Source organism: Melospiza melodia, chromosome Z, assembly GCF_035770615.1.
Source record: "Melospiza melodia melodia isolate bMelMel2 chromosome Z, bMelMel2.pri, whole genome shotgun sequence".
NCBI lineage: Eukaryota > Metazoa > Chordata > Aves > Passeriformes > Passerellidae > Melospiza > Melospiza melodia.
Window position 1 is genome coordinate 56,793,979 of NC_086226.1, and position 144,179 is coordinate 56,938,157.

General features: G+C 37.5%; 1 protein-coding gene across 3 annotated transcripts; it reads left to right on the forward strand.

The window, feature by feature from the left end:
• Nucleotides 1–20,345: 20,345 nt before the first annotated feature.
• LRRC2 (leucine rich repeat containing 2) lies at nucleotides 20,346–97,915 on the forward strand. 3 transcript variants are annotated; one of them, XM_063180649.1, is made up of 10 exons: nucleotides 20,346–20,474; nucleotides 21,075–21,221; nucleotides 32,343–32,488; nucleotides 43,661–43,871; nucleotides 56,732–56,888; nucleotides 70,222–70,358; nucleotides 91,072–91,217; nucleotides 93,302–93,457; nucleotides 95,295–95,431; nucleotides 96,952–97,915. In XM_063180649.1, the coding sequence occupies exons 3-10, from the start codon at nucleotides 32,364–32,366 to the stop codon at nucleotides 96,999–97,001; spliced, it is 1,119 nt and encodes a 372-aa protein (XP_063036719.1). In that variant the 5' UTR covers nucleotides 20,346–20,474; nucleotides 21,075–21,221; nucleotides 32,343–32,363; the 3' UTR covers nucleotides 97,002–97,915. The 3 variants fall into 3 exon arrangements, with proteins under 3 accessions (XP_063036719.1, XP_063036720.1, XP_063036721.1); XM_063180651.1 differs by having other exon boundaries at nucleotides 20,362–20,474; nucleotides 21,112–21,221; XM_063180650.1 differs by lacking the exon at nucleotides 21,075–21,221 and having other exon boundaries at nucleotides 96,952–97,914.
• The last annotated feature ends 46,264 nt before the right edge of the window (nucleotides 97,916–144,179 follow it).

Genomic DNA, 144,179 nt, shown 5'->3' on the forward strand with positions numbered 1-144,179 from the left:
GAAACACTTAAAAAGAAAATTAGAAATTCCCATTGGTGGTGGCATGTGAGGCAAGATAATTGAACAGCTCAGCAAAGAGTCACAAACCATGACCCTATATCCAGTTTGTCCCAGTGGGTAAAGGTGATTAGACCTAACATTTTGATTCAGGCCTCATCTTTACTTTAAAGCTTCACTTGACTGCTTTAAACAGACCACTGATTGCCTAGATGGATTTTCAGTGCTCCACAGCAGCAGTCTATTAACCTATTTAGATGGTATCTAAGGTAGTAATGAGATTAGAAACGAGAAAGGAAACCGGGAGAGAGGGAAGTCGAGAAACTCAAAAGCAGGTTAAAATTTTGGTACTTTTTATGAAAGTAACAGAAATAAGGGTCAAATTGTCCTGCAAGTGAGGGTGTCTAGTTGATATGAGGTAATCCTTTAAAGACAGTCATGTACTAGCTGTAATTCTGAGACAGGTTAATGCCAGATAACACAGAATTGTTAGAAGATTTTATGCATTTCTCCCCAGTGGCATATCCTCACAGACTAGCTGCAGCCCTTGGGAGCACTCTGTTTGCAATAAAACTAGTTTTTCTGGATTACAACTCTGTACTTTCCAAACTTTCACTAAGGTCATTAAACGCAAACTTGCTTCAGCAATTAAATTTTCATCAAACTCCCAATTTGACGGCCATGGCCCTAGAGCAGAGCAACTATTCCTGACTTCAGACAATCAAGTGCTACTTTCTCCAAGAGGAGGTTTTCTCTCAGAGCTATGCTGTCTTTGGATCCAGGTTTTACACCTTTAAAACACTAGTGAATTTTAATTAATTCCTAATTTATCTGTATTGCCCATTAAAAGTTGCCATCTTCACAACAGTAGGATCTGTTTCTCCCTCTCTTTGTATTGGGCCCATCTTTGTGAGATCTTGATGTTGTTTGTTAGCAAATGAGATGTTATTGTAAATCAGGTTTGCAACACTTGTAGTTGCTAATTTTCAGGGAATCCCTTCAGGCCAGCACTTTGGGACCGCTGGGGATCAGAGGCTTTCCACAACAGGTTGTAGCTATATTTTGCCACTGCTTTGGTTAAAACAAAGGCTGAACATTCTACAGCCCTGCAGCAGGAGGCAATTTGTTTTTCATGGAAAACTGCAGCCTATTAGCAGTTGTGAGCACAAGCTATTGCCCATTATAGCCACTCTTAGAGAAGATTGCATGTGTACACACATGGAAAATTCTTCTGATTCACTTGGGCTATACAAATCAGGGAATGGCCATACTGAGATCGAAACCAACCTTATTTAAAAATCTGCCACTCAGCAAAAAGTCCAGCAAGTGTTATGCTGTAAAAATACTTCTCCAGAGAAGATGTTCTTAAAGCACGAAGATATCCTAAAACCACAAAGTAGGTATCAACTGCAGACAAATATGAGATCTGAAAAGTGGAAAAAAATTTCAAGGATTAACAGGGGAAACATAACACTCCAAAAAGCCTTTTTTTTTTTTTTTTTTTTTTCTTCTTCTAATAAGAGGTAAATGATTTAAGGGAGACCCTGGAACAGTATTATGAGCTTTGTTTGTTTATTTTGTCATGATTGAAGTACAGGCTTTGAGATAGCTAAAAGAGCTGGCTACACAATTAGATTTGTAAATCTTCACCGAACTGGCACATGAAGGGCAGGAACTATTTCTGACCATAGAATGAGATATATGTATACATGTAAATGTCTAGAGTAAGCATGACATTCAGATTAAATTTCTTGATGGGGAAGAAGAAACAAAATTTTCAAGGTGTTATCTGATGAAGAGTCCTAAGAAAAGTAATCTAGTTGCCTAGGAAAAGAAAGGTTTAAAAAGTAGTTGTTTAAACTATGTAAATGGATACAGCCATTTAATTTGCCATTTTAACTTTTGTATCAGTCATTGAAACAAATACATTATAAGCCTAGATTCTTTCCTAAAGAAAATATCTTTCAGTTCTTGTGAGGACAAAACGCTGCTTAGGAAATCCCATTCCTTTCAAGGAAGTCAATTTTGGGGAATTAGAGAGATGCTAACAGGCTTGTCAGATGTCCATGAAAAAAATGTAGATATTTAAGGGAGCAACAATGTTCTCTACATACTGTAGAAAATTACATCCTGTGTAGAAATCTCTATTTGTCAATCTCCCCACCCCCCTACCCTTTTTTCCCCCTTCACAAAAGAGTGTGAAGATCCCCGATAGTGAGTTGAGGTATACTGACAATCAGCTTGATTTTTCTGTTACACCTTCCACGGTAGTAAAGGTAGATCCCTGCAGGTACAGGAAAACATGGCTTTAGAAGAAATTTCTCATTTAATTTCTGAGGACTGTTAAAACGTACCGAAAAAGCCAATTTTGCTAGTTAGGTACTACTAAAATTTTCTATTAAATGAAGAAAAAACAACGGTGAAATCATACTTTCAAGCCCAAAGAAAAGTGGAAACTTTCTGTTCTGCTTCCATTCTGGAAAGCACAGTACAAGTAGTGTGAAAATAACCACAGATATTTTCTGTTGGTAAGACGCTGGGAAAGTATTTTGAGAATCTCCTCTTCATCCTTACTTTACTTGAGAAGCTGAAATCAAAAGGAGGAATTCTTTCTGCAGTGAACATGCACATTTTCCCCTTCTATTCAAAAACCTTTCTGAGCCATTGGAATGCATTTCTGGCGGGCAGTCAGGAGCACAGGAAATTTCAAAGGAGCTGTGAATAGCTGTTAACAGTTACATTCAGAAGAGAGAAGGTAGAGGAAGCTAGAAAAGCTAGAGCAGGAGTTTGTTCCTTACCTAGCAGGAAAAAGTAATGGTTTTGGGTTTCTACGTAGCTTTCTAAAATAATCTTTTTAAAACCTAGATTTCCCCTGTTTTATGATTTTAGCAACACAGATCTTCGACTTAGCATTTCCCCGTCAATAAATTAGACGGTTGTCCTGTAGTTTGAAGTTTCTCCAAGATTCTTTTTTGGCATGTTTGATGTCCTAGTTGTAATATTGATGTCAGCAGCCTTCTGCAACCTAGCAGCTTAGGATCCTGCTTAGAGAGAAAATACACACTATATATCTGCTGTCTCAGCCCCTAAAGCTAATTTACTTACCATGCCATCTTGAAGTACGTGCTATGTTATGCAGAGTCCTACAAACACACTTGTAAGGGAAGGAACCAATTCCTTTTTACCATGGATAACAGCATCACAGTCCCTGCTAAGCACAGTGAAAACAAAATGTTTATTTTAAAAAGAGCCTATAGGTAAACAAGTAGAATAAAAACTTCTTTGGAAATTTTCCATTATGTTTTTCGTAATGTTTATATGTTTTCACTGTGGCTATGTCCATCAGCCACAGAAATGTTAAGACATTAACCCCCCAAAACACAAACCAAACAAACTCTCCAAGGTACAAGTTCTCCATTTTTGCAGCAAAGTTTAGCAACTTTATCACTTGCTTATAAAGCTCTGTTAAAAACAGTGCTCTTTTCCTAAATCCTGCCTTCACACATATATGTTTTTGTGTTTGACCACCTGAAAGTTATAAATAGTGAATTTCTTTCAACTGTATTGAAAAAAAAAAAAAGGAAAAATATTTTAAAATGGAGAAATATTGGAAATGTCTGTTGTACAAGCATTAGATTTCTTTTGGATATTTTTTATCCTCTCCTGGACCACAGGGAAGAATGGTAAGATGACCTCTTGACGCCTTGCCTTCCCCTTTTTGTAGCTCTGTAATTGCTTGATATTCTTTCAGTAGAAACGGAGAAACAGGGCTGTCCTTCAGTATTGTATTTTCCTCATGTTATTGCTTAACGCAGACTGAAGTCATGGTGATAGGAGGAAATGATTCTGTAACACCATGTTTAGTAAAAATTCACCTCTATTCTGTGGTCAGGGAGCTGAATTAATGTATTGCCAGCAACACTTTGGAAAGGACACAGAGAAAACCTCAGAGTCTTTTTCAAGTAACATTGCACCTTAAAAAATGATTTTAAGTGAAGAAATTTTGGGTATCACCAAAGTTTGAAAATATGATCATTGAAGCCTGTTTCCCTCACCTGTTAGTGGCTTTTTCCTATCAAGACCAAGTCTCTTCTAGTATAAAAATTATCTTTTTCAGGCACAGCATGTATATTTCATTTCCCAAATGACTTTTGCGGTTTAAAAAATATTTTCTTCAAGTGGTTGGAAAATAGGCTCTTTGAAAGCAGCAAGATTTAGCTGGCTTCCAGCATGCAAGACTTTTAATAGCTTGAAGCAGAAGCTGGTGGACATGCAGCAAGGTTACACATTTATCATAACTGGTAGCTCTTATTTGTTTTAAGTTTTCCAAAGGGAGAAAGCTTACTATCTGCAAAAATACTTTCCTACGAGAATGATCCCAGCTGAGATATTTTGTTGTAATTATCTTAAAATAAGACAAATAATCTAAATTAAGGGCTAGAAACATGCAGAGTATTATGGAGGTCAAATAAAAGTTTAGAAATTAGATAGAAATGGAGAGTTCAGTTTTTTAATAACTAGTTGAGGAGTGAAGAAATCTGCTCCCAGTTAGCAAAAGACAAAGGAGAGGCAAAAGTCACTAAGGCAATTAGTGTGAATTATTCAGCCAAGTTGCCACCAGTTCTATGGCAGAAAGTTGCTCCATGCATAATCCTTAATTATAGAGTGGCACAGGTATTTACTGTCTGTGAGGCCAAGGTAGCTGGTTTATACCTCTGAAAACATCTTTGCTCCATTAGTACGCTAGGGAGAATCCAAAATTTGTGTCCTGGTCCGTTTCTGTGGATGCCTTCTGCTGTGCTCTCAATTTTAAAAACTAAAAAATATACCAAAAAAAAAAAAAAAAAAAAAAAAAAAAAAAAAAAAAAAAAGAGAGAGAGGAAAAAAAAAAAAAGATAAAATATTTTCAAATCTTCCCTAGTACACTGAGTGGAAAAGCCCTTATCAAACACCAGTCTCAGCTTCATTGTGTCAGAGAACAGAAGCAGAACACAAATAAATCCATGACACAAAAAGGGGTTCAGCAGAGGCAAGAAGGACGAGTCTAAGTTGCAGTGTAGGTGAGAAAGGTGGAGGAATTCCTTGAAAGTTGTATATATGATAAAAAATTTAGCAAAAGTTCATGTAAACAAAATTCTAATCCACTAGAAAAGCAGAGAAACCTTTCCCCTTCAGTTGCTAAAAAAATAAGTCAAGAGCTCTAAAAGAGCTGTAAAGAGGATCTTGACCTTTCTAGCCTGGTAGGGAGGCTCTTTACTCATCATCCTTCTGTATATTTTCAAAAACAAGGAAGGAATAACAGCGCATTCTGTTGCCAAGTGTCTCTAGCCGTTGCTTACCAACGTCTGTGTTCAAGAACAACTCGCTGTGAGAACTTGAAGCAGCTTTCCAAGCTGTGTCCTGTAAGGTTTAAATGCTGCTACCTCTGCTTTCCTGCCTAGCAAGCTAGTCAATAAGCAATTGAAAGGCAATTATCACCTGTCTACCTCCCACTCCCAGTATGGATATTTCCACCACAGCTCACCCGAGTGAACATATGTCACAGCAGATAGAGGCTGCCAGTGTTTCTGGCACATACTGCCCCAGTACTGCACGCATTTTGCAGCAGGTGTCAGAGGCAGATGCATTTTCACTGATATTCCTAGGATGAAGATTTATTTACAACTACACGGACATAATTGCCCCAGGAATATTTTGGAAAGCCAGCAGGTAGCGCAGAAAGATTTTTGTGAATGAAAAAACCTATATCTGTAATACATTCAAAGAAATATCTAATTAAAAGCTAAAAACTGCAGCAATGAGTTGAATGCTTTCTCATATTCGAAAGAATCCTAATTATATTAAGTCTAGGATGTTTAATAGTGTTGAGTCATGCAGTAGCAGACAACTTTAATCCATTTCCTTCCTTTCCAAACTGGAGCCATGGCCATTACTTGGGCACAGAACGGAAAGCTGTAAGGAATGAAGCCTTTAGAACTGTCAAAGCTTCATGAAATCACAGGATCTCTAGGCAGGCTTAAGGATCTGCCAAGACAATACAAAACAGAATGCCTTGGATGCTAAGCTTGCCTTGTATGCAGGTGGTGCCTGCCTCAAGGAAATTTGCACCTGTTAATTTTAAATGTGAACAAATCATCAGGTGAATGTCAGGCAGCTGGCAAAGGCTCTTTAAGCCTAACACAAGTAATCGAAGCTTTGTGGGCATTGTAAATTACACATAAATTGCCATGTCAAAGGACCCAGCCCTTTGAGAGAAATAGTTTGACAATATGGATTTATGTACTCGTTTTGGAATGTAAGGTCAAAACACAAGGTCAAGGCAATAGAGAATAAAGGACTAGAAGCCATATCTCCATTGTATTAAAGAAAATTTCAAATGGGGTCTAATAAGCAGAGAATTCCACTACTGTTGAAATTAGTGGTGGCCCCTTGGGTAACCACTGCTTGTGCTTTGAGTACACCATCATCTGCAGCTGCTTGGGATGGATCTCACAGGACTTGTGCGGTTTACTGAGTGCACAACAGAATGGCTGTACGGCAGTCCTTGGAACAAAAGCACTTTCTTTTCGTCATGTGCAAAGCTGTGAGAAAAATGTGTGATGATTTGCTAGGCAACTTGGGGAAATGGAACTTTAAAAGCCACATATAAATAGGTGATAACTAAAATTTAACTCTGGGATACCAGCATTCCTTACACTTACACATTTAAGCACACACACAGATACACACACACACACAAACACAGAGACACACAGATATGTATATAAAAATACATATATGCATATAAAGCAAAAAGAGAAATCTGCTGAAACGGAGGAGCAACATGTGTTCCAAGTTGTACTACCTTAAACTCATGGACTCCCTTGCAACACTTGCATGGTTTTTTCAATACTTTCTTTTTTACTAGCTTCAGCTTCTTGGCGTTAAATTGAGCTGGCACTGTTGCAGGCCATTTTAAATTGATACTTGCAGAACAGCAAGAAGTGTGAAGCTGCCAATGAAGAGTCAATGAGGAGCCAGTGATAGCTGTTATCAGCTTCTCCACACAAATGTCCTGAGTTTTCCAGCTGTGCGAGCCTTTCCAAGTTTGATTAAAACGGGATTAATTTTTTTATACACATACACACACACACACACACACACACACACACACAAAATACATATGTGACCTGTTTCATGTGGGGTTACAAGTTATAACCCTTCAGGAAGATTTACATGTGAATGCACTCCTTTTCCCAGGGTGAGCTGTGACTTCAAGCAGCAGTGAAAATTTTTTATCAGACATGCTCATACAATTTTACAAGCAGTTTGCATCATTTCACTGTTGAGTCAGAACTGGGAGAGGCTATGCTTCAACAGTGAAGCCAGTGAGTTGGTTATGACATTATTCATGTCATGCTGAAAATACAGAAGGTTCCTGGTGTCTGAGTGAGTCTGAGTTTTTTTAATTTTGTTGGTATTCATCAATATTGATGTGATGCAGCGCTTTCTGGATTAGGGAGTGGAGGTCATGCAATTTAATACGGAATACGTGAGCTACTCCCGTCCAGTGAGCTGTTCCCTGCCATTGGCTGATCACCTTCTCATTCCTTCAGAGAGAAAACATATTGAATAGCAAAACAAAGTGGTTGTTTCATCTTTGGTCTGTGACTTGAATTGGCTCACTTGATATCAGATGGGGTGTTTCTCGGTCAAAGGGATTTAGAAAAGAAGGAGTGGGAGCCATGACTTCTGCTCCTGTCAGTTTGCCCCGTTCACCAGTCCCACTGAAATCATCCTTGGGCACAGAATTAACGAAATATGTAAAGACAAAATGTTGAATCAAAAAAACTGGGTCAGAAACACCACAACCTCTCTCATCTGCAGTGTGATGAGAGCACACAGTTTTTAAGACCTCCATGGGAATGTGAATATGCTGGTACAAGGACTGGCCACCAGGCCAAAGCATGTTTTTATTATGGACAGTATCTGTGGGGATGTATTCCCATTTTGCATCAAACTGGTTAGACAACATAGGAGGGGTATGTGCTGTGGTTGCTTCAACTACATATGTTAAGTTCCCAGCTGTGTAAACTGGAATTTATTAAACTGTGTTTTTCTCTACATGTTTTCAGGAAGAAGGGTGCCATGAATGTATTAAACATGAGCAGCAACTTACAGATCCTGCAAATCTATTTCTTCTTTTCCCCACGTCAGTACTTCTAATTGCTAAGGTATAAATCAAAGAAAAAAAAGGCTGTGTTAGTAAATGAGTTTTCCCCTTGTGTACCTGTAAATCCTAGGGGATGATGTGGACATGGAGTGTTAAATGATCCTGAGTTAGATACTGAAGAAACATGACTCCAGAGGAGAAACTGAATGTCCTATCTTCCAAGAATGTCTCAAGCATTTATGATTTAAAACAAAAAGTATACGACATTCCTTCCCAATTCCCACCCCTGAGGGCCCACCTCCCTCTCTCATTCTCCCCCTCCCCCCTTTCCCCCCCTCCCAGTTATTTTAAAATGGTTTCATATCCTGGTGAACAGAACATAAAAAATTGTCTTCACTGATGGGGTAAATAACATGCTGTGATTCTTGGGGTTGTCCTCTACAGGGCCAGGAGTTCAACTTTGATAACCCTTGTGGTTTCCTTCCAACTCAGGATAGCCTGTGATTCTACCCTATGCTATGAAATCTCCCTCTGCCTCTCTGTTTTATTTCTTTTTCTACTCTCATCTGAGCAGCCCACTTGTGCTGGTATGTGTTAGATTCAGAAATCCTGTTACAAACTAATTGTGTTCTCAGAAAGCTGCTAATGTATTTTGCTGGAACTCTTTCTTCTGAGTTAATTATAAGCCACAAAGAGGAACTGTTTAGTGGCAGAGTTGGTACAAGGTAAAGGACAGAAGTATTCACCCAGGAGCAGAGAAGGAACTAGGGGCTTCAAGGAATTTTCATACACCCAGGTGTGCTTTTCTGCCAAGAGTCCCCAGGCTGAGGTTTGCCTCTCCTCACCCCTTGCTTTTGACCTGAAAATGTAAGGCAAGAAGGAACAAAAAACCTTCTACCTTTTGATGAAATTGAGCTCAGTTCACTGTGTCTCATGGAATCATGCCTCGAACACTACACTCAGGCTTGGACTGCACACCATCATAGAGAACTAAGGCCTGTATACACCCATATATGCTATTCAGATCTTTGTCTGAAGGCAGAAACTGCTATTGTTCACTTCCAGAACAGATTATTGAAGACATTGGGAAATTTTGGATTTGACTCTCAAAATCTTACACCAGCAGACTGCTATCGGTATGGACCAGACACAAACAGGGAAATAGTATTCCTAAGAGATGCCTTGCTTACACTGGTGAGAAATCATTTAGAACGATGCAAAAGTCTGATGTGTTCACTGATTTTTAGCTGATGATCATGGCAGAGGACAAACACAGCACAGTAGGTGCTTTTTACACTACTGGAGCTTATTCAAGATACTGTCATCCACACTTTAGCCAACCCTATCAATATTTATAGTCAACATTCACTATTATAAATATAGGATTTTAAATACCTGTGTACAATCCCTCCATAGAAGACAGAAAGACCTTTAAGGTCCCTGGAGCTTTTCTGAAGACCCTTAAGTCCCCTAGAATCTGCTCAGTAGCAGTACAGTCATTAGTTCTCTGGTCACCAGTCCAAAAATGTTGTGCTTGGTTGTCTGAGGGTGAAACTTCAGTTTCCCATGTGCTGAGTTAATTTGGCTTTGCCACGGTCCTGCTTACCTAGGGATGTGGAAATGTGGGACTCCTCTCTTCTGCTGCAGGTCTCCCCACCTGCTGAGGTCTGCCAGGCACGGATGTCAGCTGGCAGAAATTAATGCTGCCAAAAGAGATGGGATGTTTTTCCTCTTATGCTTTAGCTCCCCAAACCTGCTGTGTCTGGAACAATGCAGGTACCAGTGTTAAAAGAAGAGAAGGGCAGATGGATATGTCCAGGGCAGAGAGAAAGTTAAAATGACTGCAGGAGGTCTAGTAGCTTTTTTTTTTTTTTTTCTGGCAGATTTTATCCCAGCTTCTTCTGCCTCCTACCGGAGGCCTCATGTAGTTCTCCAAGAGATTATATACAGACTTGAATCAGTCACAAAGTCTTTTCATCTTTAAAAAAATCTAATTTTGGTGCTCCTCCGTTACTTGCTTATTATATAGATCTCAAATCTGTGAAATACAGTCTTCCAGTTAGCCTTATTAGATTGAAGGAAAACCATTTAAGGCACAAGCCACCTGGGAATCAATGGCAGTCAGAAAATTTTTTTTTTGGCACCTATTGTTTGTGGATACTCAAAGTGATGATTAAATACGTTTTTTTTTCTTCTCCAGTACTGAGAAACACAGATTTTAATTGTTCTGCTTTTCACAGTGTGTGCTTTACTTAGTTCATTTGGTCCTGGCATCCTGCATGTTTTGTAAATATTGCAGAGGCAAGAAATCTGACTGAGGTATCCTTTATTTAGTTCCTGTGCTTTTGCAGGACAAGGGTGTGCTAGCCTTTGCACAACAGTGCAAACTGGCTGTGAGTAATTATATCTCCTTGTGTTCTAGCCTATATTTTCAGGGTAGAACACAAGGAGAGGGCTACACATCTCCAAACAAATGAGATGCAGGAGCCTCTTTTCCAGTAGCACTGGAGGAATCTGATGAGCTGGTGAAAAACTCTGTCTGACTGGTGCCTGCAATAGTAGGAAACTTAGTTCCTGAAGTGGAAAAGGCCTTCCTAGGAGATATTTTCACCGCAGTGAAAATGCTGTTTAGAAAATGCTGTTTCAGTCACACCTCTTCTTTTTAGGATATTTTGTTATATCCATTGTAGTACCTAAGCACTTCATATGACTTTTTGAATCTGTGTTAGAAACCTGTGTCCTAGTATAAATGTACATTTATCTGTTTCTGGAAACAGTTGAAAACATAACCAAATATTTCCATTAAAATTATTCTCTGTGTCTCTGATTCTAAGCATTCTGAGAAATCATTATCAGTACTACTGATGAGTTCACTCTACTAGGATCTGTTCCACCTCAGACAATAATCTATAAACCTGTAATACAAATATTAAAGCTCTGCTAAAGGTTGTGTTTATTAAAACTTCCCTTCCAAATCAAAATGATGAATTTGGGTCTTAATGGGATAGTTCATTTAAACAAATTAAGCACCATTTAAACTGTTTTAAAAAATCATTACATTCTACTAGATTAATTACTTTAAAGCTATTGTTTAATCTGTATGAATTGCCCAGAGAGAACAAGGGTCCTTCATCCTTTCTAACAATTCATCTTCTGTTGTGATAAACTGCTTTGTCTCCACTTGTAATTACCTTCTGTAATTGCCACTGCCCCCTCTTGTAATATTTGCTTGACAGACTCAAAACTAATATATATTTAATGATTGTAGCACCTTTAATATTTGCTGTTGTCAACAATACAAAGCTCAACTGTGTAAGGCTACACTGGTAATGAATAATGCTGTTGTTATTGCGCTGCTACTAGTGAGTTGGTGTGATGCCTTTCATCTGCAAAGGCTGGCAAGGTCTTTGAGTGTGTCTTCTTCCACTTGAAGACTGTGGCGCACAGGACCTGATGGTGGGTCACTGTGATCACAGGAATGATTAACAAATGTGTCTGAGCTGGTAAAATAAATGTCAGTAATCATCCCTGAACCAAAGCACCTGCCAAACCCAGGTTCTTCTGTAGGTGACTGGTGGGACTTCTGGAGCAGGGTGCCACATGCACCCTATGTACTATTCACAGAGCTTCCCAGACCCTCAGGCTCTCCATGGCACGAGGATGTATGTCTTGTGGCTTTTGGCTATGTGGAGATTTATAAACTGTAGGGTCAGCAAACTTGATGTCTTGTCCCTGCAGTATAGAGGTTCTTCTGCAAAGAGCTTGTACTCTGTTCCAGCTAAATATTTGATTCTGATAACTAGCCCCATGAGCCATGTGTAGAGGAGATGTCTGACTGTTACTGGGTGAATTACCTTATCAATATTAATGTGTGCTAAGAATGTTCATAAAATTAAAACTTCTCCTTATCCACCTTCAATAGTCCATTTTTAGTCTTGTTCTTTGTATTTCTCTTCTATTAAGTAAAAAACTTGTATTCTATATAAATGAAAACCATTAACAACCCATCAAACTGGCACAATTAAGTTATTTCTCTTCCTTTCATGGCTCTTCCCACAGTCTTTACAACTGAAATATTATAATGGTGTGTTTTGAGGGTGAACTTTCATTCAGTGTAATTTCTCTCAGGTCTTTTCATAATATAGAGAATGAAATAAATTACAGAGAGAAGCACCACAAAATTAGCTTAACTCTGATGGCACAAGGTCTGCAGTGAACACAAACTTCTTGTTACTGCCCTAGATTGAGGTTTATTGCTCTAGTTTGAACTAGCTTCTTTTGTGTCACTTTGAAACTGGAAATTATTTTACTCATATGGGCTCCAAGCATAAGAAATTCACTTGAACTCTTTTAATACTTATTAGGTCATTCCAGTGCAATCTAAATTTAGTTGATAATCACTAGCATGGCACTGATTTGAGAACTCACTTAGCGATTTTTTTTGCTGTGTTTGTCTGAAAGTTGCTTCTCTTGAAGGAGATCTTGTTCATATTTATACTTTCTCAGCTTGAAGTAGGTGTAGGTATGGACCAAAACTCCGTTGCCTCATGGCTCTGTCTTTCACTGCAAAGTTATGATAAGAATTTTGAAGAAGCTCAAAAATACTGTGGAGAAAGGAGCAGAAAAGATATCTGGCAGCACATGAGCAAGAAACAAGTTTTAAAACTTCTCAAGGCAAATTTTTTCTTTGAGTCGCCTGGGTTGCACCTTATTTTGGTCAACTCTTCTGGCTCCTGTGCCCTCCAAGAAGTGCCTCCTGAGTCAGCAAAACATTAAAACTACCTGGCATTTCTGCTGCCAGCCCAAAATACTGTTGGCAAACATGCCTTTACAGTCTGCTTTTACTTCAACGCAGCTGGTAGGGAGCGGGCAGTGGGCAATGCAAGGGCATTTAATTATCATGGCCGGCAATCCTTGGTCATGAGTCAGAATCCCAAAGTCTCTCTGAGCCTTTACCCCAGTGTCATCTGATGTGTCACAATGGTGATATGAGGTCAGATTACTCCTTCTGCTCTGTAAAGACAGCAGTAGGCACCTGGCACTGCAGGCCAAATCTGTTGTCTGATGTCACAGATTTTCCTCACTCACTGGTCTGATTCATGGCACCTTCATGAGTTCTCACTGATTTTTTGTTTCTTGCTTTTTTTGTTTAATTCTTTGGGGCTTCTTTTCCTACATTTAATCCAATTTAACCTCATTCCCTTTATGTTAGGGGCTCTGAAAAGGTCAGTCCTATTTTATTTTCTATTATTTTCTTTCTGTGTTGGCTTGTGGCAATTATTTCCAAGCATGACATGGTTAAGGAATACCTACAAAGCATGTGGGCTGCAAAGAATAAAAAAAAAGGAGAAAAAGGAAAAAAGAGAAAAAAAGAAGAAGTAAATGTAGTGTAGTTTATTGGTGAACCATTTAGTTTATTAGCAGTAGGTCATGAATTAAAAACAAAAACCACTGGATTAGTAGACAGAGACAGCTTCTCCTCTCTGTCTTTTCTATCTGTAACTGATATGGCTACACCCAGGAAAATTTCTTTCTGTAGCCTAGTAGTAGGCATGGGGAACACTTTGAACTGCATATTGTATATGAATGGCTCAACAGTGGGACTGCTGGGATGAGGCAGTCATGCTAGAGGGTTACTCTGTGTTCTAGTAACATATTCTTGCACATACCTCCACTCCGTAAAATAGACTCCCATCTGTCTCTGAGGCTCCATGTGTCATGCAGGAATAAAGCAAAAAGCAGGTATTTATGTTCATCTCTTCATAGCAGAGTGTAGTTGAAGGCAGAAGAACTTCTGCCTTCTGCAGGGTTCAATGCTGCAAGTGCAAGGAAGTGGATGGCCCTTTATTTTGGACAATAGATGGCACCATTTGTTTCTTCTTAAAAACACCACCTTCTGCTGTGGTTTTGTAAAGCAGCAAGTCTGCAGGAGGAGTGTGACAACAGGGTCTGCACTACTTCCTAGCCAGCTCAGAATAGGAACCTTTCTTTGTTTTCTTTTTTGTGCCACAGGGGAAAGCAAGGGGGCAAGAGCCATAAATCTGTGTGGGTCCACGGTGTGCTTTGGCTCTCACAAGGTAGAGAGTTGCTTGAGAGAGACACAAATAGGCTACTGTATTGAATTTGTGTGGTTAGGTTTTGATAGTAGGGGGTGCTGCAAGGGTGGCTTCTGTGACAAGCTGCTAAAAGCTTCCTCTGTGTCTCACAGAGCTAATCCCTGGCAGCTCCAAAGATGGATGTGCCATTGGCCAAGGCTGGGCCAATTAGAAATGGTGGTAACACCTCTGGGAAAACAGATTATGAGAAAAAAAAGTTATTACACTGATGCAATTGTGGCCAGAGAAGAGCAGAGTGAGAACATGTGAGAGGAATGACTCTGCAGATATCCAAGGTCACTGGAGAAAGAGGGGAAGGAGGTGCTGCAAGCACTGGAACTGAGGTTCCCCTGCAGCTCATGGTGTAAACTACAGTGAAGCTGCTGCGCCCCTGCAGCCCACAGAGATCCACAGGGATTCAGAGATCCACCTGTAGCTGGTGGAGGAGCCCCATGCTGGAGCAGGCAGGTGCCTGGGAGAAGGTTGTGACGCTGTGGGGAGTCTGTGCTGGAGCAGGCTCCTGGCAGGGACCTGCAGACTTATCGAAAGAGCAGCCCAGACTGGAGCAGGCTTCCTGGTAGGGCTTGTAAATCCATGGGAAACACACACAAGAAAATCCTCTCCTTGAAGGACTTCACCCATGGAAGAGTGACCCATGATGGAGCAGTTTGTGGAGGACTGTTGCCCATGGGATGGACACGAATTGGAAAAGTTTGTGGAGAACTCCTGTGGTAGGGTCCCCACACCAGAAAAGGGGAAGGACTACTCTCCCTGAGCAGTGGGAGAAGCAACTGTGATGAACTGGTTGTAATCCCTGTTTCTCGTTTCCTTGTGCTGCCAGGGCGGAGGAGGTAGAGCTGGCAAGGAGGAGTGGTAGGAGAAAGGTGTTTTTAAGATTTATTTTACTTCTCATTTTCCTAATGAGACTAATAAATTCAGTTACTAATAAATTCACTTAATATCCCCAGTTAATGCCTGTTTTGCCCACGATGGTATTTGTGAGTGGTCTCTCCCTGTCCTTATCTCAACCCAGGAACCTTTATTTTATTTTCTCTCCCCTGTCCATTTGCAAAGGGGAGTGACAGAGAAGCTTTGGTGCGTGCCTGCTGTTTCCTCCTGACCTCATGGCCAGCAAAGGTCAAACTGAATTTTCCTATATTTCCTCTCATTCTTCCAGGTTTAATTGTCCCTAGAAAACTAGGAGCTTTGTCCCTTGACAGTGCCCTGTTGCACCTTGATGAAGATATGCACACCCAAATATATGCATGCGCTATTTCACTGACTTGGCCAGGGTGGAGGGATAGCTATGGTTGGCTCCCTTTAATGACACATCTAATGAGGCTGTCTCCTAAGCCTGGCTCCTACCAAAAAACCTCCTGTTCTCAGCAATTACTGGTCAATCAAACGTAACACACATCTAATTTCTGTTCATTCACACCAGTGGGCTCTTGGTGGGCTCTTGTATCTTTAATTTGTTGCACAATTAAATGTAATGAGAGAGATCAATAGATGACATGCCCATTATTTAGTTCAGAAAATGTTTCTTAAATGAGGTGATTCAGTTCAAATCAGGTACAAGTGTAAGTAGCTCTAAAAGGAATCTGTGGTTGGGTAAACTCTGCTTCCACTTACAAATGTGTACATCACTCACACAGAGGGCTGATCTTATGTCAATTCTAATGTAAGTTCTTATATGTTCTTATCTTAGGAATCTTTATAACCTTGTTAACAACCTCCTGGGAGGACCTCAATCAGTCACAGCCTTGTTGTCTACTCAAAGTCTGTAGTGACTTGTACAGTTCTCTATTTCAAGCGCTACATTTCCTTCTCACAGTGCCTGTGCAATCCTTCATGAATTCTTAGACATGCTTCCTGTAATGATTTGAATGTCCTTGCATATTTACTGGAAGTTGACTTACCTCTGGACAAACAGTCTTAATGAGTTGAAATGATTTTTAAGGCATTTATGAAATTCTGGGGACAGATTGTCTTGTTGTTCTTCGAGAGTTGCTGATTCCCAGATTGCTTGAGAGCTGAAATTTTGAGGACTTCTGTATTAAGTCAACAGAGTCTCCAATGAAGTCTCTAAAGAGCAGCAGAGGAAGGGTTTGTTTTCAGAAGAGCTGTACAATCTCAACAAAAAAATACAACATGAACCACAAGCCAAGACTGCTGAAGCATCTGTGTGACAAGAGTTAAATCGGTACAAAAGGTCTCACAGAACAGGTAGGACAGCAAAACAGAGAAAAGAACTCAGAGTCCAGAATTATGAACATTGCCTGAGACTCAACTTGTCATACTAATGTTCCAGGCACATTTCTGAACAGTCATCTCTAGGCTGTAGCTTTGTCAGGAGCTATAAATTGGGTCTTTCTTTGGTCCATACCGAGATTGCATCAGAAACGACTGACCCCTTAATACTGAAAGGTTACAGATATAAGAATCTGACCTGCTGAAGTGATTTCTAAATGTGACTTACAGATTCTGCAGTATTATTACATTTACTCAGCAGCTCTGACAGCTCAAGACTGAAAGACATATTTTCCTACGGATAATATGAAAACAAAGCAACAGGCACAATGTTTTATTTTTGCTGAACAGTTTTTTTCAGTACATGATAAATTACTGTAGCAAGTTCTATTCTTTCTTCAGCCTGACTTTGTCTAAGTCTTTGCATGGATTTTACTTTGTTGTATATCTATGGGCAATATGTCCCTAAAAAGCTGTTACTTGTCAAGTGTTTCCTTTTAGTAGATGTTTTGATTACAGCTATGCTAGAACCACTCTGTTGTCAGTCTTTTAGGTCTGAAGTGCTGGTATGAAGGTGCCTTGTCTACATGAGATGCTAAGTCTTGGCTGCAGCCTGCGTTACCCAGACACTGACCTTAATGTTTAGAGTTTTCTACTGACCTTAATTTGATTGCATATTGTTATCCTTAGAATGAACAGGGAAGACAGACCAGAAAAATGAGTGTAGATATGCTTACGCAGCAATTATTTGTACAGCAGATTATGTTGCTAGTATCTTTGTTGCCTTTACATTGTGGGTTTTCTACAAAGAAGAGATTGAGTTAAGTAGGGAAGTTTTGCTACAGCTAATGCACAAGTGGAAAAAGATAATATCTCTTGGTGTGTTTGTTTATGGTCAATTCTCATTTACATCAGTTGGATTATCTGAGTGGTGGATTTGTCAGTTTCGTGGATAGAGGATTTGCTATCCTAGGATATTACACTGATTCATATGCAGGGCTGTTTTGCTTTCAGAGTGAATTTATCACTGGAAGCAATACAGCAGCTTTTCTGGAGCAGCTGGCTTCAAACTACAATAGCTTAGGCAGATTTGCAAGCTGTTTCCAAGACTTGGTTGTCAGGGAGTCCAGTGCTGGCTACTTCTATATTTCACAATAGCTCCAGTTTATGAAACTGATGAAGTCCAGCAGTCAAAATGGACCAGGCCCCTTTATGAAATGACTGTTTTTGTACCACTTCCCGGGCAATGGTCCTCGTCCAGGAGGATGATTCATTAGACTGCAGTGTCATATGAGTGCATAGATGCTGGGCAGTCTAGTGGATCACCTAGATGAGGAGCAGTTCCTGTGGGAACACTATGGCAGGCACGCAAGGCTGTGTTTGAGCCAAGGTCAGTTTGTCTCTGACAGATGAATACTGCTGATGATGAAGTGGGAGGCAGGATGCAGTAGGCAAACACCTTTGAACAAACTAGCTTCTGTCACTCTAGCATGTCTTAAAATAGATTCAAACCTGCCAATGGGTTTTGTTGTTAGCAAGCAAGCCTTCTGTCTGTTCACTGGCAGAGCAGTGGGCTGTCTCTACTACTCCCTTGCTTGTGCTATTTTCATACTATGCCAGCATTTATGTACTAACTTAAAGTTTTCCTTTTCCTTCATATTTTTTGTCAAGTACACTGAGATCCACAACTAAACAGTATTATAGATTCTATCCCTCTCCCCCCTCTCTCTCTCTTCTCAGTCAGTCACTTTTTAATACTCCTCTAAATTTTTCATACCATTCCTCAGTTGTTTTACCATCCTTAGTGCATTTTCTTTAATAGGATAGCCTCTTTTTAATTTTTTTTTTTTTAATATAGGTGATGACTACTTCATGAGCTGATCTCTTTTCTCATTCCCTTTCCAGCAAATATCTCAAGCCTCTCCCTGTCACGGGTAAGCTATGATTGTAGTTGGAAGGTTAGCTGATCTATGAATACTTGGCTAAGGCCAGGGAATTAACTGCAAGCTCAGCTTTCTGTTACTGAAACACATTTCAGTATTTAAACACTTAAAGAACATTCTTACCTTCTTTTGCCAAAATCAACACCTGTACAGCAAGGGATGGATCCTGAAAGAGTGAGATGGAGGTCAGTATTTTCTTAATATAATTGCTAATTAATTATTATTTAATGTTTTCACATTCTAAACAAAATATAGCCCCATATTTTCTGAGGCAGTGTGCACAAAAGGAGAATTACACACCATGCTACTGAATATAGAAGGGATGCACTTTTCCTGCTCCAAAGTATTGTCTCCCTCACTGATTTCTTCATCAGCTCTTGCAGCTGAAGTCTGATAATGCTCACTACTGCAGGAAATCCATACAGACATATGGCAAAAACTATGCAAATTGGTGGGTAGTTTTATCAGAAAATAAAAATTTATTAGAAAAATTGGATGTGGTGATCATACTATTTTTTACTGATATTTGTGAAGACTAAGATGACTGAAGAGCGAGGATATGTGATGCAGGATCCTTCAGGCATGTCACCATACCTTGAAACACACTGCATCAAAAAAGATCAAAGTGAATCCTGATCCTATCTCGTTCAGACTTGAAGATAAAATTGAACATTTAAGCTCACAGATCATGACTTTCCCATCCCAATAGATGTGATTACAGCAGGGTCACTGAAAGCAGAGCAATGTAAAACTACTATCTGAAGCTTAAGCCAAACCCAGATGCTTTAGTTAATGGTTATTGTTACGGCAGGGATGAAAAATGAGCAGAAATTGTTGAAAAAGCTTAGTTAAAAAAAAACCCCTTAAAAATATGAAACTATTTAAATTGAAAAGCTGAATTTCAAAGAAAAAAAATTTAAAGCAGTTTTTGAAAATATTTCTGATGAAAACCTTTGTTTTCTTTTTAAATAGCCTTCCTTCCTTCCTTCCTTCCTTCCTTCCTTCCTTCCTTCCTTCCTTCCTTCCTTCCTTCCTTCCTTCCTTCCTTCCTTCCTTCCTTCCTTCCTTCCTTCCTTCCTTCCTTCCTTCCTTCCTTCCTTCCTTCCTTCCTTCCTTCCTTCCTTCCTTCCTTCCTCCCTCCCTCCCTCCCTCCCTCCCTCCCTCCCTCCCTCCCTCCCATAATTTTCTAATTAGAAATGAATGGGCTTATTTCATTAAAGGTACAATCAGAAAATGTCAAACATTCATGCTGAAATGTCAGGAAGGGCCATGAAGGTCCTGATGGGCTTCTGTGTCCACGTCCATCTTCCCTCTTGCATCCCCAGGACCTATTCCTTTTGCCCATGGCTCACATCAGCTCCTTGATCTCATCAGCCCCTGCCCCGGCAATGCTGATCCTGCTGCAAGATGATCTCTGGCTGCCCACAGCCCTGCCCTTCTGGCCCACTAACAATAAGCAGGAATACAAGTGACAAGCGTTGTCCTAAAAAAGGTGGGCAACCATCAGCAAGAAAAAGCAGATTTTGCTGTAAATCAATCAGTCATGCAAACTGCATGGTAATAGTCTGTGTACCCATGTGTATATTTATTTGAGAATCGAATGGACATGGAAAGGAAAAGGTAGCTAGAGGAATAAGGAAAAGGCATACTAGAGGAATTCAGACTGTATATGCATTTTTCTTTTATTCTCCTTGCCTTTTTCTGACAAATATACATGAATATGAGTAATATTAGCTCTTGTCACACTTCCCTTGAAGCAAATGAGATGCTGTCCTAGCACTGTTGTTTCCATCCTGTGTTGACTCATGCAGTGCAGACACTTTATCCTGCCCGTGTCTCTGCTGTAAGGCCACAGATCATGTTATCACATTACAAATATAGCATATTAGTACATCTGGAAGGCTAGTCACGCTGCAGGGTTCAGACAGATCTGGCTGGCCATGAGCTGTGCTATGCTATAAACAACCTCAGTGTCCCACGTTGAATAACTGCACAGCACACTCAGGAGCTCTGGACACTTGTGTTCTTTAGTAGTAGGTAAGTGACAGTTTTGCTGATTATTGTGTTTCCTCAGATGCGTGGGGTCAAGGTGGAAAATGGCAGGGAAAGTGAGAAGTAGCTATCAGGTTGCTCTGGTTTGGCTGCGGATCTTTGAAAACTAATGTATATGGGAAAAGCAGTTGAAACAGAGAGCAGTATGTTTGGTGGGTATCTTTAAAGAGAGTGAGATACACCCCCTGCATAGTTCCTGTAAATAGATTTACGCTTGTGACAAATCCAAACTTTATAATTTAGGAAACCTTTCAAGTTCTACTCTGTGACTCAGTTATAATAAACCATTGCTATTTCATCTCAAGGACATATGCTGGTGTGAGAATGATTTTCAAGAAAAAAAAATGGTTTGGGAGGTCAGTCATTTATCTTTGCTGTCTGTCAGAATTTACAGTGGAATTTAAAAAGAGTTATAGAACTTCGGTTTCTGAAGGCTACTTACAGTTAATCTAACTGGCATAGGAAATACAGCCCGCTACATCTTTTGAGAACACAGCCTATCATTTAAAGTCAAATATTGTCATTATTGCTGTTGTTGCTATCACAAGCATTCATGTGCTATCATTGACATATTATTTTCTGTAGGTTAAGAGGTACTGACCAGCTCTCTTCCTCTGAACAGCAGTTAATTGAGCACAGTTTCAAGGATCATGGATGGATGATAATGCTCATTAAGCAAAGAGGTAGATCATACCAAAGAGTTTCACCCACTTGGCTCTCCTCAGATAGAAGGTAAAAGTGGAGAATTATTCCAAAGATGTCCAGCTGTCAATGTCACCTGCGTCTCCTCTCCACAGACGAGGGAAAGACTAAAGAGACAGTTGGGGTGAGGGAACTGATAAAATACAGATGCTACCTATGACTGAGTGGTGGGGTTTAGGCCATTAGAGCTAAAATAAGTTGACTGCGGGAGTAGTTGAAAGCAGTATCATCTCTAGCTTATCTATATAAACTACCATCTTAAATCACAAAATTTAACATTTTTGCAATTGGTTATGACTGTTTTACTCTTTATACAGGTAATGATCTTGTCTCTGACACTGGAAATAGGACTGCTGTAGGTCAGACATAGTTTTTTGTTTTCCTTCTCTAGTAGAGGCAGGCGACAGGACTGAATTCTTAGATCAGTACATTTAAAAAGCCCCCACCCAGGGAGAAAAAGAAAATTATATATTTTGAGGGTTTTTAATTAGTGTCAGTTAGGACAGAGAGTCTAAAATAACATTTATGATGTTGTCATTCACAGAGATAGTGTCAGAGGCTGTACCCTCCAAGGGTACATGAAAGGTAAGAAAAAGTAGCCTCAATTCTCAGGAATTGTTCATGAACCTTAAGACAAATATGAAGCCTTATTTGTCTTATTTGTCTTATAAAAACACTGTGTTAAAAACCACAATGGATGTGAAACAAGCTTTAGAAACCTGAGAGTGTAATGGTATGGTCAAATTAAGATAATCTAATAGTATATGAAAGCCTCAGTGTTTTGTTCAGTGACAAAGAATGCAAATTTATTTGCCATGGGTCTATGTATGAGAAGTTAAGGGGGATCTCTCTAATCAGTTCTTAAAACATGTTTTCAGTTTCCCAGGATTCTGTTGTATACAGTCCAAGACAATTTTTTACACCTGCTGGCTACAGCTACATGCATAGATTCAACACCTTCACCAATACATAATACACTTTTGAGCTGTTTTTCCTTTGATAAGAAACAACCTCAAAATACATGCCCATTTCAAATACATCATCCCTCTCTCAGTCTTAAGCGAATTAGACCTCTCCTCAGCAATATCCAGAAAAAAAAAAAGAAAAAGAATGGATTTTTGTCAGAGACATCAGTCCAGTGTTTCATTAGCTTCATTGTCAATGGAAGAATAATTAGTCAGCTCACTGAAGTGCTAGGGGAATACATCTGTAATAAATCCCCTTGCATATGTAACATCTATCATGCTTGATGGCAAACATATTAGTGTTACAAGAGTTGAGAAAGTATAAGGAATATTGTAATTCAGCTGCTAATTAATCCATAATTAAAGACCTAATTAATGAATAACCCTGTGAAAAATTGTCTAAAAATCAAGATGCGAAGACTGCAGTGATAAAGAGGACTCTTGTTTGTGAGACTGTTTAATTTACATCTAAAATAGGAACTGATTAATGAAAACTGTCAGTAAAGCATTATGCTGCAGTACTGGACAAAAAGAAATATGCACATAAAAATATGTGGAAACCAAGTTCAGCTCTTGCATATCTGTTTTTAATTTTATAGTGTTCATAGTTATTTTTACCTGAGTTATAATGAGTAGGTTAATAAAAAGATATGTTTTGTCTTAGCTGGAGAGTGTAAACAATGCAAACATTATTTATTTGTGTATGAAAGAGGCTAATGTCAGATCCTATTCATAAATGTCTCTTCCACGAAGTAGCTAAAGAAGAAAACTAAAAAAAGACCTTAATTCATCAAAGCATTCATGATTAAGCTCCATGATACAGAAAGACACTAATTTCGGAAATTAACTACACTGAAAGTTGGACTAATTAATAGCTTGAAAGTGTCAGTGTCTGTGTTTGTTTATGTAGGAGCCAGCTGGCTGAGACTGTACTCTTGAGAGAGCAGGAAGGAACATTTCAAACTCCCAAAACACCTGGGCTCATGTCCAGGTGTCAGGACTGCCTTCTCCAGCCCTGCAGCAGATTGTCCCTTTCCTCTTGTATTTATTCTGCGCTGTAGCTACATTTATTGGATCTCTGGGGACCCAGGCCTTCAGGGGGACACCCACTGTGATCCATCACATTGCCCTGCCCACATATTCCCCAGGACCCAGCAATCACATGCACGCATGCATATGTGCTCTGAAACACAGTCTATATTGGATCCCAGACCTCAAACTCTCACTGTCAAATCTGCACTTTTGGCAAGACTGGTGACAGCTAAACAAACCAGATTAGCAGGAAGGATAATTCCCTGCTGGTGTAGAACAATAAGAGATTGTTACTAGAAGCAAAGCAAGGTAGGGAAGAGCAAGTTCCCACTTTGCAGTCCTCTCCCACTCCTCAAGCATCACAGAGAAGCACTACCCCACTTACAAGCTGTGCTCAGTTAGCAAAATATAGTTGTATAGGGTGAACATTGCCACAATTTCTGTTGCTCTTTCAATCACAGCATGTTCCTCTAATTTAATCTTTTCCTGATAACATAAAAAAATGTGTTCTGTTGCTATCCAAATGTCAGGTTTCCTCTGAATTATTTAAAAACTTGAGAGATAAATGACTTGATGATTCCAAAGCACAGTGTGAGTGAGCTTATTTCCTAAGAAATTATTTGCAGCATTGGTAGGAAATATTTCACTCATATTTTCCCCCATGTAATCCTGCCAGTAATACTCATTAGAGTGCAGCAGATCTCCCACAGTGATTATCTGAAATAAAAAAGGCCCAAGTGAGCCAGGTTGTTAAGCAAATTGAAGAAACCAAAACATTAATAATTTAATAACTCACGTAAAACAGCAGAGGAAAGTATACACAGAGCTGTGCTTTAGGACAGCCACGTGCCATGTGAAATAAGGAGAGCTGTTAACAGAGACTAATACTGGCTGTATCTGTAGTCTCAAAACTATGTTGGACTCTTTCAGACTCAAGACTCAGGTCTTGTTCTACAGAATACTGTGCACACACAAGTTGGCCAGCATTAACACTAATCCCAGCTATGTTCAGAGAACTTGAAACTCTACTGTAATAAAGCCAATGCAATTTTTACTTATCACTGGCTGTATTCTACCCACTGCAGAGAAGACAGATAATACTGGTAAACAGGGAGGAGCTGTAGAAGAGTTTGGTACAGTTAATCTCAGCAGACCACAGAGTCATCATATCTAAGAATACTTCTCTTGTGCTCCACTACTTTTCTTTTTAAAGAAGACCTTGCCTTGTCTTTATTTTTTTTTTTGTTTGTTTTGGTGTTTTTTTTTTTAGTATGCTTCTCAAGGTATTTATGAATTGATTGATCTATCTCAGATGCTGAGATAAGAGCAGAAAGGCTGAAAACTGTTCTTTCAATGAAGTTGCTGATTTGAAAAGCACTTTTTATCTGTGGAAGGCCTTCCATCCAGAATACAGTGTTGATTTTAGCTCATATATCCTTAAACATTTTTTTGAAGATTGGGTAGTCCGTGGCACCTGGTGGTGCAAGAAGTGCTGGTGATGGAGATGAAACTCCTTCAGCATTAAACACCAGGAGCTCCCAAAAGGTGTCCTAATTTTGAAACTTAGTTGCCTTCAGTGGTCCTCCATACTCAGGTTGGTGACACTTCTAGAGGTATTGAAAATCATAAATTTCCCCCATTATTTCCCCCTTAAGCCAAGAAGGAAAAAAAAGTAAAAAGAAAAAGGAAAAATCCCAGTCATCAAATGCCTGCTCAGGGTTCAGAGGTAAAGTGGAAACAAACACAAGTGGTCCCGAGATCACTGCACCTATCAAGGATGGCTGTGGTAGCATCTGTGGCAGACCTGCAAACAAGAGTTGGAGATACCAATAGCTGAAGGGAGCAAGGGCATTTAGGGCACAGCACTAAACCTCTCCAGTTTTACTGAAGAGTTGACATATGAAGTATGTGTATATTTGTAACAACAACATGAATAACAATAAATAAAAAATAATACAGACCATGGACATTACAAGGAAGTTATCTTCTTTTCCAACCTATATATTTTCAACTCCTTGCTGAAGAGAGTCTGTTTCATGGCTTCTGAGTACTCCTACTATTTAAAAAAGAATCCTACTATTTAAAAAAGAATCTCTGAAATAGATGCTAGAGACCAGTCTGCCTACTTTTAGGTGAATTTATACAATAAAATAAAATAAATGATAATATAAATGATAAAATAAAAAAAAATCCATGCAGATACTTAGGCAGATGCTTTTACTAGCAATAATATTTGGTATTATTATTATATCACTTAAATAAAAACATATGATGAGTATCATCCCTAATATTGTAGTATTTTGCCAGTTAATCCTCCAAACGCTTAAGAGCGTCCAAATGCTCCAAATGCTCAGTATCATTATACACATGAGGACTGTGTTTGATTTTAATAGCCCTATATCTAAATACATTTAAATGAATAAAGATTAAGGAAAGGTGTTCTCTTTTTTATAAGAACAGAAATTGCACATAAGTGTCTGGAAAGGCAGATTTCTGCTCTATGTGTGTAGGGATGGCTCACAGCAATAGGGCACCCAAACCCAAATGCTGGCAGAAAAAGAATGCTCTTACAGACAAGTGCTCCTTCTCACCTCAGCTCGCCCGGAGAAGTGGCAGATTATTAAATTCACTTGATAAGAAAATGGGACTTGGTGTTGAGATGGGGCCTGCAATAGGAAGAGTCAGAGAGAATTTCTTTGTAGGGGAGGGGCGAGGGGCTTGGTAATGTGTTCTAGTGAAGGCACAGAACCCTGGAATGATGACATTCAGAATATTTTGCAGGCTATTGTATCTTGAACTGATAGTACATCCCTGGGGACAGAAAGAATTGTGGTTTATAATGTAGAAGGAAAATTCTAGTTACAGAGATTCCTGTGTAATTTCCTTATTGATAAAAACAGGGACAAGGTTGACATAACCTGCTGGTTGAGGAAGAGATGCAAAGGCCATGGTGTTCAAAGGGACTTTTTTATTCCCCCTCCTCCTAAAAACAGCCTAAAGAGTAGGAAGGAGTGAAGCCAAAAAAATAAATTTTTCCTCTGCCATTAATACAAGTTTCTCTGGTTGCAAACTCTCATATCACCTTGCCAAGTACTGCAATGCTTATTAGAAAAAAAGTGCTATTTTTAAATTTTTGAGATGATTTTATTTATTTATTTATTTATTATATTACCTAAAAGTATTTCCTTAAATTAACGTGTAGCTGCTTCTGAAGGGAAAGTCTTAGAGTAGCTAAAAAAAAAAAAAAAAAAAAAAAAAAAAAAAAAAAAATTCCTGAATGGCCTGCTCTGTTTCTGAGCTAATCATTACAAAGAAGACAAGATCAGTTTGACTTCTCGGTATGTTGCCTTTTGAGGATATTGATTAAGGTCTTGCAGATAACCTCTTGGGAGGTGTAAATGGCTAGGGATAAGATTATTTGCTTCCACAGATATGCCCAGAGAACTAGTTTCTCCATATATAATTCTGTTGTAAATGACATTGCCTTCTTTTTGTGTTCCTGAATCCCTTTTCCCCTGCAAAGTGTTGTATGTTAATTATCATATGTTACTGAATAGCCTTGTTTTGTGGCCTATCTCACTAATAACTCAAAAGACTGATAAATATTAGAACCATGCTTCATCTAAGAAAGGTGTGCTGATGATCTGCAGCATGATTTAGACATAGATGTTATTTAAGTCAAGATGACTTTAAGTGGCAAACTCAGTGTAGTTATGAAGTAAGATCTTGCAAATGCAGGTCATGACTGCTTTTGTGGACAGGACTTGTCCTTAATGAAAGCAAGGGTGCCTGTTTCTTGGGTAAGAAATAGTTTTTTGCTTTTCACTTACTGCCATATGATTGGGTGAGGTAATCCTCACAAGTATGACAAAAGCTTGTCCTTAATGATCGTGTGTAAGTATGGGATGAGAAAGAAGCAGTGCTGAATTAAAAAATGATGGGTAAATTGGAAGAGGAGGGGTGCTGCTGGGTGTACAGAACCATATGACTGCTTTGAGGAGAGCAGTCAGACAAAGTGACCTCTAGAGGTCCTGTCTAACTTCACTGTGGTTTCTGAGAATGAACAAAATGATAACAGTGATTCCCTGCGAATAGCCTAAGTATGGGGGGAAAAATAGCTGTGTTCCTAGTTGAAGCTAAGAAGTTAAAAAGAAGGGTATGATTGAGATTTTTCTCTATCCAAATGCAGTTTACCACCTGTGAATAATAGATGATAGTTTTAAGTTTTCCTCTACAAGCCTAATCTGATGTTGGAAGAAAGAAACTACTGTGTATGAATTTGAATATGTATTTTTAGAAATCAAAATCATTATTAGTAGTTGCTTCTTCTGTGATAAATTCTTGCTATGCATAAGTAGGTATCCTGAATAATCTATAGTTAGTATCAGTTAATCATAGCTTTAGCCAGTTTTCCTTCCTGGGCAATATCTCATCATTAGGAAAATGGCGGTGTCTGAATTTTGGCAAATACATATTCTGCCATCATGCTTGATACTTTATGCCCATTTTCTAGACAAGGATATAGGATAAAGCAACAGCCCTGTGAAGATTGCTAGGTGACCTTTTCAGAGCTGTAGATGTCAAAAAGCATTTCACATTTGTCCTGATACATATTTCTAAAGCCTTAGTCACCCTGTAATCTGATCAGGATTTGTGGCTTTGCTCCTTCTGAAGAGATTAATTCTGAGGTGTTATGATAGACAGGTCTCATCTCCCACCCAAGTTTGTCCTCTGCTTGGTTTTACCATAGAAGAAAACCCCACAATGCCTTGCCGCTTAGTGCAACATGTGGGTAAAAGCTAAATGTGGATAAAAGCAATATGTGGATAAAATGAACTTTTCCAACCTAGTGTTTAATAAATCAGTGTCTCAATAAAGAATGGTTGACTTAACCTGAGAGACAGGAAGGTGAGAAACGAGTCAAGGAAAAGGAGTGCTTTCACAGTCTATTCAGACTCTCTGTTGATTAAGGCCATCTAGTTCCAACAGAGGTCAAGTGTCCAGTTGCAACTTCACTGTCTCACAACAATTCAGCTTCTGCAACAGCCTTTCTACCAAAACACACTTCTATGAATTGGTCTATTAAAATGAATTAGACCCTGCAGAGTGACTGCTGGTCTGCAGTTACTGTGAGGGGTGAAGTCCTTGTCACTGGCTTTCTTTCTCCTGTAAGAAGAGGTGAACATTTTATTTTATGAGGTAAACAGTTCCTGTAAATTAGTAGTGAATATGTTTTAGAAGGATGAACCTTCCCACAGAGAATAAGGTCGCTGTTTTAATTACACTGTTTTAATGGGGTTTTGACTCAGCTGCTATCAGCTGTTAGTTTCAGATAGGTTAGGAACTATTTTTGCCTCATTTCAAGTGCTAGCAAAGATAAACAAGCAATAGGTGCAGCTTTATGAACAACAAAGATAACATTTTATATAAACATCCTAACATACAGAAGACTATGTAAATAGAATGATACTGGTCTCTGACCAGTTTTGAGCCAATACTTGTTGGTATTTGAGAGGGCCCTTTTTACTGAGATGGCTTATAATGTGAGAAGGTAGGTACCTTTGCTCTGGATGTACCTATGCATAGTTCTTTTTAGTCCATGCCGTGCATTTTCCAGAGGACATGAAGGTGTTTTCCTGGCTCAGAATAAATTATTCTTTTGTATGCTATGTACTACAGAGGGATGTGAACGGGGTGAAAGAGAAAAGGTAGGTGAAAGGGGGTGAAAGAGAAAAGGGACAGTTGCAAAGTTGCAAGGGAAATATACAGAGAGGAGAATAATTTCCCCTTTGTCCTCAATATTATAACAGATAAGGACAGATAATAAATAGCTCCAGCTGAAGGACACAATGCTTCGAAAAAATGATCACAGTAGCATCTGAGGAAAAATTATAGACATGAGCTTGAAAACGCATAGGAAGGGGAGGATTGCTCTTTAACTGATAAGTAGATGGTCAAGAAGGGTTTTCTTCTACTGTTTATTTTTTTCCCCCTAAGCTTATAAACAGTATAATAAATGTGTCCTCTAATAAAACCTCACAGAAAGTTTAAATAACTGACTTTCCTCTGTTGGTAATCTAGCTACAGTTTATGAGAGCCAGTATATTGTGATGATTGTATCCCCACTAGTGACTCTCAGCAAGAAAGTATAGTTCCACCTCTTTTATCAAGATTTGTTTGTGTACTTGCATTAGAGATTTAGTGTGTAATTAGTTCCCTATGTTAGTACTGAACCACTGTAAGGAACACCATCTTGTAAGTCATGCTGTGTTTCACACAGAGAATGGATGGGTTGGACAGGACCTTAAAGATCATCCAGTTCCAGGACAGGGATGCCTTTCACTGGACTGGGTTGCTCAGACCCCCATCCAGCCTGCTCTTGAGCAGGGATAGGAAATCCACAGCTTCTCTGGGCAGCATGTTCCAGTGCCTCACCACACTCACAGTAAAGAGTATCTTTAGAATATCTAATCTAAACCATCTCTTTCAGTTTGAATCCATTCCCCCTTGTCTTATCATTACATGCTGTCTCCATCTTTCTTGCAGCCTTCCTTCAGGTACTGGACCGTTACAGTTACTCCAAAGTCTTCCCTCCTCCAGGCTAAATAATCCAAATTCTCCCAGTCTTTTCTCAAAAGAGAGGTTTTCCATCCCTTTAATCTTCCTGGTCGTCCTTCTCTAGACTAGCTCCAACAGGTCCATGTCTTTCCTGTGCTGAGGAACGTAGAGGAGGATGCAGCGCTCCAGGCTGGCTCCTCATGAGAGTGGAATAGAAGGGAAGAATCCTCTCCCTCAACTGCTGACCATTCCTTTTGATGCGCTCCAGGACATGTTTGGCTCTCTGGGCTGGGAGTGCCCATGGCTGGGTCATGTCCAGCCTCTCACCCACCAGTACCCCCAAATTCTTCTGGGCAGGGCTGCCCTGCATCTGCTCATCCCCAGCCTGTGTTTTAAGGGGTTGTCCTGACCCAGGTACAGCACCTCTCCCTTGGTCTCCTTGCACTTGCACTTAGTGCAGCAAGTTGCACTTGTGCCAAGTGGGAAAGTGGAAAAATAAATGGGATATTCCCATAGGCCCACTTCTCAAGCTTGTCCAGGTCCCTCGGGATGACATCCCATCTTTTAGGTGTAATAACAACACCGCTCAGCTTGGTGTCCTCTACAAATTCACTGAGAGTGCGCTTAATCCTTTTGTGTATGTCATAAGGGAAGATATTGACTAGTACTGGGGCCAATACAGACTCCTGCGGGACACCACTTGTCACTGATGTCCATCAGGACTCTGAGCTATTGACCACTACCCTCTAGACGTCGCTGTCAGGCCAATTCCTTTCCCATCAAACAATCCACCTGCTGAATCCATGTCAAATTAGAGAGAAAGACATTGTGGGAGTCTGTGTCAGAGGCTTTACAGAAGTCCAGATAAATGATATCTGTCGCCTTTCCCTTGTCCACTGCTGTGATCCCTCCATCACAGAAGGCCACTGGGTTGGTCAGGCAAGAGTTGCCCTTAGTGAAGCCCTGCTGGCTATCCCAAATCATTTTCCTCGTCTCTCTGTGCCTCAGCATAGCTAGTAGGATGATCTGTTCCAGGACCTTCCCAGGCACAGAGGTGAAGCTGACAGTTTGGTAATGCCCAAGGTTCTCCTTTCTAACTTTTTAAAAGATGGATGCAGTGTTTCCCTTTTCCCCTCACCAGGGACTTCCCTTGACTTCCATGACTCTGGATATCAGGGAGATTGGCTTGTCAACTACATCAGCCAGTTCCCTCAGAACTCTGATATGCATTCATCAGGCTCCAAAAACTTACGCATATTCAGGTTTCTCAGATGATCGTGAAACTGATCTTGTGGGAGGGAGTTTTCTCTTCCAGTCCACATTCTGCAGTACACCCAGTCAAGAAGGGTTGGAAAAGAGGTTGCCATTAAAGAATGAGTAACTAAGCTTTCTCTTTGTCCATTGTTACCAGTTTTACAGCATTTTATATCAGAAGAGGTTTATATTCTTTGAGCTTCTTTTTCTGGCTGACATCAGTTCCTAACTGCGTGCAACCTGATACACTGATACCAAGCCTCTGACTATTGGAATGTGTTCCCATATCTGTTGTGGTTTAGGAATTCCTAATTCCCCAATTTAGTGTTCCTCCTCAAAACACACCAGACAACGCGCTGCTTTCTCACTGTGCCTGCCTTCCCCTGTAGCAGGACCGAGAGAAGAATGGAGGCATAAAAAAGTAAAGATCATAGGTTGAGATAAGAATGATTTAGTGGAAAAAACAATGAAATAAAAAAAATAAACAGTAACAACAATACTAATAACAATGTACAGGACAGGTGAATGATTCACGTGTGATTGCTCATTATGACCTGGCGTTATCTGACTGTGCACTCCAGTAAAGTGAAAAAGGCAGGTGTGACTAGCTTACCATGTGCTGAGGTGAAGAACCTCAGGGTCCTGGCCACGACTCTTCTGGCTGCTGCATAGTCAACCTTGTTGACTGGCCAGAATAAAGACATGTTAGTAAGTGGGGACCATGATGTGTTCTCCAAACCTTCCCTCTGTCTCCTGCCTTCGGTGAATTTTTTTGTGTGTTGTGGGGCTGGTCTTTTGATGGCTTTCGCAGATAAGCAGATACTTATGGGAACGCAGGAATTTCACAAATTCCATTGAAACAGGATAGCTTGAGGTCATAAAGATCAATACACAACAACTCCAGATGAAGTGCTTTTGCATGATTTAAAATGAATAAATTCTTTATGAGCATTCATTTTAATATTAGTCACAGATATTATTAAAAATGCAAAGCCTTTAAAGCTAATTTTGTCAGTGTTACTTAATCAAACCAGTATTTTTTTTGCAACTCTGTCTTTATCTTGAAAAGGAAAAAATGTAAGGAAAATTCAATGTGTAGCTGTTGCCATGGATTTTATGTAGAAATGAATTTTATGCTACATTGTATGCTACATTGATGTATGCTACATTGATTACTGCCAGCACAAAACCCTTGATAAATTGGACAAGATGGAAATCATACTATGTTAATATTTCTTATGACTTCAGGTCTTTTCCCCAGACAATTTTCATGAAACCTGATAGTTTGGAGCTTTATTTTTCTCATTATTCCTTTTTCTGAAGAATTGGTTTGTTTTTGCAGGAGAAGCTTAATGTCAACAATATGGGGCATCAGGTGATAATATTTGACTTTTCTGTCATAAGAGGACTGTGGGAAACTCGAGTTAAGAAGAGCAAAGAACGTCAGAGGAAGGAGAAAGAAAGATTAGAACAAAGTGCATTGGAGAAGTAAGACAACTTTTGTGTTATTAATTTTAACCAAATCTGTTCTTAGTATCCTTTATACTATCCTTTAGTATATGGCACTAATATTGCCATATACGAAATAAAAGAAATAGAAATATATGTAACAAATATGATAAATATACTAAAAATAATTGTTGATTATTAAAATTTAGGGGTTTGGATTTGATTTCAATGGCATCTTTACTTCCTTTCCTCACGTGATAGTTAGAGAAATGCAGCACAAACAATACTTATGTTTCATTAGTTTCTGCTCTTTCCTATGTAGATCATGCTATATTAATGATATATTTTATTGTTTACCATAGACATAAATTGAAGAGAAAAATAACATATTTTTGTACCTTTTTTAATATACTGCATAAAAGTAGGAATTATAGAATTAGTGAACATATGCTCACAGGTTTCAGTACTAAGAAATACTTAAAGTATTTTATTGTGTTGAGAGAAGAAAGAAAAGGAGTTAAAGAAGTGGACATATTCAATTGCATCTGAATAGGAAGTATCAAAGAGAATAAGAATTATTATGTTATTTTTTTCTTGGGGTATTAAAGAAGGCTTTGATTATAATGCTTACACCCAATGATAATTTTATTGCTTTTATTATACTGAATTTATATTTTCTTTAAACAATGTTTTGTTTCCCATAAGACACTGTTAAATATTAAACTGCATTGGAAAGTTTGGAAACAGGATTTATCAATTTCCTCCCTCTGAGAAGAGAAAAAAAAGAAATCACGTTCTGTTTTAAAGATAAAACGCACAGGGTAAAACAGTGCCCTTGTTTAAGAACACAATTGCATTGAACCTTTGAGTGGTGTTTCAGCGCTCTCAGGACACCCTCACTTGTAGATTCTCACTGCCAGGGCAGCTGCACTGGCGACGGAGCAGAAGGAGACCAGGATAACACAGAGTCTGACCGTCCTTTCCATGGGACCTTTCACTTCAAAACAACCATAGAAGCAGTCTTGGTTTTCCCACCTGTACCAAAGCTTACAATAAAAACTGTAATCCTAACAAAAACAGAAGAAAAAAAAGGAAAAAAGCAGTTCATCCTTCAGATTGAATTCTCTAGCAAGGATAAGCATTCATTTTGGTGTGAGCTGTGTCCTGGTTTCAAGTAGGATAGAGTTAGTTTTCCTCTTGGTAACTGGTACAGTGCTGTGTGTTGGATTTAGTATGAGAATAATTTTGATAACACACTGTTGTTTGGATTGTTGCTAAGTAGTGCTTATGCTAAGCCAAGGACTTTCCAGCGTTTCATTCTCTGCTGGTGAGGGGCTGAACAAAGAGGTGGCAGGGAGCACAGCCAGGACAGCTGACCTGAACGTGATATTCCATACTATAGAACTTTCTTCTCACTATATAAATTGGTGGAATTGGCCAGAAGAGAGTGATTTTGCTTCTCAGAAATCAACTGGAATATGTCAGCAGGTCGTGAGCAGTAGTATGTGACATAATTTATTTATCTTGGGTTTTCTTTCTCTCTTTTCATTATTATTATTGCAATGAATATTGATATTATTATCATATTTTACTTTGTTTCTATTATTAAACTATTCTTAACTCAATGCTGAAGTGTTACTTTTTTATCCTGGTTCTTCTGCCCAGGCAGATGCTGGGGGTGCTGGGGAGTAAATGTCTGTGCGGTACTTGGTTACCATTTGGGGTTAAACCATGACAGCTGAGAGATGGATGTTTGCAGTTTCCCTTATGGTAGAAAGCACAAGTGAAAGCGCTTGGGATTCAACTTGATCAAACCTTATTTCTGTCCTAATGTGGACAACATGTCAAAATTTCCCTGCCACTTTTTTTTTTTTTTTTTTGGTTTTGCTTTTCTGTGTTGCAGAAGACAACTTTTGAGTTCACTAGTACAAAAGCAAATGATGCATGGTAAGCTCTCTCTGTAAGAGGGAATAAGGGCAGCCTTATGTGCTCTGAGGTAGCTAATTTGAGCTCCCTCCCATGGCTTTTGTCAGTTAAGAATATGTTAAGAATAAGCTCTGATAGTAACTTGTATTTTCCATGAAACCAACGCATTCTCCCTGTTTTTTTCTGCCTGTTGTTAATTATTTTAGACACACTTCTATCTGAAAGAGTGGAGCTTCACCGCTTTTTCTGCATTTTTTCCACTAATGAAGTCCAAATTAATTCTCTTATCTTCTCGTACCACTCAAAGATAGGAAATTTGAGATATAATGCACAGAAATTAGAGTTCCCAGGTGCACCCACTGCATGTGCAAAGGATCTTTTTCTTCCTTTAAATAATTGCAATTTGTGTATTGTACTTTGTTTAGTTGTGTGTCTTCGTGTACTCAGATTGCTTTCCAGTTAGTTCTACTTGTAGAGCTCCTGGAAAAAAAAGGAGGAAATACATTAGACTTTGTCTCCTGAGTATGAGTGATCAGTATTTCACCCACTGAAGCAAACAGCAAAGTTCATGTTCATTCTCATGGTGCAGGCCTTGTAGAATGGTCAAAGCTGACAGAATAATGGTCAAAGTAATAAGAATATTAGTAATAATAAGCCAAATTCAGTTAAAAGAAAATGCTCTTTGTTTTATGAAGTGCGCAGTGACCACTGGCATTTAGGTCCTAAATGTCAGCTCACAAGTTATTTCTTACATGCTTTTCAGTGCTCTCATATGTTGGATCAAAAATATGAGAACACTTTGCTGATTTTTAGCTTGAAATACAATTTTATCTATACTTTCAAGCTAAAGCTTGAAAGTATAGATAAAATTGTATTTCTAATTAAATAATAGAAGTAATGTTTCCATGTATAAATACATTTCATTATTTTATGGGGTTCTACATTGACTAAATTCAGGCATCATACTCAGGGATTAAAATTTTACTATTGTCGGGTAGGTCCACTGAAATCAATGCAAGTTCATACTGTGCCACAGTAAGAAGTACTTTTGATCCAAAAGGATTATTCCCAAAAGATATTTAGAGAGGGGACTTTACTGAAATGAAGACTGCATTCTAGCAGCAGCAGAGTTTGGAATCTGGCCTTTGCGGCTGCTGTGGGTGTTTGGGTGTTTTTTTTTTTTTTTGGTTTTTTTTTTGGGTTTTTTTTTTTTTTTTTTTTTTTTTTTTTTTTGGTGTGGTTTTTTTTTGTCGTTTTTTTTTTTTGGGTTTTTTTTGTATTTGTTTCTGTTTTTGTGGGGTTTTTAAAAACATTTTTCCTCAAAGAGGTTATAATTTGCTAATGTCTTTGAGATTGTGCAGTTCCTTTATATGCTGTGTTACTATGTAAAATGACCTGATAATATGCAGTGAAATGTAATATGTATTATTCAAGGACAAACTCCCAGCCAGCCTCTAGGGACCTCTGTTTGCCTTGGGGCAAGGTGATTTAGTTCATGTAGCCTCATTAAACTGTAAGTTGTACGATAATTTTTGACAGAAGATTTTCTTCAGAGGAAAATCCCACAAATTAATGAAAAGCTTCAGCTGAGCATTAATGGTGAGGTCTTGTAAAGATTTGTTTGCAAGGTAGATGTTTAAGCAACTGGCCAGTGAAAGCTAATTCTGGACAACCAACTGCTGAGAATACTGCCTTCTGAGGTACTGGGATCAGGTAAATTTTCTTTATGGATTTAATTAGGTCCTCTGTTTCCTCTTTGGTTTTGTGGGACTGTGAAAGTGTGGCAGTTTAAAGAACACATGTAAACCAACAACTAAATATAAAACAAAAAGAAATGGAACAGTTTTGTGTAGGCTTATTTTCATTTTATCTTCTTGGTCCTGTCAGACAAGTCCATTTAAAATCTCTCATAGGATATGAACCACAAACTGATAAAAAATGTGTGCGCTGTCGTGAGATTTCCTATATGTTTATGAAAGTGCATATTATGGAAAGAAGCGTGTATTTATAGCACTATTTTATATTTAATCTTCTAGATTTTTGTAGTGATGATCTTTTGTTAAAGCCATCTTTTATTTTTCCCCAAAATCCTGAGTGCTTGATGACCTTGATGTGGTATGATGATTTTCCTCAATGAGATTTCTTTTTTACTTCTTTTCTTTTATCTTTTTTTGTCTTTTTTTTTTTTTAGGGAAAAAGACTGAATGTTTATAGTTAGGATTTTTTTTGAGGGATGGCAACATGTTTGTTGTTTGTGTGAGAAGTAGGTAAGATAAATCTGAAGGCTAACAAATTAAACATCTCAGTGAGGAAATGCCAGAGCTGTTTGCCCAGATTAGCTATCTAAATCTTTGCTGTGAAATGGCACAGTCTTTTCTGTCCACCAACAAACATGCAGCAAAACTAAAAGTTTGTTCAGCTATTTCTTCCGCTGCCTCTTCTTCAAAAATTTCTTCTCTAAGTCTGGCTATGTGCATGTAAGTCAATGTGCATGTTTTATTTTTTGAGTTATATATCTCTTGCATATTAAAAATAAAAAGCAACAAGAAAACTACATATTGCTGGCAGACTGACTTTTTTTTCCCCCTGAGAGTTTACAAGTTTAATTAAAAATATTTATCTCTATCACTCTGCCAAACTTCAGTGTTATAACTCTATTTGTACCTTAACTAAGATTTCATTTGTTATGTTTATTTTTACTCTCCTACTCAATACCCAATGCAGAACTATTTCCAAGCTAGTCTAAAACTGGAGCTGGCAGTCTCTTGGCTGCAAACACAAATTGCAGTTAACAGTTTTGGTTTCGATTTTCAGCACTAATAAAAATACTGTGTTATTTGCCTTTGTTTGTAGGCACTTGTGCATACAGATCATGTGTCTAAAGTAATGCACGGCAGTGCATTGTAAGACAAAAGCTGATGTTCAGCCACAATCCTTTAAATTGCATGGAAGAGCCTGGCAGTGATACTGAAATTGAATCAATCCAATTGAATTTGAAGCAAATGTTACTCATCCATCAGGAATATTATTCTGGGCTGAGCTCCAGTTCTACTTTGATGGTCTTCTAAAAATTCCATAGGATTATTTAATGATCCTGTGCAGCTAGTGACTCTGATTTAAACATTGCTCAGGAGTTCTAAACTGGTGTCACCATGTAGTGTCCCAGTCAATTCTTGTGCCCGGGCTTAGAGGAAAGAGTGCCATCTAACGAAACTTCCTTTCCCTACCTAGGAATCACAGCTTTCCTCCAAGGGCTTCTAGTCAGAGTATACCTGCTGAAGGAAGAGCAATTGAAAGAAACTCAGTTACTCCTCATTTGCTTTGATGGCTCTGAAATCCCTACCCATGCACACTTCATTTCCAAATTGGTTGCTCCTTTGAAGGGTCCAATCACTGGGATTATTGTAGAGTAATTCTTTGCATCAGGTTGATTAGATCCATTATTTTGCTGGAGAAAATAAAATTTCAAGAAGGGAACTACCATGTCCTTGAAAAGAAATATGTACAATAATAATGAAAAATATATGCCGTGAATCTTTCTTCTGAAGGTACACTCCAATAGTGAAGTAGCATTTAGGAAATGATTACCTGAAGAGGAACACAGTACTAACCAAAATGAAAATACTTGAATCTTCTGTTTCCCTGCTGATCTTGTTTCATAACTGCAACGTATTGTCCTGAAAGCTTACTGTAAAAAGGCAGTATATTGGAAAATAACTTGCCAGAGTAAAATTCCTCTATACCACATACATCTGCGTTAGTGACAGGTGTGCTTTTGTGTTACAGATATATAGATATGAAACTTAATGTTCCTTTTATTTTTGACAAACATAAGCCGCATGCAACCAGCCTTTTTTAAAATTAGGGGAACTATTTGTATGATTGAAGAGGAAATACTATAATAGTTAGCTGAGTTGGAACCTTACACCTCATCTGGGCCCTTTGTCCAACAAAAATATTTCTCGTATTCATAATCTCACCTAAATGAGGCTTGACTTTAGTGCCTTCATTTTTCTTACTATTGAAAATAATTGTGGGTTTTTTTTAATCTGACTTTCGATTTAATCTGACTTCCTCTAGATCGAGGTCTAGAGGAAGATGAAAATATTTTATTGTTAAATAGTATTAAAAGGATATAAACTTCAGGAGAGCTGAGGTTTTTTAACTTATTTGTCATATGTGGAAATGTCTTTCTGGAATATTAGGAGTCTTTAAAGTGCCAAGACCAAATATTACTTCTTAAATGTATATTAGTAATTAAAAGATTATTTTATCTGTGTGAATATCTCTTTTCTTTTTGCCTCAATGGTTTAGATGCCTTTTCTTTTAGATATCTTTCCTAAAGATTCATGTAATAGCCTCCTGTTATGACAAAAATGGTGAAAATTCTGTATTATTTGAGGATTGTCACTAAATGAAGATTTTAAAATGTATTTATTTTCATAATGATCCTTTAAAAAGTACCATTATCTCAATTTTTGGACAATGACAGAGCAGAATGACAGCCATGTAGCCAAATAGATCCCTTTGGTTTGGTCTCAACAGAACCTGCAAATTTACAGCTTTGTCATCTTTTCTTCACAATACACACTGGCTTGATATAATTTGCAACTCCAGGCCAGTAAGGCTCATAGTGATTAATTTGGGTGGTATGTAACTTGAGGGTAAAGCCAGGTGTTGTAAATTATTAGACTCTTTGCCCATGGGAAATATAATGTTTTCATTCTGAGATGTACTGTACAAAATTATGCACTTTCGTTGCTCCATTATTAATTCACCTTCCATCTGTTCTAAATGTGCTTGTATATGATACCTGCATTCTTTAAAAGCCTAACAGAGGATGTTACCATAAGTTAATGTACAAGTAAAGAGAAAGTTTGACACAGGATTTCCATATCAGTGTGCAATATACATGCTGAGTTCCCTAGTAGATTTGATTTTTAACCCCTGTCTTTCTTCTGAGGTAAATCACTGACTGATTTGCTTAACAACCATTTTTGCTGTATATATTTTGGCTAGCAATGACCTCCTGACTTTTGTGTTTTATACATGTTATCAGCAGACTGTCAGAGGGCAGTTTGTTTTTTCTGCTTTAATGTAACTCCCTTCTTAGCACTTTTTAAATTCCTTGTTTTGAGAGAGTAAAATTTTAGACCCTCTGAGCCCTCTACTCTAGTGTTCCTGGGGTCTACCTGACACAGCCAGCACTTATGTGTAGTAATGCAGCTTACTTTTTACTTTATTAATGCAGCTTACTTTATTTTTTTATTTACTTACTTTTTTATTAAGACCTCTTATTTCTGTTAAGTTTCTAACATTCTTAGAATTTATACTGTCAGGAATGAGCCAGTCATTTTTTGGGCTTGAAAGAAGAGCAATGAACAAAAAATTCCCCATTTTGTATTGCACTTTGTGCATTTTTTTTCAGTGCACTAAAGTATGCACTGAGTGAAATATTTATTGCTTTGATAGAAAATGAACGAATTCCATGGAAATGAGAGGGTAGTAATGCAGAATTAAGCTTCAGAGAAGGACAGAAAACTCTGTCTGGAGGACTGGAGAATGTCAGAAAGAGCAGAACAGCAATGGTAAGTAAAATCTGGAATATTTTAGATAAAAGGAATTCCACTCGTTTGATCCTATGATCCTTATGGCTCCTGCCTCTTATTTGTCCAGATAATTTTTCTCTCTTAACACCTTCCCCATACCACTTCACCTCCTAGTCTTACAGAGCTTTTATATCTATATAGCTATACTCACTGGTACACAAGTTTTGGAACAAAATATGAGTAGGTGTTTTGTGTCTGTTTATTTTTCCATATAGTATATGGAACTATTGTTTCGTAGCTTTTCCTAGCAACCTCTTGCTATTACAATATCCGCACTCAGTTGTGTTGATATTTTCTGCAGTACAGATGACAGATTGTTAAAATCAACACTAAAAATTGAATTGCCTCATGTGTCAAAGCATCTGAAAGGTTTTTGAACTATCATGTCTTCTGGTATGGAAAACTCTGTCATCTCAGCACTTCTAGACTACAGCTGGTGGGGATACCCATAGCAGGGCTTCTTGGTGGTATCAGATATTTGGATATTTCTCCCTCAGAAAATTCAGAAATATTATCCACAACTTGGTTACATATCACAGTGTGGGCTAAGGAGCTGTATCTGCTTTAACCTATTTTCTTGTTTTTGTTGTATTAAGTAAACTCAGACAATATTTGTCAAGATATTGTGAACAGCTGGTGAACTGTGCTAACACCTTGACTGTGCTAACACCTTTAGTTCACTCTAGGGACTCCCTGGGCTGAATGGTTTTCTGTCGGTCCAGTCTATTTTTTCTTAACTCACTTATATATCACAGCTTGCTGTGGTATGAAACATTCCACAATGCAGTAGACACTGAGAGAAACTAGGAGATTTATTTCAAATATATTTTAGTATTCTCACACCTCCCCTACTGATACTTTTTAACACCTGGAATTCTTCCAGATGTTGACTTGTGAAGTAGATCTTGATCTCTCTAATGAAAACCGAAGCCAAGAATGAATAACATTTCTTCAGCTATCAATAACTTCTATAACTATTCCTTTATTGCTCCTTACATATTTTGAGAAGTTATTCCCATCATCTTTGTGAAGCTTCCTTAATCTGATATGCTACAAATCCTTTTCCTACTCATTTGTATACCTGCAGAAAATTCATTTGCTTTTTTGATGTTTATCAGAGCTCATGTTTCTTTCTAATTTTTTTCATTTGAAGGTAAATACAATTTTATCTTTTAAAAAATATTTCTGTAATTTTTGAAATAAGGGACAAAGAGATCCTTACTGTCTCTTCATTAGAATGCGCTTAGTCTGAGTTTGTCCTGTCTTCCTATAGTCTGTCAACACTTTATCCATAAGACTGCTCTACACTGTGGTTTCATATCCTGTTATGAGAGTCCAAAAATAATTTATTTCAATAAGATTTTGAGGCAAGCTTCTTTCACCAAAGTTTGCAATGGGTTTCTTGTATGTGGCTTAAAACCAGACATTCTGGTTTTAATCCTGACAAATCTGGGAGTCTTTTATGATGGAACCATGACATTGGTGGATAGGGGCAAAGCAATTGACATCATCTACCTGGACTTATGCAAAATGTTCAATGCTGTCTCGCATGCCATGTTAGACTCTAAATAGGGGGTCACGGATCTGAGGGATGGACCCTCTGGTGGATAAGGTCCTGGCTGGGTGGCTGCATGCAAAGCGTTGTGGCCAGTGGACCAATGACCAAGTAATGAGTGGTGTCCCTCAGGAGTCAGCGCTGGGGCCAAGGCTGCTCAGTATCCCTGCTTTGGCAACATGGACAGCGGGATCAAGGGTACCCTTAGCAAATTCACTGACAGCACCAAGCTATGTGCTGCAGTCATGCTGGAAGGAAGGGATGCCACCCAGAGGGACCTTGACAGGCTTGAGAGGTGGATTTGTGCAAAACTCATGAAATTCAACAAAGTGAAATGCAAGGTGCTGCACCTGCGTTGAGGTGATCCCAGACATATTACAGGCTAAGCATGGAATTGATTGAGAGCAGTTCTGAGAAGACTTGCAGGTGATATTTGAGAAAAAACTAAACATGAGCCAGCAATGTGTGTTTACAGTCCCGAAAGCAGCTGCCTCCTGAGCATCAAAAGCAGGTCAGGGGAGGTGATTCCATTCCTCTGCTCTGCTCTTGTGAGACTCCACATCCAGCTCTGGAGCCCCCAAAATAAAGACAATATGGACTTGTTTGAGAAAGTCCAGAGGAGGCCATGAAATTGATAAGAGGACTGGAGCACCTCCCTTGTGAAGACAGGCTGAGAAACTTTGGGTGGTTCAGCCTGGAGAAGAGAAAGTTACTTGGAGACCTCATAGCAACCTTCTATTATCTGAAGAGGGGCTACAAGGAAGCCAGAGAGTCTCTCTGTCAGGGACTGTAGTGACAAGACAAGAGAGAATGCCTTCAAACTGAGAGTAAGTTTAGACTAGATATTAGGAAGAATTCTTTACTGAGGGTGATGAGGCACTGAAATAAGTTGCTCAGAGAAGCTATGGATGCCCCATCCCTGGAAGTGTTCAAGGTTCGTTTCTGGCTGAGGGGAGAACTTGAGCAACCCGGTCTAGTGGAAGGTGTCCCTGCCCATGGCAGTGGGGTTGGAAATAGATGATCTTCAGCATCCCTTCCAGCCCAAATAATTCTATTTTTTCATGATTCCATTTCATGTGGCTTTTTTTTTTTTTTTTTTTACATCCTAGCATTGTAGAGAAGAACCCCATGATCAAGTGGTAATATGTGTAAAGATTTTGTTACTTCCTATTTGAACTTAATAAATTTGCATGTGTTTCTCTTTCCGGGACATAACGCATTTACTTTCTCTAGGGCTGCTTTATCCTGAACTTTGCGTCCTCCTTAAACTCTCAGTTTTCTTCAATCCTTTACATTAAAGTTTCTGTCAGAGGATGGAGATGGCATAAATGAGTCTCATGTACCACAGGATATAGAATTCAAAGTGTGAAGTCAGATTTATGATACAATGGACCCTGTAGAGTCTTGTTTTGGTGTAAGAAAGGCTTGTTTTAGTTAATCAACCAGTTCTTTAATTGACTAAACTGAAATAAATCTCTCCTAACTAAAAGCATGAACTCTTGACAATGCTTAATTATACCAAATTGAATTTGCTCCTGAAGCTATGAGAAAAAGGTTGCTGTGGAGGTGATGTAGAAGCTATACTGAAACTGAATCTGAATTCAGTTGGCATGTGATAACTTTGAGCTTTACCTTCTAAGAAGATATTGGTGTAAAATTAAAATATATCATTATACTTGATCCAGAAAGAGCAGGGGAAAAAGGCACTTCATACATTTTTTCCCCAAAGAAAATGTTTTCCTATATTACCAGAAACTTGATTTTGTTTATGCATGTAATTTGTTCTGTGAGAATATATTTCCTATCCTACCAAAATAAAGGGTATAATTTTTGCTCTTTTCTGTAAGAGTTTGCTCAGTCTCCACTTCTCTGTTATTCTCTGGGTCTCACTGTTTTATAGTCAGTGAATGAAATCCTGATCACTTGAAATCTATACGTAAGTCTAGAAAATCTCAATGTAACTACAGGAAATGCATATTTTCTTAGTATAAATATATAAAAAATAGTCAATACCTTAGATGAATAATTATATTTAATTAAGTACTTCTGCAAACACAGATTAAACTTTAGAACTTACTTGCCATATTTTTTTTACATGAGCATTTTTTGGTACTATTTCAGGATAAAACAAGAATGGAATTTTATACTAGAGTGCCGTAAGAAAGGTATTCCTCAATCAAAATACCTCAAGAATGGCTTTGTGGACACCAATGAGAAGAACCTGGACACCCAAGGAAAGAATCCTCAGCTCAAGAAGAGTCATGCCTTGTCAGATGGAGTAAATAAAGAACAAAACAAGTTTATTTTTCAGCTTTCTGGAGAACAGTGGACGGTAAATCTAATGGAATATATGTTTCTGTTGCTGAAGAGTTTGGATTTCTTAGACTGTATATTTTAATCTCACCCTTTTTATGGCAAATATGAAATTGATGCTTTTACTCAGTATTAGAAGTGACCAAAAGTATTTTCTACCTCAGCCTGAACTAGTGGTTTTGTTTTCAGGTATGAGTATTTTAAATTCTCTGCTGATACATGTAATTCATCCCCCTCAAAAATTTTGGTATGGGCAATAATATTGCAAGGTCTCTTTCTCTAAAATTCCCCAATGCGCAAAGAGACATGAAAATAATATTTGTTGGCTTATTGCTGTCTCCTACTAATCAGAGATCTGTGTTATTGCTCTAATTGTGTGATAACACTTTCTCAAGCTCTGCTCAGTTTAAAACTAATATTAGCATCAATCCACAAGGGTCCTACTGAAAAAATGCCGCATTTGAATTGCAGATATGTTTGATGTGAAATAGCAGCTTGAAGGTAAGACATGAATTAGTGCTGGCTTGAAATTGAGCAAGTTGGGTTACAGCTAGTCTGAAGATTTCTGGAGTTTTAAAACCTTTGATTGAACTCTATTTGTTATTAATGATGAGGTGAAATTAAAATTTTGAATTTTTCATGTGGTATTGTCATTCCAAAAAATAGAAGTCAAAATGTTGATAAAGAAGCTAGAATTATTTTTTGATTGGCCTGAAGTGTAACTTTATCCTAGATTTGATCTTGAATCTCATGGTGGTTTCTTTTTCAATTTCCATTTCTTTCTTTGCTTTAATTTCTTTCTGAATAAACATAAAATAATTGAAATTTCTGGGCTATAGAAAAACTTGATTCCCATTCAGCTCTACTAAGGAGACTCTTTCTTCAACTGATACCAATCACTGACCTGGTAGGACTGGTCGTTGGGGTGCTACCACATCACCACACCTCTTCATTCAAGAACTTGGGATTTTGAAAATGATGTTTAAGATGTGTAGTTAAATACTGCATTCTTTTGGGTATTGTAAACCTTAGTTAACAGGTACTTTAGTTTAGAGGTACTTTAAGAAAAAAAAAAACAAAACAAACAAGAGAAAGGGATTATAGCTACTTAGACACTGATATAGTAGAACCTGCAAATATCCTCAATGTATCAGGGTGTAGAGAGTTGCATAATTCTCTGTTGCTTATTCCCTTTTGTCAAACCATTAAAATTTTGCTTTGGCATCATAAACTAGGCTTTACATTAGGAGACAAAATCAAACATGTATGTGTTGTTATGTTTTCCAGAATATTTAATTTTAATTTGATGTTCTGAAAAACTCCATTTAAGAGAAATTGATGTACTGTTATGTATATTATGCCACTTTGAGCAGTACATTCCCAATCACCATGGGTTTTGATATCTTCTTATCAGATGCTCAGTGTGTCCATATAAAACAGCCCTCAAGTCTCATTGTCCAGCTCTTGCCTAGCTAAAGTGGGTTTCCTGTTTCAACAACAAACTTACATAGTTCAGATGTCTGTCACTTTCTAACAGATGACAATTATTTTAAAGGTGTGAAAACTCACTTGACAAAGTTCTGAAAGAAGTGTATATCCACTTACTGCAGAAATTTATGTCTCTTATACAAATCACACCACTAATTTTGCTTTTTAAAATCTGAACTGTTGTTTCTGAATCAAAGACAGAATCAGATAGTATCGTCTGTTCTCCTATTACTTTCTCACAAAAAGAAAATATTCACATTTAAGCAAAATGAATTTTTAGACTATAAAACCAATGCTGCACAAGTCTTGCAATCTGCACATGAATAAAATATGTGGACATATGACAGTTTTCTCAGAGAAGTCTGTATATTATATAGCTGGGAGTTATGGTGTCAATTGTGGTTTAGGTTCTTTTTGTGTTTTGCGCACAAATGCATCTATGACTTGAAAGTTTCAGTGATTAAGCACTCAGGGAATTGGAGAAGTCAGAGCTGGGATTACCTGTGCAGATTTATGGGCACATAACAAGCTGGATTTGCTGTTGACTGGCCACTTACCATTGGCAGCAGCAAACAGCACAGTCCTGTAAAGTATCCATTTGGGGACCAGCTGCTGAATCTTCTATCTTCCTTTTACCTGATAAGTATTTCTATTATGTTTCCCCTTTTCTCCCATCAATGAAGCAGTAATATATCCTCTAGACAGTTGATAGCTAAATCTGAGTAGGTTGTTGGTGTGACTTAGAGGTTTAATTTTGAGAACAAGGCTTGCTTCTGAGCTATACCATTTCTTTTTATGGATGCTGGGAAGCTAAGTCACACAGAGGAGTAATCCCCAGCATAGGGATGTGGCTTTAACACATCCTTTTCATAGGTCAGAGTGCCCAGGCTGTCTAGATGGTAAAAATGTAGCCTGGTTGGAAAGAAGCTGCTGCTTTGTGCTCCATATTCATATAGCATCTGGCTTACTGATACTGCATTGTTGAGTAGGAGGTTAAAAAGGGAATTTGTAAAACACTCTGTGATGGAACCATAAAATTGTTTTGCCTGGAGAAGACCCTTAAGTTCATTCCGAAAAACTATTAGCCTAGCAGTTGAGAGATGTAGTCATTGGCTTTGGTAATGCTTCAGCAAAAGCCCCGTGAGGCTATCTGGCACCTGGAGAACATGGTCTCTCCTTATCTCTGAGGATACCCTGCACAGCAGAGTACTTGTGGATACATAACTGTATTCACCCAGTCACAAGAGTTTGGGATAGCTTGAGTAAATATTTTGAAAATAATCTAGGTCGTGCCTTTTTGAAAATAATGTCAGACGCTCTTCTGAGAACCTTAGTAAAGGTGAAAATCAGAGCAGATCACGTTTTGAATTCCTAATAGGAATTCCTTCCTTTTAGATTTTGTGCCACCTTTTTCCCCACTTCTCAAGTATTGTTTATATGATAATGTATTTTCACTAGGTGGAGACCCACTGTTCCTTGTAAAGTAATTATTTTAACAGATCTGAGAAAAGATAAAGCTCTTTGACATCAACAAAATAGTAAGGGAAGAAAGGGTAATAATTTTGTAATAATTAGCCTTTAACACTTTCTGGTATATTTCTACTTTTAGTGTTCACGACTCCTTAAAGGCATATATTTCTGTGAAGAAGATGAATAGAGTGAGTGATTTACGGATTTAAAGACAAAGTGTGGCTTTAAATTATGACACAGTGTTAAAGTAGACAGGGGAGCATTGCAGTTTGTGCTTTTAACAAAGGTAGAGTGACAGTGAGATCAGTGAAAAGAGACCGGAAATAAGAAGAATCAAGTACAAATCAGGTTTTCTTAAAAGCAACAATAACAGTCTTAAACATGATACAGCTAGCACTGGTCATGCCTTGAAAGGGATAACTATAGAAATGAAAACAACCTTGATTCCAGGAAAACAAAAGGAGAAAATGTCAGATTGCAAGAGCGAATGACACACTACGGCGTTCTGTGTAGCTCACATGAAAGTAAAAGGCTCACACCAAAAAATACTAGGTTAGACAAGTAGGCACAAAGTAGTAGCTAAAGAGCCTTGAACTTAATTTTACAGTATATGAATTCTGAAAAATATGTTTTCTCTTTATGCAGACCCTTATTCAAGTCCCTCTGAATCTGAAAGACATTTTGTAACTTGGGTTGTGGTTACCATGCCTGTTCATGTAGTTAGCTTCAGCCTATGGGCAGTGGTTGATAACTACATTTATGACATAATCTTACCTGTCAAAGCTCCATCTGGCTGGGGCTGTTTGACAACAACCTTAAGGTTCAGGGATCCTTATCTCCCTTTTACATATTGGACAAATATTTTAGGCTGGACACTAGGGAAAAGTTCTTCACAGAAGGAATAATTGGGTATTGGAATGGGTTGCCCAGAGAGTTTGTGGAATCACTGTCCCTGAAGATGTTTAGGAAAAGAGTGGATGTGGCACTTGGTGCCACGGTTTGACAAGGTGGTGTTAGGTAATAGGCTGGACTCAATGATCTCAAAGGTCAGTTGAGTTTCAGCTAGTTAATTCTGTGATTCTGTGGTTCTGTGACTCAAGTGTCCACCTCCCATGGGTGTGCATTTCTGCCAGCTGGGGACAGTAATGAATCAGTATTTGCAGTTGGGTAAGAAAAAAGCATACCATAAAAAATTGTCTGGTCTCATAATCACAGAATCACAACCTGACATTGTGAATGAAATCGAACGGGTTTTCACTTCTTTTTCTCTTTTAATAAAAAAGGGACAGAATCCGATTGTATTCCCCCAGCAGTGAGTCTGCTAATTCTTCTTCTGTTTGCAAAACATTTGGGACTTTGAAAGCATGACAGAGATATGTTGTGCCACAAGTAATTTCCTGTTTCCAAGGTATGTTCCAGAAAAATAAAATTACTTATTTGAGAGTTTTACAGGCAAAAACACTGTGAAATATATATATTTGTGTCTATCTATGTTTAGATTATAGACCTTTGAATTTTGTGTTTGAATTGGATGCCTAAGAAAAAAAAAGCACAATTGATGTAACACTTGAGAACCTCTGTACACATAAACATGTATCTACTCAACTAAATTAGTTCTTCAGAGAAACAGCACCATTAGAACTAGAAACTGAGGCAAAATAATGTCATGAATATTCATATGAATTTTTAAACTAAATCACTTTAACTCTGGTTTTCCCCTCTGAGTGTTTGCTTTCTGCTATTAATTAATGAATGTTTATTCTCTAGCGAATCAGTGAATTTTAAATATTTTTCACAAAACATTCAGGATAAACAAATTTTTAAATGCTGTGATATCAATATTGGCAGAGGAAAGCTGATGATGCTCCTTAAATATAGAGTAGGACTGCTCTCGGCTATGCTACTTTTCCTAAGTAGAGGATTTGGATGCATACCTACTTTAAAAAACTTTAATGTCAGATGTGCAAGTAAGTGAGTGGTGGTAAAATTCTTTACTCATGAGTCATGATTTTCTTGCATTTAATTTCCTCACAAAACAAGGCAGCAAATAACTATATTTGTATTTATTCTCACAATTTTATTGTCTAACATAATATGTATTTTCACAGAGAGCAGAAAATTTCCATTTGTTATTCCCAACAGTTTCTCACAGTGATGTATTTATTTCCTACAAAGAGTCAAAAAACATTGCTGCATTGAATGGACAGGGAAAATCTCTCTTTCACTTAGGTAAATTCCAGAGATTTCCCCAGAGATTTCCCTCTGGGAATAAAAAAACCAAACCAAACCAAAAAAGACATTCCTGACTCAGTCATGACCACATTTATTATTAAAGGGGGTCTCATGACATACTATATTTCATAGAATCATAGAATCAGTAAGGATTGAAAAGACATTTAAGTTCATTGATTCCATCCATTAACTGCCAGGTCCACCAAATAACCAGTGACCCAAAACGCCTGGGGAATGTTTACCCTGGTGGCTCTGCTGGGATGCAATCCCTCTTTCCTTCTGGGCTCCAGTCGGTAAGGAGCTGGAGTGCAAGAGGCATGGGAGAGGCTAAGGGCAGGGTCTCTGCTTGGCCCATAGAAGAGGAGCAGGGGGGTTCTCCTGCTCTGCCTGTCGGTGTGGACTTGGCCTGCTCTCCTCTTTCGTTTCTCTCAAGAAGCAAAGGGCACAAGTGAGGAGGGTTGGCAAATCATTCTGTTTGATTGACATGGCCACAAAAAGCCCCCCACATTGCTCCCTTGGGACTGTGATGTCCCACCACAAACTTGTAAATGCTCACGATTGAAAGGGATGACAAAAGCCAGAGGGTCCAAAAAAGCTCACAGGCTTTTATCAGTAAATTACTGTTACAATTTGATATTAAATTGCTCTGCCCAAATAAAGGTGCAAATGAGACCAAATACTGGTATAACACCAATTTTACTTTGTGTACCAAGCTTATTAAGAGAATGGGGAAAAAAAGACAGAGGTGGGGAGGAGGCAGAGAGAGATAAAGTCATAGAGGAGATAGTACAAGCAGAAGATAGCTACCAGTTAGTGCTTGTTTAAAGAATACGCTGCAAATGTTATTAAGCCTTTCCTTACACCCCCTTGCACTTAAATTTTGGTTGTGGTCATAGTCTTTGATCACATTTTTCATCCATGGTGGTAATGTGAAAATACCGTACAGAGGGAGAAAATAAGGATGAAGCAGAAGATATAACTCAATGAATCATGTATGAAACAATTACCATTCCAATAATTTAGAAAATAAATCCAGTTAACAGCGTCATTCCAAATTGCTGTAACCATGAGCCCCACCCTAAGGAGTTCTAATGATCAGAATGTAGACATCAACCAGGATGTCTACATGGGGCTCCAGCCATTAAACCAGTCATTTGGCTTCATAGGTTGAAACAATTCTGCAATTTAGCCAGTATCTCTTTCATCTTAGCTCATGCTTCCTTAATGGAAGTAGAGGCATAATGAATGGTTATATAGCATTCTGTGTTGGCTAAATTTAGAATTCCCTATATATTTTGTTCTTTAAGAAATTGATCTTGTAAAGCCTTTTTTGATACTTGCTGGGCTTGCAATTTTAGTTCTCCAGAGGCATACTTTGTCCAGTTGCTTGATGTATGCATTTGCCATGTTATGTTTTCTATTGCCCTTTGATGTGGTCTGATAACTGTATAAGGTGTATTTTAAATCTCAAAGCTAATCCAAATGGTACAAGACAGTTCCTCATCTTGCAAATCCAGGTGTCATTATAGTCCATAAATTATATTTAGGGATACTATGGGCCCAAAATAGTCTTTAACAGGCAGTGGGTATGAGGGATTGCACAAATACTGCCTGTTGGATATGGGTCCAATGCATCTTGATTTCCAGGAACTGGGCCCAAAGTCAAGCCACAGGGTGAAAAAGTCCCAAATCAGGCCTGTGGGGTATGTGCTTGGGAGTGGTAACATCCCTCAGTGCTTTGTCAAGGGGTACCATATTGGGATAGAAGTGCAGAGATGACAGACTATGGGCAGAGCTTCTTGGGTGACCTTCCTCCTTTTTTATTTGTGGCAGAGTTACTTGCTACACTGAAGTTAATGTCTCAGCAGGGACACAAAGAGCACCTCCCTTCCCAAGATTTTTTCTCTGAAACAGGGCACTGAATTTTATCCTCTGGGATCTTTTAACCCTACATCTTCAAGGTGCTCAATAATATAGTTTTGGATATTTCACACTTTATCTGTGTCTGGACCCTTAATCAATACATTATCAATATATTATTATCCCCTCATCTGCTGGAATTGTAGATATTTTTTTGCGGTAGAGTAAAATGTACTAGCATGGAGGAGTCCTAGTCTCCCTGCGGTTTTTGGTGAAAGTGTATTATGGCCTTCCTGTACTATGGCAATAACTCAGCAATGTTAGGCACTGCTGCTGTTAAAGGTGCAATATTAGCATTTAATTTTCCATAATTAATGGTCAATCCCTATTTTCTGTTTGGCTTTTTTACTGGCCAAACAGAATTGTTACAAGGAGAGTGAGTGGAAACAATTATCTCCTTTATCCCCAAGTCTAATATCACATGAGAAATTCCCCCTGGACTTGACTGCAGGTACTTTTTATAAAGAGGTTTTCCTGCCCTAAAGGCAGGTATCCCACTTGCTGTGCAAATTTGTCATCATGAACAGTCCATTCTTTCAGACGTTTCTGGAAATGGATTTCTTGAAAGCTTTTGTGGGTTTTGGGTGGCCTTAATATCCCCCTACAGTCAAATGCTGCATCTTGTTTACATGCTTAGGTACAACAACAGGTTTGTCCTGGAAAAGTGCTGCTCTGCCTGGGCCAGCACAGCCTACTGTGTGGCTGTCTTCTCAAGAAGAACATCCTGTTCTTTCCCATGACATGTTATTACCAAAAATCCTTGCTTATTATCAACAATTCTTGTCTTTTATTAGCAAAATACTTGGCTTGATCCACAGCTATCCATCTGTATATTGTTTGAGACATACACATTAACCTCTTATCATCTGGGATTTTACAGAGATTCTGCACAGGCTTAGGACCAGATGCCATCTCCAGAGGTCCACCTGATGCTGGCAGGGGGATGCTATAACTCTGGCTGTCTCGTGATGCAAGGGCACTGGAACAACTTGCACAGAGCACCGAGTGCCCTCCTGAAGAGGGAGGCCTGTTGCATGGGGACAGCTGTAGGTGCAGACGTGCGTGGGATATGCACAAATGACTTCCTATTGCATGCCAACAACTCCTCCTGCCAGAAAGTGTTTTCTCTGGAAGGGATTCTTTCTCTCATATCCCACATGTCATCACCTTCAAAGTTGAAAAAACATTCTTCCTCCCAATCCATGTCTTCGTCCAAGCCAAATGGAAGATGCAGGTCATAAGAAGGCCTGTTATGGACCCACCTTGGCACATCCAATTTGGTTTTTGTGGGTGTGTGTAGTTGACTGTCCCAGTGCTCTTCCTTTGCCTCATGTGGAAAGGGCATGGAAAAACTCTTTTCCTTAGTACTCCAATTTTTGTCTCTCCTGTCCTTTTCTTGGGACAGCTTATGGCCTCTGCTATTTTCCCAGTATTTCTCCCTCTTAGCCAAGGCCTTGGCTGCTGCTGCTGACAGGAATGCCCCTGTTGCCAGTCTTCTTTGCTGCCTCCTGAGGACATGAGCTTCCATCTGGCTTGATGTGGAGGAGCTGGGGCGTGACCAGCCGGGCCTGTGAATTGTAGATTCCTGTCTCTCTCTGTCTGCTGCTCTGGATGGTGCTGTAATCCTCATACCCCTCATTTCAGCCTTCCAGGGGGGCTCATAAAACAGGGTCCAAATTGGGTCCATTTCTCTGTTTCTTAGAGGTGGGCTGCTGAGGTGGGATGTTCTGTTGTTAAAACCCCAGTACTCTGACCACGCCTGATGTGTGAGGGGCGGGGGAGGCTTCTCTTTTCTAGCACGCCAACTTTGGATTTCATTGTGTTCTACTTGAAACAGGTGTTGGAGGTTGTAGAGTTTCGAGCATTCCCTCTTCTCTACCAAGATCTTCTTGGTCTCTGGTACTTCCAGGACTGCCCCTGCTGCTGCCCCTGCCCATCGCCTGCTGGGGATGTGGGCTTCCAGAGGGCTTGGCGAGGAGCTGGGGGGTGGGCTGCAGGGGCTGTGCACAGCAGCTCCCTGGCTCTCTGCTTCTGCTGCTGTCACCTGCTTGATGAAGTCAGAAGCTGCTGCCTTGGACATCTCTTGAGCTTCAGTGGTGAGAGGCACACAGTGGTTGTCGGCCTGCAGTGCTGCCTATGGCTGCATGGGGCCCACCTGTGGGCAGGAGGAGAAAGATGAAGAGGAGGAAGAGGAAGAAGAGGAGGAGGAGTAGGAAGAGGAGTTGGTGGTCCCATCCCCTGAGTCCTTCACCCTGTGCCTCTTTGGCAATCTCTGCCACTGAGAGGAGAGTGGTACCTTCTGAAGGAAGTGTTCTCCTGGGACTGGCCATTCCAGTCTTAGTGCTCTTTAGGTAACCTCAGGGTCAGGGCGTGGCCCTGTGTAACAGTGGTCTCTAGGCACCTGAGAACCCTGCATCACAAAGGGCCCTGGAATGTGCTGCTGTGGCAATGGACCCCACACCCCAGCACCCTTATAACAGCTCAGAGCTGTCTGGGACTGAGGGAACCCAGCTGGAAGCAGAAATGCCTGGCAGTTCCTGCTCTCTCCACACAGAGGCTCCAGCTGACCTAAACCATCCCCTCCCACACAGCCCCAGTGCTTGTGGCCCTGCTGAGCTCAGCCCTGTCTGCCTTCAGCCGCTTGGGGTGCCACCACCCTGGGCAGCCAGTGTCTGAGGAGTGATGTCCAGATGTCAGAAGGATAAACTAGGTGTTGATAGAATTGCCCTGTTAAGGTATATGGCTTGCCCCCCAGCAATCCTTTCTATGCAAAACTGTAAATTAATCAAAGAATGCTTGTGTGGATCGGCCTTTCACGCACTGGGTGAAAGAGAACACACAGTTGTGCTGGGGACAACAGGGGGGACATGGGGACAGTGTCAGTGTTGTGCTGGGGACCTGCAGCAGGGAGTGCCTGGAACTAGCTTCACATTGTTTTAAAAGAGTGGGAGATTTGGATCCAAAATTTTATATTGGCCCATTACAGATAAAAGTACAGAGCTGGAAAAGAAACCAAATTTAAACTTAGAGCTTTGATCACAGTTTTAGTTCAGACTCAGGTCTACCAGGTGAATTCTCTTCTAATTAGAGATATTATAATCAGCAATAGTTGTACGTTTGTTATTTATTTCCTTTTAAAACATTTTTCGCTTCCAAAAATCAAACAAGTTTGAGGTATTGTTTTGCTGTTAAAGGCAAAAGACTGGCTATCCTCCAAATGTCAGTCTTCACGCAGCAATTTATCAGCAGGCTGCCAGCTTTAGCATGGCAGCAGAAGATTACAAAAGAACACAAGAGAATCAGAGAGTAAAACAAACATAAAGCTTGTGGAAGTTTAAGTTCCCATTCCTATCTAGTTTCTAATGAAGCAAAATATCACATCAATTTATGTTTCAGCAACACAAACATAAACACATTTTAAAATGGAAAATATTGAAAAAGCACGCAGTAGCAAAGTATTTGCATTCTTGTATTGGCAAAATGTAAATATGGTCATATGATATAGAGAAATATTCACAAGAAATGAAAGCAAGTTGGCAGTTGGTAGAAAAATGGAATCTACTTCCATTCTTTTGAAGTAGTGTCTAAATGCATTTCTGTTGCTGCACAGAAATATCTTGGTGCTCTAAACAAGTCTTAATGCAGACATGAAGAGTTAAAAAAAAGTGACACATTAGTAAGAAATATTTTTCATTTTTTGGCTTAATTTTTCTGAAGTGGTGAATGAGTTTGATCTTGCTCTGGTAGAGAGCCTTGTATGCTGCACTGTTTTCAATGTATCAAGGAGAACTTATTTCTTCTCCCTTCCGTGTGGGAGAAGAGTGTGGCTGTTGGCTTCAGAGGACAAAGGGCTGTATTTGCCACCAAAGAGCTGCAGATAGTGTATTGTGACAATAAAGTGAAAAAAACCCTTTATGTCAATAGAAAAGCAGAGACTGACCTGCAGTGTGGAGAAATAGAGTGGAATATATTGTCTGTTAATATAGACGTCTTTTCCTCTCCAATATGTTTATTAATCTCTCTCTTTGAATCATGTTTTTTCCCTACAGAGATATCTATAACACTCCAGCTAAATACGATCTCCTCTGTACCGAATTTTCCATTCTTCAAAGATAAGAAAGAGAATACTAATTGCATTTGCTGTTGTCCTCTGTTATTTTATTTTGCCGCAGAAAAATGTGCAGCACTGAAGATGAGAAATAGTAACTAATGCCACAAAGTTGGAGAGGTTTCTCCCTACCAGCCCTGAGGCATTTGAGGCATTTTATTTTTTAATTGTCATAAACTGACAAATAAAGAAGATGGATCACAATGCAATACACACATATACCTAATCGGAAAGTGAAGTAAGAAAGGAAATTATCTTATCAAATATGGAAGGGAAGGTAGCAAGCCAGAACGACAAAACATAGGCATTATGTCTGCATGCATAAATTTGAAAATAACTGAAATGAGAGGCAATAACAACCAAAAAATGGCTTCTGATCAACAGTCCAGAATATCTGTAATTATATTTAGATGTTTTAATTTAACTAAGAGTTAAGTAGCACTATTGCTAATACAGAAGTTCAGCACTATTAAAATTTCAAATGCGTCATTCTTACAAATGTCTTGGGAAAAATATGAAATCTAGAGAGAAAAAAAAAAAAGGGGGCAATATCATTTTAATGAAAAACAGTAATTCCTACTGTGCCATATTCTTCATGCATAGGAAACAATCTGAAATTTATAAAAGAATCAAAGCCCAAAACACTCACATCTCTTCTTACAGAGCAAAGTTAGTGGCAGAACCTCTTCCAGATTATTTATTCCACATGTTATAAAAGCTAGGACAGACTGGTAAATTATGCAATGCTTAAGAAAGTGGGGGTTAAATGATCTGATCTTCAACTTTTGGAATTTAGTTTTGTCTATTTCAAGTCCAAAGAATTTGGTGACAATTCAAACAAAGACATCTGAAGCGACTACCAATTAATTAAAGCAATTTTGTAAGAATGTAAAGCTTTATAAATTTAGGTTTCATTCATGCATTGAAGACTTTTGTTAAATAGAATAATCTGAAAATAAGTCAGAAATTACAGGAAATTTCAAAATTATTTTGAATTTTGAAAGCAAAGGATTTTGCATGACTAAATAAAAATTACTTGCAAATGTGGACTGATTTAAAATTCGATTTTGTTTTTAAATTTTAAAATCAATTTCATTGTTTCTAAGGAAATCCTCTAAATTTTTTTAAACATTGCTGCAGCATCTTAGGAAGTTAAGCCAGGTGATATTTGTATATAGTATCTGAAATGGTTTCTGTTCCCTCTTGGAAAACAAGTTTTGAAGCATTGGCAGGCTTTCAGAACAAAATCACACCTCTTTTTTTATTTCTTAGCAAACCCTATTTAGATATTCTCTACGCACTCTTCTGTTCTGTGCTGCATTTTACTACATCTTGATGTGTGAATTAAAGCACTGAAGTGTGTTTTAAAGAAATCCTCCATCTGGAAAAAGGAAATAACGTGTGAGACACCAAACAGATTGAGTTCTTCAGATAGGTTTCTGTTTTAGAGCAAATAATTGCATTAGGAGTTAAAAAAATGGATATGTGATGAAGACAGCTGCAGCGCTCCTCAAAAGCAGACAGCTTATGTAAGGCTTTGGCAAACTACTATTCTACACCAAGATAATTAAGGCAAAGTGCATTTTTCTCCTTATTTGGAAACAGAGTAACAAAATTCTAAGTTCATGCTTTCTGTTTACCAGTTCTTATTTCATTTACAGGAACTCCCAGATTTCCTGAAAGAGCAGATCTATCTGAAAGAATGGCATGTGTACAATACATTGATACAGACCATTCCAGCCTACCTTGCACTATTTCAAGATCTGAGAGTACTGGAATTGTCAAAAAATCAAATCAACCATCTTCCAGCAGAAATTGGTGAGTTGGTCCAAGATATTCAGATATTTTATACTCATACCATTTAACTCTATTGCAGGGAAATGAGCATCCATGGATATTCTTGTTAATTTACTGGTAATTGTCTTCCTCATTTACACTGAACAGTCCCCACTACATTTTTATATCTCTCTGGCTTTAATTATACTTGCAAATTTGCACTGAGAGCTATGAATATGGTACAGGAAAACGTTAGGACATTTTTGTTATCTAAGGCAGTTATTGCTTGTATTCAATAGATGGAGAGTTTCTGGGAACAGGTGGTGTTTTATATGTCTTACAGATTAAGAAAAATAGAAATATTAGAGAATTTTAAGCCTCAAACAAGATGAATTGAAAATAAGATTGTGGGAAAAAGGAACAAAAAAATAGAATCCTGCAAAAAATATACATTTTAATTTTTTTAAGAGTTCAATAATGATCTTAATTTTTTAAAGACATATAGAGTAATTGATTCATAGAAAAATTTGAATTGGAAGGGACTTAAAGGTCTTCTAGTTCCAACCCCATTGCTGTGGGCAGGGACACCTTTCATTAGACCAGGTTGGTCAGAGCCCCTTCCAACCCAGCCTTGAATGTTTCCAGGGACATTGTTTCCACCACTTTTCTAGGCAACCTGTGCCAGTGCGTCAATAATACCCTTACAGTGAAGAATTTCTTTGTGATATCTAAACTAAATCTACTCAACCTGGTGTTATAAGTTTTAGAGAAACAAATTCTCAATGCTTAAATACTTTGGCCCTTGCCATTTTAAGCTACATAACAATAATTTTAATGCTTGCCTCACCTATGTTTTTAGGTCTTACAGTAGAAAAGCTTGTTTGACAGATTGTATTGGTATTGAGAGGGATTTACTATTCTTACAATGAAAAAATATAGCTGTAACAGGTGGCATGTTTGAGAGCTGAAGAAACTGGGCCCATTGTGGGCTCGCCAGCGTCGAGCTCATGCACCCAGGTGTACTGATACCTCAGCCTTTAATTTGAATACAGCAGTCCTTAGCTTTTCCCATGAGTGCCATTTCTTATGTACATTAAGAGAGAACAGTTTAATGACTGAAAACCTCACCTCTCTTGATATCAAAAGTTTAGCTAAGAAAAAACTGAAAGAGGAGGAGCCTCCTGAAACACAGAAATCTGAGCTAGAACTTTCTACTCTTTTAGTATTCTATTAGTCAAGTAACACTCATGCTTTTGATTTATTTACTAAGACTACATTTTAGAAAGAAAATTTTACATAGACATTGAGTTCTATTTTATAGCTTCAGCCTGGCATCTAAACACACTAACAGCTGGTAAACAAGACACAAGCAGGACATAATGGACATAAAATGAACACTAACTATTTTATCAGCACTTCGATTGCAGAACTCATATAGGTCAGTGAGTTTAATGGACAAATGCCTTATAAGACATAGTTTGGAAGAAAGTGGAAATAGCATGGAAGAAAGGTGAAAGGCTGCTAGTTTCCTGCCAGATGCTACCCTAAGTCATTGAACAGAGAGTTTTAAGGGGTTGTTGCTTAACCATTGAGGCAGGTAGAAGCAGGAAAATTTTTTTTTATTCTTATAATGTTATGCACTGCTAATGAAAATGATTCCGAAAAAACTCAAACACTAATGCTATTAAATATCTTTCTACAATAAAAGCATGAATACAGATCTCAGAATTACAGAATTGCTAAGATTGGAAATGACCTCTAAGATCATTGTGGCCAACCATAAACCTATCCCCAGGGTGTTCATCTCTAAATCATGTACCTAAGTGACACATGCACACATTTTTTTTAGCATTTTCGAGGATGGTAATTTTACCTGTTATTCGGGTGGCCTGTTCCAATGCCTGGCCAACTTTTCAGTGAAGAACTTTTCATCTAATATCCAATCTAGACATCCCCTTGTGCAACCTGAGGTAATTGCCTCTCATCTTTTCACTTCTCCCACTTTTTACATGGGAGAATAGACTGACCCTCACTTTGCTACACCCTACTTTTCAGGCAGTTGTAGAGAGTGATAAGGTCACCTTGCTTTTCTCCAGGATCAACAATACCAGCTCCCTCAGCTGCACCTCATAAAATTTGTGCTCCCCAGCTCTGTTGCCCTTCTCTGGACACTCTGCATCACCTCAGTGTCTCGGGTTTGTGGATTAGAAATGGTATTCCCTAATTTAATATTCCCACTGAGGCACTCCAAACCATGTGTCACTCACTCATTCCTCTCTCCCTCTCCCCTCCCCTTTCAGCCATGCGGAGACGAAAATTTGAGGTAGAAAATGTAAAGATCATGAATTGAGATAAGAACAATTTACTAGCAACAGCTGGAATGTCAGTTACAGAGCAAAGCAGTGATACCCAACTGCACTTACTTGACCAGGAGAGACCCCTTCTCCTACCCCTGAAAAACTCTGTGAGGTGATACAGAATAACCTCTGGGTATTAGGAATGCCCCCTCCCAGCAGCAGCAAAATTTAACCCTCTCCTGGTCAAAACCAGGACAGGAGCCCAGAACTGAACACAGGATTTGAGGTGTGGTCTCTCCAATGTCAAGTACAATAGGACAACAATTTCCTTGGTCCTGCTGGCCACACTGTTTTTGATACAGGCTTTCTTGGCCACCTGGGCACACTGCTGGGCCGTATTTGACTGGCTTTCAACCAGCATCCCCAGATCCTTTTCTGCCAGGCAGCTTTCCTGCTCCTTTTTCCCAAGTCTGTAGTGCTGTCTGGGGATATTGTGACCCAAGAACCGAACATGGCTCATATAATTTCTCTTGGGCCATTGTCCAGCTGGTCCAGATGACTCTGAATAACTTTCCTACCCTCTATAGATCAATCTTCCTGCCCAATTTAGTGTTGTTTTCAAAGTGGCTGAGGGGACACTTGATCTCCACATCCAGATCAACAATAGTGACTTTGGGTTGGACTCAATGATCTTTGGGCTGGATTTGATGATCTGGGTTGGACATAATGATCTTGAAGGTCTCTTCCAGCCCAGTGATTCTGTGATTCTGTAATAAAGACTCTAAAGAGGGCTGGCCCCAGCACTGAGTCCAGGGGAACCCCATTGATGACCAGGGGACAAGTAGGTTGTTCTAGTAGAAGGTAATGCAGAGCCTTTATTAGACTTTTTTTGGGAAACAAGGAAAAAGGTCTCATTGTTTCCAGTAGGAATCACTGTTCTTTCAACTGCATTAAAATGATGGGATTTCTACTCATCAGTATCTTTTATGTAATTCCCATTTATTCACTTTCCCTCCAATATGTTTATCTCGCTAGTTTATAACCATTATTTATTTCTTTCAATGTTTTTGTTGCTGTTTTTTAATGTAAATATTTGCCTGGAAGGGACAGAGAATGTTAGAAAATGCTTTTTTGTAGGGCTTCCCTTAGACATGGTATTAAAGCACTCATCATCCTCCTCTCACCCGAGAACTTTTGTTCAAAAATTTTATTTTTCATGATTCATTAAATCTAGTAACTCCTCAGTGGAAACATATATTTGAACATTAGACACTGCATAACTAAATTTAGAGGTTTGCTAAGCTATAGATATTACTTATATATATATATATATATTATATATCTAATCTATATTTATATCTATATCATCTATATCTATATCTAATATATATATCTGTATATATATATACATGTAACTTATATATAATTATATATTGCAGTAGTAATTCTAGCTTACCCAGAAAATAATGCATAATCACTCATGTTGTCTAAAATTAAACAATACAAAAATCCACTCCAAGACTGTTCAGAATTTTTTTGCCAAAACTTCCTGATGTTTTTCAGTCTTATTGAATGTTGTGTGTTGATAGGCCACGTGTTAGTAAGGCACTGGAACTGCTCTTTTTGTTATGGCATAAATTACAGAGGAGCTTTGTCTTAATTTTTGTAATGCTATCTTTGTTTATGTGTAAAGGGATATGCTTGCAAATTGCAAATAGCTGTGCTTTTATTTCATGTACTATATATACATACAGAGATGCATATAAATGTGTATTGGAAATGTTAATTATTTTCATAATGCAATATTATGGAAGGTCTTGGATGATTAGAAATTGTTGAATACTGCTTCTAAGTAAAATCTTTAATATTTTAAGTATACTAATATACAAGTCAACTTATCTACTAAATTTTCACAAGGAAAGTTGTTGATGTGGGTTTGATTTTGGAGCTCTAAGCAAAGAGTGAGGACTGAGTGTTAAATCAAAGGTAAGGTGTCTGGAAAGGTTAAGTGCTAAGGTATTCATCATTTTGTCTTCTGCTTACAAAATAGCAATAACTAGTTAAATATCACAGCTCAAATGTACTTGAAAGCAATGACAGATAGTTGATGTTGGCAGTGACATGCATCTTGTTGAGTCTTTAATCTTCAGACAGAATTGAAGTCAACTTTAGGTCAACAAATCATCCAGCAGAGGATAACCTGGTGAGGCATATTATGACAACTTTTGATTCTCACAAGAGGTAAAGGTATAAGAGAACATCAGGTGATAAGAATATTTTCAGTGAAAAGAATAATTGCTGCAGTAGAAGTTTCTGGACTTCTGGAATATTGATGTTCATATTCCTGTTTTACTAGATTTAGAAGATAATGCTAGTCTCTGAATCCGAGGGAAGAAGGAGTTGAATCTATTTTCAGATATTTCCTATCACATTTTTATAGTCATATATGTACATGAACAACAACATATTTGTAACAGAAGACAGCTGAAAATACTTTTGATTTGATAGTTTTTGTGTAATAGTAAATATTTTTATCAGAAAAAGAAAAATGAAAAGAAAAGAAAAGAAAAGAAAAGAAAAGAAAAGAAAAGAAAAGAAAAGAAAAGAAAAGAAAAGAAAAGAAAAGAAAAGAAAAGAAAAGAAAAAAGAAAAGAGAAAGAAAGGCATTGTCTATTTAAAATGGTTTGCCTAGGAATAACAGAGAAAAAATCATGAATGAGGTGTAGCCAGGGGATTTTCTTTATCTTCTGAGTGAGATTACAGCTTTAGCTTTGGCTCTGTGGCTGCAGTGCAATTCCTGCATGTAAAATAGTGCTAGTACATTAGTAATTGCTATAACTGAAACTATCCAACAATATATTCTCACATTCACATAGGAAATAGTGAACTGGAGTTTCATATGTTGCCAAAGCCTTTACACTGGCACAGAACTGTAAGGTTATACTGGGATTTTTTTGTCCTGTAAATTATACTTCTCAAAGAGCTGTTAATAAAATATTTGTACTGTGTCCTCTCCCATTTTTGATTTTCCAAGTATTTAGGACTAAAAATAACTGCTTTTGAGGCATACTTTATTAAGAAATCAGGAAATTTTTGTCTCTTTTCTAGGCACAGTATAAAATTTCCTTTGTTCATATCGTTAATTCAATTTTCTAGAATTCAGAAGGGAAAAGTATTAGTAATAGGATTTTAGGTGACTTCTTGATACCGAAAATAGCTTTTTCTATTAATAAGATTCCCAATGTGTTTTGTGAGTTTCCAAGAAGAAAATACATATTCTCATCTTAAATGCCTATTCTGAGGAACTGCAAACTCATCTATTATGTTTGTCATTTATTAAGAATTCAATGTGATTTTTCCAACAGCTCAATCTTGTATGAAACAGAGGAAAATTTTGTTCATACCCTCCCTTTGGAGAGGCAGTATTAAACACTGGTGTCGCAAGTTGACTGTTTTTATGAGGACATTTTGGACTCAGTTTTCAATGGCAGTCTCTCTTCTCACACTTCCTGAGTGGACGGCACTGAGGGCAGGAGCTGGGGGAGTTAAGACACTTGCACTGTAAGCAAAGATCAGGTTCATGACCATCTGAGGAGCCTGAATGTCAGTGAAAACTGATGAGATGCATCCCAGAAGTTTGAGGGAACTGCCTGATGTAGCCACTAAGCCACTCTCTGAAAGTCATGGCAGTCAGGTAAAGTCCCGGGGGACTGAAAGATCGAAAATGTTGCGCACATTTTAGAAGGAAGCAGAAAGGACGAAAGGGATCATGTGAATCTCATGAGGTTTCACAACACCAAGAATCAGGTGCTGTGCTTGGGTTGAGGCATACTCTGGGGCCAGCACAGGCTGGGGGATGAACGGATGCAGAGCAGCCCTGCTGAAAAGGGCTTGGTGGGTGAGAGGCTGGACATGACCCAGCCATGGGCACTCCCAGCCCACAGAGCCAAACGTGCCCTGGGCTGCATCCAGAGCAGCGTGGGCAGCAGGGGAGGGAGGGGATTCTGCCCCTCTGCTCTGCTCTGCTCTGCTCTGGGGAGAGCCCACCTGGAACCTGCATCCAGCTCTGGGGTCCCAGCACAGGGAGGACGTGAACCTGTTGGAATGATAACAGAGGAGAGACACAAAGGTGATTAGAGGGATCGAGGGCCTCTCCTGAGATGACAGGCTGAGAGAAATTAGCTTGTCCAGCGTGTAGGAAAGAAGGCTCTGGGGTGACCTTTCTGTGGCTTTTCAGTACCTGAAGGAAGTCTATAAAAATAACTGGATAGCTGTTTACAAGCTCATGTAGTAACAGGACAAAGGGTAATGGCCATAAAGTTAAGGAGGGTAGGTTTAGTTTAGATATTAGATGTTCTTTCCTCTGAGAGTGATCAGGCAATTATTGCCCAGATAAGCTGTGTATGCTCCAACGCTGGAAGTGTTCAAGACCAGACTGGATGGGGCTTTGATAACCCTGGTCTCTAGTGAAATCTGGCCTTGCCCATGGCAGAGGGGCTGGAACTAGATGATCTCCAAGGTCCCTTTCAAGCCAAGATATTCCATATTTCAATTATTCTATGCTTGCAGATTAATGTAAAAAGTTTACCAGCATTTTCCAAGTGGATCTACATTTAATAGGATCTTTAGATGATAAAGGCATTCTGTAACCTCATCTCTGTTTTGTCTCTGACACCTTTTTAGAACCACTAATGTAGGCTTGTGTAAAAGGTGAATTTGTACTAGCATTGTTAGAATGCTGCTTTGCTCATAAGAAATTACAGAATTTAATTACCAATTCAGACTTTAAAAAATGAATTAAAAATTTCAGCTGTGAATATATGCAACAACTATGACACTGGATCTCTCATCTAAAGAAGAAATACTAATTGGGAAACTTTTAGGGTGGCCATGGATTTAATTTTGGCTTTTACTGCCTCTCCATGCAAAACACAGAAATGTTATCTGCTTAATTCCAGAATTTACATACTTTTTTGAATGAAAATTCAGCAACATGAAGCATAGGTAAAAGGAGCATTGTACAGCAATGATTTTACTATTATTGCTTTTAATTCAGAAGTTGTGCTTGAATATTATATGAATGTATAAGTAACATGTGTGGGAGTCAAATCCTGTTTTGCATTTGTACAATCATGGAAGAGGTGTCACCTCCTCTCTGCCTTCCTAAAGAGCTGTATTACATGCTCATTAAGCCTGATTTTACTGGGCACCCTACCAAAGATGGTGGATAACTTCTGCATTAAGAAGACATAAATAAGCCCCTAGATGCAGGTTTCAGGGTTGTGAAAGTCCATACTGCCTTAACACCCTTCTTTTTCCCCCTCCTCCAAATGGCAATGTCTGTGGTATTTGAAGAATATTTTGAGATTCATCCCTCCACAATTTTGTGTACTTTAAATCAAGATGCAGGATTTGAGAATCTTTAGTTTTCATATATGTTTTTTATAGTCACACATTTGTGCTCTCTCTGACAAAGTTTGCCTAGCAGGTTTCACTCTGTAATCTGGATTACCATTCTGACAGTTTATATAACCTAACTCTATCCTTATCTATGTTGTTTGTTACAAACATCGTAAATAGTTATTTACAGGAAGGAATCAGAGATGTGGTGCTGAATGGAAACCAGGCTGAAATAAAAATTTTATAAAGGAGAAGCAAGTTGTTCCCAACTCATTTGGTTTCTATCTTTCGAAAATATGACTGAGCTTCAAGCAGTAGATCTTGTCTACCTGGTATTCCATGACCAGTTTGATACAGAGAACTATGGAAAATGAATGTTTGACTGTAACAGAAGGCACTTTGATGCCACAATTGTAAAATGAGCAATTAAACCAGAGGCAAAAATATGTTTACTTGGAAAGAGAAAATGTTGGTCATGAAGGAGGTTATTTGTGGATTTTCTCAAGGATCAGTCTTGACACTTAGCAATTTTCAGGAATGGGGTTACTGAAATTTTCTGACACAGTTTGTCTGTGTGTTGTCACTACAAAACAGGTGGAAATATGGTAAGGCTGATGAGCAGATAGGATTCTAAAAAAATACAGAGATTAAATTCATAGTTGCAGAGCTCAAGATCATGTATTCAGTTTTCGTGCAGCATGTCAGAGATCATTAAATGCAAAAAATGAAATAAATGAAATTCCAAATCTAACAGTCACAGGAGGACTACTCAGTAATTTTAGATGAGAACAGATGCAAAATAAGTCTATTAGGACCATTTAAGGAGGGGAATTTTTATTTTGTCAGCAGAGACTAGAAAAAATGGCTTATTCAGACTAGTAAAATTAATTCTGAGATATCTGTTAACTATGAAAACATCAGAAGTAAACACCAGGTAAAGAAAAAAAATTATTGAAAGATGAACTTGACAAAGGAATGGATGTTTATAAAGTTTATAAAACTTCTACAAATAAATTTAGGCAAGCAATCTGAAATTATTCCAAATGAAGAAAATTGAGAAACTCAGTAACTTCTAATAGTACCATAACAGCAGCAGATATGAAAAATAAACTACTTTTCAAATGAAATGTTAGAAATGAAAAAAATGTGATTATGTGAAGTGGTCATACAAGGATTTTATCCAGGATATCCTGGTTAGTCTTATATGTTTCTTATTGCCCTAGAGGGCGTGTTATTGTTTGACTACTGCTCACTTGTCAGGTGGCATAACTTAATCAACTGAAGAGCCCAGAGGTGAAAAATAGCCCCTATAGAATTCCAAGAGATTGCTCCCTGCAGGCAGATCTTGGCAAGCTTCATCCCATTCATCTATGTTGTCCTGCATTTGTTATGGAGATAAAATTCAATTGCATGACTCATGCCTTTTCCCAGTAATTTTCATAATCTTAGTCACAGCAATTACTGTAAATTGACTGTAGAATCTCTAGTGCCCTTCTGTTGTGTTAGAGAGAGACTATATATGACAAGAAAAAATGTGATTAATTTTTTACTTATTTTTTTTCTCATACCCGCAAACCATACTGGGAACATTGACATTCCTGTTAGGTGCTGTGAAAACCAGGCAGAGAAGCTGTGCTTGGGTGCCTCCCACTACCCAGAAAGGCTGCTATATTTTTGTGATTTCATGGTTCTGCTCCAAGTCTCTAATGCATCAGAGGTGACCACCTGAGCAGAGTTAGATGAGTCAGTGACTATCATGTCGGTAACACCAGATGCTTTGCCTAGTAGTCCATTAGTAGTTAGTTCTTCAATTACTAATGGAACTGAGAGGCAGAACTTTCAGTGACTGAAAAATTAGCAACGTCTGTTGTGGTTTAGCACTTGTAGGCAGCTAAGCCTCATACAGCTTGCTTAGCCCCCTGCAGTCCTGTCTCCCACAGGAGGAGGGGGAGAGAAAGGGGAAGGCAGAAGTGAGAAAACTCATGCATCAGGACAAAGAGAGTTTAAAAAGAAGTAAACAAATCAGTGATGCAAAAACATTTACCGCAAATTGATCCACATTCAGTCTCTAAGCAATAGAGATCTTAAAACTCACTCCCATTCCACCTCTGTCTCCTGCTTTTACTGTGGAATGTGACTTATGGCATATTCCTTTGGTCAGTTTGGATCCAATGTGTCAGCCTTGTCACCTCTCAGCCTCTTGCCCACTCCTAGCTGACTCACTGGGGAATCAGAGTGAGAAAAAAAAAATTGCAGTATTACCACTGTTCAGTTATTACCATTGTTTGGTTATAAATCCAAAACATAACACTATATGAGTTGCTATGAGAAGCACTAACTCCATTCCAGATAGAACCAGTACAATATTCCAGTGCTGAAAGAACAGGCAAAACATTCCAGGGCTAATGAATAAATGGTTCTTCTTTCATTCCAATGGGATTTGCTCTCCTTTAACAAGGGATTAGTTGGTTGAGGAAGTAAATTCTGATTTTCTGATTCTCTAGTTTTAAGGCATTTCTGTCTCAGTCATAATTTTGTTGCAATGAAGTGGTAAATTCATGATTATGACACTTAACACGTGATATAATATCTTCATCTACATTATGATACTAAACCTGGTGAGGTTTCCTGATCAGTAGACTAAACTTCTATAATTTTTAGGTGCTTAAAATGTAGTTCACATGTTGACACAATTAAATTTGTTTTATTATCCCCATGACCCTTGTCAGATAAGAGTCTACTGGCAAAACAATGCCTGTTGTAGTCTTACAGAAATCTTTTCTTCTATTTTAACTAAACCAGCAGCTTACAGTAAAGGAAAACAAGGTCACTATCCTAAAAGGAAAATTGAATTTTGAAATACACCTCAGTTTCTGGCAGAGCTAGAGCTGGAAGGAAGCTGGGTGGAAGACCCTGTGTTTTTCGTTGTTATAACTTGTTGAGATTAATGTAACATAGTTATCACAATATATGCCTTGTCTGCCACATGTGAGATGATTTGGGTGGTCCAGTCATCATTTAAAGACAATGTTGTGTCCAAGGGAAACTGTGGGTTTTATGTAAAATGCTGAGTGATCTGGCAACTGCTAGTGTTGGCATAAAACTGCGTGTTTCTGGCCCTGGCAACAGCAACTACTCAGGGAAAAAAATGTAGGACTTTCTACTCTTTATGTCTCTTCTCTGTCCTTTTCTGTGGAAGCACTAAATACCCGCTGGTGAGGATTTCCATAGATTGCAAAAGGTGAACAACTCTAAGCCAACATTTGCTTTGGAAGTTTAACTAAATGTTAATGTCTTAAGGATAAGAACACTACTATGACACTGTGAGGACTCTTTGTATTCTACAGTGTCACCCAAATCTAATGAAACACCAGATTCTTAAAAAAACTTGGTTATAAATAGAAGACTGACTGTTATGATTTAGGTGGTACCCCCAATTCAGTGGCCCCCCAAGACTCCTCAAACCATGCACAACTCCATTTTGCTCCCTGGCTTTCCCCTTTTCCTCTTTCTGTAGCACTCTCGAGAGGAGAATGGGAGGAACAAAAAGTAAAGATTGAACATTGACAGAAGAAAAAATTTACCAGAAACAGCAGTAAGCTAATGAAATGTACAGTAACAACCACAATGCTAATTACAGAAGTTACAAGAAAAGTCGACATTCACACAGAAAAAAACCCTGACAATAGAAAATTAATAAATCAGGCAGCTCCCTTCGCCATGGTTACTTGCCCAAACCAGAACCCCATCTTGCTGGATGAAAGTCTCTTTCTCCCACTCCTGACTATGATGTGAGGTGGTATAGAATAATGTCTGGGTCCTGGCCATGCCGTTTATCATCTACTGGAAAAATTAGTCCTGTCCTGGCCAGACCTGGAACTCTGATTTATGTATTGTTTTCGTTGCTGTGTCTTCTCTTGCATTGAAAATATCTAGTCTGCTTTGAAAACTTGTTGACAATGAGACTGTTCTCTCCGAGTTGCCAACTGCTGAATGCATTTGTGTTTCTTACTTCTGCATTTCCTCCTAAATGCTGTATTCTCTCCCTGGGTAGAAGAGAATACCACAGGAAAATAAATTAATAGAGGGAAATATTGTAGATGTTAACAAGCTGAGTACATACAGTTAATATCCTTACAGGAAGGGATGCCATCCAGGACCACCTTGACAAACTTGAGAGGTGGGTTCATGTGAACTTCATGGAAGTCAACAGGGGAAAGTACAAGATCCTGCCCATGTGCTGGGAGAATTTCTAATATTGGTGCAGACTGGGGGTGAATGGATTGAGAACAGCTCCACAGAGAAGGACTTGAGAATACTGGTGAATGAGAATTGGATGTGAGCTGGCGATGTGCATTTGCAGCCCAGAAAGCTAACGGTATCTTGAGCAAAAATTGTGCGACCAGTATGTTGAAGCGAGTGAGACTCCACCTGGAAAACTTAATCCAGTCTTGGGGCTTCCAGTCCAAGAAAGGCATGAGCCTGCTGGAATGGCTTCAGTGAAGGGCTGTGAAGATTGCCAGAGGTCCAGAACACTTCTATGAAGGAAAGCTGAGACAGTTGGGAGGGTTTAGACTGAAGGAGAGAAGGTTCTGTTGTCACCTTATTGCCACCTTTCAACATTTAAAGTGCACTTATGAGAAAGGTAGGAGGAGACTTTTCACCAGTGCCTGTACCGACAGGACAAGGGACAATGGCTTCAAATGGAAAGAGAGTAGGTGTAGATTGGACCTAAGAAATTTTTTATGATGAATGTGATGTGACATTAGAACAGTATGCCTGGAGAAATTGTGCATGACTCATCATGGGAAGTATTCAGACAGATTGGACAAGGCCTTGTACTAGGTGATTTTTGAAGGTTCTTTCCAAATGAAACCGTTTGTGATTCTGCAATTCTGTGATTATTCATGTAATACAAAAACCAGGCTTTCCAAAAAATGTTCTCATTTTGTTATGTATTCACTGATTCCTTAGCTACCACATTAGCTGTTTGATACTTTCAAATATCTTCCAGTTTGATTTTTTCACAGAATAACTTGCATTTTTTTTTCAGGATATTGCATTTTAATTATGTTTCTAATCCTCTTTTTGTTCACAATTATGTAAAGTTATAATTTGAAGAAACAAAAATCTTTGTTAGTAAATGTAGCATAGAATATTATAATGGCCTTTAAATTAAGCCAGTAGATATGATAAATCACAAAAAAGAAAATAATGAAACACATGCACCCATCCATTATATAATCAAAAGTGTGTTATGCAGGATACTAAAGACAGAATTCTTGATGTGAGTTTAGTAGGAGTCATTGTTCTCAACGAGGAGGTTGTATAAAAGTTGCAAAGATGTGTTTCCGTTGGTAGGTAAATACATTTTGGCGAAGCCAAAAGCCAACTTCTCTAGTTTCAAATGAGGTCAAGAGGCATCTCATTGTTAGAAGAAACAAGATGTTTGAATGTCTTTGCTGTCTCCTTTCAAACTCTCTCCAAAAGCATTGCTGATTAAGGGCACTATTGCCCCTCAAAATGTTAATGATCCCTGCAGAAAATATTTATTAATCTTATTCATCATCACAATAAGGAGCTTTTTCTGTGCTTAACTGAGTATACCTTTTATTTTTGCTTTCTCTCTCTTTCTTTTATTTTTAAGTACACTGATTTGAATTATCTTACCCTCACAGGCTGCTTAAAAAACCTCAAAGTGCTCAATGTGAGTTTCAATAATTTGAAGTCAGTTCCTCCTGAACTGGGTGATTGTGAAAATCTAGAAAAACTGGATTTGTCTGGAAATATGGAAATAACAGAGCTCCCATTTGAAGTAAGATAACAATCTATGTTTGTTTCCATCTTTTTTATTTGGCGTAAAAGGTATTTTATTACAGTGTTCAAATCTTTTCCTAACAGATTAAATCATATTCCTTGAAGTTTTTAACAATAATGTTTTACTAGTAATATCATTGAAAATGCCTTAAAAGCACTTAAATAGGGCCAAGGTACTTTGTTTTGGTTTTCCAGTAACTAAATTTTACTTATATATATTCTGATATATTAAAGAGGACAGGATCCTAAAGGGGATTTGGCTGTGGTAATAAGCAGAAGGCTGCAAATAGCTGTTTTCTGTAAAAATAAAATACATCTTGGTAGTCAAATTCACATACACACTTTGTTCCCGCTGTCTGTTTAAGTTTAAAAACTGTATGGAAAGTTCTACAAACAGCACTGCATTTTGCTATGAGCACAAATATCTCTCAAAGGATATTACATGTGAGGAATGCCATGAATGTATAATAGACTGAGAAAAGAACTCCCAGGCATGCACCAGCATTATTTTCTTTCTGTTGGCTGCATAACTGCTCTCTGCCACAGCTGCTCTGAGACTTATTGTCAGGGGGAAATAAAATCATTGGCTGGTACCTAACCACAATTTTTGCTGTCATCTGTATTTCTCAGGTTCTTAATATCCTGATTTCTGGGGGGTGAGTAGAGGAACCTTCAGGGAAAAGTGTCAGCCTCTTCTTTACTGATTCCTACTTTTTCCCTAAACATCTGTTACTGGTAATTCATTGGCAATGTTGGAGTGGATTAAACTTATGTGAGATCTGATTTAGCCCTGCTTATGTTCTCTTCTGAGGAAAGTAATAGTAATTAATTTTCTCCACTGAATTTTCATAGTAAAGAAGTTTATTTAAAAAGAATTGCTAAAAAATGAGTGAACAAAATGGAAACAAAGAGTGAACCTTCACACAATAAATGCACCTGGAAAATAAATGCTAACAACAGAATAACCAGTGCAGGTGTCCTTTCTCCTGCCTCTTCTCCTTTGGATAGCAAAATCAGTGACTGAAACAGATAGAATTTAACTAATAAAAAAGAACCATAATGTAATCAGGAAATCATATGTCCTGAATAGGCAAATGAATTAAACAAAATCATCTTAGAATATAAGATATTGTGAGAATATGTGAGTATATTCAAACATGTGGATGGTAAGTTTACTCCCAGTCACTGCTGTTTTAAAACCACTGAGTGTTTTCCCAGCTGCTTACATATGTCTTGTAGTGGAAGGATTTACCCATGTTTATGCATTATGGGTAGCCCTTGCATGGAAACCTACCTGTGCATAAAAGTCTTTACAGCGCTGAGCCTGAGAGACCGATGTTTCTTTTGGAGAGCTCTAAAATATTGTTTCCTTCCTAAAGTCTCCTATTCAATGAAATTGAAAGCCGCAAAAGTGAGTGTAGGTTATGGCCTAATTGTTCACTTAAAACTTAGGGAAAAAAATTGGAGTTGTGCAAATAACTATATATAATAGTAAAAACTGCAAGCAACATCATATTAGTATGGTACAAAAGGTGAAGAAGAAAAATATTGGCATTATTTATTGTGTTTCTCTGGAGGCTGAAACTCAATTTATATTTGTAGTGATCTGGGAGGTAGGCTACACAAGCTCTTCTTATTTAGATTATAAACTCAGTTTCTCAGAATCAAAATTTCAAGGGCAGCTTTGGAAGCTGAACATACAATTAAAGGAACACTTTTGTTGAATGATGTGAAATGCTGCAAAGTGTTTGGCCTTTAGCATACTCACTATGGCTCATATTATGCAGAACAAATGCATCAGAATCCTTGCTGACATAACAGGTGTCTAATGTTGACACTCAGACAAATAGTGATTAGCAGGTAAGTGTTTAATAAATTAAAATATTGAATTAGTCTTAACAGTCTAAAAAGGGAAAACAGAAAAATAGTGCTGGGCTAGCTTTGAAAAGCCAAATGCCTACCTGTCTGATCACTTCATCCCCCTCTTCAGCATGATGTTGGGAGGAAATATTTTGAGAAATCTCATGGTTCAAGATAAAAGACAGGGAGAGAGTTTCTCATTTACTTTTGTAGGCAAAACAGACTGTACTTTGGGAAGATAATTATTTGTCAACATATATTTCAGTTATAAGGAACAAAGACAATAAAAAAATCTTCCCCTCTCTCCCAAGGTCAACTTAATTGCAGATTTCTATTCCGTCCCTGAGTAGTGCAGGATGGTAAGGAAAGTTATAGCCAGAACACAGTGGTTTATAGCTGCTTCTCCTTCATCCTCACACTTTTGTTTTCTCCTTGTCATGGGGGTCCCCGTGGGCTGAGCTTTTTTCAGGAATATCCATCTGCAGCAGGATGAGTCTTCCATGAGCTGTAGTGTGGAAATCTACTCCACCATGCAGTGCCTCTGCTTCCTCCTGCTTTGACTTGGTATTTCCTCTGTTCTTTCTCACTCTTTTTATTTTGTCCCTTTCTCTGGTGGATCTTTCCCTCTTTCTTAAATCAGTTTTTAGAGTGGCACCACACACTTTGCTGAGGAATTTTGCTGTGTCTTGTTCTTGGTCCCTTGGAGCCATCTGGAATTGTTGGTATCCATTTAGGGCAGCCTCTGGTGTCTTTCTGCAGAGCATCTTCCCCTGAACTCCCCACACTGCCAGCACACTGCCATGGACAAGCAATACAAGTATTAATGACCACAAGTTAGATTATATCATTTATTGTCCAATAAAATTGTTGCTAACATCCGTTAATCCAGTGAAATGCTCATAAGGGTTGGCTGTGTCTCTCATGTGGAGTCAGTACTAGGAATTGGAGATTATAATAAAGCAAATATGTGCAAGCTCTGTTTTAGTAGGAGAATGGCTTCTCCTTACAAACTAGGAAGAAAGAGAAAACTCGGCAATCAATAGAAAAAATAACATAGAAGGTTGATAAATATGTTTATCTTCTCTTAGAAAGTTAAATTTTTATTTGACTTTCAAGTCCTTAAAAGTTTCTTCTGGGAAGATTAAAGGAGTGTGTGAGAATGGCATCAGTATTCTTCAGTGTAAAACTTAGTGAGAAGTAATAAAGGCCAAATGCAGCCCAGTAGAAATTATTTAAGGTTTTTTTTTTTACATAGAGTAATGGCCAGAGAGACATCCCATCCAAAATCATTACATTATCCTTGTCCAAATGCACCTCATGAAGTGGCTGTATCAGCCTATAAGAAACATGCATGTCCAAGTGCCTGGACTATTCTATTTGGAACTGTTCTCTGGAACTGTTCCTTGAGGGACATGCCCTGTACAATAGCATCGGGAGGAAAGCACATTGCTCACTTGTCTGTTCATTTCTAGCAAAAAGCTCTTTCTCTGCTTGTAAAGGCCACTTTCAACACTCTGTAAGTCATCTCACTAAATCTTAAAATGAGGTAATCTGATGCTACATGAAAAAAATTGAGGATGTGTACTCTCATATTTTACTTTCTCAAGGATTAGGTCTTCGTACCATTTCATATTATGGCGAAGGAAGAGCAATCTCTTTCAATGTCTAGCTTTCAATTTTTTAAAATTTGTTCTATTGTTGGATGTCTAACATTTTTAGATTTAGATATTTATTAGATATTATTTAATTAAATATTTAGATATTATGTCTAACATTTGAGATATTAGTTAAAATCAATATTTGATTAGTACCACAAGAAGTAAAATTTGGCAGAGAAAGCTTAGGGATCTGCAGTGGAGTTCAAGTCTATATAAGCTGGACTTGCAAATAAGTAATGTTTTCCTCTGGACATGAGTGAAAATATAAATTGAAATAAAATATAAGTGTACATAAGAAAGGTCAACCTACATGACATTATGATTATGTAGTCAGCTTGAAACAGATACTTACAGACCTCAGTAGCCAAGTTTAACAGAGGAAGGTACACTATGAGGCCTAGGGCACAATCCTCCCTGATATGACACATACCTTGTAAGATTCTTAGGTGGAGAGGACTTTGTTCTTCTAGCTAAGATGCTCAGGAGAGGCATGCCCGGTACCTTATCCAATCCCTCTCTCACCACAGTGTCATTATACTATAAACTATATATTAGTAGTTACAGGGAGAAGGAGATGGATAGATTTATTTCCAAATTTCTTGTCTATTTTGCATGTGAATTTAAGCATTACTATGATGCTGGTATTTGTATTTTAGCTGTTGAATAGAGTTCCTCTCACTATTATCATCATACAGGTTATGCAATAAAATTCTTCTTCAGGAAAAAGCCCTGTATTATAAATAATATATTTTATTATTAAAGTTTGTGGAAAAACTGCTGTGACCTTATTTTCAGGTGTGCTTTCTTCAGAAAGTATTTCTTTCTACAATTATTTACTGAACCAAACAATTAGAGTTTCCTGTGCTTGATATTTCAAAAAGACAGCTTTGTTGTGGATTCCTTTTTTTCTGCCAATAGTTTTGCTGCAGCCAACAGCAACTATGTGACCCAGAGAAACCTCAATGAGAAGAAAGGGAATATGAAGAAGTTCTAATTTCCTCCATCCTACCATCCAGTACAGCACATGCTGTCAGTCACAGGACAGACAAGCCATTCCACAGTACCAGGAGCGAGACAGAAATGCTTTTGCTAGGTGTTCTGATACAGAAAACAAATTTAAATTTTTTTTGACATCATTGTGCCTTGAGCAGTGTTCAATACTACATCTGAAGAGTCTCAGTAAGTGACCAGAATTTTTTCTGTATCATCTGGGTAGCGCAAAATGAAGAAATTAGGGACTGTTAAAGCATATTAAGAATTTGTCAAGCAGAGTGAGTATCTATGAATACCTACATCTTCATGTCAATCCTGTATATAGTGATCTTTGAAATTCTGAGAAATTAAAATGTTATGCTTCATGGTTACTTTAACACACTGTGTTTTCAAAAGATCAAATTAAATCTTGTTTTGTATTTCTGATGCAATTTCAGTTCAGTCCTAATATAAGCAAGAAAAGACATGAAGACCTTTCAAAATCATAGAACCATAGAATAGTTTGGGTTTGAAAGAATCTGTAAAGATCTAGTGCAACCCCCTGCCAAGGTCAGGAACATCTTTAGCTAGAACATGTTTCTAGGGCCCCATCCAATCTGGGGCCCTAGAATGTTTCCACGAATAGGATACCTACCACCTCTCTGGAGTGCTTGTACCAGTGTTTCACCACCCTCATTGTTAAAAATGCCTTCTTTATATAATCGATTTGTAACCTCTTTTAGTTTAAAATCATAACTCCGTGTCCTATCACAATAGTTCCTACTAAAAGCTGTCTCAATCTTTACTGGAAGCCCACTTTAAGAACTGAAAGGTCACAATGAGATCTCCCCTGAAACCTTCTCTTTTCCAGGTTAAACAATGCCAGCTGTCTCAGCCTGTCCTCACAGAGATGGTTTTCCATTACTCTGATAATTTCTCTTGTTCTCTTCTGGACTCACTCCAACAGCTCCACGTCCTCCCTGTGCTGGGAGCCCAGAGCTGGATGCAGGTTCCAGGTGGGCTCTCCCCAGAGCAGAGCAGAGCAGAGGGGCAGAATCCCCTCCCTCCCCTGCTGCCCACGCTGCTCTGGATGCAGCCCAGGACACGTTTGGCTCTCTGGGCTGGGAGTGCCCATGGCTGGGTCATGTCCAGCCTCTCACCCACCAGCACCCCCAAGCCCTTCTGGGCAGGGCTGCTCTGCATCTGCTCATCCCCAGCCTGTGCTGGTGCTGGGATTGTCCTAACCTAAGCGCAGCTCCTTGTACTTCATGTTATTAAATCTCAAGCTGCTCATGTGGACCTGGTTCCTGAGCTAGTCCAGGTCCCTCTGGATGACATTGCATATGTCTGGGTGACATCATCACATCACATCATCACATCACATCACATCACATCACATCACATCACATCACATCACATCACATCACATCACATCACATCACATCACATCATCACATCACATCACATCACATCACATCACATCACATCATCCAAACACGTCAACTGCACCACTCAGCTGGATGTCATCTGCAAATTTGTTGAGGGTCCTTTTGATCCCACTGCTTATATAATTGAGGAAGATACTTAATAGCACTGTTCCAATACAGACCCCTGAGGCACACCCCTTCTCACCAACTCCCATCCAGATATTGGGACATTGACCAGTATTCTGGGGATAACACCACCCAGCCAGTTCCTTTTTCACTGACCTCTCCAGCCACCAAATCACACTCTCTCCATCTCAAAAGAAGTACGTTGTGGGGAACCATGTCAAAGGCTTTACAGAAATCCATACATATGAACCCTTTCCTTACCTGTTCATGGAGTTTTTCCACTGTAGAAGGCCACTAGGCTGACCAGGCAGAACTTTTCCTTGGTGAAGATCCACTGGCTGTTCTGAAACATCTCCCAGTCTTCTGCGTGCCTTAGCATAGTGTGTGGGGTTTGCATGGTCAGGTTTTGGTAGCATGGTACTACAGGGCTGGCTTCTATCAGAAGCTGCTAGAAGCTTCCTCCAAGTCTGGGAGAGCCAGTGCCAAGGCTGGGTCAGTCAGAAATGGTGACAATGCTTCTGTTATATTTAATAATGAAATAAAAGCTATAGTGCAGCTGTAGTTATAACCAGAGAAGAGTGGGGTAAGGATATGTAAGAGGAACAACTCTGCAGACATCAAGTGCAGAAGAAAGGGGAAGAGGCGCTGCAAGTGCCAGAACTGAGGTTGGAGCCCATGGTGCAGACCATGGGGAGGCAGCTGTGCCTTTGCAGCCTGTGGAGCTCCATATCCAAGTGGATGCAGACATCCACTTATAGTTTCACCTTGGCCTTCCTCACCCCACCCTTATACAAATGGAGTATGTTCCTATTGTCTTCTCAGGCTACCTGTCCCTGCTTTTGCTGTGCATTCGCTTCTTTCCCTTTAGTTTTACCAGCAGTTCCCTGATTAGCCATTCTAGACCCTTTTCATCCTTGCCTAATCATTTACGCCTGGGCGTAGAAAGATATTGTGCATAATGGAAGGCATCCTTAAATATCTACCAGCTCTGTTTTTCACCCTTGTCCCTGACATAAGTTTCCCAAGGAGCTGATATTGACTAAGCCCTTGAAGAGCTGGAAATTTGCTTTCCTAAAGCTCAGGGTCCTGACTTTGCTCTTCAACGACTCATATCCCTCAGGACGGTGAATTCCATTAGTGTATGATAACTGCAGCCCAGGTTGCTTCTAATCTTTAGGTAACCAATTAGTTTACTTGCATTGATGACCTATGGGTCCAGGAACATATTCCCTCTGGAAAGGCTTTCTATGGTCACAGGAGTTATAACTGGTGCTATTTCTCTTCTTTGCTTACCTGAAAAATATAATTATAAATAGTTCTCTCTTAAATAGTTTAATAATGCTAACAGGTGTGACTTTAAAAAAACCCTTGACACGATCAGGGATTTATTAGGCACTAACATTAGTCACCTATGATTTTCAAACACAACGGTATCCAGAACAGACATAAATAACTTTTTACGCATTAATAAAATTCCAATTGATATTTTAAAACTGTGGTTCAATAACTGGAAAATTTTCAGTCTCTTTTGTCCTCTTTTTGTTGTCTGTCCAGTCCTCTTCATCAAAGCCATACATTTAGCAGGAAAAACAGGGGCACAAGCTCTATGCATGTGTGAAAACTTCAAAATAAGTGCCCACTGGGCATTTTCATATTACTTCTTGTTTTTGTGATCAGTGACTGACACATCTCAAAGTCATTACCTGGTAGGTGGGAGACCAGCCATCTCTATAGAAATGTAAAATGTTAGGTTGCTTTACCAGTACATTATTCCTCAAATCCATATGCTTCCAAACCTGTCTTGTTTCATTGCTATTTTTTTTAATGCATGTGACAATTATAAATAAAAAATGTAATCAAATGTACCAGACATTAGCTTTCCAGTGGTTTCAGCATCCAGTAAGACACTGGGAGAATTCACCCACAGGTCCTTCCTGTCTTATTAAATGGGACTATAAAGAATCTGTTGAATTTTTATGTCTGTAAGATTTTTTATAGGTTGCAAAGGAGCCACACATCATATTTATTAAAAATGTTTGTAAGTTTTGCTAAAAAGGGAATTTTATTTGTGAAGGTTTTTCAGGACCACAAAGCAGACAGAAGTACTATAATTATGGGATTAACTTGGAACTGGGAAGCCAACTTCTGGTAAATTTTTCATTTTAAATCACTAGGAAGAGTCCAATTGACTGTAGTTGGGCCATCATTTCTGTACATACATTTTTCAGTATCAGAAGGGGTTTTCCAATTGCTTGGCTCAGTTGCATCTCCATTTAATCTTGTCTTGCTTTGCTCAGGGCTTATATTCTCTTTGAATTTGCTTAAAGCTCATGATGAGTTGTTTTCCAGTGCAGGTGGTCAAAGTGTCAATCCGTGCAAAACAACAGCTGTGTTATGGAACTGGTGTAAGATGCAATATCAAACATTAACAGGAGGGGTGTGAAACCCAAAAAAAGCAGGTGCAAAGGTGTTAGGTGTCAGAAGAGATTCTCAGAGGCCTTACTGCTGCAGGAGTTCTCATAAATGTTTTAATAGTTGAGGGGCTAAAGAAGGACACAGATCTATGTTAGGAAATAGGATTATGAAGTTAAGCATCGGAAAATGTGCCAGTTGATCCCACTCTTGACACTGTGCTTCTAAAGCCTTCTAATTTATACTGCAGCATTTTAAAACCACTTCACTATCAGAATAAGTCAGCAGCTAATAATAACAGTCCACTTCACTGGAGAGCTGACCCGTGCTTACCTCCATGCTGTGGTGCCAGTGACCTTTCCTTTACCTTTCACATTAGTTCAGTAAAAGTAGTATCACTTTTCACAGTCTAAAATGTTTTTGTAATAGGGAATGACAGACAAGTAGTTTTACAGCATAAGGGAAGACTTAACAATGACCAAAGGGGCATAATGTGAGCATTAAAACATGGCTATATTATTACAAAAAGCATGAGTATAACTGTAAAAGAATTCAGTGGTAGGAAAGAATATTTGGTACTGTTCCAGCCCTGCTTTCTCTCAAAACAGCTCCAAATCTCTTTGAAAGCAAAATAGGCTTTCAAAATTCTAATAATATATCCCTCATTCGTCTGTGAGATAATCTGAGGCAGATTTTATACAGCTACTGAATAGAAGCAGAGAGCAGAACAAATACATAGTACTACCAGACTTGCATGTTTTGTCTTGCAGAAAAATGTTTCTGGTGCCAACATACCTGAACTGATGGGAATCAAAACAGTTATAGCTGGAGGGAGAGAAAAGCATGCTTTTTTCCATAAAGTACAGATGATGAGTGGTATTATTTATTCCTTAAGAAAAATAAAGTTGGAGAGTATAATTGAAATTAATGTATTTAATTTAGTACTGAATATATTTCTATCAGTTGTTAACTAATTACAGGTAGTTATATGAATGATTGACTCTTCACAGCTGTAAAAAGCACCTCGTAAGGCTGACTGTCTTTTTTATTCATCATCATTGATCAGTGGGAAAGATATGAAGACAGAAATAGCCTGATCACTTGAAAGTAGACATCATCCCAGGATTTTTTAATCTCATATAAAACATGGGTAAGATCTCTGCCTTACTAGTCCTGGATAAAAGAACATAGAATTATACTCAATATAAAGTGGATGAGATGTTGAATTTGTGTGGGAATTCAAAGAAGGATATGTCTCAGTGATTCCTGCTTTTGGCATCCTGAGATGCAACTCACAAGCCTGGACTTCTGTCATTCTTAACTGTATTACAAAGCAGGATGAACTCAGGTTAAGAAATGTATGACTGGAAAGCTTGGAACAAATACAAAAAAAGGAGACATTTCTTCACTAGCTGTTTAGACTATCCATCTAATTAATTATTTTTACTTGTCACAGAGCCATTCACTACTGATGGAGTTTAGAAGGAGATGTGTAATTTTATGAATAATGAAATCAAATGTTATAGAGGTCATGGAAAAGTTAAAACACAGTTTTGTAAGAATAAGATTTCCAGACTTCTCTTATCTTTTACTTTGCAAAATCAACCTATGTTTTTCCTATCCATTTTTAACTGGTATGTGTTCTACTGGATTCCCTATCACCTGTTATTACTGTAGCCACATCAAAGTGTTTCTTTCTGGATTAATCCAAGGTGATACTGATAGTCTTGGTTTGCCAAATTCTGTGACTCAAAATTTGAGATTCCAAGTGCCAGTTTACTCGTGCAGTGTGGATGTGGGGTAAAAGCGACCAGTGCCTGCCTGTGTGTAGAGTTTGTGTGAAGAATGTGTATGGCTATGCGACAGGACTTGCCTTGACTGCGTCTGGTTACACGATGCCTGATTATATGGCTACATCACGGGGTCTGTATGCACCACAGATGGCTGCTGAGGGTTAGCTCCTGCTGACTCCTAGCTTCAGCTATGTCATATGCGGGCTGCCATGTAGTCTTGAGGCTATGATTTCATTTCATCTTGAAATACAGACGTGGCCAGTTGAAAATTATGTCTGAAGGGTGTGACAGTGGTAGCAGAGGGGCTTCAAGTCTCTGGATCACATGTAGGCATCACCATTTAATGACATGCTGTTCTTTTCTGCCTTTATGGTTTCTCTTTGAATAGACTCCTTTCATTTAAGAGAGTTGGTTTAAGGAGAGGCCAGTCTACTTCAAGCTGTCTTTAATATTGCTGAAATATTTCTTATTCTCAGATATAAAATGCTCTTTGAAATAGTGGTTAGAGGCAACAAAAAAAAAGATACTGAGATTAGAGGACCTAATGTGCTGCTTCAGAACTGTAGAATGTTGAACAACATTTTTCAAAAAACGGGAAGAAATGAGAAGGTTCTAAAATTATAGGTAATCTTAAATCTCAATTAATTTCATTGCCATAATTAAAGTCTTGATATACTTGTTATATTACATACCTGGAGTGGTCCTCAGCATCTCAAGACTAGAAATCAGGAAACCTGTGTTCTACTTTCTATGATGTAATTCTTCACCTTGGTAAGTGACTTCTTGCCACTGTGTTTGTGTTCCATTATTTCCATTTGCTTGTAGTGACTATTAATTGTACTGAATCACCACAACAGAGAACTCTTACTGTGTGTTTTTTAGAGCTTTGCATCACAGAGATTTATTTCCAGTTTTTTGTGCTCTGGTAATAATGATATTAGTAGAGTAATAAACCCTAAATTGCAGATCTGTTTTACGAAAAATTAAACTCTTAGATGTTATGACATTTGAATTCTCAATAAGCAGTATTATTTTACAAGAATACTGGTGAGGTGTTTGTGCTATATTCTGAGGTTGAAACAATTTGAACTGTGCTTCTTTGAACTGTGACATAGAAATAGAGATTTTCATTATTTGTGTAAATGTCATTTTCCTCAGAACTCTGCAAAGTAATTTAAAAACATGTTGTAAATTCTAGAATCTAATTGTGTAAAAGTTTCATTTTATTGAGAGGTGCAATGATTTTTGGCTATGTTGCTCTTTTGAGGAACATTGTCAAAGAAAAATATGTCATGAATTACCAATTTCTCGCTCAATTGTTCTAACCTTTACAGCTTTTCCTAATCTTGATTTAGGTCTTTCAGAACTACTGCAAACAAAAAAATTAAAGAAAATAACAAAGTATTTTCATTCTGTTATTATCTGTTGTTCATCTCCAAATCCCATAATTTACCTAGAGGAAAAATTAGGAATTATGATGTTTTGTGTGTAGTGTGGTTTTAATCAGTGGGAAGTAATTTGGGATTAATTATTGTATATCACATTACATATATATAAAATGATTTATTTGCTCTGTTCACCACTAATGCATAGTGAGTTCAAGAGTTCCATAAAATTACTTTTTTCATTTTTCCATCTTTTCCCAGGTTTCAGTCAGTTTAAGGAATGTTCTTGCATTAGCTTGCACTCAGTATTAGGTTTTATTTGCAGTTGTGAAAATCTTGACAGCTTCAGATGCATGCTGTTAATAATAAATGTTACTCCTATGTATTTGCTCAGCAGTCATACTTTCTTTTGTTATATTCATGTTTTTATATGCTCAAAGCATTATAGAGGTATTTTTAAAATGTCATGGCCACAGAAAATATTATCTGATATGGCAGATGATATACACAAATATGTCAAAGTTTTTTGTTTTGTTATTAAAAAATTATGGGGACTGTATATGCCTCTAGCAGCAATACGTAGCTAAACAAAGATAAGTAGCTTGGATGCAATCTAGAGGGAATTGAGTAGTAAAACATCTGTTTGTAAGCTACTTATATTGATATAGGGCATAGAAATAAAAGTATAAAATGTATCTGAGCTTATACTGTTTCAGTACCATGAAACCTGATTCTACGCAATTTGTCTTCTGAACAGCTATGCTGGGACAGGCCAGATGACTGATTTTGTTAGCCATTTTTTTCTTGTTTTTTAAGAGACACAGGACAATATTTACCAATCCAAGGGGCTTCTGAAACAAGCTTTCAGCTGCATTCATGCCTATATTTACCTGAGGTACTCTGAGCCAATGGAAGAGGTCTTGATATAATTTAGACTTAGCAGCTTCCAGAAATACAAGAGCATCTTGGCTACTCTGAAGACCTGGCCAGATATATTCTATGCAGGCAGGTGCAATTTTTTCTTATACACCATTAGTGTATAATAGAAAAAACCCAATCAACCAATCAAATGACCAACAAAAAACCCAAGAAAGACATAATTTCCAGGCTTTCCAGTGAAGAGCAGGTGATTGCTATGTAACCATCCTTACCAAAGATTATATGGCTGAGTAGTATTGCTAGAGTATTGCCCTCCAGAACCTGTGTCACATCTCTGTAAATTTCACATCAGGGGAATTCTACCTCTAAAATGCATCTTGAAAGTCCAGCTTCATTACAAGCTTTCTAAGGTGTTCATTTTATATTTATCAGACACCTAATAAGAACAACATAATTCAATGGATCAAGGTTACTCAGTCACAGACTGGACGGAGTAGTGCAAAATAGCAATGAAGCACCAAGAGCTGTAAGAATTCACAGCCTCATGCTCTTAATTGCACCAACAAGTTCTTAGAAAGTACCCAAATAGCTATTTGTACAAAATCTTGCTCACTGTACACATAACATATGTGCCATTCCTTAGCTTTCTTATCCAAGTCAGGAAAAGACCTCTTGCATGTCTGATTATTTTACTAATATTAGTTTTATTTTCAATTTGGTTTTGCATGTTTATTTCAAAGCACAACATAAAACTTCCTAGAGAAACTGTTATAAAATAGGGAGAATAGAATCCTTTGGGAAGAGATATAGTCAAAATTTTTCCTGTTAGCTTTGTCACTACCTGAAGAAAAGTAAATAAAAAATCCATGTGAGTCTAGTAGTGCTATAAGAAAGGAAGGAAGAGGAGGAAGAGAAAATTTGCTGTAATCCTGTCAAGCCACAAAACAGTGGCCTATTTTGTTGAATTGTTGACAGTGTCCTCAGTTGTAGGTTTGCATACTATCAGTGTCATACACATGTGGTCTGTGAAGTTACAAGAAAAATAACTTTTATAGTGGATATTTTGCAACAATATGCTGCACTAGATGTGGTCTAATTCGAGACAGGATATGTCAAAGTGTGCAAAGTAGTCTTATCTACATTGTGAATTTCACAAATATGGGGATATTCTTTATGAAACTCCTGCTTCAAGAAGATAAATCCAGATCCAAGTTCCAGGGTTCTCCTGTTGGTAGGCAATTGTTCACCACTGCTGTACTTCTCAGTGCCAATAACAGCAGAATCTTGTGCGCTTTGGTGAAGTTACTCTGTGCCATGACAAAAAAGAATTTCCACCATTTCTGTTTGCAAGGCAAAAAAACCACAGAGGTGCCTATTCCTGGTATCATAAAGATGGCTCACAAATTGCAAATCTTCTGACCTCTGCCGCTGAGGTAGAAGTATCTTTTTGGCTATAACATTATGTCTTCCTCTTAATTTATTAGTAAGCTGATTTCTGGCTGACATTTCATGAAAGTCTTTTTTCCAAGCTTATCAGGCTATCTCTGGTTGATCTGGTGTAGAACACAGATTGTTGTCGTTGCCCAGCCCCAGTATATATGTGGTGAAATAATTTCATCATCAATCATCCAAATGGGGTGATTGTAAAAAATTGGAACTACAGAACCACATCCTTTTATTTCTATTATTTTCTCCCACAATTTCTTTATTTTGCATCTGTCAATATTGCATCATTACTTGGTTCTCTTGTGCTGATATTACCTCTTCAAACATCCTTGAGAATCTTTTCTTCTAAAGTGAATGGTTACTATTTTATCAATGTAAAATGAAATAGCCGATGTATTATGATTCTTTGTTTGAGCTGTCATCTTTGTTTATAATATATTTTTTAAGTTACTGCAGAATAAAATTTCCATATCTTTTGGATGTTTTTCCTACATCCCATTTTGGAAAATAGTGATTTATTCTGGGTTTTAGAATGAGTTTGAATTAGCTCAAATGGGCATACTCAGTTTTTTGAACCAGAAGAGTAACTTCACAAGATGCATTGTGTTGTCATGGCAAACCAGAATCGTAGTACATGCTTAAATCATAATTAAGAGGGTACTGTCTGAAGAGTTTTTCTTCTGAATAGTATTGCTATGCACCTTGAAGCAGAAATGAAAGAATGTTTTTGGCTTTGTCTCTATTCTGTTGTAAGAGTAAACAATATTGATAATTTCTTGGTGAAGGAACAGAATATATCTTTAAAGAGTCTTTTGATAGGTTCAAAGGCACTTTGTCTCCAAACATGCTGGATAGGTTAGTTAATGTCCATATGCTATTGACATTGCTGTTCTTCCTCTTCTAATGGTTTTTAATTGAAACATGTAAAGAGTACACCCCCAAGGCGAGCTACTGGACCTATTTAAGTCAATGAAAAATCTTTAATTGACCTTTGGTAGAGCCTAGTTTTCCCTTATGAAGTGTGTCCTTAATTTACAAGTTTTGGAAATTTGGATATGACATGACTTTATGATGGCAAAGCTTATGACAGCAAATAATATATGCAGAGTGTGTAGCTGCAGCATCAAAGCTATGAAAATTTAACATGAGTAATCAATGTAATTTTATTTTTTGGGACAAAAGACATATTTGGCTTTAGCCCAGGAAATCCTTAATTGTGTCCTTAATTTCATGCATGTGACTCTTCTGTTGGCTTAGAACAACTCCTACATTTAGATTTAAATACATAATTCACATTCTTAGGGATTTTAACAGTATGATGATAGCCCTGTCCTCATTACTATGTAATTCTTCAATCACCTGTGAATGATCAATACCTGATACTTTTGTGAACATTTTATGTGTTGCATGTATTTTGTAAATATTGAATAAAACTGATTTCCTCAGTTTTTTTGTAGAGCTAACGAAAGATTTATACATACAAAAAAACTGCTTTAATAACAAGCAAAGTCCCTTTCTATGAACTTCTAATACTAAGATTATCATAGCTACATTTACATTATTAGACACTAAACTTTAGCTTTTTGGATGACGAATGATGAACAATGAAAGGGGACAATGTTAAGCTTCCAAGTAAATTGTTTGGTATAAGGATAACAGTGATTGTTGGGGATTAACTCTACAAAATGTTTAGGATTTTAGCACTGGAAAATCAGAATGATGCCATCACAGTGAAGGCTGTCTTTCACTTGCATTTCTTGGGTATTGCTTACCAAGATCCAATCAGTGAGAAATGTCTCTGCCCTATTTAAGGTGCAAACAACACCATATGCTGAAGTTAACAGCACAGATTTTATTTAATAATCAGTGTGAGGTAGAAAGAAAGAAGTGGAAAAGGCAGAGGGGAAAGAGAGATATAAAGTAGAAGATATTTGCCACCCATGAATCCAGCAGCATCCGGCTGGTCCTTAACCACCCTGGGATTCTTGGTAGTGGGGTCCTTAATGTCTTTCAAAACTCTTATACACTACTTATACAATTTAGCAAGCAAAGGAATTAATGCTTATTGGCTACACTATTCTCTTATTCTATTAGTCATGTGATTATCTCACTTGTAATGATTGTAAAGTCTATGTCCTTAGTTTTTCTCTTCTTTTGAGTTGGGTTTCTTGGGTCAGTGGGCTGTGAGTCAGTGCTCATGATCTTCCCCTGCAGGAACTACCTTTTATCCAGATGAACATAATTTCAGCACAATTGCTGAGCTGGCTTTCCTGGAGCCCATAAATTCTGCTTTCTTTGTTGTCATTATCAGTGATAGATTCTTCACCCCAAGCTTTGTTAACCTACCCCAAGAGATAAGACTCAGACAACAGCACCATCTTAATCTTATCTCAAGCTCCTGTAGTGGTGGCTTAATTTACCATCCAAATTCCAGGTATCCACAGAGGTCTTTTTAGAGGGGCTTCAGTGATTATGGATGCTATCCATACCATAGGTTGGGGTGAGCTTTGTCTGACTAGTGATAAGCATATGAGCAGTTGCTTCTTTGCAGAGTTTACTGGAGTGTGAATTTTTTCCGGATGCATTCTCCAGGATGTAGTACCCAATCTCACCTCCACCAGGCCTGGAGTTAGTGCCATCCTGTCACTGATCTCACCTCCACCAGGCCTGGAGTCAGTGCCATCCTGTCACTGATCTCACCTCCACCAGGCCTGGAGTCAGTGCCATCCTGTCACTGATGTCACCTCCACCAGGCCTGGAGTTAGTGCCATCCTGTCACTCCCTTCTGTGCTTATCTCATCTCTTGGCAAAGTCCTTCCCCTTAACAGTGGCCTTAACAGTGCTTGAGACAGACAACTGTGATCTTTAAGGCATTACACAAGATACAACCAAATGAAGTGCTGTTTGATTTCATGTATTTTTGTGTTCAGAGGGTTTTGTCACAAGACACATGAAATTAGTACTCTATTTCTAAGCCATTGGACTGACTGTTGAATGCCTTTGCCTTATCAAGTTTAAGAGTCCAGTTTAGCAGTCTGAGGGTGAACTGGGCTATAAATATACAACTATATCTTTGTGAAAGATATATTCTGCCTCTAAAGATTCTTGTACTAAGTTTCTGTAATTGCTGCTTTTATCCATGAATGTCAGCGAGATTAGAGTTTACACTTGCAGCTCAATGAAAGAAAAGATAGGCACTTGGTTTGAAGTCACCATATCTAAGTGGATGACTATGCAGTTTTCTCCTAGGGTGTTTCTTTTTCATATATATCCTACTGTGTTCAGCAGGTTAATAATGAATGTCAATCTATGGGAAACAATATATGTGATAGCCTACATTACTGAAGTGGTACAAATTTTCTCTGATGTCTCTTCTGAAATTTCTGGGCAAAAGCGTAATTTGTAATCCATGGATAGACATTCCTTTGCATATCTTATCATGTATTGACTTTGATGGGTTGCAGTTTCTGCTATTTACATGTCACTGGAAATTATGGTATTTTAACACAATGTTGCACCTTTTAATCTGTTGATGCTAAGTAGTAGGCAATTCATGGTAAATAAGCATGCAGCCTTATGTGCAAATCTCTTTCACAGCAAAAAAAGCAGAAGAAAAATAAAACCACACCCATTAATCAAATAATAGTTCCGTTCAGGACATGTCCTCTTCTTTCAACTGGAGGTTTAACTGCCAGAGAGAAAAAGAGGAGGTGGACCTCTACAATGTTATCTGAAATAATTCTATGAAAAAAATTATGAATATAAATGCTGCAGTTTGGCGAAGAAAAGTAACAGGAATGATTAAACATAAGTACCACAATAAGTCTGTCAAGGTAGCTAGGCTATTAAATATGGCTATTTTTTAGAAATGGAAGTTGCATAAAGTCTATATAGTGATTGATTCAAAGTTGCATCATAAAGGAAAATAGTAAAAATTAATGTCAAACAGAAATGAATGATAACTTAAAAATTATATAGGACCCATGCTTGTTTGAAAATGAAATGTTGCAAAAGGTTAAAAAATCCATCAGTCCTTTAAGAAGAAATAAAATACAGAGTGTTTTCTTCAGAAAATATAATACACAGCTACCATAATTTCCAATGCATCATCTATCAAATGCATTTGTTGGTAACATATCATGAAGATATTAAATTAAAAACTCCATTAAGTTTCAACATACTCTAGAAAATGGACAGCTTTGTTAAATATAACCCTAAAAGTACAAGTACTGAGGGCTTGCAACATACACAATATAACTTGGCTCCAAGTGTTTTGTGGCATGCTGAGCCAAAATTTTTATTGATTGAGTAGATGGCCTTGTGTTTTGTTTGTACATTTTTATGGGAATACAAACTGCTGAAAGTGTATATTTTAATCTAACCAAGTATTAAAGTATTAAACCAATCTAATATACCACACTATTTGAAAAATGAAAGAAACAACTATATTTCTTAAAAAAAGTAATACTGCTATATTAAGATAGCTTGTAATATTTAATTAAATAAAGCAATTTCAGGGAAGACTAGTTGAAGAAATATAAATTTACCATCTAATCTTACTGTTACCAAGTTATTTCAGTGTGATGGGTGACTACATGTAAAAGTAAAGTGTTTAGGAACTTGAGTGAACAGTAAAGAAAGTATATTTTAACATGTATCTGCTACTCTGTATTTAGAGGTTGTGGCTTTTCTTCTTTGGGGGTGGTTTAAGAATATTTTGGGTGGTATTTAAGCTTGTGGGATATTATTTTAGTTCTGTACTTGCAAAATTTTTGGGAGGAGAGTTTGTTGAAATACATGTATCAGCAGTTTTAGTAAGTTATTCTGAGTTTAGAAAAACTGAAAATATTTGCTCAGGATTTGCAATTGTGGTAATAATTTAAAACCACAAAGTTATTTCAGTATAAAGATGGTGTCAGTCGTTTTCCATACTGTCCTGTTGCTACATTCTAGAAGAGTTGCTCTGCTTTCTGTTTTTCTGGAAAATAGATTCAGTATCTGGAAAATTTACAGGGTATGATGGAATGTTCATTGCTCTTAGTCAGTCCCCAAAATGACAAAATGGTTGGAAAGTAAAAAGTGTAACAATAAAATGTGTTTGCCTGCTCTGAATCTGCGGTGAGACATATCCATGTTAATGACTCACCAGGAGTGTTTTAAGACAGTAGTGGCGGGGGGGAGATTTTGAAATGATGCCTTTTACTTCAGGAACTCTGAACCTCTATTTTGTTTTTGAAAGATAAACTTCATTGTGTAGTCGTGTGTAATAGGATAGCTTCAGTAAACCTTCCTGAAAATATTTCTCAAGATGATAAAATTCTGCAGCTTATGAGGTTCTAACTGGAAAAAAAGAAACAGCAAGCAAATAGCACCCGAAAAATCCCAAACCAAACAAGAAACCTACATCCCACAAAAAAACCCCAACAACAACAAAAAACCCCAACACTACAAAAAAAACCCCAAAAAATTCAAACCAACAAAAAAAAAAAACACCCAAAAAGCAGGACAAAAAAACTCCCACCAAAAAATCCCACAAAAAGCCTCCATCAAAAAGCCCCTAAAGAAACTAGGTATGTCACAGCACCATGTTGTGAATATGAAGATTTTAAATACCAAGGGTTAAATTAAGATAAAAGTCTACCAGGATTGCAATAACAAGGAGCTGGGATAGATTATATAAAAAAAAACTCCAGGTCTTAATTCTTAATAATTAAAAAATAATTGTCAAGGATTCATAATATATTTTAGTACTTTATCATTTGTTCATATTTTATCTTTTGCTTACCTCGTGTTCTGCTCACCTTGGAAGTGATAAATGTGTTTGGTTAGAGATTTTTTTTTCTGTATTCTAAGGTACCTTCAGGTAAAGGCCAAGGAAATTTTTTGCTGCTTTTTTTTCTGTATCATGATCTGTAGAGTTTGATTGTGGTGGTGACTGATGATTAGAACCTTAGAAATACAATTTCTATTCTATAATACTTTTTTTGTTAACATTTACACTCCTTTGACATTCACTTTAGCTAGCTGCATGGTTTTATGAACACGGGTAGAGTGCATAATTGATTCACTACACAGAGAACTCTATTCAACATATTAATTTCTTTAACAGGTATATTTTACATTTGTACTTAATCTTCATTGCATTTAGTGTTTGTTACATAAAAATAGAATTCTTTTGAAAATTATTTCAATAAAATATCTAGTGTGCTTTATTATATATTTAGTTTGCCGTATGGAAGATGAGTTTTTAAAGATATTTGAAAAATATCTGGACCTAATTATCTGTTGGCTTAAATTGATAGTTTCATTTTCTAATCATGTGCTAGTAATACACTCTCAGTGCACAGTAGAGTTATAGTGAAGGCAATCTTTGTAATTTTGATAGGAGTTATCAAATCTTTGATTTTGAGAATGGTAACTTATTAGTTATAAAAATTGTCTTTTATTACCTCAGAACCAACTAATTTTCTGGTTCCAGACCTGTCATCTAAACCTGTAGGGTTTTAAAGAATAAAAATTTCATCCAATCCTCTGATGCTGTTGGAAAGTTGATGAACAATTTGGGAGGGTAGGGATTTCTGAATTACTTTTTTTATAAAATGATGACTAAGAGACAAGGCTGGAAAATGTCTAAGTAAAAAAAATGAATTCTTATCTTTCTAAGTGCTTTTAGAGGAATAAAAATGCTTGATGAATGAAATGTCTTCTTGTATTTGCAAAAAGTAACTAAAATAAAGCACCACTTCCTTCTAGCTAAGTAACCTGAAACAGCTCACGTATGTGGATGTGTCGGCAAACAAGTTCCATTCTATTCCAATTTGCGTGCTCCGGATGTCTAATTTGCAGTGGTTGGATATTAGCAGCAACAGCCTGAAAGATCTCCCGGAAGACATAGACAGGTAGTTTATATTTTAATTCAATGACAGGTATAGGAACTCTAAACTGAATTTATAAAGTAAAAAGCTTCCAAGGGACACTGTTGATAGAAAGTCACATTTGGAACACACATCAAGTATGTTTGCATAAAAATATTTCTGTTATTGATGGACTGGGTCTGAGAACAAAAGCTAATTTTACTAGCTTGTTGGTGACAGTCAGTTAACAAAACATATTTTTTGCTGCTTTCATAATAATTTGTCATTTTATCTAGACATTGGTTTTTTGGAAAGTTCACCAGATATACTCTGCTCCAGTTCCAGCGCAGGGAATTCACTATATGGAATTGGCAGCAGTAACTCTCAGGAGGGTAGATGGGGAGGAGAAAGTGAACTAAAGCATTTAAGTTACTCAAAGAGCCTGATAAACTTTGTTAATAAAGAAGAAAAATACTTGTAAAATTCAAAAACCACATTGACAATCCTCCCCTTCTACTCTGAAGGAAATACAAATGTATACACATATACTCAATCTCCCAGTTTAGATACTTTGAACGAGTTTTTTAAAAATCATTCTGATCCCTTTACTGGGACTTGCTAGCTGAGAAGTCACTTTTCTTATCCCTGAGCTTAACTACTCACTCTAGAGTGCTGCAGCAACTTGGTTTATGAAACTTTACCTAGCCTTAAGTGAAAAAAACCAGACATATTACCTAAAGTTTATTAAAAAATATTCAAGATTATTTATTTATCTGGGAAAAGAAATTCCTGAGGCAGAATAAACTTCACAGAAAACCCATTCACTCCTAACTTTTGCAAGGCCTTTTTTGCTGGGCAAAAAGACTTTTCTGGGACGTGGTGTAATCACAGATTATTCTGACAGCAGCACTGGTCTTAACTTGTGTTAATAATTCTCAACATACAACATAAGCTTGCTGTTTTTTCCCAAGGGATCTGACCAGAGATTTAACTAACTTCAAAGAGTTCCTAAGAGGATATTTTTCTTTTAAGGAAGGATACCCTCTCAACTTATAGACCTTTTTTCTCCCTGTAACCTATAATCCCTTAGCTTCAAATTATTCTCTTTCTACATTTTATCTTCTCCATTTTGTACTGAGTTGTCAGATTTGATGCTAGAATATCATAATCAGATGATATTGAGATTTTCTTTGTTTGACTTTGGGCTCATGTGCATTCAGAAGACCAAAAAATGTCATGACAAACCCTGCGTCAGTAAACTAATACTCTCATTATTTTAATGCCTGTGGTGTCAAAGAACTTCTGTGAATTATCATTGTCTGTAATACCGTTACAACAATCTATGATTAATAAAGATGAGTTGACAGTAAACTGAAGCCTTACTTAATATTTTTGCCTGAATTTAAACAAACCACACAGGCCTGATAAGAAAAGCCTACCAACAGTGTTTTAAGAATGGACTCTTCCAGTCAAATAAGACAAATATTTTTCATCTATTTGCTATGCTCTTTGCCTTCTACCTAATATAAAGAATAAAGGCACAGGCACAAATTTCTATTGCATTAGGAAAAGCTGGGGGAAATAAAACAAAAGTTCCTCCACAAAACACTGTCATTAAATTGATTTCATTGGGACAACTTGCAAGAATCTTTTGATGAGGAGCTGGTCTTTCTCCTGCTCCCCACAGTATTAATTACTACTGAAAAACAATACAGGGAGATGTACTGCCTACCACAGACATACCTAATTCATAGAAACCAGCATATGGGCAGAAGTGTGACCTGCTGGCCTGTATTTTTCATTAGTTGCAGGATGCACAGGGTGAGGCTTTATATCATGTTCTGTCCACATTTTCTATATGAAAGCACAGTAAATTTTGTAATCTTTTATCCTGAGCATGCTTCTGATTACTTGTCAGAGGTATGCTATAGTGCTGACCCGGTACTGGAGATTTCCATTAAAGTTGACGAAATTTTGTGAAAATAGTGTTTGAATGACTTTTTAAGACAAAGATGTTCCATGCAATTGCTCCTGTTATACACAAGATCAAGTCAGTATTACTATCTTGGCTGGATGTTCCTGTTTGAAAGAAATATTTTACATCATCTCTGTCTTTGACATCTTTACAGGTTAGATGAATTGCAGACACTTCTCCTACAGAAAAACAAGTTGACTTATCTTCCACGAGCTCTTGTCAATATGCCAAAACTCAGTTTGCTAGTTGTCAGTGGGGATGACCTGGTTGAGATACCCACAGCCATCTGTGAGTCAACCACAGGTTTAAAGTAAGTAAAAGCGAGAAAGAAAAGGAAATATTCTTAAGACGATAAGGTAAGATACACCCAGAAGAAATGCTTTCAGCGGAATGTTTCTACAAATTCTGACACAATTTATATCAGAGTGGTAAAGGAGGCACTGAAAAGATTGAAAATTACAGAGGACCTGCATTTTCATGACTTTCATCTACCAGTTACCCCTATTGTGCATCTCTGTGTCTAAAGTGCTTTTCCTGGGTAGACTGGGTCGTAGCAGCTCTAACTCTGGAGTTGCAAAACTGTGCTTCAGAGTGGGACCAGTAGCCTGGAATCTAGCTGCTGACAAGCTCCGTGATGACAAAAGCATCTTGCTGGGAGAGGGAGATATGGCTAGGAAAATGCTGGGTAAGGTCACACGGGTTTAGTAGTTCCTTGCTGTAAAATACCATCTTATTGGTGCATGCAGGATAGGACTAAAAGACCTAAATTGTAGTCTGCAGTTACGGAGACATTGCATTTCTGCAGACAATGTTCATGTTTTTGATTATGGAACTGTTTCAGATTGAATACTGGATCTGGCTCAGAGTGGAGTTAGCTGTGGGTGAAATTACCTTTCCTCTCTTAGAGCTAGTCCTCGCACTGGTAGCTAGAAAGGTGCTGATAGCAAACACATCAGTGTTCTTAGCAGCTGCTGAACAGCGGTGGCACATCACAAGGCTGTCTCTCCACTGTCCCCTAAGGAAGCACTGCAGGCTGATGGTGAGCTGGAGGCTGCGAGGGGACGCCGCCAGGACAGCTGGGGACACCAGCCAGAACAGTTGACTCCAATTGGCCAGTGGGATGTTTCATACCATATGGTGCCCTGCTCAGCATATAAAGCTAAAAGAAGGGAGAGTGGTGGTGTATCATGTGTTATTGAATTTTTTGTCTTCCAAAGAAACCAGCTAGATATACTGAGTCTCTGCTTCCCAGGAAGTGGCTAGCCATTACCTCTTGAAAAGTAGAGAGTAATGTTTTTGCTTTGCTTTCCTTTTCTTCTATGCATAGGTTTTATTTTTCTTATTAAGCTTATCTACAATTTTTTTATTTGCTATTGTCCCTTTATTTGCTATTCTGCCTAGTTGAAGAGAGGGGTAGAGAGAGGTGTTTGGTGAGTACCTGGGCCAAAAAAGTCAGCTGATCAGAAATTTGCAGCAATTCATTAGAATTTTAGAAAGCCATATGATTTGTTGGAACATGTGTTCTTTTGAAAGCAATGACTTTGAATTTTTTTTCCTTCTTGGAGTAAAAATTGGAGATTTTTGGAATGATATGCACTTATTTGCACATGATATAAGTTGTTTATGTAACCATTTAGTTTTTCACACGCAAAATGTACCTTTACATTATTTTCAGTTACAAAGTAATGCATGTCCTGTCATGTATTGTAAAAGACGAGCAAAGCAATAACCAAAAAATGGAGGCACATATTGCAGCTAAAAGATTCTGGGAAAATTCCAGATTGCTAGGAAATATTGTTAGGATTAAGTTCATATTGCTCATTAACAGATGGGGAAATTACAGTGTAGTCAGTCAGAACCTCTGTAATAAAGAACTATACCTGTTATTACAAAGAATGATTTATGTAGATAGATGGAAAAAAGATAAACCTGATCGTTTTTATATGGAAAGTGGATTATAGAGAAAGTTCAATTTGAAATCTGTATTTCTATAGTAGATGTATCCTAACTATGCCATAGTGCAAAATTGAGGTAATGTTTTTTACATTTCTGCTTCTGGCTCTGGTAGCAATTTCTAAACTGTCATTCATGATGGCCAGTGATGTTCAGCTGCCTGTACATACATTTGCGTGTTAATCTTTGTCTAGATTTGTAAGTCTCAAGGACAGTCCGGTTGAAACGATTGTATGTGAAGACACTGAAGAAATTATAGAAAATGAACGTGAACGTGAGCAAGTTGAGAAAGAGTTTATGAAGGCCTACATTGAAGACCTAAGGGAAAGGGGTATGTGTAAATATGCAGTAAGCTTTCTGCAAATGCACACATATATTGTGACCGTTCATTTTTAAGAGGACAAGCAATGCACCCTTAAACTCTAGTTGTCTTTTATGGTATTAATAATGTGAATATAAATGCAGATATTTATTGTGACAATTCATTTTTAAGAGGACAAGCAATACACCCTTAAACTCTAGTTGTCTTTTATGGTATTAAATAAGACTAATAGTGAAATGCCAAATCTGCTTTGCTAAAAGTTTGGACCCTAATTAACACCTTTGATATTGAACAAATGCATGCAAAATTAATTGCGTTGGTATATGCCTTAACCTCAACTGATTGATGGTGTACACAAAGAATATTCTCATTCTATAGATTTACTTCTCTTGGGATTAGTATTAGTGATTTTGAATTTCTTAAGAACTGCTACTTCTCCTCAAACAGGATAGTATATATATGAAAGCCTCATTGTATTGGTAGAATATTATTTGACAATATTATCTGCTTCAAGATACTATCTATTTAACCACTGTACAATTATAGTAAAATACCTGCTTTTATCTTTATTACATCTGAAATGTAAAGTTGCATCTGCAACTTTACATATTTCTTCATGTTGCTGTTCTGTTTTTTATTTACCATCATTGAGAAATCCTTGTTTTCTTGAGCATTCTTTAACAAGATTTGTGAGGGAAAAAGGGGAAAGTTTCCTATGATACAGAATAAGCCATAGGCTCATTTTAATTCCTTAATAGTTTGTGTGTAGAAAGGACTTTTTGTGGAATGGATCTTACAGTAGATTTTCATTCCTTGCATTTAATTTAAGTAGTCTATATAGTGGTCCTGCAAAACCTGTTGAGAGAGAAATATAAAGAAAGAGTGTGACTTCATAATACTTTTCATGTTGTCATGCCAGACTTCTGTTCCTTAACATCTAGAAGTTGATCATATGAATATTCATTCCATTTCTAAATTGAAGCCTGCTATAAAAGTGCTGGACTCTGATAATGATAACAACAGTGGTTAAAATGGAGGGAACAACACAATAGAGGAAAAAACTTTGGTCATATTTTGACTTTAGAGGCAGCCATAAAATATGTAGTGATGGAGTTGTATCTACAGTCTTAGGAAACATGGAGGTATGACAGGCTGCCTGAAACCTGCCTTGACCCTATTGAGCACAGGCCAAGTTTATGCTCTTCTGGGGCAAAGCAGCTCAGGGATACCTTTTTCTTCCTTCCTAGACAGAACTTACTTCCCTGCTTTTTATGAGGAGTTTGGATCATTAATAACTTCTGTATTTCCCACTTCGGAACTTTTGTGCTATAGATAATTCCAATTGCTGCTTTTGAAAAACAGACTGTAGAAGGAATATCTTCTATAAAATATGAACCAGCACAGAGATAATTCGTAGAGTACCTTTGAAAGAAGACCAAACCCAGCTGTTTCTGGCTAAGGACTTCATTTATTTGTGCTGGATTACATAGCTGAAGTCTGAGATTTATTTATTTTTTCTCTTTTTGCAGAGTCTACTCCTTCCTACACTACAAAAGTAATGCTCAGTCTCCAGCTCTGAAGATAAAAAAATCCCTAAGTCTCTACTGAATATCTGAATAACTCTTTTTATCCACCTGAATAGTAAACACATGAAAATATACATGGCCAGAATGACATCAAAATCATATTGAATTATTTACTTGTTTCTGTAGACTTTTCAAGTAACTACAGATAAAATAAGGAGCAGTAGAACCTTCATAAGATGCTGTTTCACATTTTAAGTCAACATGTTTGTTTTCAACTTCCCCACAACAGCCACTAATTTGCATGTAGACCTGCTGAAAGTAAATATTCACTGTAATTAAGTATACACAGGCGTAGCTGAAGAATGAAGACATTGTATGTTGTAGCTGAAACAGTGAAACACAAAACGTGATCTTAGGAAGAGATTTGTTTTTATAAAAGGGGATACACTGATTTAGAAAATGAATGTGATCTATTGTTTTCTTAAGACCAAATACACATTTAAGTATTTAAATATTCAAATGAGAACACACCCTTGGTTTGCATTTATATTCTGTTCTGCAAGAAAATTGTTCTTGGAATTTTCAGTTTAGATAAGTTTCAACAACTTTACATATAGAAACTGTAGCACTTCTCTTTTTATTCAAGTGTGCTTAAGCTTTAACCTGTTTTTGCAAATTCAAGTACCAATGTGAAATTTCTGTGGTAAGCAGTCTTATAGCATAGTAGTGTACTAAGTAAGACTTTAAGGCACTAAGCAGTGTCAGCTAATACTATCAGCAAAATGATGTTGCAGGTCTTATATTAATGGTTTCAGATCACAGGATTTTGTGGACATTTGTTGGAATTTTCCAAGTAGTGTAAGAATGAGTTTTCTGGTAAAACATTATTTTGCTTGCTATTTAATTATCTATTTATATACAATTATTTGTGTATATAGAGTAGAGTTGCAGAAACCTAGTTTTAAATGTATTTTGTTTAATAAAGCAAAATCTTTAATCTAAAAAACTTGTGACTTTGAGAATTGAGACTCAAATTAGACTCAAATTATAGATTTTAAATGGTCCTAAACTTATGAGTGCAGTTGGGTGGGACAATATTTGCATCTTCATTTTTTGTTATGGGTGATCTATTTTCAGTTTTGTGCAGTAGAATGTCACTTAAGTAGCTATATGTAAAACACAAAGCAATGAAGGATATGTTCCTCAGGCTTCCATTTAGAAAAAGAACTTCAGATGTTTTCATTTCAACATTTTAGCATTCAATCTTTTAAAAGAAAAAAAAATTAAATAGTGGGTGTGTTATTTCCACTTACAGTCTTCTGCAGTTAAATTACTATCAAAATGTAACCCACTCAAAATGCTGTCTAGGTGTTAATGCAGATTTTAAGCAAGTTCTGATACAGAGGTAAGTTTAAAAAAGTTAGAAAAATTGGCATTGATCTGAAGCAGAATAATAGAATACTTTTTTAAAAAAATTATTATTATGAAGATATTGAAATAGAAAAAAATAGTGCCAAAATGATCTCAGAGAAATTAGGCTATGTGAAAATATCTTACCAAACTTTCTTTTATTGAAATTATAAATTTACTTTATTAACTATTGATATTGATATAATAAACTTCTGTAAGACATCTATTCTGATGTTGGTTGAAATGCTATTTCTAGAATTCTCTTATAGTCTAATATGATCCACTGAAAATTATAGGAATGGAAATCACAAAGGCTGTGTTTATAGAATGGAGATGCAACTACAAAACACTAGGGATGCAAACACAGTTAACAAAACAAAAGTGCCTGTGTAAATTCTACCATCAGCAGTATTGGATAAATAACAGAAAGTACATTCATAGCGAAATCGTTAGTCCTTAGCATTGCTGCTAATCTTACTCAAAAATTTTTTGCTGTTCACAGATAAGAGTGCTAAAAATAATTTGGAGACAGAAACAAAAAAATAGCATAAATAAAATCCATGCATTTTTAAGTTCATTGAACAGCATTGTTCACAAGTCCATTTGCTTGTCAATACTTACAAATGCAAGATCACTGTCTAGAAGCAGGATTTTTTAACGAAGCAGGCAAACATAAGGCAGAAGACTAAAACTTGAATACACATATCTGAGTTAGAAACAAAAGGTCTGTTTTTCCATAAAAGTAACCATGGGATTACTTAAAAAACACAAATTCTCAATCGCCAGCAATCTTTAAGTTCAGGTTAACACATTCCTAAAAAAAAATCTGTAACAATTAAGTCATGAAAAATGCAAATACAGGGGTTCCAAATAGTATTCTCCAACTTGACTTCAGACACCTTTCAATCCAATTATGATGGAATCACATATTGATTTCAATTGGAAGGGACATTCAAGGATCATCTATCCCAATCACTCTCTCATAGGCAGGGACATCTTTCATTAGATCAGGTTTTTCAAAGCCCTGTCCAAGCTGACTGTGAATATTTCCCATGATGGAACACCCAAAACATCCAGTGACTCACCAATCTTGTCAAAAATAATTTATTCCTTAGATCCCATCTAAAAGTAAATCTACCCCATTTCAGTTTCTTACTGAAACTTATCCTTTGTCCTGTCACTTCAAATTCTTTAAAAAATGTCTTTCTCCAATTTTTTCATAAGTCTATTTATATTGAATAGCTGCAATAAGACTTCTTTTCTCCAGGCTGAACAATCTCAATTCTCTTAGCCTTTCCTCAAAGGAGAGGCACTTCTGCTCTTTCCTCAAAGAAGAGATGTTTCAGTGATTTTTGTAGCCCTCCTCTGGATCTACTCTAACAGGGCTATATCTTGTGCTGAGAATGATGCAGTACTTCAGGTGGAGTCACAGGAGAGCAGAATAGAGACTCACCTCCCTCGACCTGCTGGCCTTGCTCCTTTTGTTGCAGGATAGGGCTGGTTTTCTGGGCTGCAAGAACATAACTAGCTCATGGTCTATTCTACATTCATTAGAAACCGGCATACGGGCAAGTATCCCCGAGTCCCCCACAACGCTGAAAGCTTTTATTCCTAGCTCTTGTAGAACATTACTTCCTCAAATATTATCCGTAGATAAGAATTTTTTTGTCACCATTGTTAACAGAATTTTAAAAATACATTTGTTTTAAGGGGAAGATGGCGTACGATGGTCTCCATTACACCTAAGACACGCAGTGGGTAATGCCAGCTGCCAGCTGTTCCTGAAATACCTAATTTCAATATAATTCCATTTGAGCCATACTTTTATGTCTTTTGCATATTTATCATATGATATTAAATACAACTTTATTAGAGTCCTCCACTATAGTAAAAAAATATGCATATCAAAGGTACCTAATTTTGAATTAGATCTAATTGTATTGCTTTTCTACCTGTTTTACTAGCAATTATAATTTAAACTATTATCTTTCCTAGGGAAACAACACTACCAAAGAGAGTTCTGTTATTGGCATGTTTAATACTTTTTCAATTTTTGAAAGTGAATAATTTTATGAATGACAGCAGTTTTGTGTACAATGGCAATTTATGTTATTTACAAGCTTCTGATATCAGGTACTTAGATACCTTTAGGAAAATAATGTGCTTTTTCTTTCGCGCTGCATTTTCTACAGCTGCAAAACTACACCTCCTAAAAGTCAACAGTTTATTCTACTTTACAAGGAGCTGCTATTTCAAAGCAGCAAGACTGGAAGTAATTGAAATGTGTCTTCTAGAATACTCATGGGTTCAATGTGCAAAAGTAAACCAGAAAATCGCATTTAATTTTGGTCCTTTTCTTTATTCTGTATTGTGGCCTTGTTTCTAAGGATAGCCAGGAAGACAAACTTATAAGGATAGCAAATAACCTCATATTTAATAAACAAATGTCTAGGAATAACATAGTCTTGCATCAGATATTGGCTTAGTTAATACTGTACAATACAATCTTTTTATTTTTTCCCCTCTTGAGCACTTATGAAACATCAGAGCTGATTCACTGTGTTTACTTTCTGCAAAGGAATCACGAAGCAAAATGAAAAATGGAATGGACTTTTCTCAATGTGGTAGGCTCTAGGTCCTGGTCTGTGGAAGATTTAATAGAATCATAGAATGGCTTGTGTTGGAAAAGACCTTGTAGGTCACCTAGTTTCACTTCTCCCTGCCATGGGTAGGGACACTTTCAACTTGACCTGGTTACTTAAAGCTCTACCCAACCTGGCACTGAACACTTTCAGGGATGGGCATCCACAATTTTTCTGTTCCAGTGACTGATCGTACTCTGAGTAAAGAATTTCTTCTAATGCTTAATTTAATTCTAATATAAATTTTTAAATGGGTCCCCATTTGACCTAAAACCATCAGATTGCATAAAAAATAGCTTTCCTTCTTTTTTTAAGTTCCTTTAAGGTTGTGTAAATTTGCTATAAGATCTCACCAAAGTCTTCTGTTCTCCAGACTGCACAAACCCAGCTGTCTCAGCCTGTCATCGTAGAAGACGACCCTCTGCTTTTGTGTATGGCTTTCCCAACAGGTCCACATCTTTGTTGTGCTGAAAATCCCAGAGCTGGATGCAGCACTCCATGTAGCACCTCACAAGGATAGGGCAGAGGGAGAAAATCATCTCCTCCAACTTGTTGAACATTCTGGTTTTGATGCAGCTCAAGACACAGATGTTTTTTCTAGGCTGAGTTCACACTATTTACTCAGGTCCAGCATTTCATTCACAACAACTCCAAAGTCCTCATCAGGATTGCTCTCAACAACTTCTCCATCTGTGCTCACATCTGGGATTACCCTGACCCAGGTGTGCAGCATTCACATTCTCTGAAAAATTCCTTTGCCCAGGATTTTTCTCCTGGGAAGCTCAGAGGCCTCAGAGAAAAAGGAAAACAATTATTGTCTCATTTGCTTCTCCTGTGTGGAATGTGTTTGGAGGTTGTTCACCCAAAGGTGATTGCCTCATTGGACTCTGGTGAGAGTTGTTTTGACTCATTGGCCAATTATGTTCAAGCTGTGTTGAGACTCTGGAAAGAGTCACAAGTTTTCATTATTAGCTTTTTAGCATTCACTAAATATCTTTTCTGTATTTTTTAGTATAGTATAATATAGTATTTTTTATTATAATATAGTATTATAAAGTAATAAATTAGCCTTCTAGAAGAGAACATGGAGTCAGATACTTCATTCCTGCCTTCATCAGCCATCCCTGCAAGTACAATATAGGTGCATCACCTTGCACTTGGCCCTTGGTTGAATCTCATGAAGTTCTCATGGGCACACATCTCAGGATGGTGCTGGTCCTTCTAGATGGTGTCTCATTCTTCAGGTGTGTCAGTTGCACTCAGCCTTGTTTCATCTGCAAACTTGCTGAGGGAGAACTTGACCTCGCTGTCTGTGTAATTGACAGAGATACTGAAGAGCACAGAGCCCAGAGGAATGTTGCTAGTCATCAGCTCTACCCAGACACTGACTTCAATTCCCTGGATATGTCTGTCCAGCAAATTCTTACCTACCAAGCAGTCCACCCTTCAAATCCATGTCCAATTCATTTTGGAGATAAGGATGTTGTGTAGAACAGTGTCAGAGGTCATACAGAAGTCTAGATAGACGACATTGATCAGTCTTTGCCTGTCAACCATTGCAGTTGCTCATCACAAAAGGCCACCAATTTTAGTCAGGCAAAATTTGCCTTTAGTGCTGTGGTTATAGAAAAAAAGGGATGTAGTTTCTGGGACTGTTTAATCTCATACCACCCACATTAATGTGGGGCCTTGGTTCAGATGGGGCCAGAAGCCGAAGGGTTATCGTCTTTAGCTGGAGGGAGCGGGTCTGGAGTGTGGAGGGTCAGCCCAGCTCATCCAACCCCTCTGTGCTACCTGCAGTCCCTGTGCTGGCTGCCTCAGATCACTTTCTTGTCTTTTATGCGCCTTAAAATATTTTCTTGGAGGATCTGCCACATGACCTTCCCAGTCACAGAAGTGGGACTCCCCAGTCAAAGAAGTGTGACTCCCCAGTCACAGAAGTGTGAACCCCCAGTCTGCAGTTCTCTGTGTCTTCTTTTCTCCCTTTTTTAAAAATAGGAGTGATTTTTCCTTTTTTCCAAGTATTGGAGATTTCACCTGATCACTATGACTCATCAAATAGGATGGAGAAATGCTTGGCAACAGCATCACCACTCAGGACCCCAGATACATGTCATCAGGTCCTGTAAACTTGTGACTATTCAGCTTCATCAAGTGATCTCAAGCCTGCTTTTCATTGACAGTGGGAGAGAACTCACTCCCCCATCCCACCTAGATGGGGAATTTGGGGACTTAAGAGACATAGGATGTCTGGTGGTGGGAGAAGTTTGAAGCAAAGAGCTTTTTGAGTATTACATCCTTCTCCAGATTTCCCTTCTCATCTACCAGAGATGGGAGTACACTCTCCTTGGAATTTATTTTCTGACCTACATACATATAGCCCTTTCTGAGCTGGAGATCTCTTCACTTTTTGGGAGAATCCTTCCCTAATTCCTTGCTGGTGATTTATATGTATTTCCTTGCTGTTTCCTGGAGGTTCTGTTGTTTCCTTGTTCTTCTCTGACATGTGGAAATATCATACTTTGCTGAGCATGGTTTAAAGCTCTGTCAAGAAGTCCAGCCAGTTTCCCTCTTAGAACATGCTCATCTCACGCAGTCAGGTGAGCTGCATTGACTGTCAGCTATTTCTCAAGGGTGCATCCTAGATCATAGAAGCCAAAACACCAAGCATGGCATCAGCCATGCAGTCAACCATTCTCTTGACCCATTCATCTTCTTTCCAGGTCCCCAGTCTCCAGCTAGGGGTATAGAGGAGAACACTAGCCATGATTCTGATCCCTTCAACATCTTTCTGAAGGATGTGGAGCCCCTTTTCATACTTTGTGAACTCCTTGTTGCAGTCTAATTTGGCCCTGTGTGGAAAAGTAGGAGTGCATGGTAGTCCTCTGGTTTTACCAGGTGTGGCAGTCTCTTTGTGACCTTGGGAATGTGAGCCCCCAGTAGACAGCAAACCTGTCTAGAGAGGTCCAGATGGCAAATGAGTACTTCAGCAACTCTCAGTGAGAAGTCAGCAATTACCAACAATGTACATGCCTTTTTGGTGTCACTTTCTGCACAGATTAGCACCTGCTTCATAATGGATGGGAGGAGGTTGGGAAATAAGGGTTTTTCTCCTGATTTTGAGATCTCATTTGAACTGGTCCTCATAAATAGAACTGTAACTCAGCACAACTCCAGTTCTATTCATCTAGAGTAACTACTATACACTGAGCAATTCAGGAAGAGTCTCCTCTCTTTTCAACAGCTGAATCTGCTACTTGGGCTGATTCCAGCTGTGACTACATTCTCTACTGCAGTTTGCTCTCTTCTTCACTTCACTGGTCCATTAACAGTTCTGGTATTGCTGAGTGCAAATAGGCCATTTGCATGGTGTTTTCATTATCTGCTGACTGTCATTAATATGAAAGGATCATTACTGTCTCTTGCTACTCCCTGGAACTTTCTGTTTTCTTGGCAGCTGCAACATAACTACTCAAGGTTCAGCAAAATCTTAGTAAAGATGTTTTTACATCTAAAATGCAATTGTATCTTAAACATATTGCCTTGGCTATGTTCAGAGTTTCTATTTTTCATTAATACTTCTAACCTTTTCCTAAAATCAACAGTGACATTTATAAAATAATGAAATTAGCTGTCAAATCCTGGTGAATAAATCTATAAAGAAGAATATAATATTAGAGAACTGAAAATCTGTTTTAGTCTATACAAGAGCAATATTTGAGTTCAAATTTACATATACAGCATTGCATTTTCTTTTTCATTTTGTTACATAGGTTCAGACAATTTGTAGCACAGTCACCCTTTGAGCCTGTGTATTAGGTAATGACATAAAATAATTCATTTGCAAAACATAATTTGTTATACTGTAGGGCTCTAAATTGATAGAATATTATTCAGTGTTTCATTCTTATTCAATGTTTATTGATTTCAAAACTGTAATAATATTTCACCTGTGGTATCCATACAACTTTTTGTCAAGATAAATATTTGCAAATAAGTTGATCCCAAGCTTGTGGTGCTGCCCTGGCCCCAGAGAAGTGTGCCAGGTCATCTGTTTGCTCTGAGGGCATTCAGAGAAGGTGAGTTCAGTGGTCACATATTGGCCACTTCAGGAACTACTACTGGCAACACTTGATAAAAGCAGGCAACTCAAGGAATTAAGCTGTTATTTAAAAAAAGAAAAGAGAAAAAAGTAAGTATGGTTTTGTTTTTACATTTCAAAGAGGTCTGTATCGCCAGCTTTACTTTCCCTATAGCTAAGGAGGCTGTCTGTTAAAGAACACATTGGCATATCATGGTACCTCATGATTCAGGAATGAAAGTATAAAGAAAGCAATAGTATTTTAATTGCATTAAAGTGATCTTTGATGACACCTTGGTATGGATAAAAAATATATATCTGCTTTTATACTATAAGTACACCTTGCATATGTTAGATAGTCTTCCTATAGAAAAGTTTCTGCTCAGATGTCGTCCCATGGTTCCTTTCCCCCTTTGGATTAGCTGAAGAATATATTTCATTAAGCTAAAATACTTAGTGCTTTCAGTTTCAGAATAATTGAGAAAAGACTTCAGGATTCCGTTTCAGATTTCTGTTTCCCCTCCCATCAGAAATTATGTTTAAATTCAAATCAGAAATAAGAGTAGCTCTGAGAAGCTCAGGTCAATAAGTAAGACAGTTTTAAATATACAATGCCAAGTGCGGGCAGGAAAAGTTTCAGATGAAATCTCTGAAGTCACCGGTAAGTTATCTTCGTCAGAGTTTGACAGCAGTTTTTTTTTCTAGTGTTGTGTTAGCATAATTTATTCTTCATATTTCTTTCGGTCCCCTCAGGGAACTCATGTGGATTAAATTTTTTTTTGGATATTTTAATTCTGGTAAATTCTCTGTTTGACTGTTTCTACTATCACAAAGGGGTTTAGTAAAGCATTTCCTCTGAAATAAATGTTCACCAAACTACAGCCTTGCCTCATTAGCAACCAGCTTGTGGAGAAGTTGTAGGCCATCCATTATAGATTACAGTTGTTGGCTCCTGACATTTTCTGATCCATTTAAAACCAATGTAGCAGATACACATGGGAAGTGCTGCTGTGAACTATCAGAGTAACAGTTGTAAGTGGCACCTCTGTAATATTGGAATAGGAATGAACTCTGGAAAAAAACCCTGTCAGCCATGTTTGTAATACTTAAGTATTGCATTTTACATGCAATCTTCTGGGAATTGCACTATCCATTATACAAGGAATAGTCCATTCCTTGTGCTCTTTGCAGTTACTAATTTCAACAGCTTTCATATCTGGCTTCCTCAAAAGCTCCCAGTGAATTCTTTATAATGTATTTCTATATTTTATTTGAAAACCATATAGACACAAATATCAGAAACAAAGAAAACCCAAGACATAAACACTGACTGAGAGTTCATTGATCATTCCGTTACTTATTTTGGAGAGAGATAAACATTTCTGGGCAGGCTTTCCATTACAATTTTTAATTTAATCAAAACATATAGATTATTTAAAGGGAAAATGGTGACTATTATTGTGTTTTCAACATTAAAAAAATAAATTTAAGTCTTTAATTATTTGTTCAGTATCAAGGGTCAACTGATTGGAAGGAAACACTGATGTGAATACACTTTGAAATATGGTTCAATGTCTTACTGGAATCCAAAGTGCAAGACTCAGCTTTTTTTAAGGCCTTCCAATTTCATGGCATTTTTCTCCTATTTAATTTTCTAAATTTCTAGGAGGCAATATAAGGTATTTTCAGGATAAATGGTGTGAATGGAGGAACAGGCTTGAGGCTTTAGGAAAGACAAAGTTCAAAAATGTTACAAAACAGATTTCTCTAGGTGTTTCTAAATTAAATGAGTAGTTTTCTATTGTCTGAGAGGCATGATTGTAGACTTGAGAATTTTGGAAAGGTTTTAATTTATATTGCTGCATGGATCTTAAGCTTCAAAGTTTTCATTTGTTTTTGGGTCAGTTGTTGTATGTGACTGTAAATTTAGAGAGAGAATAGTTGCATGCTACATGAGACAGGAGTTTTGAAAAGTATCAGAAATGTACATCTTTAGCCAGGAATACCTTTTAATTTAAAATGTATTCTGACTTCTCTTCCCCCCTCTGTTAATGTTACAGTATATAAACAGGTCTATTCTTCCATGTCTGAAGGGTTTTCAGACCTTTTTATTTCAAAGATACTGGAATTTTTGTGTGGGTTACACACTTCTTCCTCCCTAATGGAAACTAAACCAAACAATAACAGAACAAAATCAGCAGATTAAGGAAGACCAGGGTAGTGCTGTGTAATTTGAAATCGTGTTCACTATTGCAGTCAAGGTTACTTATAAAACATCTTTATCAAGTATGATTTTTCCTTGTTTTACCTTTTCAGCATGTCTCATTATACATTTCACCCTTAATATTATATTACTTATGTATTATGCAGCTTTAAAATACATTTGTATTTAAGAACCTACTTTTTGTCTTCTGACCAAAAGGAGCATTCTGGAAGCCTACATCCAGATACAGCAACTGTGGCAAAAAGCAGTGTACAGACAATGAATTAGAATTTAGCTTTATCTGTAGATAAAATTTCAGCATCTGTTGGCAAAAAGCAAGGACTGATTGGCTTGCAGAAATTCTGTAACGCAGGGACAATAGAGACTGCAGGACTTTTTTGGTTTGAGAGGGATGGTAAACTAAGTGTAGCATTTCATAGTCATAGAGATTGTCTTTTTAATGTAAAAAAGACCATATGCTGTCTGCTCTAGTCCACGTAGCTCTAAGTTCAGCATGAAAGACTTTTATTAATTTATGACTTACCAGTGGTCTATAAAAAAAGTATGCTTCCAAACTTGTACGAGCTTGGCTTTCTGAAGTTTTAGAAAGACTTCTAGCCCAGAAGATTTAGCTGCTCCTCATTTGTGTCACTTCAAGACAAAAAAAAAATCAATATATAAAGAAGTACTACACTGTGGGAAGCAGGAAGGTAATTTTCTCTGAATCTCTGTGGTCCTCTGTTTGTGGGAAAGAAATTTTCATTTTCATTTTAGAGAGGCTGTACTTGTACACAGAAAGCACAGCAATTACACCTGTTGGTAGAAACGGCCATGGCTTAGTGTTGTTCTTCTGTCTTTTGTAATGTGAGTAGGAAATTTCCTACTGTAGCCATGTCACACATATAGACATGGAGCGAGGAGTCCAAGGGTATGTGCAAGGCCATTCCCAACTCATCCCGATGCAAACTGCTCCCAGTTTGTAGGGCACACGGGGGACCATAGAGGCCGTCTGTAAGGGCAGATAGTGAGACAAGTGGTGTATCTGGAAGATTTTTGTGGTGACAAGCAAGCTACCTACTCATATGTGTTCTGTCTGACAGCAGAGTGCTGAGGGAATGGCAGCTAAGTGCAAGGGAGACTTGCTTTCTGGTCTGGTTGAGATTCTTAATGTGACATATTTTTGGCACAACAAGTGGCATGAACAAAGAGGAGGCTCGAGTAGCTGGAGCTGACAGATGCTGTCAAATGTGGGAGACAGGTAGCAGCCTCCAGCCCCTTCTCCCTGCTCTTACTGTATACCTTGATCTTATTCTAAACCCTGGGAGAATCTGTCTAGCTGTTCCCACACAAACTCCCACATTCACAAAGCACAAAGCGCAGCTCTCACCCATCCAGTAATCTTAACTTCTCTTATTTAGCCCTGCTTGTTGTGGTTCTGCAAAATGCACCCATAGCAGGGCAAGCTGTGCAGAGCGCCTTGGTTCACTGGCATTTCATGTCCTTTCCTTGCCTGGCTGGAGAAAATGTGCACGCCCAGGATTGACATGCAGCTGCTGAAAGAGGCTTGTCCAGCACAAATGCTGCATGTATCACTCTTTGCCTTATCCTGGGTATTGGTGTTATGGCCTAGAGGCCAACAAAAATATGTGTTACGTCTTTCAATTAGTCCCATTTCACAGCCACTTTAGAGAGATTTGGATCAAATTATTAGGAATTGTGTTCCATAGGTATACTTTAGACTACAAAGATTTTGCTCCCAAGTTGCAGTGCTTCTGAAGATTACTGTAATATCTAGCACTTTAATATAAAGCCTTGCCATGCATTAGATGTAGAAAGGTTTATTAGAAGGGAATCTATGCAGCATTGGAGTGATTGATTCCATATAAGTCTTGCCTTAGAAATCAGTGGCATTTTGCCGAGCGAAAAGTGTTCCCATTATCTGCTTTGACTTTTGATGTCATGCTAGAAATTTTCAGGAAATTACATACACTCATATACATTAATTTCTTTTGCAGTACCAAGCCGTAGGGTAGAAACTTGCCAACGTTTTAGTGTCTGTCCTGATCAGTTTGGTTAAAGAAAATAGCATGAATTTTATGTTCACATTATTCTTCCTTTTAATCAGGTGTTTGAGTAGAATTGGAGGGAGAAGACTCCAGCAGTGAGTGCACGGTAGCAATGAAATTGATTGAAAGGGATTATTTGGCATAATAAATAAGTTTAAGGTATCTAGATGAAACTTCCAGCACTGTGGAAAATACTGTCAAGTGCACTGTAGGTCTTTCTTCTACTTCCAGATCCATAAACTGTAAATATCCTGTGGATTACGTGTACTACTTGGGCTTGTAGTGACTGTAACACATAGTGTAAGTACTCTGTGACTGATTTCTAGCCAAATTATCTTACAGACCTCGCTGTCCAACAAATGGGTGTCCTCTGTGTTTTCTAACTCCTGTGATGTCTCAGTCTCAATGAAGCCAACTTTCATTAGAATACTTGAAACACCATTCTTAGTAACTTTTCTTCAGTGAGGTCTCTGAAACTTGTTGATTCAGCTTGAGAGGTGAGATTTGTTTTCAGAAATGTGAGCTATCCCCTACCCTTTCTCCCTTCCACACCAATTACATGGAGAGATCTGCAAAAATTATCATGTGGTGCGAAAAAAGGAGTACTACGAGATTATTACCACAGCTTTAATGTCATATAGGAAGTAGCCTGACTTATGTAATAGGTGCATAAATTTCACAAGGTTACTTTATTGTTTTTCTCGACAATTAAAAATTTGCATTAATATTTTCCTTGTTTCAACCATGCTCTTTAGACCATATCTATTTTCTTTCTTTTTTCTCCCCTAAGTTTACAGATATCTTCAGTGTATTTTTAGCTGTTTTAGAAAATTACTATTTTCTTGCCATTTTTTATATTGAAAATGTAGTTCTTTCTCATAAAAGAAGTAATAATTTGATATTACTAATACATCTGGTGAAAAATTCTGAAGATATCAAAAGAAAGAAGCCATAGAATTTAGATTGATATCGCTGGATAAACAGTAGCAGAGCAAGTGCTCTGCTTATCTGAAGTCAGCAGATGCTGTTTTCTTCTTTAACTTTCTTTAACTGGCTATTAGAAGTATTTTTATTTTCATTATTTCTGTAAACCAGCATTGGTGTTAATGCCACATGCCAAGTGACTTTTTGTGCTTAAAAAAAGAGTCTTCTAAGAGGTCATACCAAACTTACAAGTAATTAAGAGAATGGGCCGATGAAGTTTGCAATTGATTCACCACATTCTTTACTGTATTTCTTGACTTGTCTGCCTGGTCTTAACTGAATGTTGAATAAATTGGCTATTCATAATAATTTTAAAATTGTTCAGCCTTATAGTGTTATATTACAAAATCATTTTATACTAACCTCTAAGAATAATTTTTTAAATTACATTTGTTGTTCTTGTGGGAAGACTCATATATCTTATTGCAAAAAATGCTCCATCAAGCTGCCTTCTGATATAACTTTTTTTCAAAATCTGTTAATGCATGTTTTCCTTGTCAAACAAAAAGGGAAATGTCATTACATCCTTTCCCTTTGCCCAAGTTCACATTACTAATGCTTTCAAATTTTGTTGACAAGCCTCATATTCTGACAATTAGGAACTTCCTTCTCCCTTTTTATTTTTGTGTAGTGAATGGATAGTGTGAAAAATCATGTAAAATCATAGAGTGAGTGTAGTGGATTGCCCCAGCAAACATTTATATTTGTTTAGTTCTGTACCAAGGTTGCCCTTAAATAGATTTTTTCCTTGTACATCATTCTCTTATGCATACCATCAGCAAAATTTTTCATTCTTAAACAATTCTCATTTACTCTGTAAGATCTGCAGTTCTCTCTCAATGGTATTTGCATTGATTCTAGGATGTCTACTCTGTCTTATTGCTTTCACTAACACCTACTACCCCCTTAAAATTGTTTTTATTTTGTTATTTCCTTATTTTTTAATTTTATATATTGGTGAATAAAGTGACTAGCATCGTGCAGTGTGTGCTTCAGCACTGCTATGTGGAGCAACATTAGAATTTTGTCACATACTCAAGCATGTACAGAAAATGTGCTGGTTTTCTATGGATGCCCACACTGGTGATTTTTTGTCATGTTGCTTACTGAAAAATCTTGATTCTTCTCATCACAATTGAAATGCTCAAGGAGAAGTCACACAATTTAAATTTTTAGCCAATTTCTTAGTGCACAGAACTTTTAGGGGTCTCCATATTATGATTTAAGTTTTCCACAAGTACTTCATTTACTCATCTGCAATGAAACAAAATGAATGTGCTTCATTTTCAAGAAATTCTTTTTGCAACAGGAAAATTTTTGTGTAAAAGCCCGTGGGATATTTCTGCAAAGTCTCTTAAAATCGTCTTCATTTTTATTATGTTGCCATCATGAAATATTCCACCTTAAAATCAGTTGATATTTATGGAAATTTTGAATTAGGTTCAAAGGTAAGTCCTTGTGCTTTTTTATAGGATTGTGAAGGAATATCTACATGGATATTCTTAAATATTTTCAGACCTTAAACGTATGTCTTCTCCCACCCTCAGAATACTCATCAGTGGCAGGACTCAAGGAAAGTGCCTGAAACTGAGTCAGTGGAAGTTTAGGTTGGACACCAGGAGATGGTTTGTCACCTACAGGGTGTTTGTGCACTGGGACAGGCTCCCCAGGGACGTGGTCACAGCACCAAGCCTGACAGGGTTCAAGGAGCGTTTGGACAGCACTCTCAGTCACATGGTGTGACTTTTGTGGGGTCCTGGGCAGGGCCAGGATTTGTACTCGATGGTTCTGATTTGGGTCCCTTGCAACTCAGCACGTTCTACGGTCCTACAAAAATGAAATGTCTTATAATTCTGTTTAAGAATCTTAATGTTGTGTGTCATCAGAGACACATATAGTTGTTTCATTTGTCTCATTGAATTATCCTTGTATTTTTAAAATGATCAAACACACTTTTCCACACAACGAAGGGGGAAAGAAGGCAAAAAAGTAAAGATTTTCCAGTGAATACATTGATCAGAGAAGGTAAGCAGTAGAGAGGAAATATTAAAGTGAATGGATAGTGCAAAAAATAATGTAAAATCATAAAGAGAGTTTAGTGGGTTTTCCCAGCAAACAACCTCCTAGCTCTTCACTGACATTTGCAGAATCTGGACAAAAAAGAATGACTGTGAGAAGACTCATAGATAGAGGCAACGACATTTTAGTAAGAAAAGTAAAAGCTTCATGGAAAGGAAAATGAGAAGTGTCTGCCAATCTGCAGAAGATGTTGCTCCCAGAGAAACAGGGCAAACGCATAATGGTTGTTTGGGAAGACAAATACCAGAACCACAACGATCCCTCCTTCCTTGGCTCCCTGAACTTTCATTGCTGAACAAAATGTCAAATGTTAGGAGATAATCCATTAGCCAGATCTGGTCAGCTCCTTTGGCTATGTACCCTCCATGCTCAGGCTGCTCACAGGGGAGAAGGGAGAGGAGAGAAAGCCTTCATACTGTGCAAGCATGCACCGTTCAGCAATAAACAAAACACAGGTGTGCTACCAACAATGTTCTAACCATGAACCCAGAGCATAGCACCCAAAAGGCCTCTGTGTAGAAATTAAATTTCATCCTGGCCAAATCCAGTACAATGATAAATACAAATATCATTAGAAATATTAATTTTATGAACTCTTTACATTTCAGAGCGAATTTGATTAATCATGTGAATATAAGATTTTTTTCCCCTTTTATACTGAAAAATAAAAAGCACATACAGTGAAGCTTTCACTTCTCAGAGATTAATCAGTTAGTTACAGAAATGCATTTTGGAGCAAAAGAATCAAGTGTTTTATTAAGATCAGTATCAATAATTTGCTGGGAGTTGTGACCAAAAAGGAAATTAAAATTTGTTGCTAAACTGTGGGTTCCTAATTCACCTTATAACACCACCTCTTTGAATAATATAAGCTTGTTTAAGCACAGTAAATCTCAGCCACACACCTAGCCTGTCTTTTAAAATTTAGCCAGGAGGAGTCACCAGGAAGTAAAAAACTATCATGCTCTTTTAATTAAAAAACTTTCAAGGTGAAATTTAAAATCACCTTTTAGTGTTTATTCATAGTACTTTCACTTTCTTTGCCATATGTTACTGTCAAGGTCTTGATTGTTACTAATTTAGGAGCTGTGGAGGTTTTCTCTTCCCTTTTGTCCAGCAGCCTGGTATTGCTGCTGATGCTGTGTACTTATTAAGGAGGTGCAAAATCTACAGCAAGATAAGAAAAACATTTACAGCTTTTAATTAGCATAGAATCTAAATTGTGTTTTTTATGTTGCCATTGTTAGTGTGAATATCAGGAATAGTGTGTCAAGCATGACTAGGAAGGGATCCTTTCCCTGTACTTGGCCGTAGTGTATCCTGGATTCTGTATTCAGTTTTTGACCCCTCACTACAAGAAAGACTTTGAGGTGCTGGAGCAAATTTGAAGAAGGTCATCAAAGCTGGGAAAGGATAGGGAGCACAAGTTCTATGAGTGTTGCCAAAAACCAGCAAAAAAGCAAACTCCCTAAGACTATAATTTTTGTATTTTGGAGCAGGGCATTCTTCATTGTAACATCAGATATCCAGGGGATAGCTCCACCTGTTTTACATGCTGAGTATGGAAAAAGCTCCTGTTTGCATACTATGTTTCACATACCTATTCATAGGTTTTCCCAGAAGAAAATATATGAGATGATAATTTCCCCAAAGCCATTAACATATATTCTGTTCCATCAGGACACAGCTTCCTCTGTCTTGAGAGTGTTGTTGGTGATCTCTGTTGGTCATAAACTGGTGTTATTTTTCCAAACACATGGGGAACTGATGTTATTTTTCCAAATTAGGAGAGAAGTTATCATATCTGGTCTAGTCCATTATACTGTGAGTCCTTAGATCAATGAAGTGCAATCTCTTATTTCTCTCCATGGTTAACGTTTATTGTAACTTTGGATTGTGCAGTTCCATGGCCTTATGATTTTGCAAAATTATCATTGTATTAGCCCACTAGAGGCAAGCAATTCTCCACCTGGCGACATGAGGAGCAGTTGAAAGTCCTGGGATTGTTGAGCCTGGAGAAAAGAAGGGACAAGGAGGACCTTACCACATTCCACAGCTACCTGAAAGGAGGTTGTAGCCACATGGGGGTCCACTTCTTCTCCCAAGTAATAGAGTGACACAATGAGAAGAAGTAGCTTCAAATTGCACCAGAGGAAGTTGAGGTTTGATAATAGGAAAAATTTCTTCACTGAAATAGTGTTCAAATGTTGGAACATAATATCCAGGGTACTGGTGGAATCACTATCACTGGAAGTGTTCAAAAGACGTGTGGTTCTGGTAGTTGGGGACACAGTTTAGTGATGACCACAAAGGCATTAGTTAAACAGTTGAAATTAATGATCTTAGAGATCTTTTCCAACCTTAACCTTAACAATTCTGTGATTCTATGAATATACGAAGCACAGGTTTCCCGGGTCACTGCATGTAAGTTGTGCAGCTAAAGAGAAGAGGGATTTTTTGGACTCAGTTCTGGATTGTATTTTGTTTTCAAACCATCTTGAATGAAAGGAAAACAAGTTCCCACATTTTATATGATCTTTCAGATAAGACTGGAAGTTAATTTATGGCTTCTGCTAAAATAAATAATAGCTTTTGCTAAATTTACAGCAGAAACATTCAACTTAGTAAGATTAAGTAGGATACACATGAGGCAGAAAACACTACTATGAGGCCAGTGGGAAGTTACTGAATATCACAGGCATAAAAATATCTTTCTTGTATTTAAATTCTTCAGTTTATTTAAAAAAAAAGTTACAACTTAAAAAGAGAAAATACATTCCTTTCAAAATCAGTGCTGATATAAAGCCTAATTAATATGTTGTATGGTACACATTCTCTGTTTTAACGTGGCACTTTGAGTCATTCCTTTGTTTTATATTCGTTATATTTTTTGAGTCTGCCTTATAGAAATATTTTGATATAGGAGATTTTTATTATAAACAGTAGTTTATAGTTTCATATTGACAAATATGAATATAGTTTCAAATTGACATTTTGATTTAATTTTTTAAAGAAGTGTAATTTCTGTGATGCTTTTGCGTTGTGTTTTTCTAACTGCTTGTGAAATAACTGTTCAAAGTGAAAGTGGACAGAGGAAAACAAAGATTTTCAAGAAAATTTCTTGTAACTCAACAGGTAAGAAACAGACTACACACAGTGAAAAACTCAATATGTGCATTCATTATTGATGTGATAATATTATTTCAGTTGCCTTTAAATATGTTTCAGCCACCTAAATACAAACCATCCTGTGAGTTGATTTGGTCTTTTGCAAAACAAAAAAACAATCAAGCAAACAGATGAATTAAAGGACAGACCCCTTTGGCTAAGTATATGGAAGAAATTTCAACAGAAAAGTAACAAATCCTAAAGGTAAGGACAAAGATATTTTTCTCAAACTGGGAATTTCTACATTTTCTGTGAAATAATGTATGAGGTACCACCAAAGGTTAATAGTCATCTTTCCCTGTACTTTCAGCTCCCTGTCCCAGCAAATTAATACAGACTATATGTGTGGTTTTATAATCTGGTTCCTTTAGTCTAGCAGAGTTTTCTTTCTTTTTGCTATATGGTTTAAGAAATGTCTGTAACATGGGACAAGACTTTCATTAATGGCTTCATTAATTCCCTTCTCTTGACTGACACTCAAGGGATTGATGGCATTGATTGCAGCAGGAGCAAAAGAAAGAGAGGTGGAAACAATGTTTGGCAAGAAGTTAAATAATTTACAAAGTACGATAATTGAGCTGAAAAACCATAGTGAAGTTCTTGTTTGAAGAAAAGAGAAATCTGAAAATCCCAAACAGGAATAGAGGTCCAAACTTTCAGGGTCTGAAGAGATACATAGAAAATTATATAATCTTTTAGTAGTTAGCTGAAAATTAGCTCATAGTCTGTTGTGAGGCCTCTAACAAAATCTTTAGACTTTTAATAATGTTGGGAAAAGTGTGACAGGTTTATTTTTCCTATTACAGGCATTTTTCCCCTACTTCTTCTTAATGAAATTTTAAAAAAGGCAAAAATACTATTTAACTTTCAAATATTCTTTTTATGCGTTTGTGAAATTTAGAATTAAACTAAATAGGCCATGCAGTTAACTCTTGTAACTGAGGAAGATTACACCAGAAGACAACATTTAATCCCCTCTTTGGGCAAAAAGTTTTTTGCCCAAGCATCTGCCACAAAGTCTGTGAGTGCTGGTGTGTAGCATAAGCAGTGACCTTGTGAGACTGCTGCTCCACTCACACCTTCAGTACTGGTACGGAATTCATCAGGTTCTCATAGTGTTAGGGGTAATCCTGGTTCAAAACAATATTCATTCTGCTGAGGAAATGGCAGTGGAGGGGAAGTGAGGGTGGGAAAGGCTGTAATTCTCTAAGAACTTTTATCTTGGTTCCGTGTCTCTATCTTGATTGCACAGCCCGCTGACTTATTCTACCAGTGCTCTGTTTCTAGCTATTGAAATTGAGGTAGCTCCATTTCAATCAGTGAAGCTGTTTAGGCTTTTAGCAGCTGAGGATTTGTACTTTATTCTGGTGCACAGAATGAGATTTTTCATAGGTTTCATATTTCTGTAGACTCAGGCTTAATATGCTACATCTATTGCCCTTCCATAACTCCATGTTTTTGGTTTAAATACAGTGATATTGAGATATTTCCTCTTAAGTACCTTGATGCTGTGCCATCACTGACCCATAATTGTACGTTTATTTCTCAATTATGTAAATCCCTGCACTCTGATTGAGAAAGGTTTGATTTGCATAATTATTAGATTGCTATTTCTGAGTAAGTGAAGTGTCTATCAGATATTTTCATGTTAGCTTGCTGTAGACATTGGACTGTCATTCCCCTAAAGGACGTAACTTTTTGTTTCCATGTCTACTATGTCTTTCTTTGTCTCAGAAAATTAAATGCAACTTATCTTCAAGAAGAAATCACTATTTTGGAAGAGGTAGAAGAAGTGAAGTCTTGACAGTAACCTAATCAATGAAGACTGACTGGATGATGAATTAGTGTGTCCTTCTCTATAAGCCCTTCCTTTCCTTTCTCTCTTGTTCAGCCCTCTGATCTTAGAGGATCATATTGTGCATTTAGAGAACACAGCTGGTTTGTATATAAAAAGCCTCAAACAAAAAATCTCAAAACAAACAAAACAAAAGTCATTAGAATAAAAATGAATTGGTTTCAAGTAATGTTTAAGGCAACGGGTTCGTACATATAGAATTAGAATTAAATTATCAATAAGAAAATATTCTGTGAAACCAAGAAACTGCAGGTGGGATGCTAGCTATCTATGAATTGTAATAAAATCTTTTTATGGAAGCTGAAATCTTCAGTTTTGATAGGATTAGAAATGTGTTTCACATTGTGAAAACTACTGAAAAAAATCTGATTTAAAAAGGCCATGTGAATGGTTTATGCTTTTCCCTAATCCATCAAAGTATGGTAAAACTGATAGTTTTTTGTTGCCCATCTAACACCGATTAAAAAAATTTATGATAATTTTTGTAATTTTTCTTTTAAATAGGACAGTGTCTTTTTTTCTATTAAAAATGCAATTGGGTAAGCTTTAGATCAGCAAAAACCTTGTTTAAAAGATAATCTTTATCTACTCTTTCTAGAACCTGTATTATGTACAGCTGAAAGAAATTAATGGGAATGGACATCAAGAAAGAAAATATTGTAATGCTCAGGCCTAATGACATATGAGACAATAGTCAGCTAACCATACTGAGAAATAAGATGTCTGTGGAGGATGATCATAAATTTTGTAGTGTCATTTCATGGCGCTCTAATTGACAAGGAACTGAGGTATTTTTGTTGAGAAGTGGACTGCCTATGTATGCAAAATAGACTAAAAATTTTGGTACTAGTACCGATGTTCCAAATAATCAAAAATATTATATTAATCTGTGGCAGAATTACAGAATTTTGCTAGTCAGTCAGCAACATTAAAAAAAAGTTTGGTGTCAGAGTCTCACTAACACCTCTTTTGAATAAACTGTCTTTTAATCATAGAGATCAGGACATTCAATTTAATCTTATGTGACTCAACATTTGTAGTTCTTTCCTACTGTGTTGGGATTTTGAGTTTATGAAGATTAAAAATACTGCGTTGCTGCAATCTCAACTTGCCCCCCTCTAATGGGAGACATTATTGCATGCACCCAGGAACAGGTCTGTGCAATGAATGTCACCCTTTGCTAAACCTTTGGCCATCTTACAGTCATAAACATTTTTCCTGAGGTCCTGTCAGGTAATCGTTTTTTCATTCTGTAAGGATTTTTAAGGAACCATATTTTGCCATTTATTTAATTAATTTTTTAAAATTTGGTGTCATTATATACTATTAACAGCAGGAGAAGATTTCCATTGCAGTGAATTGAACAGAATGTTACTGCTGTTGTCATGCACGCCATATGTACAATTATTCCACTTAGTTTAAATTTTAATTGAGCAGAGAGAGAGAGTTGTTTGCAATTAGTAAGATTTTTTTCTCCCTACTTTTTCCACTTTCAAAAGGCTAACCAAAGGCATGCGAGAGAACAGTTTACATTTGTTCTGAAGCTGGCACAAGAGAAATGTTTCCTGCTTTAATTATCACTTTTCCAGTAGAATTCATCCATAATATGAATTAGTTCCTCCATAGGTGGCCCTCTTTTTAGAAAAGATTTCTATATTTTTAAATTAGTAAAAAAGAAATTGAAGAAGGAAATGTATGTTTTTGAGCACGAAATATAATCACAAGTTAAGCTAGATTGTTTTCTTCTGGTTTTGGTTGGTGTTTTCTTTGTTTGCTTGTTTGTTTTCTACCTGTTCTTCAAACTCTTCTGTGCAATTTTCTTTATCGTGTCTCACCAGCTTCTATGTTCTCCATTGATGTGACAATGACACTGGGGCTTTATCAAGCATGATGGTTTGCCTTATTTTGTACAGGATTCCCTTCGTACTTGTTTTGCATTCATGCACGTGTGCTTGTGAATTCTGATGTCAGAGAGAACCACCACCTAAAACATAGTGTTTCAATTTATAGAGATTAAAAGATTAACTAATTTTCAAAGTCAGGTAAATAAATATTGATTTTAATATGTTCTTTGCTTTAAACAGTGGCCTTCAGATGCTAAGTATGACAACCTTATATCTTCCAGGGAAGATATACAGGTAATAAGTTTGTCTATTGCTTTAAAGTGACACATTGTATAGTCCCTATTTACGCTCTACTTAATGTCTAATACATGTACAAAAAAATTACGGTGTAAATATAGTTACAAAGTCATGGAGCTGAAGTATCTCATGTTTCTTTCTGGCACTGCGGCTGAAAGTAAGATGCATTTTTATAAGGTTTTGACTGAACCAGACAAATCTTGCTGGGCTGTGAAATAATTCAAGTTAAGACAGTGTAACACAGAGACTTAACAAAGTTCATTTTTTGCACAAAGAAGACCAAAATGTCTTCTGTATAATTGCCTTTGAAGCTTCTATTCTGAATGCTTTTGACTGCAGTTATCAAGGAGAAATTTTTTTGCTGTTGATTCTAACATGTACCCTTCTTATTTCTCTGCTATCTCCTGCTGCATGTTCATTTAATAGGAATATCAGAGCATTAAACGAGAAGTATTTATTCTCAGAAAAAAAAAAAAAACTAACACATGAAATTAAAAGAAAGAACTACTGAAGAAACATAGGATACATATGCCTTGGAATAAGAAGTGAAATATAATGAGCAAGTGATGTTGAGGACAACAAACTATGAAATTGCCCAAGAGGACCAGGCTGCAGCTAATTTCAAAAACATATGGTAGTAACTTGCTTTATCAAAAATCTTCAGATTAAATGGTGGACTGCTGAGTCCTGAAACTTGGTAAAAAACTCACTGCCGCAGGAAAACTGGCTTTGAAAAATCATGGTATCTAAACACTTGTTTAATTTTTCATCACTTCTGTCAAAGTTGTGTATGCTTTATCCCTGGAAGTGTTGAAGACGAAATTGGATGGGGCTTTGAGCAACCAGGTCTAGTGAAAGGTGTCCCTGTCCACAGCAGAGAAGTTAGAACCAAATGACCTTTAAGGTTTTTTCCAACCCAAACTATTCCGTGATCCTATGAGCAGAGAATTCTTGTACAGACCTATGAACCTGTATGTGACATGGCATAGTTCACGATTAAGTACAAAGCTCTTAATTCTGTGTTATAGCAAACTTGTTATGTAGCAGCAAATCAACCAACCAACCAAATCATCAATGAAACTAACAAACAAACCAGACAACCAACCAAAAAAAAAAATTAAAAGAGAAAAAGAAATAGAGAAGAATATCTTTGCTATTTCTTCACCATGACTAGACCAATCATTTCAAACAGAGATATTTTTATTTCTCATCTCATTCTAGCTGTTGGACCTTATTGTAGGTTGCAGTAAGTGTTCAATGGTTCCTGGAATTTTATTTGATTGGCTTTTTCAGTCAAACTGCATTTCTCTATGATAGCAAAAAAAAAAAACAAACAAAAAAACCCAAAAAAGCCTTAGCCTGATGTACATTGCGCTATCTAATCTTATGTATGTTGAATCCAAACACTCTTAATTACTGTTGGCTTTTTGTAAGTAAGTTTCCTGGACCATAACTGCTGGACTGGTTATTTTCAAGTAGACAAGGTCAGCTTAGCTATTCATATCTTCTCAAACAATGTCTTAATTCATAATCTCGTTATGCCCTTCTCTTTTTGCAATACACAGAAAGTACAGTGTATTTTCAGTCAGGAATTGACTAAACAGTTGAGAAACTACTTACATTTTTAACATAGCTGGAGTCAATTTTTATTTAATTTTTGCTTTAATAATTCCTGCATCAATAAGCAAACTAAAGAAAATTAAATGTAATGGGTCTGAGGGATATTTGAAGTACCCTGTGATGGCAACACTCCTAATTATACAGCAGTCTAGTCTAGTCTTGTGAGTACTTGTGCTCTGTGATGCTGAACTGTGGAACAGGAAAAACTCAGTATGCGCACAGTTACAAAGCTAGATGATATGCTTTGGGTACTAATGAAAACTAAGCAAAGCTCCCAAGCACTTTGTGTGTGGATGAGTTGCAGTGCAGACCATAGAAAAAACAAGAGCTAGTGAAGCTAGCTGGATTGGATTCTGGATTCAGTCCTTTCCCAGTCTCATTTAACAGGCTCGTTTACCTTGCTTATCATATGAAGGTCTGTGCCAGAGCTGGTAGATATTTCTGGTGCAAACTCATTTGTTTTGATACAACTTATGTACCCCTACCACACATGCATCTCAGCTTCTGAGACTCTGGCTCCACAAGGTGTAATAGTGCCTTAGTGCTGAGCTGTGATATGCTCTTGGAAGCATTTTGAAAATGCAATTATGCCTTTTTTTTTTTTTTTTTTTTTATTTATTTATTTATTTATTTATTTAGAAGATTTGACAGGGTTGTTAAAGGCTTTTTTCAAGGTTAAGGAAAATTTCTAAACTGGATAATTTCCTGTCAGACAGATCAGGACTGAGTATTTGAAATATTTGAAAAATAGTTTCCAAGGACATAAAAAAAAAAAAAATCCCTATCTTTGTCTTCACTCAATTGTCTTCAAACCAGTTGCCACCTGAGCATTGGAATTTGCCCTTATCTATTTTCTTGTCTTTAAGAACAGGAGAACTGATGACTAGGGTTTCCAGAAAGGTGACAATTCTTCATAAACATCTGAGCAAGACAGTATCGCAGCACAGAAAATTTAACATGCTGTCTCTGCTGCACGTTTTATCACTTTTGAATCAGCAGGCAAAAAGAGAACAATTCTATCTAACATGATCAAAATGCTAATAAAAAGAAGGGAAAAAAGTAGGTAAAAGTAGTTGATGGAGAAACATTAAATGAAATTTGTGATTGTGTTATGCCTCCCAAATTATACTGACACAGTAGGGGATTTTATTACTCCAAATGATTGCTGTTTTGAAGGGAAAGGCTGTTGTTTGGGAGTCCTAAGGTGTATAGCAGATGGTACTGAACTGAAGCTGTGGATGATATTCACAGCAGAAACAAAAAAGCCTTAAGATGGAATTGACAGGTTGTACAAAAGTGAAAATGCATCCCAGTATCTCAGTATTATAATGTGAAGTATTATGGAAAAGCTAGATTAGAATGGCATGTTGATGTGTATTTATTAATTAGTCTTTCATTTATTTTGAGCCCATCTGGAATATGTCTTCTAATAAGTAAAACAGTGTGATTGCTGTGTTTAATAATTATCAGACTGGCTATTCCTATATTCTTTCTACCCTACTTATGAGATGTGAACAGACACTTTGTGGATATTAAAATTAATGTCTTTGTTTGGGTGATTTTACTTTTGTTTTGGTATGATTGCTATGAATTAAAGAAAAAATACACGTAAATTAACTTTTTTAGTTTTTAGTTTATCTATGTTTGTTTTGAATTCTAGCAACTAAAATAAAAATATAGAGAATAAACAACAGCCAGATTATGTCCAGCAATGCTACAGTTGTACAAATCAAGTTGTCTGACAGCATTCAGCATTCTGATCTCTTTTGAATATACCAGGATAATCTGAAACTTAGCTTCCATAGGCTTTCCCTCACAAGCTTCCTCTATAGTGCTCTGTTAATTCACTTTAAACGTAATAATATAAAGATAGTGCTTGATTTGTAATAAACAGCTTTGATAGAATTTGCTTTACCTAGTTTCAGCAGTTCCAGGAACAAAACTGTTGTCTATGAGGACCTATACTTATGGACATTCTAGAACTGAAAAACAGAATGTTATATTTTCAGGGCCCACAAATGGACTCTGCAGCTCTGAACCCAAGGAAGTTGGTCAGCTTCCTACAGGTGTGTTAGGAGCTGTATCAGTTAGCCATACTGTTTACGACTTAAAGGAGTATTATTTCATTTCTGTCCTTCCCTCCCTTGCCCCTGCCCCTTAGAATTCCCGTATTTTAATTGGCCAGGTTCTCACAGATGAAAATATAGTATGAGTTTGGGCATTCCTTAAATAAGATTCATGACTGTCAAAATGTCTTCAGAGAAAAATTCTGGATAAAACTCTTTATTCTCTTCTGATGACAGGTATAATTTATCTTTTATCTATGTGCTTTAGAGTTGTCAAGAATTCCCACCCCTAGCACTAGGCTCTAGGGCACTATATGGGTTAAGAAGTTTTGCAGAAAATATTCTAAGATGATACTGAAATTGAAAGTGAATCTAGAAATCTTTTTATAGGTCATGTAAATATTTATGAGATGAGTATGAAGATCATCCTGTGTGCACCTGGAGAGTGCAGATGTTCACTGAAAGATTCAATTTGTATATTAGATTTTCCACCACCAGTGAAATTTTTCAGGAAACGAGAAGACTACAGACTTTAATTTCACTCTAGATAATACCTTTTAAATTATTGCAAGTAGAAACATGAAATTGTCTCCTACAATACAAGTACCACTCTGCCTTGTGGAAGAGAAAGATGTCTGGATATCTTAAATTTCTTTATTTTTCTTAATGTTTCCTTCCCCCTGCCCAAAAAACCCAAAAAAACCCAAAACCAAAAAGTAGGCTGTCTAAGCGACCTATGTTTGTTCCCTGGGGCAGGCTGAGTTTGTTGGGTACCTTGTGCTGAGCACTGCTCGGTAGGAAGAGGATCAGCTGCCACTCCTCCACATAGCACAAGTACCATATGGTGCCTTCACAGCTGAGAGAGCAGGTCCCTCCAGGCCTGACGGAATGAGAAGACATAAATTTTCTTAAGGATTCAGAGGAGCTTTGCAGGCTTGGAGGTCTAGGCAAAATGTTCTTGTCCTTGGGGCACAAGCCACAGTATGCTGCATAGGACCACAGCTGGAGTGTTTTTCTCTAAGTTGACAAATATTATATTGGAGAGAAGAGGCAAAGAAAAAGAAGCACCATCATGGTGGGCTTCAGAAAGGATACCCAGGCATCCTTTGGGCAACCTCCAAACCCTGAACTGGATGAACAGCTTCCAGAGCTACCCAACACTCCTCCAGATCCTGCAGTCCTGTATCCATCACAGCTGAAGCTCCTTGCCATGGTGATATTTGCACAGCAGCATGCACTTGTGGCTGTGCAATGGTGCACCAGAGGCTGCCATTGCCTGGGCTGGCAGGGCACCTGTGCCACCAGGAGCGAGGGAGCAGCTCACAGGTGTCCCTGGCCCTGCTGCCTCCTGAGGAGGGTCTCACTCCCACCCCAGCCTCCGTCAGCAGTGCTGCAAGACCCAGTGCCAGTGAGCTCCCCAACATCTCCTCCACAGCCAGCGGAGGGGGTCTAAGCTGCATTCAACCAGAGGACCCCCTTTGCTGCGACTGCCATCCCTGCAGAGCACAAGGAGACTCAGAAGGACGCAGGGGAGGCTGCGCTTTGGCCCTGCACTTCCAGCCAGGGCAGTGAAAGCTCCGCTGTGGGCCAGAGGAGGATAAATAGCCCCCACACCTCTCCAGCTAATAAGAGGCTGACACGGCATCAATCACCTTGGAGTGTGTCTTGGGGGCTGACCCAACCGGGACTGAGCCATCAGCTGGGGAAGGCACCAGCTCTCACGGGTTCCCAGTCTTCCAGATCAAACTATTAGAATAAAATAAATGGATGAAAACTACAGGAAAAGTCTCAGTGTTACGAACAGGGCATGTGGTGTTACTATCCTCACGTTTTTTTGCTTTGCTTGATGGGAAAGGGGGGATATTTGTGGAGGGGTCCTTCTCTATGTGCCAGGCTATTCCAGACTCTTTTTCTGTTCCCCCTGAAGGCTAGTGCAGGCCTTGTCCAGGCCCATTGCTGTAGCCAGCCCCAGGGCAGATATTTCCAGCAGGGGGATCTCCAGGTCCTGATTGTGCCCCACAGCCCATCACCCCAGGCCACTCATGAGCTCTCCAGTGCCAGCCCCTGCCCCCACATCCTGGTTCTCTGCTCTCCTGCCAGCCTGTGCTGTCCAGTGCAGCCTCGCTAGGGCCGTGACCAATTCCCTGCCCTGCCTGGAGTCACGCCTTGGTGCTGCTCTCTCTGTCACCCAGGGTCATACCCTACCAAGGCAGGAGCCCCCAGAAGTTCATGAAGGAGAAATTTGAAGTCCTGCCCCTAGGGAGGGACACAGCCAGGCACCAACATGTGCATAAGGCTGCCTGGCTGGTAAGCAGCCAGGAAAAGGCACCCATACTGCTGCCCTGATGTTGTGATCCAATTATAGGAATCGCCTATGCCTGAGTTAAGGCGCAAATAAGACCATATGTTGATGTCCAGATGCCTGTCAATCTCTTTAAAAGAGGCATCTGTACAATGCTCTTCATAAGGGACCTTGACTTCTGTTCTGCCCTGAAGTGGTAAGGCAGTTGGACTAGATGATCATTAGTCTCTGCTAATGGAACAAGTCTATTCTATTCTATTCTATTCTATTCTATTCTATTCTATTCTATTCTATTCTATTCTATTCTATTCTATTCTATTCTATTCTATTCTATTCTATTCTATTCTAGTTTGATTTAAAATAGGTTTTACAGGAATTTGTGGAAGGGTGTTCAGTCAGGAAGTTTACAGGCATCTTGAATTCCCATTGAGGTTTTATAAAACCTCACCAAACCCAAGCATCTGCATCCAGTGATTTCTGTGCAAATGTACATGAGAGATGGTACACACAAGCACACTTGTATATGTGGCTACATGCAATTTCCCCTTGCCTGTGTTTACTATACATGTATTTACACATAAACCTGCATGCACAACTATGTATTTACTTTTATAAATGAGATCTACTCAAGCTTTGAGGTTTTTTGACTGTGACTGAAAGGCATATAGCTTATACGGAAAATAAATTTCTGATTTAATATTTCACAAAATCTTGTAAGTGGCTAAAGCTCTAGCTTATCCAGCTGTTCAACCTGATGTATTATAAAAAAATCAAAGCTGTCATATCCAATTTAGAAAAGGCTGGCAAGAGTAACATTCCTACTTACAGCTCCATAAAGTGAAGCAGACTAAATCTTCATAATACCAAACTCTTCTGACTAGCTTTGTGTACTGAGGCTTCGCTGGCTAATTAAATTGCAGTTGGCACAGATGATAATAAAATGTTGAACTCAAAAGCAATTGAGAGCAAGAGTGGAGAAACTGGCTGGGAAAGGGCATTTTCATTCTTTTCCCCTGTCTCCATCACTGTGAAGTTTGCAAAAATATTTCATTGGAAAAATTGATTGAGAAAAACCTGTCATTTACCTGCTCTGGACATGATACAAAGCCACCAGGGATTCTCCCTGTACATAGTTACTATGCGTCTAATTGGATGACCCAAAGTTAAACAGTAATGGTCTGAAATAGCTGTCTAGAGCAAATGTCAAGCTGATTCACAAGTGGGTTCTGTCTGCTGCAGTTGTTTCTGTTCTGAATCTCAGCCTTTTTGTCCTGCATGTTAAAAATATGTGGTGGAAAAGACAGTCTCTTGCCTAAAGAACTTGGAATTGAGTTTCTGTCAGTAACAAGCATTAGCTGTAAGCAAAATGTTCCCATTAAATTAAGCTGGATTTATTACACTGTTCCATCACAGAAAGAGCTCAGTGCAGCTGAGTCACAAGTGCCATTCTTTTAATATCCTAACTGGCATTGAAATCAATGTCGGGAGGGTACAGAATACTCTTTCTTATCCTGCTGCAGGGCAACTGAACTCCTTTGTGCAAAACTAAATAAAACGGATTGGCTAGGGCCTCTTTTATTTTTTTTTTTCTTTTTTTTTTTTTTTTTTATTTCTAGGATTGTACAGTAGTCTTTGAATTGGGATGGTACTTTTGGAAACACTGGGTTCAAATGCTTATTGCTAAGTAGAAAGTGTTGTGATTAAAAGTATAGATTGAGTTCCTAATGCTAAAATTTGTGTAGAAAGGAGAAAAGCCACTTCATTCTGAAGTATGATGACAAAATTATCTACTGTGACTTTTGTTAAAGCAAACACATGCTTATGTGCATTAACCTAATACAAACACAGATATGTGTTTGCAGCTTGAAGTATATCTGCTGTCTTGAGAAATGTTGCTAGGAAGGGTTTTTTCAGTCTCCAAGGATTTACTCTTCCCTAATAAAACAGAAGATCTTCTAGTAATGTAGCAGAGCAGATCTTCTGGAGTTGTGGAATCTATCTCCTGAAATCAAATATTCGTGTGTTTGGACAAGATTTTTAGGCTTATGTTTCTGAGTGCAAGGGAGCAACCATTGCTGGAAGATCCTCTGTGGATCTCAATAATAACCTTCTAGAGCGATATTTTTGAAACCATCATCTTCAGGAGTGAGTGAGTTAGTGACTCCATCACTGGAGCTGACTTGTTTGCATTGCTTTTTTATTTTCTTTGTTTGATTTTTTGTTTAGTTTAGTTTAGTTTTGGTGGTGCTTTTTTTTCCTGAATTTGTTACAAATTTCTTTATGACACTATGAGTGGCTCTATCCCGAATTTGAATGCATTACCTTTCAGCCAAAATGTTAGTTTGGGTTTTGATATACTGTCTTATATAGATCTTGTTTGTTTCAGTAACCAGAATGATTACAACCCATTCAAATTCTTGGAATTTCTTTTACCTAATAAGTCTCATGTTACCTATCCCAGGTGTGATTTCTCATGTTCATTTTTAAACTGTTTGAAACCATTCTGGGCTGCAGGTAGTCATCAATATATCATCTGCTTTAGAAACCATTGAAATCTAAATCGCTAAGATTTAAAAAATAGCAGCTGCTTTTTAGATATCAAGAGCTACATCCCTTGTGGGAAGGGTCACAAATAACACAAGACTGTGGGTCTTCTAACCCACAGTCTTGGAGTTATGGATGACACAGCTGGTTTTCAGCAAACATTATGTTTTGGTTAATGTCTTTTTGCTGGTCAGGCAAGTAATTCAATTGAACCTGTTTCTTCCAGTAAAAGGAAAGAACATATGAAGAGATCTTTTCTGAGAAGATGAGTAAGATATAAATATAAAATATATAAAAATGAAGTAATTCTTTCTTTTTTTCTTTTATTTTTAATTTCATTCTTTATTATTTTTATTTTTGAAGTGGGGGTGTTATGTCTGCCTTTTGCAACTGGATGCATATATGACAAATCTTATTGTTAGGATGGTAGAGGGAGAAATATATTTTGGAGAGGATTTTAAAGATATTTGTGTTATATTCTTACATCTATTTTAAGTCATTTAAAAAAATAAATTTTTCATGGCGTATCTTACATGAGGGAAAAAAAAAAATCACATCCCATGATTTTAAAGACTATAAGGCCTGTAGATATTTGTGGGTTTGGTGAGATATTTTGCTCTTAGGTATAAATGTTTTTTCTTTCTGATTTAGTATGCCTAAAACTCCTGCAAAAATATGTTTTAAAGCACCTCTGTGCAAAAGATTTTTAAGAAAATTTGATTTTTTTCCTCTTATTTTAGGATAAATTTTTGCTTATATCTGTCTACTTCATAGTAATTTTTCTGCTGTTTCTGTGATACCATAGCCAATTATCTTTGCTTCTCTCTTTAATTATCCTGAAGTCTAAACCCTTTTGCAAATTAATATTCTGTCTTCAGTCACTAGTGTGGTGAGGTATGGCACATCATGCACAAATGTTATATTTTAATTGTGAATTCAGTCTGCACTATTGTCTGCTTTTGTAAATTGTCATTATCTACCACCAGCTTTGTTCCCCATACTAATTTGTAAGTTGATACTTGCAATTCATATGTATGTCAACGTGTGATGCATATGCCTGTACATATTCCCTAATGTCCATGTTGACAGAATGCTTTGCTTGGAAACAGTAGTATTCACACTTGACTTTTTTCTGCTTGTTAAGTTTTCTTCCTTCTGTAATTGTTGGATGCCTTCCAGCTTATTGCAAATTCTTCAAAAGCTTTTTTGCTGGATGCTGTTAGTTCACTGAGCAGTAAGAACTGGATACTTGTTTAATACAGATAGCTTTTCCCTGAACCACTCTGGGAATTCAGAAAGGATCCAATTTATATGTTGCTCTGGGAAAGCCTTATTTGTATTTACAGTATAATTTGCAAAACCATGCCATCAGTTAAATTCATGTTCTTTTAATGCCTTTCTGCAAGTTGCTTGCAACTATATTTCTGCTGGAGTAATTGTTAAAGACACAAAAGAAAGAAGAAAAGAAAATCCCTGACTTCTTTACTAGCCTTTGGTATTTTTGGTTTTGTTTCCTTTTATTTTCTAACATAGGAGATCTATTGAAAAGGATAATCTTTGAAAGTTATTGTTAGCTTCTAGACTCAACAGAAAATAACAATCCTATTTGCAGGCAGACTTGCTCTAGAGTGGCTTTTATCTTGTATTAAATGGCTGATTTGTGTTAAAATTGTTTGCCATGAAAAACTAGGATATTACTTTTTCAAATGTTACTGATGTTTGTTTCTGGCATTTGCTGTGATGTACTGAACCACTTGTTTTCCCTTATTAAAAAATACTTGTTTTAGGAGGTCTAATAGATCGTTACTAATCCTATCACTTTTCAAGTCAACGATTTGAAATATTGCTAGATTACATAAATTTAGAAAAGCTTTGCATAGCTGGATTGAAGGAAAATTAGAGCTACTGACAGTTATTAAAAAAACTTTTCCAGACAACAGTCTAAGCAAAAAACCCCATGTGATCAGACATCTGATAATTTCATACTTCTATTCGCATTTCTGTGAGATGCATGGAACTTTCTCTCACCTTTATCACACAGAAATAAACCCATATCTTTCTCCTGCAGATATCTTAATTTTACTCAGTCACTAAATTGGATTCAATATCTAAAAAAAATTATTTCATTTTAATCTATTAAAGATAATGAACATTGTGCTTTAATGTAAAAAGAAGGTTAGGCAGTAGAAACGACATTTATATATATTTTTTGTTATTGCAAATTGGCTACTTTAGATGAACTCTGGCATAGGTATTCTATCTTGTTGAGGTGGAAAATGTAGACCAAGAATGCCTGATCCTCATGCCACTAAATTCTCTACCCCCAAATCATTATTATTCCCTGAATGATAACAATTGCATGAGTGCCCTCAGGAAATACCTAAAATTACACAAATATTGTTTTTTGAATATTAAAATCTCAGATGAATCTAGGAAGAGTGTATTTTGGAATAGAAATGTAGGTTTTGAAACTATACAGAAATTGGTTTAGAGAAAACAATTCCTTTGATTTTAATTTTCATATTGTGTAGAAAAACTTGATCTTACCAGTCAGTATATCTAGCACTCTGACCAGCAGCTAAGCTGGTCATTCACTCACTTTCCCTCAGAGGCACAGGGAAGAGAGTCAGAAGAGCAGCAAAAGCTGCAAGCAAGCAAAGCAAACCACGAAATTCATTCACCACTTCTCACAGGCAGGCAGGTCTTCAGTCACCTTGAGGAAATCAAGCCTGCACCAGCCACCTGGGAAGGCAAATGTCATTATTCTGAACATCCATAACTCTAGGTGTCTTCCATTCCTCCTTCTTCCTGTAGCTCTTTATTACTGAGCTGGTTCTCATGTGGTATGGAATATCCACTTGGTAAGCAGGAATGAGCTGTTGCAGACACGTCAGCTGCCCCAACATCTTGCTCAAGTCAGCTTGCTGGGATGGGGAGCAGAAAAGGCCTTGACACTGTGTTCAGTGCAGCTCAGCAGGAATGAAATCTGCCTTGTATTGTCCACAATATGTGCTGCACAATCCCAAAATGCAGTGCCGTAACAGCGACTGTGGGAAATTTTAACTCTCTTCCATTCAAGACCAGCACAGAGACAAAAGCTCTTCACTGCCATCCTTCAGTCCCTTAGAGTCTTCTCATTCAGAACATTTAAGCAAGTTATGTTTTAATTGATGTTGATTTGTAAATCACTAATGAACCTCTCTATGTGGTAGAGCAGGAGAGGACAGTGCGCAGCATATTTTTAATACTTTGGTGAAAGAAAAGTTTGGGTTTTTTTCACTTCCGACTTCCATCAGAGATTAAAAACTTTATTGCCAATCTAAAATTGTGATCCTCTTGTTTGCTTTAGGGTGTTCTGCAAGGACAGTCAGCCAGTGCTTCCTGCATTTTGTAATTTTTTAGCAGGAAACACTCAGATATAATAGCTGCATTATTGCTTCAATTATGAATTCTGAGGGTTTTCCACTTAGGATTTTCTATAACACTTAGGATTTTCTATAGCTCTTATTATAGATTAACAGGCGATATCTATTTAATTTTTGTGCCCCTAGTGATTTCTATTTTCCTTCTGTTTTGATTTCTGAGGTATTTTTATGCCGAACTGATATTTCTCAAAACCTTTGGCGTCTGCCTCCTCCATCTTCTGCACCCCTCTTACAGATGGAGATGATCTCCTCCATATTTACACCACCCAGCTGCTGCCCTCAAAACCAAGCCCAAGGAACACCAAGGCACCTGTGGAAAACCACCTCTCAGTAACAAATGCCCTCCTCCTTGCTGTCTGAAGACAGGTACAGAGAAAAGGTGCAAGGATACCCAGCCACCCACCCATCCAACAAACCGGCTGTCTGCCTCTCAGGCCATATTAGGAGAGGGTAGTAGCCATACCGTGGTGGAGGACTAAGAAAAGTACTCTATGCTTTACTTTATGCTCTGGCCTTCATCGCAGCCAAAAATACCTGAAGGGTTTCAAAATGCTGTCATGTTTCTCTGGTGCATGCCTGTGGTCCAACACTAAGGGAAGAAGAGATTTTAGGCGTAATTTCTTAATTTGTTTTGTATCACAGTATGAAGGAATAAAAATAATCCATCTAAATTTTCAGTTGCTTGCTCCATCAGAGCTTGCATGGTAGCAACCTTTAGAGCAACAGGTTTGATTTCACCAACAATGTCACAGCTCATCAAACAAGAAAATAGTGCTATCTCTTCCAGAAAATGTTATGAAGCTTATATGGTAACAACTCGATCCTTCTTGTGTATATGTTCTCAAAACAATAGAGACCAAGACTGCAATTTCTGAAGAGTACTTGACACTGGCAAAATTCTGCTGCTGTTCAGGTAAATGGCAGATTTGACACTATCTTCCACAGAAGAACTGGGAGGTAGCTGGCAGTTTTTGTGGTGAAAAATTGGTTTATTTTTCTTTTTATTTGAGGAGAAGAAAGGAAATACATGTATTCACATAGAAACAATTTTTGTGAGTACTACCAGTAGTGCGTTTGTAGAAAAGTATATTGTTGACAACAGCAGCAAAGTTCTAGGCGGCACAGTCTGGGGATATTTTAGCTGCCTCTAAATGTGCTCACTTGACCCCTTACAGAGCTGTACAGCACTTTATAAGGCACTCAATGAGATATCAGAGGATATGGTGCATCATCTCAGCAATTTGTCATTTCTTTACTGTGTGCCAGAATTAGTCAATTGGCTGGAATATGACACTCTACTGTGGTTTGTAAGGAAGCATCCTCAATACCCATGTAGATGCCCATCTGTCTTGTTGGGGAAACCTGCAGAATTAAAAACCAACCTTTCCAGCAGAGTAGGACACATGATTTCCTGAGGCTTTTCTTTGTAATGTTGCACTTCATATATACATTGGACACACACAGAGGTTTCTGAATATAAATCGTTAGAAAGAGTTTTGAAAGCCATGTTTTCCAGTTCTCAGCCATTATCAAGAAAAAGGAATAATTTAAAAAAATATGTGATAAAATAAATTCTAAATTTTTATCTGTTTCCTCTGTAAAGAATTCTGCTCTCTTTCCCTCTTGAATAATATCCTCCTTCCAATAATCTGCAGCCCCTCAATTAATAAAGATATGTGGAGAAGGATGGAAGTGCAACTTGAGAACAACCAAACCTTTTGACTAAAAAATGCTGCGAAACACATCTAAAGTGCTGCTAACTGAACTTAACCCTCATGGATCAAGGCAATGAGCAAATTCCGAGCAGTTTGGGTGGGTGAGGTGCTGCCATAATGTAAAGTTCTGCACAAAAAATGTCAGCTGATGTGCTTAGATTAATATTATGGCCTTGTTTTCATGTCAGAGTAGTAACCATTTTTCCATATGTTCTGGAAATGATGTTATTATGGTTGCAAACTTGAAAGGAATCCTGAGAGAAGTTCAGATTTTTGTTTGCAGTGTCACTTTTGTTGGAATAGTACACAACTCTGTAAACAAAATTTCTAGAAGCAGAAGGGAAAAGCAAAATATTTTATGAACTCCTTAATTTCCCAGGAAAAGGTCTAGAGGGTTACCTTTTCACATTAGAATACAGATCCATTCTGGTTTTTTTTTTTCTGTTTTTTTTTTTTTTTTTTTTTTTTTTTTTTTTTTAATGCAGCTTCATTAAAGTTATTGGCAGTAATTTTGTCTTTAAGTCTGTACAAATGAATGGATACAGGGTCAAAATTGTGCTGTACCAGAACAGAATGTTCTTGCTGTGTTTTGATCTTCATCAAAACAACACTTGAATGTTATATTTTATAAAAATATAAAATATATGTGTTTTCTAAAAAATTGTATGGATTTCTAGGAATTTTTCTTTTATTATTAAAGTGGCATCAAGACTCATCTATTCCAGGCAAATAAATCCACCTGAGAGGTCTGTTTTCCAGTGATATATGTGTCTAAACTTTGTGGTTTAAAAATGTGTTATGTGTCTCTAGCTTTAATCAAAAATGGTTGAATCAAGAGAAACTTTTTTTTATCAAGTAATTTTTTCAATCAAGTAATGGTCAATATGTATTTATTTTAAAATATCTGATGGAAAAAATAAAAACTCTGAGTGTGACTTTCTGAACTATCTGAAAGGTTACTTCCCTCTTAATGAAATCCATGTTCACTGAAACTTTTCAAGAGATAAAAGTCAATAAGGCAATTACACTTCCTAATCTGTATTTATTTTGGAATTTAAGAAAACATTGTAAAATTAGAAGAACCCATAATTTGACTATCCAAATATAAGTCTGCATATGTAGAACTGTGACTTTATAAAAATAATTCTCAATGTTTACTGTGGATTAATCAAATATTTTTGCCCTCTTATGATGCGTAAATCTATTCGTTTCTGTAAAAGATAGAAAATTGTATTAGCTTGTCCAACCAGATACTTTTTCAGCCACGTTTTAAAGTTTCTTGTGAGGATAAGTACCACTATAAAATAACAAAAATAAGGATTTTTTTAAACTTTTACCAGAACAATTAAAGCAGAAATGCTACAGATTACATAAAATAATTTTTCTGTGAAGTACTGGTAATTTTTTTAATCTACTACCTCTTTGAACACAATTAGTTGCTGAAAATGTATCTTCAAAATCAGTTTTACTTGTGTAGAATGCATACATATATTTCAAAACCTCAAAACACAACTTATATAAGTTGTTAATGAGTAGTTACATTCTAATAGATTTTTTTTTTTTTTTAGAATTATGGTATCTAAGGACAGACAAGAGAGCTACAATTCTGAAGTACTAAGCTTGGACATGTGTCTAATTTTATCCTTAAAAATAACTGTCTGTTACAGTTGTACGCAGTTACACTGCATCTAGAGTGCAGCTCTGAATGTGAAAACAGTTTACTGACCATCTCAAGAATAGTTGTAATTCTGTTAGGGTGGCATAAATCAGGGTTGTAAAATGTTCAACACTCTACTTTTAAATTTTTTTTTAAATTTTAGTCAAAGAGTGTCTTTTATGTGACAATTGCTTGAACCTCATTGACTTTTCAAATGGCATGTTTGTTTGGGTTTCAGCATCTTCCCCTTCACCTTCCCCGTTCTCCCTTCCTGTTTCCCCACATCTAACATGAAATTTTGTCAATAAACATTTGTTGCTGCGATAGAAAACCTAATTAACATATAATACTGTAGTAGTTCTGTGTTCATTTCTACTTTTGTGCCATGTGCAGCTCTTGGGAATGTAGCTCTTTGTGCTACATGTAGCTCTTGAGAAACATTAGAGAAAAATTTTATACCTTACTGCAATCTTATAGATCCTACTTAACAAGAGCTGTCAAAAATTGAGACAAGCAGCAGATTCAACACGTTATATTTTCTGTTATCATTAAAGTGATGTATACATATTTGACATATTTTCAGGAATGTATAATTTTGCTTAATACCTGACCTGTGCATTTAAATACCTTATCAGTATTTTAAAAAATACAGGATTACTTTTGTTCTGTAGAAATTTTACTTCAAGTTTAGATCATAAATTAAATATTTAAATGTGGATAAGTTTTTGTTCTATGTATGACTAAAGAAGTAGAAGCTGTTTTGCAATACAGGCTATCCCATTGGAAAACATGGTATGACATAAATTTTGATTTAAACTGTTTCTTTACTTGAAACATATGCAGAGCCACAGATATATGAGAATTTTTTTGTCAACAACTGAATAAGAATAGTCATGAAGGGACTGTCTGTTGCTGTTAGCTGCTGTTTCTAGATGCCTCATGTCAGTGCAGCTGTTTTGAGGTGTTTTTTAGATCTTAAAATGGTAATTTTTTGTCACCTTACCACAGAGATATCCAGCTACTGTGCATCTTCTAGTGCTTTTTTCTTTATGAGAAGATAAATTAAGAGAAAGGCTCTTTGATGGAGTACTATATGCACTAGAAGAACAATCCAGTGAACCCATGTTTGAAGGCATAATTTACGCATATGATCTCAGACCCTGGGGAGGATTTTGCTGCTAAATACAGTAAAGGTGGATTTTATGAAAACACTGAATAATTTTTTAGTTATATGTTGGAAAACTGCCTTGTCTCCCCAGTCTCCTTAACTGAGAAGACTTGAGATGAAAAAAATGTGTGAAAAGACAGTTCTTCAGAGGCAATTGTTTCAGTGACTCTCTTCTGTGTCTGTGTTTGTCTATTTTTTAGGAAAAACTTTTATAAATTATAAATAAGGATTCCTGTAGATGCTTTGGACTGTTGTACTCCTGAACTGAACACTAAGAGAGTTTCTGTGAAAGGTGATCCAAAACCAACAACAATTGGAGCTGGGAGAACAGCAGGGTCAAAATGATGTTTCTGACCAGTCAACAAAGAAAAGCAACCTTGGTTTGACCACCAACACACAGGCATGTTTGTAGGACTGAGAGATGTGACCTGGGAATTTAATAATACGTGGAAAAATTGGTTTTGCAAAGGAATATATTCATTCTCTTCTGTAGCATACTTCCTTTCTATGTTATAGCCCCTTTAACTCTGTCATTCAGCAGGGAAGTGGTACATTAAATAGTCTGTGGTGCATTCTCACACTGTGAAACATCCTGTGTTGGGTGGTTGTAGCTTTACCCACTGTTACTTACATAATTTATTAAGAAACCCTCTAAATTGACTAATCCTTGTTACTGCAAGCTAGTGCTTGGCAAAAGGCCTACATTTATGGCATGGGTTATTTGTGATGTTCAAATTAATGTAAAATCCCTTTTCATTCATTTCACTAACACTTAAATTCTTGGCCTCTGCAACCTGCTGAGTCATTAGTATGCAACAGCTCATTACAGGTCATGTTTTAAAAGTATTTTTTTAAATGACTTTTTGAACCATTGAATTCAATATAGGAGCATAATTTGTGTTATCACAGTGTTTCTCCATATAGGCTGACATTGTATTTAACTTTTACCTGACCTGAATAAGGCTCTTCCTGGACTTCCTCATAGCACCTTTTTGAGATGAATTCAAATCTCATGGGTTTCCAGACGCCTCAAAACATGGTATCTCATATAAACTGTGAGGAAAACACACAGTTAAATTTCTACAATTTAAAAATGTGATAGCTTTTTTCTTTCCTTCCTCTTATTTGATGCATGACAAAATATTTCATCTCACAAGCAAGGGGCTGTATATTTTTATGCATCTTCTACAAAATTTAGACCATGATTCTGAAATCTGAATATTTTGTTCACCTGTCTTTTTTTTGTGCTAAGGTCTGTAAATATGTACAAAAGATCCAAGGGTGGCTGTGACCCACCTCTGAAGCAAGGCAACTGAGTTCATTGTTAACAGATTCTTTGGGATGGGTTAAAACAAATTACTCTAGCTAAATGATATTAAAATGAATTTTATTTGAGAAATTGCTTTGAAATCCAACTGGAAAAAACTGTAAGGATTGGAACAGCCATTCTGGAGTTATGATCATCCTATGAGAGGAAAATTGCAAAGGAAAGAGGAGAAATAGAGAGATATGAGAAGAGATTAGATAGATGGATAAATTAGATAAATGGATAGATAGATGGATAGATAGATGGATAGATAGATAGATAGATAGATAGATAGATAGATAGATAGATAGATAGATAGATAGATAGATAGATAGATAGATAGATAGATAGATAATCACTGCCCATGGCTCCCGTGATATATGTGTGATCATGGCCAGTAGTCATGAAACACAGTCCTGCACTGTCAAGGGTAGGGGCCCATGGATGCAAGGAAAATTGATTTTCCTAGTTCTTCCAGGAAATTCCCCAGTACATTAAGGGGTTTTGGACAAGCTCAATCTCCTCTCTGGAAGGTTCTGGAAGCTTGTTGACATCAAGAGGGCAGGTGAGTGTGTGTCTGTCTGTCCAGGTGTGCCTGGACAAAGTTTCTACACAAAGTTTCTGAGTAAATTTTCTGAGTTTTGCTGTTGTACTATGGTGGGTCATGAGGTGGGAAAGAGATCAGCACAAACCCCCCTCCCCTCCCTTTCTCTTCAGTTAAAGATGGTTCTCCTTTAGTTTGAAAACTAAAGCTTGATTAAGACAAATTTTAACCCCAGCGTCCAAGTGTTTCACTACAGAATGTTTGAGATCTGTTTATTTAAATGTTAGCCTTTATGTTTGTCTTTAACCCCTTCAGCGTGCATATGAATCTCTGGTAAAAGTAGTTTCTGGCACAGCGATGAGCTTTGTGATACAACTGATATCAGATGTGAAAAACACTTCGGCCTTATTTCTGATGGGTTAAGAAAAGTAATATTTATGCTGATTCAGTCCAGGTGTAGGGCAACTTAAAGACTAATGGTGATCTCCAGTTTCTCTTACATCACTGTTGAGCTGCTGGAGAAGCCACTCAGGCAACTTGCTTTGTTTTAATATAGCCAGGGAGCTTATGTTAGTCATCTGTCAAATCTAAATTTAACAAGAGAGAAAAAAGATACAATAGAGAATCTGTTAGTATTACTAATTTTTTTTTAGTAGAAAAATCATTGCAAACTTTTTAGTGCTTTAAGATGCTCAAAATTAAAACTTAGAACCCAATGCATTCAAGTTGTCAAAGTGTGTGTGTAGAGAAACAGAGAAGTTGGCTATGCAGAATGAATTTCTGAATGCAAAAAACCCTCAATTCAGCGCACAAATGAAATCCTTCACCCATGAGGCCAGAATAGGAAAGATATCCACAAATATATCAAAGAGGAGAAGAGGTGTTAAAGTGAAGTTTAAAAATATAGTGATAATGAGAGACTGCCATTTTCTGAGATGGGAGTGATTCTTATCACAACAAGTCAGGGGTTATGTGCAGTCAGAAAACCCAGATTGCAGCTGGAAGCCATGAGAAGGTAATTGAAAATTGCATCCTGAATTGAGAAGGAGAAGTCTGCCTTTGTGCATGCAAAAATTTGCTGACATGCACGTGGGAAATTAAGACAGCCATTTTTGAGACAGCTGGATTTAGAAACTGCAAGTTTTGTAACTGAAAGAAAGGTAAAAATTACTTTTTCAGTCAAGGACTGAGTAATTGTATTCGTACATCCTGAAGCAAAAGAGATAGTAAGTAGGGCTATAAATAAACTCTTCCCTTTTTTTGTGTGGGTATGGGAATACAGTGAAGTGTAGGTTGTAAGTTAATGGGAAGACTCTGCACAGCTTTAGATACTGGGAATTTAAAGGACAATTGCCACTCTTCCCTGAAGAAAAAGTGCTCTAGGAGATTAATCTGAGATATAGGAACAGATCATGGCCTTAATTCTCTTAGTGACAACATTTTCCTTTTTTAAAAATGGCTTCAGATATATCTCTTATTCACAAAACCCCCTTGTATAATCTGGTACAAAGCAATGCAAAGCAGAATTGTATTGAATTTTGTGCCAGCTGGGGCTAGATGTGGGAATATGATGTACTTCCTTGAGATTAATGTAGGAGAACATTTGTCTCTTTATAGAACTAATGAGTAATCATCTATTCAATTTGCAAGGCTGCAGTTATCCCTACAACTTTCCCTTCTCATAAAGGCTGAGTCCTTTTCAGCTTGGCCTGATCAACTAATCCAGGCAAAACATTCCAGTGTAAGTGGTGACTAATTGGGCTACTGGACAACTGCACAGAAACAATGCACAGGTTGACATTGTTTAACTTCATATAAACTGTGCTCATAAAATTTGGAGGAGAGTGAATCTAAAGTAAATATAATAATGATTGTTGACAGAGTGCAATTTTTCTCCATTATCATCACGGATAATAGTTTTAATAACCAGTGTAACCTAAATCAGATAAAGCAAATTTTAATTTATCTTAGGTAAAATTGACTTTTTTTTAAACTTACTTTGTGGATGTAAGTAAAAACCCCAAAACAAAAATAAATTGCAAAAGCAGTAATTGTGGAAATGTTGTCTCATTTTTTGGCATGCACCTGCACAAGTTCCTATACAGCTCAATGCCCCTAACCCAATAATTTCTTCTATTTGACTTATTTGCACTACAAAAACACATCCTCTTTCTTTTTTAAAAATGGAGTTGGGTAGGAAAATAGACCAAGATGCTGTTATTTCAGCAATTAAATGCTTTTCCCTGAGGTAGAGGTCACTAGCAGCTACCAAAGGGTCCTTTGAATACCATGTCACTGAACAATTAAAAATGTTTCCATTAAGTGTCTTTCAAAGCAACAGAATCCTTAATTGTTAGCATAAATCTTTATGATATCAATCATAAAAAGACAAAATGGTACTGCTTACTGCTTGTACCACTTATTTGCCAAAGGCATGCTTTTCAGCCAGTTTGCAGATATTTTGAATTTAAAAGTCCCTCCACCTCTCAGTCCAGTGTATTTGATGAATATTGGGACTGGAATTAATAATGGAGATGACTAATATACATTTGAGAAGGACACTGCTCCCATTTCCTTTAAGTCGTCCGAGTATCTTCTACTAATTTCAGAACACGTGTATCCACAACTCTGCATCTTAGAAGACTGTCCCAATTAATGCAACATTATTGTGAGGCGACTCTTCTTGTCCTTCTCAAATGTCTTCTGTGCCTTAAAATATGGATTGCTATGGAAGGAAATGGGTTTGTCTGCTTGTACCCATTCCCTATTTTATCTACAGGCAGAATGCTCTGTTTGCAGTTTTTTTACTAGTGAACAGATTTGCAAGCTACAGCAGAGACCACATGGTAGCTGGCTGTTTGGGACATTCTCCCATTTTATAGCCATGGGAAACTAAATCCTAAATCTTCTCATCATGAGGTGAAGGCAATATCTTAATTCAAACAATTTTGTGATTGGAAAAGAGGTCCTTCTATATCCAGCTTTTCTGTTTTCTTCAATAGTTTTGAATTAAAATATCAATTTTTTCATCTTAAACCTTCCTTTTCAGCTATCAAGAAAGAAGAAAGAGTGTCAACCCTCAAACTATTTTATTCATTTTAGCTGGAGACTTGAAGAATAGTGCTGGTTACAATTTCTGACCGTTGTTTCTGTTTTTGTATCTTTGTGGTTTTGAATTATTCAGTTACCTAGTAAAAGAGAAAGTGTGAGAGTTTGTAGACAAATTTGCAGTGGTTACAGATGGTAAATGAAGAACTCTTATTGCCTGTAGTGATTGCAGGAGGCTTGAATTTCTAGTAATCCAGTGAACGTACAATAAGTGTGACATCCCCAAGGCAACCAAGCACAACGGTTTTGGCTGAATGTGCTTAGAGTAACTAAAGCTGGATTAGAGAGTTGACTAAACTTTTAAATCATTCACTTTAACAAGTGTAACAGTATTCAGAGGGGCAGAATGTTATACCAACAGCTGTTAGGTCTTGCACCTGGCAAACAGCAGTTCATGGCAGAGAAAGTGGCACTCACCTGAGCAGAGCTGGCTGGTCAGACATTCACTGCAGTGTGTGTTTGGAGTTCTTGCATCCTTAACTTGATGTCCATGGCATAGTGTGAAAGCAGAAAGGCACATTCAGCTTTCCTTTAGAGATTTCAGGGAAAGGCATGAATGTGCCTTTAAAACAGTATATTTTTAATAATATTCTATGGCCACTTTCTTAAATAATCTATCTGTTCAACTGAGTGGCCTTCATGTAATTTGTTTTATGAACAAGTCAAATTAAAATGGCATTGTTTGAAACCAGCTTAAATAAAAACCCATTTTATGTGAATTAGCCTTTCTCAATTTTTTTACAACTTTGAGTTAGTTAAACTTGCCTCCTAGATTCCCTTGGGAAAAGTACAGGAGATATCAGTTAGTTTCAATTGTTGCTCTAAAATTAATGTTTACAATGACTAGTAAATATTAGAGATGGGAAAACAGATATGGAGAAATTTAGTAACTAATCCAATTTATCAAAATATATATAAAGGATTGACTGATTTCAAGCTCAGAATTGGAGGCAATACTTCCTCATGTTTTCAGAGGAAGGAATAAGATGATAGAAATGGACCAAAAAGTTCACGGATATGCTAATCTGAATTCTGAGTTTCTTTAGGGCACACTGTGATGGTAAATGCCTATATATAAAAAAATCAACTGTGCCCTGAGCCCTTACATTTTTGTGAAAATGACTGCTTTTATCACATGGGGAAAAACACATCGTGTAACAAATATGGAAATTACTTAAAAAAAAAAAAAATTGCCGAAACAGTAATCTCCAGCCATTAGCACTTCAGTTATTGCCATCAGAAAATAATTTACAGATCTTCTTGCAGCTGCTCGCAGCTGCTTATCCAGAGATTGTTGTGAGACAAAGCTGGGCCAGAAGAGGTTTTTCTCACCGTGCAGCCAGAGTAATTAGTTTAGGAATAACCTTTCCCTTGTGTATGTGGAACAATTCTATCAGGTAACAGGCCTAGCTACATAGACACCACCAATAAATGCAACACCAAGTAGAGCTGGACAGTCAGCAAGGTAAGGCATTTTGTTGGTGGAATTTATCACTAAAGGATACTAATCAGCATATTAAAGATGTAGTAAGTCTTTGTGGAGTTAAAAAATTAAATATTTGGTTTCACCTATTTGATGATGTACAAGAAGCTAAAGTGGATTTTTACTGCATAATACTTTACATTTTTATTTTGTGGTAAGGATAAAATGTTTTCATAAACCTTTTACTTCTTTCTGTGTAAAAGTGTTGTTAAAGGGAAAAGCTCTTAAACAAGCCAAATTATCTGAGTGGAAACATTCCTGATTTTGAGATGAGCTTTTTATTTCTGTATGTGTTTTATGCGCATATATGAGTTTTTATGTTGTTTTTTTTTTTCTCCCTTGAGAAACTGCCACTAGATGGAGCAAGTGTTGTTTAAAATAAAAGGGAAAAAAAAAAGAAAAAAGAAAGAACCCCCAAACCCACAAGCTCCCAGTCCCCCCAGAAACAAAATAAAACCAACCCAAACCCCACCCCCCCCAAAAAAAGGAAAATAAAAAGTAAGAGAAAAAAAAGAGAAAAAGAACATGAAAACATAACAGAAAAAACTAAACCCAGGATACTGAAGCCCTGCCCTAAAACCTGAGGATAAGAGCACATATCATTTACAGATGCAACATCTTTTTTATTTAAAGTTATGTGCTAATCTATGAAGATTTAATGTATTTTTAAGCTGCTGAACCAGGAAAATTCTTTCCACTTTTTTGTAAATATTATAAGAGAAATTATGCTTAAATGAACTCCAATACAAGGATAACTTCAAAAGCAATTATTTAAAATTCCTTGTAGAATCCATTGCATATCTAAGGTAATTGTGATGACATCATTAAATATTTTTAGATAATGAGAAGCAGAATGTACTTATTAGCACATTTCTCACTGTAATAAGTAATGTTTTATCAATTGCTTTGAACTTGGGAACAGAAATTTAGGTTGACCTTGAAACTTGAGACTTGTCTGCAGGATAAGGAGTGGTGGGCTCATCTCAGGGTGAAGTGGGTTTTGTACTGACCCACAGAGGCTGGTCCACAGCAGGATCCCTTCTATAGTTGGTGAACACAGAGTCTGAGGAGGTAAACCTTACACTTCTTCTTGATCAGAGGCAGGCTCAATTTGATAGAGTCTATGTTGATTTATCTCAAACAACTTCTGATCTCACTATGACATAGCAAATTATGAGATTTGCTATGCCAGATTATATTTTTTCAGCTCTCTCAAACAGATTTATGTCAGTGTGCTGTATTTAATGTGAGGAATTTGTTTCCTAAGATTGTTCTCTTTACCCGGATTTAGAAGAAGATGGGAGAAAACATCCATAAAGATGCTCTGAATTAGAGTAAAGCATTTTGCTGATAGAATTGTGGAATCACTTGTGGGTGGCATCCTAGTGTTTGAAAGAGAACATAATTTGCACCCTTGGGACTGATGTGGTCCATCCTAAATTACAGAGACTTATAGGATAACTGGGGTTTGCAGATCATTAGACAGAATCAGACTTCAGTAACTTGACTGGTATCTCCCAATCAGCCAGTGAAGAGTTTTCTTCCCTTGGTTTTCTGTCATCTATGATTTATTGCACCACACTAATCTACTCTTCATCTTCTAATTTATAGCAAAGAATTTGTTTGCTTTTTATAGTATGCAGAGTATTATAAGTTTCCAAATG

Coding starts and splice junctions, on each gene's coding strand:
- LRRC2 (XM_063180649.1), top strand. CDS start 32,364: ATGGGGCATCAGGTGATAATATTTGACTTTTCTGTCATAAGAGGACTG. Junction 93,458..95,294: donor GAGTCAACCACAGGTTTAAA/GTAAGTAAAAGC, acceptor ATCTTTGTCTAG/ATTTGTAAGTCTCAAGGACA. Junction 95,432..96,951: donor TGAAGACCTAAGGGAAAGGG/GTATGTGTAAAT, acceptor CTCTTTTTGCAG/AGTCTACTCCTTCCTACACT.